This window comes from Amia ocellicauda, chromosome 23 (genome assembly GCF_036373705.1).
Source record: "Amia ocellicauda isolate fAmiCal2 chromosome 23, fAmiCal2.hap1, whole genome shotgun sequence".
Taxonomy (NCBI): domain Eukaryota; kingdom Metazoa; phylum Chordata; class Actinopteri; order Amiiformes; family Amiidae; genus Amia; species Amia ocellicauda.
In genome coordinates this window covers 9480995-9621464 of record NC_089872.1, presented here as the reverse complement: position 1 = coordinate 9621464, position 140470 = coordinate 9480995, and the positions used below count along the sequence as shown (strand labels likewise).

Here is a 140470-nt window from a genome sequence, read left to right as displayed (position 1 = left end):
CACCCACAAAGATTCTGTTCTGTTACTGGGATCTAATTTTAGTTCTTCTGCTTCAATGTCATTTTTCACATATAATGCTACCCCACCCCTCTTCGATTTTGCCTGTCTCTCCTAAACTGTGTGTATCCTTCTAACTTGTATTCATCCCCATCGTTTTCTGTAAGCCATGTTTTTGTCACTCCTACAACATCATAGTCACATGCTAGCACTGTGGCTTCCAAGTCTAACATCTTGTTCCTTATACTCCTGGCATTGAGGTACAAACATTTCAGGACTTTCCTACTAGCAGGTTCCCTTTGTTTTCTTTCCTTAGGGGAACATCTCCCATTGTCAGAGCTCCCTGCCCTCCTGGTCCCGAGTTTAAATGATTCTGGAAGATAAAATTGTGCTCAGGTACTGGTCACAAAATGCAGGACAGCTCCTGCTGGACAAATACAATTGTGCATTGAATGTCTGAAGAGTCCAAATAATTGCGAGAGAGATGTACAGTTAGATCCATAAATATTTGGGACAGTGACACAATTGTCGACTTTTTGGCTCTGTACGCCACCACAATGGATTTGAAAGGAAACAATCAAGATGTGCTTTAAGTGTAGACTTTCAACTTTAATTTGAGTGTAGTTACATCCAATTTGGGTGAGCAGTGTAGGAATTACACCTAGGTTTATATGTGGTCCTACTTGGTTGCAAAACCTTTAAATGTATCTTAAATCATCTGCGATCATGATGAAAAAGGTTCTTAAATGAGCCCTTGTGTTTACATCGGACCTCGCGGTTCTTAAACTAACCCTTTAATGAAAATAAACTTGCAAAGAACCCAAAGGTTCTAAATAGAACAGCCGCCCCAGCCAGGTGTCCTGATTAATTGTATATGATTGAATTATTGGAATCTCAAATGAATGTATTAATTCAGAAAAAATAAACAAAATGTGTGTACATATTTATACACCTATAGCCTACCTATATGTATATGTACTTAACCATGCTGTACACTTAAGTTCACACAGCTATAGATTTAAGTAAACAAGTGGAAACATCTTTGGGTGATCCACTGCTGGGTGATTATAGTTAATATAATTACAAAATGAAAAATAACAATGACATAGATGTATATTAATGTAGATGTACACTCAGCGATAATGATCATTGCATGCTCTAAACGTTCGCATCGACTCCCTCATTCGGCAGTTAATGCCTGTGACGGATCGACTCTTATTGCTAACCAACTAGGCACACTGCGCATGTCCAACACAACAACTCCACCACGTGACTTTGGTATACATTTTTTCTGGAATCTTTTTACATTTTTTGCAGAGTGACATTTTTTCTGATGTATATATATATATATATATATACACCGATTAGCCATAACACTATGACCACTGACAGGCGAAGTGAATAACACTGATAATCTCGTAATCATGGCACCTCTCAGTAGGTGGGATATATTAGGCAGCAAGTGAACATTTTGTCCTCAAAGTTGATGTGTTAGAAGCAGGAAAAATGGGCAAGCGTAAGGATCTGAGCGACTTTGACAAAGGCCAAATTGTGATTACTAGACGACTGGGTCAGAGCATCTCCAAAACTGCAGCTCTTGTGGGGTGTTCCCGGTCTGCAGTGGTCAGTACCTATCAAAAGTGGTCCAAGGAAGGAAAAGCATTAAACCGGCGACAGGGTCATGGGCGGCAAAGGCTCTTTGATGCACGTGGCCCGTGTGGTCCGATCCAACAGACGAGCTACTGTAGCTCAAATTGCTGAAAAAGTTAATGCTGGTTCTGATAGAAAGGTGTCAGAACACACATTCAATCGCAGTTTGTTGCGTATGGGGCTGCGTAGCTGCAGACCAGTCAGGGTGCCCATGCTGACCCCTGTCCACTGCCGAAAGCACCTACAATGGGCACATGACCATCAGAACTGGACCACAGAGCAATGGAAGAAGGTGGCCTGGTCTGATGAATCACAAGTTCAAGGTGTTGACTTGGCCTCCAAATTACCCAGATCTCAATCCAATCGAGCATCTGTGGGATGTGCTGGAGAAAAAAAGTCTGATTCATGGAGACCCCACCTCGCAACTTACAGGACTTAAAGGATCTGCTGCTAACATCTTGGTAACAGATACCACATCACACCTTCAGAGGTCTACTGGAGTCCATGCCTTGATGGGTCAGGGCTGTTTTGGCTTTATATATATATTTTTCAATATGTTACATAAACCTCAGTATATGATTTTTTTGTCCTGCTTTATGATATATCCACTTTGATATATTTATATTTTTGTGCTATATAATATATCCATTTTGGTATATTGATATTTTGTTCTGCTATATGATCTATCCACTTTGGTATATGATATATCATTTTTGGTATATGATTTATTTTTTCTGCTATATGATATATCTACTGTGGTATATTATTTCTTTTTCCTGTTATTTTTTAATTGAAAGGCCCCAGACCTGTCTACCCTACACTCTTGAAATTTTCCACTGGAGATCAACTTAACCGCAGCTCAAATACAGGACCCAACACCTGCACCGACACATGATCTGCAGGGACCAGGCTTGACGTCAGGACTTATAAAGCCCTGCTCTCAGACGGGTGTCCTCATTGGTGCAGAGGGGCTGTGGATGAAGATGCCTGTGTCCTGGAGGAGCGCTGTCCCACTGCTCGCTGTGCTGTGCACTGTAGCAGCAGATTGTAACGTAGACAATATAGTTGGAGGGATCACGCCAGCAAACTTTTCCAGTCCTGATGTCCAGAAAGCTCTGAAATTTGCAGTGTTCCAGTATAACAAAAAAAACAAGTTTGCCAGCAAAGTGTGTAAGGAAATTGATGCTAAGCAACAGGTTGGTTAAAAAATGATGTTTAACTATTTTTAAAACGATTGTGAAAATGGATCAAGAGGAAAGTTTAGTACAGGAAACTCAGAAACAGGTCTGTCTAAACAGTTATGTAATAAACACAATCTCAGAAACAGGTTAGCTAACATAATGATTGCCTTCTATACATTTTGGTACTGTGCGCATTTCCTAAAGTGTATGTGTGAACTAATCGTGAAATGCGCGGATCTTTGCAGATCATTTTCTGGAAAAAAGGAGGCTAAGAAATATTGGCTAGTTTTGTTAGTTACATTTTCAATATAGGTAAATTAAAGCTAAAGATTTAATGCCAAGAAAAAAACACCTAGCTAATCTGATTATTGAATTGTATACTTTAGTAATTGCCAAGTCCAGCATAACAAGACATAACATTTCAGGGAGTCTCTGAAATTGTTCCTCTTAGTGATGTTGCGTTTTGGTATTTGCTAAAGAACAGGTAACGTTTTTTTTCTTCTAGCTTTCAACTTTGCATGGTATTGAAATACTATATTAGATGTATTCAAAATGTTCAATCTTTTTTCTATCTGCTCCTTAAAATCAATAATGAAATGCAGTGTGTTTCTATCACATAAAAGAAGCAATCTTTGGGATTTGGGGCCAGGATTAAATGATCTGCTGTCCTGCAAAAATGCATAGTTCACCCTCCAAAATGTAGTAATGTTTCTATCAAAAATAAATATGAAATATCAATTGAAATATAATATGCAGTGATAATATGCAGATACATGTGATTATTTTCCTCCAGATTCAGCTGGCCCAGGTCAGCATTAAAGCATTCAATTAAATCTGTTTGTCCCAGGTTGTTGCAGGAATTAACTACTTCTTCATAGTGGAAATGGGCCGCACAACTTGCAGAAATGAGAGAGGAGTGTATGTGGATCAGTGCACCGGAAATAAAGTTGGAATGGTAATGTAATGCCAAGCTTGTGGAATGATTTTGTTGCTCTGTGGACATGTATGATTAGATGTTTCATTTTCATTGCACGTAGATCACTTAATATAGTTTACTGTAAGGTTACATTAAGGAACTTCATATGTTAAGCCATTTGCAAACTCAGTGGAACATTGGTGTTGGCTGCCTCTAGTATATTTACAAAATTGGGAAGAGAAGGTATAATTTAGCAGGTTATTAGTTACAGTTAACAGACTCCTGAACTGCTCTTTATCCAGGTTTTAGGAACCCTGTTGAATTAATTCTGCTTTCAGACATCATATATGGCAATCTCTCTGCTTTGCACTGATCATCTTTGTTTTTCTTCCAATTTGCAGATTCACACATGTTACTTTAGAGTGTGGTCCCGTCCTTGGCTTAAGCCTGGCATGAGCCTGACAAAGTCAGTGTGCTTGTATTAAGACCTGCCGAACGGAGATGACAGCATTACAAAACAATTTATTGAGCTCCATACTCGCTATGTTAACACAGCTTTTTTTTTTTTAATTGTTAGCAAAAACTTTCCCAGTTTTAATTAACCTTAGTCTCCTCTAGAATTTAGAAACATCTTGATTTGTAAAGCAATTTTTCATTTTTGGTGTATTGGGTGGGGGAGTTATATTTCAAGGGAAGCAATGTAATCATTATTTCAAATAAACATTATTGAGAATATCTGTATCCTGTGTTTTGTTATGTTTTCCTGTGAAATGCAAACATGCTAAATCAATTTTTTGATGTACAGTTAACTGTATGTTAACTGTAGTATAATTATTAGTATTATAATTTGTATTTACCAAGCCCTGCCTTCTAACTACAGCCAATTTGAACTTCCAGATTATTTGCATTGCATAACATATCTGCTCTGAGAGAATGGACACTTTCCAAAACAAAAAAGTGGGCTATTGACAATGTACAGATTTTTGGGTAGCACTTTATAATACTGGCCCCGTATAAATGCTTTATGAAATAACAGATGATGATGAACTAATTTAGAAAGAATGAACAAATAAGTTACAATCATGAACAGATATGCCATTATTTCCTAAAGCACATTGCTAAAGATTTAAGCACTTTATAAGCATTAATAAATGCAGTTGACGAATTTACTAAAGCCATTTATAAATTAGTCTATTAAACAAATGCATGCGATTGTGCAATCAAGTTATAACTGTCATAATTAATGCTCTATAAATGTAAGCAATACACACTTTATTAACCCCCTTCCTTCCCAATCAATAGTTGATTTAACAAATACTTTTTATTTGTACTATTGCTCTAGATATTTTATTTTATCCCAGTGCTGAAATGATGCTCCATTAGATTAATTCATATATGCATGGCTTTAAACAGCTACCAGTGTGCTGCAGAAAGAATGTGATTGTGACTGGAGACTATTACTGCCCTGTGTAGGCAAGACTGCGGTACACATGCCTAGCATTAAAAACAATGGCAGAGCAGAATAAGGGAAACTGAGTGTTTTTTTTAGACCAGTTACCATCCTCTACCTTCAAATTCATCCAAAAACTAGCACTGGATTCAGGACAGACACTAGACACCGATCCTCTGTCTGCTGGGTGGAGCTGTAAAACAAAATGTAAAATGAACAAAATGTCCTTTGTTGGGATTAAAAAAACTAAAACAAGTGAAGTTGTCTTTACCTTCCTTTCTATCATTGCACAAACACAACAGAAGTTTCTTCTGTGATGTCTATAAATGTTGATTAAAAGTTTATACCTTTCTGTTAATGTATTGTAGGTATGAAAAGGTGCACACTTTAGATAGGGTACTGCAAAACACTCTATAGCTGTTTTACACAGACTATAAATGCTTACTAGGATATACAAACATTCTATAACTGCCTTATTGAGACTTTATATATCTATTAGGACATGTATTTAGGAGTAAATTACTTCAAGCACCAGCATTATTTCAAACCACCTTTAATCCAATGTACTCTGGTTCCAACCTTCACCCCCCGTGTTCACACAGCAACCCCCAGAAGACAGAGGATCAGTGGGTGTCCTGAATCCAGCACTAGTTTTTGGATGAATTTGAAGGTAGAGGATAGTAACTGGTCTAACAACGACTCAGTTTCACTTATTCTTCTCTGCCCTTGTTTTTAATGCTAAACATGTGTACTGCGGTCTTACCTACACAGGGCAGTGATAGTCTCCAGTCACAATCACATTCTTTCTGCAGCACACGGGTAGCTGTTTAAAGCCATGCATATATTATTTAATCTACAGTATAACTTGCTTGCACAATCAAATGAATTGGTTCAATTAATATACTCATTTATAAATGGCTAACATCGACAACTGAATTTATTAATGGCTATAAAGTGATAATTAAATCCTTAGTAATGTACTTTATAAACTAGAAATAATGACATTAATAAAGTATCTGTTCATGTTTGTAACAGTTTATTTTCTGTGTGTTTATCTTTTTGTATTGCTTTTGGAAATTCTTTTATAATGCTGTTGACTTTGGTTTTCACTTGTGTGTAACTGTACCTGTGATTAAGGATTTTAAAGGAAATGTATTCTGGAATTGATTGACTTATACCTTTGCTGTTAAGATCGTTATATCTGTTGCTATTTACAACTTGGGTGCAATATATTCTGTGTTCCTTAAGTAAACTAAACTATTTTAAGTTGGGTTTGAGTCTCTGATGCATTTGCTGCTCCAATACATTTGGAGTGCTCTGAATCTGCTACATACTGATGCTTATCTCACCTTATGCAATGAGATGTTACTCATGTAGGTCACATTTATGGGTGTACTCTTCGCCTGCTTTGAGCCAAGAAGGAAATCTAATGTTTTTATCCACAGTCAGACACCAGTGATACAGGGTTTTAAATGACCATATTAGTGGAAAGCAGAAACTGTTGATATTCCTGACAATGGAAGGGCCGCAATTATATTGGCCGGCTACAAGAACATAATCTATTCCCATTCATCAAAGCCATGTAATGCCCTCATGAGAGCAACTTGTGGATGAGGGATTTGTTTTCAACAGCATCGTGACACCAAACTCCCAAACAAACAAAGCCCAGATTCCTCAATTTGTAAAGAAAATATTGACTCGGTGCCATGCATTGTTTGACGGGTCCCGTCACCCATAGTTGTAGCTTTAGGGGGGGACAGGGGGGACATTCTCTCCCAATGTTGAGAGAATGTTACATTGTCCCCCCCGATAAAGTATGCCCAGCTCAATAGGTGTAGGGGACATGTCCCTCCCAATTCTGAAACCAAACCTACGCCACGGCCTTACTACTTTCACTTGGGTGATGAGATTGATGATGATGATTATGATGATGATGGAAGAAGAAGAGGGCAACCAGATTGCAAAAGAGCAATTTGACTTTTCGCTTCAAAATATTTTGATAGAGGAAAGTCAAATGATCTTTGAAGAAGTGTGATGCATTTGCAGACAACAGACAGGAAATGGGATTGCCATATATGAGATTCATCAGAGGTCTAATGCTGTCAGCTTACAGACTCAGAGCAATGCATCGGCACCAACAATGGGAATAAACTTTACAAGAGCTTTACAAACAAATTACAACAAAGATACCACTTTTCACATGAAATGTCTATGTCACGGGCGGGGCGTGATGGGCAATTTAGCACTTAATTGATTGCACCTCATTGATTTATTACAATTTATTTCACTTATTTATTTAATTGTGTGCACTTATTCTTTTCTAAATCACAATGCTCTTTTTCAGCTTGTTCTTACTTCCTTATATTGTTGTTTACCTTTCTTTTGGTATTATTGGTTTATTGTTCTTATTGCCAAGTGCACACCGCCAGCTACATTCTCACCTGGGCTTACCTGCACGTCTTCTCTTGATTGCCTTCACCTGCACCCCTGCCTCTTTGTTCTTAGTATTTAAGCACAGAGACAGTGTCATTTGAGAGACAAGTAACTGTCCAAGCACATGGAGAGGATATACGGGGCACAGGAAGCGCTTGACCAACAGCCAATCCAGAAGGCAGAGGCCTGGAGGGAAGTAGACAGGCAGAGGCGGCGAAAGATGGGGAGAATGCACAGAACTCCCCGAAGAAGGATTACAATGAAATTGTAAGCCTTGGAGACTGAACACTGACAAAGGAGAAGGAGACTTAATTGCTGAGGCAACAGAGAAGTCTACGGAGCCTTAAGTATTCTGCTTTCCTTCTTGAAGAAGGAAATAGTTGAAAAGAAGCATACACAGCGTTTATATCTAAACTTCTTTATTGAGACTTTTTGGACATTTATCCCCTCTTCGTGTGTTTACCTGGCCAGAGAAAGGTCTCTGTGCTGGGTTGTAGAAACTGTTGCCTACCTTCCCTCTCCATGGTCCCTGCTGTGTGGATCTGTGCCTGTAAATAAAAAAGAGGAGAAAGATAATGAAGAATTACATTTAGGCTTGTGCAATCTGAGACTTAACATTAATACTTATTTCTTACCTGCAGTCCAGTTGCGGTCCCAGTTGGCCGATGGTGTCCTGGCTATAGCCGAAAGAAACTTGTTCAACATCCTCCAAGAGGAAGGGGGATTTATTCTGCGCTATTGCACTTTCCCATGAACAAATTAAGAGATTGTGAATTTATGGTTTGCTGCAATATTTTTATTTTAGAACAAGGAAATTGGGTTTTATTCATTCTTAATTCGATCTTTACTTTATTATTTGTAGTGTTATTTTGGGTAGGGTTTTTATTAGTTTTATCGCCTCATTTATTAAAGGCAATTTTAGATTAGTTTTTATAGATTTAGCTTCCCATTTCCTTATGTACTGTGTTCCCCGCTATGGTACAGTCTTCATGCCCTGTCTTAGCTGTGTAAATAATAATGTGATTGTTTCATTGCTGGAAACTTGCCTTTCTGTGCAGTGGTGTTCTGATGTCCGGTCGAACCTGCCCAGGGAGAGAGTTAGAGTAGGTGAACGAGGTCCTCTCTTGTTAACAAAAGAGGTGGCGTAGTCGCTCAGCATAGTCACCCCTAATCACCCACTTGGGCGTGACATCTATATTTACGTGCATTCTTTTCGGCAGTTAATCATTCTCTGCACTGCATGTTCAGCTCTTTTCACTTTTTGATTCATCCAGGCCAGGTGGATTCCCGTATTCAGGAAAGTATACAAAATGAAAGGTGCAGAAGCAATTAAGTTACAAGAGAAATGGATAACAAAGATCTTTCAGAATGATAGACCAGGAAAGAAGCAAAGTAAACTCCAATTATTCTGCATTTCTTATTGAGAATATTGCACTACCAGGGAGGGTTTGTGTTGGCACAGGGCTTCCTGTAACCAGTGTAACCATCATATAACCAACCTCACCCCCCAGTCTACACTGTTATTGACAACTCAGACACAGAGGGGTGTTCATAGAGTCCACACTCTTCCTGAGAAGGTGTGAAATGTAAAGTGCTGGATTTGGTTCTTGTTTCCTTGTAGACAATAGTTCTACAAATCCCTTTCAATCACTGTTCTGCTATATAAAATGCTAATTTCAGCCCTTAATCACAGTAACATGTGCCTTTGTCCTGGCTATAGTCAAATCATAGGACTTTAGTTGCCGGTTCATTGACAAGTACAATAGCAGTGAAGACTTAATTACTGTTGTGACTTTTCTTGGTAAAATTCGAGGTCGTAATAAAATTCAGTATGTGTGGGATGGGATACTATTGAAAATTTTAGGATGCTTGGACAATGATAAATTAGTCTACACTGTGGCACCTGTAGATGGGTCTAAACCATCCAAGAACTTGCATCGCACAGAGTTGCGGTTGTGTAACAGAAATGTTCAGGGCCCAAGTGAGATCATGCCTCGGCTTCAAAGCCAAAGGCCTCAAGATTTACTTCATATTAATTATTTTGATTCTAGCAGCACTGGCTGGCTAGGGTGGGAGTGACGTCCACGGCCCGGCAGGGGAGGCTATGAGATTGCTCCTAGAAGAGAATGGATCCTTGAGCCCAACTTCTGAGGACGAAGATCATGTAATGGAGGAGAACCAGGAACAAAGGAGATCTCAGTGTACAACTGCAGGGTCCACTGTACTGCAGAGGGAGGTTGTTGGGAATGCTTCTCTTTCAGAGGTTGTCCGGTAGGGTCCAATTTTTCCTAGGGTTTGTAAGTGAACGGAATCCTCGGGACGATGATTCAACAAACTGGGGAAGATTACTGGTAGATAAATCTGCCCCTTTTTAAGAGCTGCCAATCATGAGATGAAATGGGTGAAATTGGCCAAGAAAGGCATGCTTGTGGTGTTTGTTTGATTACTGATAGTTGATTATTGATTATTGATTACTTTTACATTCTACATGTTTTTAAGAAGATTGGACTTCGGTCTAGAGGGGAATTATCCAGGACTGTGATTCAGGGAAAAGGTATGTATTTGTATGGAGACCAACTAACTTGAAGAGGGAAATGATTAAGCCTGCTGTATGGTTTTAATTTGTCCTTGAGATTTATGCACACGTTCAGAACAGTTAGTGGAATAAATGACTGTTTTATCTATGTATTGCAGGTTCAGATTTATCATGGTTTTTATTAGCATAGTATTTTGAGTGCATGTATGAGTTATCTGAATGTTTCACATTTGTTTGCAGTTTATTTTCTTTGTGTTTCTCTTTTTGTTTTGCTTTTGCAAATTCTTTTATAATGTTGTTGGCTTTGGTTTTCACTTGTGTGTAACTGTACCTGTGTACTGTATCGTTACATCTATTACTATTTTCAACTTGGGTGCAATATATTCTGTGTTCCTTAAGTAAACTAAACTATTTTAAGTCGGGTTTGAGTCTCTCATGCATTTGCTGCTCCAATACATTTGGAGTGCTCTGAATCTGCTACATACTGATGCTTATCTCGCCTTATTCTAAGAAATGTTACTCATGTAGGTCACATTTATGGGTGTACTCTTCACCTGCTTCGAGCCGAGAAGGAAATCTAATGTTTTTATCCAATGACAGACACCGGTGATATGGGGTTTTAAATTACTGTATTAGTGGAAAGCAGAAACTGTTGATATTCCTGACAATGGAAGGGCCACGATTGTACTGGCCGGCTACAAGAACATAATCTATTCCAATTCATCAAAGTCATGTAATGCCCTCATGAGAGCAACTTGTGGATGAGGGATTTGTTTTCAACAGCATCTTGACACAAAACTCCCAAACAAACAAAGCCCAGATTTCTCAATTTGTAAAGAAAATGTTGACTCGTGCCGTCCATTGTTTGATGGGTCCCTTCACCTGAACTACTTTCACTTGGGGTGAAGAAATTGACAAGAGTGGGAAAAATAAGAGATTAAACAAATTCTCTTGATGGCCACATTTTCCTGTTTCAATCCCTGAGTACTCACTGAGCCCTATGACAATGATTAACAGAACAATTAAACACATATTTCAAAAAGACTCCTAGTGAAGGGCAGGGGCTGAAACTGCAAGGTGCCACCAAGGGGGCAGGTGCCTGGGACATCCCAAGCTACCCACCTTTATGAATACCTGCCCGTCACATGGCACCTTTTGGAAATGCATATAAAAACAGCTGCCACATTACCTGTCCATGTAAGAAGGCTGAGGGTTGCCCTTCATCTCAGTGACACAGCCAATAACTGCCCTATATAACTACCTAACAATAGTTTCTTATTTTATGAAAGCTTATTCCCCCTTGAATTTTGTTGGTGGTCTCACAGTCTGGAGTTTTTTTAATTTTTTTTTAACAGGGAAGTGACTGCTCCCTTGCATTCACTGAATAAAACAGTGGTTCTCAATCCTGGTCCTGGGGACCCCATGCCCTTGGTGTTTTTTGTTCTAGCTGAGCTCTCAATTTCTTCATTACTAGTTGGGTACTTAATTGAACTCTATTTTAACTAATCATGTGTCTAATCTGACACTAACACATACCACAAACAAAACTCAAGCAACAGATTTTCAGAAGACAAGTGCTGCATCAGGATTTGATCCCAGATGCTGTTAGTTTCTAGACCAACATGCCATGCAGTGAGCAACTTACAGAGTCAAATATCTGGTAGGGGAGACTGGGGACAATTTTATTTTTATTTTTTACCTTTTGATCCAGTACTCCAAGACCATTTAACACAATTAAATCAACGTTTATTTATTTTTTTACTTTCTTTGAAGTAATATTTCAGCCACCAGAGGGCGGTTCTGAGCATCATGTGCGTTTTTCCCTGATTCTAATGTTTTACCTTGACAAAAAATCAGCCGATTTCAGGGAACTCCTGAAGTGTCCAGCCCTTAAATGGACAGGTTGAAGAAAAAATGTAAGTAATGTTCTGTAGTTTTAAAGCATTATCTTGTCTAAGAACAAACTAACAAACTATATAAATGGATGAATGAATAGTAATTGTAACCCCAGATATGAATTAGTATAAAGATACAAACTGCCTAAACTAATTAAAGAATGAAGAGATTAAAACCAGTTAAAGGCATCTCTTCACTGCTGGTTCTTGTTTGTTTCATATCCCTTAGTGATTCAAATGCTTTAAATTATGGAACATTGCTGTTTGCCTTCAGACCTGCTCATTTAAGTGTTGGATACTGAAGAGATTTCCCTGAAAACAGCCGATGTTTTGTCACGGCGACTCAACACTGCCACCCGGTGGCCAAATGTATTAATTAAAATTAAAATTAAAATGTCCAATAAATCATATATTTAAAAATATCTCTATTTTAAGCTTGCAGATGATCTAAAGGAAACCAAATACCCGCCTAACTAAATTGATGAATACAAATAGTAGTTTAACCATCAAAATTAAATCTACGTGAAAAAAATATATACACTTTTTTTTTATGTACTGAGCGTCGTGCATGTTTTTCCTTGATTCTAATGCTTAACATCCTATTGGCTAATAACCTGGAAGGGCTGCTATTGGGTACTACACAATAACAAGCACTGAGTGAAATTAACCCCTTAGCAATAGATAAAAAACCGAACATTCATGATAATACGTTATTTAAAATATTTTTCATTGTGGTCCAGTCAAAAGTATCTGGCTTTACAAATTAAAGTTAACATGCATTCATCACCGTGCATACAGTTTATTTTGAATATGCTTTGTATGAGTGGATCATTTTTCATTCGTGTTGCGGTTTATTTTAGGTTTTAAAATAGTCGGATATAGCATTGCTGTAATGTAAACCCCTTGATGAAAATAGGCTAGCCTATTGATTATGAATGCGGCTTGTTTGGTGGATATTTGTCCAGTAGTGGTGGGGAAATCAATAAAATGCCGAGCGATCTCGGGTGCTGTTATTTTTATGTTTTTATGGGAAATTCTGCTTATTGAAGGCTGTGATGATAATGACAAATCATCACTGCTACATTTTCACATTTTCCCCGTGGCCAGACACTGACAGTGCCGAATATCTGACAAAGGATAAACTGCATTTCTGACTAATTCAGTAACAAACAATATTACAATTCTGTCCAAACTCTGAATCATCATAGCGCTTTAACACCTTTCCTTAAACGACTAGATTACCAGTAAAGTCTGAAGAGATGTGTTTTGAGTAATTGCCAGACACATCTGTTCAGACTCTGCTTGTAATCTAGTAGTTTATTATCCTGTACAATTGCACAATGCTTTGACATACCCCTTGCTTGCATTACCAGTACTTGTACGGTTTATTTAGATTTCCCCTATGCCTCCTTTCCCTTAGCACATGGGACACAGAAGCAGTATTGTGCGCCCTTCCAAAATATAATCCAGTAATCAGTTCTGATTGTTGTATTCATTTTCGAGGGAAATAACTCAAATAAAAATGCAACAGTCGATTCTGCTGGTCTTGATTGTTTAATATTGCAGACTCTCATGGGTAAATACAGTTTTGGCAGTGCGCTGAACGTGTAAACTGGCGAGTCCTGTCTGTCCTACACTGTGTTGAAATTTGCCACTGCAATGGAAAGCAACTTAACGCAAGCGCACCCCAGATAATGACCCAACACCCACACATGACACATGATCTGCAGGGGCCAGGCTTGTGCTGTAATCGGGTCTATAAAGCCCTGCGCTCAGACGGGGGTCCTCACTGGCGCACAGGGGCTGTGGATGAAGATGCGTGTGTGCTGGAGGAGCGCTGTCCCGCTGCTGTGCGTCATTGGAGATGCTGGTGTCGCATTCTCTGGTCCAGGAGGGATCACGCCAGCAGACGTTTCCGATCCTGGTGTCCAAGATGCTCTGAGATTCGCAGTGTCCCAGTACAACAAGGCCAGGAAAGACATGTTTGCCAGCAAAGTGATGAATGTCGTTGATGCTATGAAACAGGTTCGTTATAAAATACGTTTACATGTTTTTAAAACGATTGTGAAAGTGGTACAAGAGGAAAGTTTTGTGAACGAAACTTAGACACGTTTAGTACTCTGTCTACTAAACAGGTACATACTGGGTGCCTGCAGTACATTGGGTAATGTGCGCATTTCAGCAACTGTAACTGTGCGAACTAATCCTGAAATGGTTTGTATTGCAGATCATTTTCTGGAAAAGGGGTGTCACAGGAACATAGTCTCGATAGGTTAGTAGTTCTCTGTAGTATAGGTAAGTATTATAGCTACATATTTAAAGTCAGTAAAGAACATCAAATTAATCGGATTATGTTTTTTTTTCTTTATCTGGGCAGGTGGGTAATACTTTAGTAACTCCCAGATCCAGCATAACAAGACAGACAAACTAACATGATCTCATTTCAGGAGTCTCTGAAATTGTTGTTCGTAATGATGCTGCGTTTTGGTATTCTCTGAAGAATAGGTAACACTTTTTTTCTCCCTAGCTTTCTATTTTGCATACTATTCAAATACTGTATTAAATTGACTCAAGAGGTTCAATCATTTCTTCTTCTTCTGTTTGCTCGCTAAAATCTATAATGCAATGTGATTCCCAGTCACTTTTAAAACGTGTTTTTATGTGCTGCTCATACACTGCAATGATTGATTTATGTAGCTATCTGACTCTCCTATGTTTACAATGTGTTTCTGTCACATACAAGACGCAATGATTGGGATTTGGGGCCAGGATTAAATGATCTGCTGTCCTGCATGAATATACCGTTCACCCTCCATAATGACATTTTTATTTCAAAAATATAAAAGAAATATGGTAGAATCTACAATGGCAAATATAATATGCGGTGATAAGATAAGTGTGTTTGTTATATTCATCCAGATTCTTCAGGCCTGGATCAACATTAAAGCATTCAATTGAATCTGTTTGTCCCAGGTTGTTGCAGGGTCGGAGTACTACTTCACAGTGGAGATGGGCCGCACATCTTGCAGAAAGGGGAGCGTGACGGATTTGGAGCTGTGCCCCTTACACAAAGTTTCAAGGGTAATGCAATGCTAAGATTGTGGAATGATTTTGCCACCTTGTAGACATGTATAATTAGATCAGTTTCATGTTAAACCACTTGCAAACTCAGAACATTAGTATTGTCTGGCTTTAGATTTACAGTACTGTGGTCCCCAAGAGGGACCACAACAAGAACTGGAAAAAAACTTAACAGACTCCTGCTCTGCTCTATATCCAGGTTTTAGAAACCCTGTTGCATTAATTGTGCTTTCAGACATCACAGATGGCTCTCAGTCTTGGAAACATAATGAAAATCTGCTTTCCCTGATTGTCTTTGGTTTTCTTCACATTTGCAGGTTCGCACATGTACCTTTGAAGTGTGGTCCCGTCCTTGGGTTCCTGACACCAGGCTGACAAAGAAAACTTGCAATTAAATAATAACAGCCAGATAATTAAAAAAAATAACTGCTTTACCAATACAATATATTGAGCTGTATGCCAATTATGTTAACACAGCTGTTTTCATTTTTGGTGTAAGGGGGTGGATTTGTATCTCAAGTAAATCAATTCAGACATTATTTTAAATAAATCTATTTAGAATATCTGTGTCCTGTGTTATTTAGTTTTTCCTATCAAATGCTAAATAATTGTTTGATGTCCAGTTAACTGCACTTTGAGTATCAGAGTATTATTAGTAGTATAATTATTAATATTATAATAATTTGTATAATTTACCAAACCCTGCTATTTAATACAACCATCGTGAACTTCCAGGTTGAATGATTTGAATTGCACAACATATCTCCTCTGAGAGAATGAACACTGTCCTGCCTGGAGCCTGATTAAACTTGAAAATAATCAAAGAAGGAATTGAGCTGCTGACAATGTGGAGATTGTTTAGGTCTATGATGTGTAAAGAGTTGTCACATTTCCTGACTAGGGGCTTTCGGGAGCTCTCTAATGCGTTTTGCCAAGTTCAAAGTTATAAAAGTATTAGAAAACATTGAAAGCTCTATACTAGTCAGGCTGTTCCGAATTTCCAATATTATATCATTTTAACTAATTTGCCCTACTGAAAGTGGCGCTTTTTAAAATAAAGTTCCATTCTAACTGTACTTCAGAGTATTTAATTTCTCTTTAGAAACGTCTCGCAAGAGGCTGAGACCTTAACTAAACCTGCTGGGAGGACACAGACAGCAGAGATAGCGGCGCAGTACATCACTGACTGCCTGCCACATACAAACGCACGCACACACACACAAGCAAACAGCACGTCAGGGTCATAGTTCTCGTAGCTGGCCAGAGTTAGCCAGATAACTTGACAGTCTGTCTTTTGCTGTCCATGAAGCGAGCTTAAAATCCAGCTGAGTAAGTTACCATTGCAACAGATTCTTAATCATAAACCTGCTCCAACTCAGAGTTACCCAGATCTGTGCATAAATCATTGCTTACATTTTTGTTTCATGAAGAGATCTAAGTGTTCAACTCATAAATCATTATGATGGGATCAAACTTGGAGACAGAGACTACGCATGTAGACCCTTCTTCATGACCCCATACACAGAACCAGCAGCAGGGCTGTGGAAGGAAACTCAATCTTCACTCAGGTTGTTGTGTTTGTCAAGCAAATTATTTATTCATGCAGAAAGAAATGGAGAAAGAATAAAGTACCATAGCAGTGTAACATTCCTCTGTGCCTCAATTGTTCCGAGCAGGGAGGTTCATACTCATGCACAAACAAGGAGGCAGTTATCAGACAAAGAAAAATATCTCACAGAAATAAACTAAATCCCGGATAGAGCTTGCCTTCAGACAACAACATGTAGTCACCAATTGGACACAGATGTTCACATTCCTAAACTGAAAGGAGAACAATTCTTGCTTTGCATTTTGCAAACTAACTAACTTCAATACTTGTAAGTATAAAAATATAAAATGACAATAAGAAATAAAATAATAAAAAAGTATTTCAAAATTCAATGTGGGTTTTGCAAGGACACTTAGCACTTTAAATAATGTTCTAAAAGGCTGCTTCACTGCTGCCAAGTCCGTTTAATGAATATATGATTGATACCACATGTACAGTGGGGGAAAAAAGTATTTGATCCCCTGCTGATTTTGTACGTTTGCCCACTGACAAAGAAATGATCAGTCTATAGTTTTAATGGTAGATGTATTTTAACAGTGAGAGACAAAATAACAACTAAAAAATCCAGAAAAACACATTTCAAAAAAGTTATAAATTGATTTGCATGTTAATGAGGGAAATAAGTATTTGACCCCTTCGACTTAGTACTTGGTGGCAAAACCCTTGTTGGCAATCACAGAGGTCAGACGTTTCTTGTAGTTGGCCACCAGGTTTGCACACATCTCAGGAGGGATTTTGTCCCACTCCTCTTTGCAGATCCTCTCCAAGTCATTAAGGTTTCGAGGCTGACGTTTGGCAACTCGAACCTTCAGCTCCCTCCACAGATTTTCTATGGGATTAAGGTCTGGAGACTGGCTAGGCCACTCCAGGACCTTAATGTGCTTCTTCTTGAGCCACTCCTTTGTTGCCTTGGCTGTGTGTTTTGGGTCATTGTCATGCTGGAATACCCATCCACGACCCATTTTCAATGCCCTGGCTGAGGGAAGGAGATTCTAACCCAAGATTTGACGGTACATGGCCCCGTCCATTGTCCCTTTGATGCAGTGCAGTTGTCCTGTCCCCTTAGCAGAAAAACACCCCCAAAGCATAATGTTTCCACCTCCATGTTTGACGGTGGGGATGGTGTTCTTGGGGTCATTCCTCTTCCTCCAAACATGGCGAGTTGAGTTGATGCCAAAGAGCTCGATTTTGGTCTCATCTGACCACAAAACTTTCACCCAGTTCTCCTCTGAATCATTCAGATGTTCATTGGCAAACTTCAGACGGGCCTGTACATGTGCTTTCTTGAGCAGGGGGACCTTGCGGGCGCTGCAGGATTTCAGTCCTTCACGGCGTAGTGTGTTACCAATTGTTTTTTTGGTGACTATGGTCCCAGCTACCTTGAGATCATTAACAAGATCCTCCCGTGTAGTTCTGGGCTGATTCCTCACCGTTCTCATGATCATTGAAACTCCACGAGGTAAGATCTTGCATGGAGCCGCAGACCGAGGGAGACTGACAGTTAATTTGTGTTTCTTCCATTTGTGAATAATCGCACCAACAGTTGTCACCTTCTCACCAAGCTGCTTGGCGATGGTCTTGTAGCCCATTCCAGCCTTGTGTAGGTCTACAATCTTGTCCCTGACATCCTAGGACAGCTCTTTGGTCTTGGCCATGGTGGAGAGTTTGGAATCTGATTGATTGATTGCTTCTGTGCACAGGTGTCTTTTATACAGGTAACGAGCTGAGATTAGGAGCACTCCCTTTAAGAGAGTCTCAGCTCGTTACCTGTATAAAAGACACCTGGGAGCCAGAAATCTTGCTGATTGATAGGGGATCAAATCCTTATTTCCCTCATTAACATGCAAATCAATGTATAACTTTTTTGAAATGCGTTTTTCTGGATTTTTGTGTTGTTATTTTGTCTCTCACTGTTTAAATACACCTACCTTTAAAATTATAGACTGATCATTTATTTGTCAGTGGGCAAACGTACAAAATCAGCAGGGGATCAAATACTTTTTCCCCTCACTGTATTACACTTACATGTAACTTACACTTTAACCTGTAAATATCACTTATGCTTCTTATTAATAACAGGGAAATAGAAATCAGTAACCATTCCTTATTTTTTTAGAACTGTGAAACATAAATCATTACTTATTTTTTTACAAGCCAGGACACAGCAATAAGTTATGGTTACACTCTTAGAACAAATGTGTTAAAACAACACGTGATGTGTTGTTTTTAAACACATTACCGAGTGTGATTAAGGACAACACATGTTGTGTTAAAGTTAACACAAGCTGTGTGTAGGAATATTAGCACAAATAATGTGTTATTTAATTAACACATTTATGGGTTAGTTTTACTCAGAAGATGTGTTGGTTTTGTGTAGGAATATTAGCACAAATAATGTGTTATTTCATGAACACTGTAATATGTTAGTTTTACTCAACATGTTGGCTTAGTAAAGCTAAACAACATATTCATTTAACAAAGGAAACTATGTGGTAGTTGTTTAATGTAAAGAGAGAAACCTTAATATAAATTATTACTATTGCAAACATGTAGCAGATGTCTTTGTCTTATTAAGTAATTTATTCAGTACAAAACACAATTACAATCAAACAATTTACGTAAGACATAGTACAGTATATAAAATGCAGTCATTTAAATTCATTTTACTTATTTACCCTAAAACCCTTCAAAACAATCTCGTCTACACGTTATATCTGTGCAGAAAAGCCCAGAGCCATGTCAAGAAAAAAAAACAAGAAAGTCTCATGTTAAACCCGAACTTACAAGTTTAAATGTCGAGTTTTAAAGTCGAAATCCGGAGTGTTTTTGTTTCACATGGTACCGGGCTCTTCCACGACGTAAGAAAGTTTACAAACGAGAGGAGGCCATCCGACCCATCCTGCTCGTTTGGTGTCCATTAATAACTAAGTGGAAAAATAATTTTGTTTCATTGTAAAATTAACTCAGAGGATTAACACAAACTGAGGATTAAAATAAATTAATGTTACTCAGCTCTTGTAATATCGTGGCCACAGAGCAGGTTGTGTAGACAGTTCAGACACAGCGCTGTCCTCAGTGAAGGGCCTGTGGGAGCGATTGGTTGAGACGCATTTCGCAGAGGATTGTGGTTAAAAATAAATAACACACTTCGACTGTGTTAGAAGAAAGACAGTACCCTGCACATATTGTGTAGAAAACAACATTTTTTTCAGGTATTTCAGGTTTATGTAACTGTATAGTAGACAGACCTGTTTCCGAGTTTCGAGTACAAAACATTCCTCTTGTACCACTAAAAAGTCATTTTTTAACAAACCTGTTTCTTCGCATCAACGACATTAATCACTTTGCTGGCAAAGTTGTCTTTCTTGGCCTTGTTGTACTGGGACACTGCGAATCTTAGAGCATCTTGGGCTCCAGGATCAGAAACGTCTGCTGGCGTGATCCCTCCTGGACCAGAGAATGCGACACCAGCACACAGGCATCTTCATCCACAGCCCCTCTGCGCCCAATGAAGACCCCAGTCTGAGCGCAGGGGTTTATAGTCCCAACGATAACACTAGTCTGACCCCCTGCAGATCATGTGTTTTTGGGCTGCGATTGCGGTAAGTTGCGTTCCAGGGCAGTAGTAAATATCAACACGTTAGACAGGATTTCGAGATATCTTAATATTTCAAGATATCTTTAAATAATTTACAGATATCTCTACATTATTTGTTGTGTACTCTAGTACCCCTGGGGCAGCAAATATCTATAGGGGAGAGTGGGGTAAGATGAGCCATTTTTCAGTCTATAGCCAACGGAATATGACACAGGAATGAAACTAATGCATACACCACAATTTAGGGATGTGTGCCATTAAATCTCAAATAGACAAGAAAATATGGGGTCCCAAAAAAAGTGGTCTTGTGGCTCAACTTGCCTCATGTTAGGGGTAAGTTGATCCAGCTGACAGGGTAAGTTGAGCCCTGTGAGAAAACAGTTAGGCCTATACTAACTATTGCTATTGTATTAACCAGATTTTAAAGTATAACTCTAAATATCATTATTAATAATTAAATCCCCCATTCTGCTGATATTATTGGTGTTCATTAAATAAAGATTACAACTAATTTGTCTACAGTTCTGAAACCTGAAGATGGTTTGCCAAGTCTCTAGGTGTCACGGTCTCAAGGGAGAACCGCTGGGCATGGGAGTTAAGGACCCAGGTGCAGCGCTCATAGAGGCGGCTGACAGGACACAAGGACTAAGCAAGGACGTGGTCGAGGTCACAGGCAATGGTCTGGAGCGAGGAGCAAGGAGCGAGGAGAAGGAGGATTAACTGACAGCACTTCACAAAGAATGAGGGCAGTGAGGGGTTTATGAAGGGAAACAGAAACTAGGAAGGCAGGTGCAGGGCCAGTGGGAACAGAGGAAAGGAACAGGAGTGCACATGGTATGTAGGAATGTTAATTGGAAAAGTGACAAAGGAAAGCAGTGAAGGGAGAAGGAAAAGGCAAGGGAACAGTGGCGGCCTCTAGTGGGGAAAGAGGGTCAGGGCTAGGGAAAACTGACACAAGGATTAAGAAATAGATGTGGAAGTCTTAAATTGAATGAAACTTTTCTTATTTTGAGGAACATCCACAGATTATTTGTTTTACACTTTGTGTAGACTCTCAACTTTATGTTTGGCGTAATAGCAAACTTTTTAGCCTATAAACATAACATAACATAAACACCAACATGTCAAATTATGTTCTGAATATCTGTATAATTGCAAACTTTGTAGCCAATGACAAACACTAACATGTCACATATGTACAGAAAATGCTATTCAAAATGGCAAAACGAGTGATGCTTCAACGTCATCCACAAGGAGGTAAACAAAAACTACAGCTACAAGCACATGACAATCGCAAAATTATATGCAGAGATCGGAGTTGAACAAAAATTAGGCCTACTTGACTATGACAACAATCACATGTCGAAAATTATAGGAATTATTTGACATTCCATGCCTCTAGGTTGCAGGGAAATATGAAGTGGTTCTCCCTCCTTGCAGTTCCTCCTGCTTTTTGAGGTTTTTTGAGCTTTTTCAGGATATCACTCTGTGGGAAGAATCCTTCATCATGCTCCTTAAATGCAAAGGTTGGTTTCTCAGTGCTAGTGGTCCCACGGATTTTTCGGAGGAATCTTGCCCCCACTTCATCACCCTCCAGAGTTTCAATCAAGCCAATGTAATGGTAGTTCTTGCACTTGGTCGTGAAGTTGACCACTTCAAAACCACAGGCAAAAAACTGTCTTTTTGTGAAAAAAAATATGCTTACCACTTCATCCACATGGTTCGTCCTTCCACAGAAAGATGAAAATGGAGAATGCAAACTAAATTTAGGGTCACATGACAAAAATTGTGTATGGTTGCCCAGATACAGGTGGTGGGTCAACTTACCCACTGGCTCATCTTACCCCTCTCTCCCCTACCCAGAATTGGATATAGAATTGCATCTTTTGTCTGTTAGGTTACAAACATAGGGGACTGGAGGTGCCTGTGAAAAGTAAGTTTATAATCTACAATGGGCAACTGATTCGTGTTTATATCTTCCAATAATACATATACATGTAACTTGAGTTTTGGAGCAAGTAAACAATCATATGACATCACTGGAGTGGAACTAATGATACAGTCAAGGTAGCCACATGATTACTTAGAATCACAGAAGCACTTCTGTCTCATCATATGTATTCCTTGAAAAGGCACCAGGGGCTAAAGATTTTTATCATAATAGACTCCAACCAATTATTTTCTCCTCCTACACACCACAATGAGCATCTGCTTTATTTAAACTTCCATGTCTTGTTTACTAAATGTGGGATTCATTCAGAGAGGAAATCCTGGAAGCTGTGTCACTGAGAAGAATAAATAACATAAATCAGATCTTAAGCAGTTCAATGAAAATCTATTAAGTGCACAATTTCACACCATAGGCAGAATGATAACACTCCTAGCTTTGTGACATAGTGGGTTAGCATGTGTGTAAATGTATGGCCCTCACTATAAGATGAGCTGCTGTCCAAACTGTCACAATGGAAGTCAGGATAGTAATGGTATCCTCTAAGCATCTATGGCCTCCATCCACTATAGAGGTTTGTCCCAGTACAAATTAGTGATATTGTGAATATTGCTTCTATAGTTTAGAACTGCTGAGTGGTGTCAGGGGTAAGATAAGTACTTACATGCCCAGAGACTCTGTACTTTCGCATTTCGCATATTGTTCTGTTCTTTTGGACTTCAGTATTTATTGGTCTGATTTGGCAGGATCACTGCAACTGATTTATTTTGAGTTACTGTACTGAAACATAACATTCAAACATGTGAATGCCTCATTTAACAGTAATTAATTACTGAACTATTTTCCCAGGATTTGTAACTATCCACTTTTATTCACAATGTTATTTCTGCAGTTTATTTCTTCCTGCTTCTACAGAAAAAACACTGTCAATGTCCAGGACAGGCAGTCAGCTGTGTACACATTGAACCAGGACATGGCTGGAATCTGGAACAAACTACTTAGCAATGTGGTTGAAGCTGAGAAATTGGGATCATTTAAAAATAGACTGGATAGTATCCTTGGATCACTTAGTTATTAATGGACAGCAAATGAGCACGATAGGTTGAATGGCCTCCTCTCGTTTGTAAACTTTCTTATGTTCTTATGTTCTTATGTTCTTATGTTCTTATGGCCTTCAGCAATGTACAATATTGCCAAGGCATTCGACTCTTTCAATAGGCAGTGTCTTAGGGAGATAAACACACAATGACAAGGACTATGGTGCAAAGGAGATTATTTATTATTATTTACAGTGCCGGGTGCAGGTGTGTTACAGTGGTCCTGAAATGCAAAGAAGAAAAAATGTAAAAGAACATGGAAAACATTTTCAACAGCAGAAAAAATAAACATGAGCATGAAACCATTTCAGAAGCAATTATGGTAAGGGAGGGTACATAGATATAAAATATATTTGACTTCATTAATTGTACAGCAAATAAGTGACGTCAGCCAGACCCGCTTCTCCAGAATACTCAACAGAATTTGAGAATGTATTCATATTCACATTTTCATGATTTACTGCTCTCTATCCACTTTGTGGTGACAAGTAGTCACAGCTCATAAGTTTGTTTTCATGTAGGCTACTCCACATAGGGATATAACGTAGGCTGGGTAAAAATATAGATTTTCCCATTAATTGCGATTCTGGTTTGGACGATCTGATATCGATTCTTAAAATCGCGAGATCGATCTAATAAATCTGTGCATTTTCTCAGTGAATGAAAAAACTGCTGTCTGGCCAAATATATACGTGAAGGAAAACAACAAAAATAAAATTTAAAGCCCAAGCGCACATGCTCCATCCTGCTTGCCCACGGCTAAAGCCAATCCGCAAGCACCCCCGACAATATGCGATGCCCCCCAGCTCTTCAATACGCACAATCAACTATTTTGAAAGTTGAAGTATGCTTACTTAACAACTTGCACTATTTTGAAAGACACACTCAGCCTTGGTTAATTTGCTATTATTTAATGGTAGTTTATAAATGAGGTAGTTTTTAATTTCGATTAGTAGAAAAAAAAAAATGATTTTAGTTAAATAAAAAGCAATTCAATGTCATGTTTTGGGCCTGGTCCTCAATGTTTAACATCAATCTTTAGTAATCTATCATGTTATATAAGTTAGAGAGTTCCCTGTGTTTAAGTTCAGAGAATCTCTCTCATAATCAATATTGGTATTGTAATTATCACTATTCCCAAATTAAATCGAAATCAAATAAAATGGAATCAAACTGAAATAGAATGGAATTGGGACCTTGTGAATCGAAATCGAATCGGCTCAGAAACCAACAGGGGCAGTGCCATAGGCCGTTCATTGGTGAGGGCATCGATTCCAAGTGAAGGGGCAGATTCTATGATTGGCTAGGGAGGGGGGGATATCTATAATTTTGTGGAAAAAAGATGCACAACTTCCCCAATTTTAGTGCTGATCTTATGAACACAGATCTGTTTTTAATGAAGTCAAGACATTAAGCTGGTTTACTGAAGTTACTATTGTACTAATAAATCTGTCTGATATAATTGGTTTCTTCACCTTTGTAGCCAAATTAACAGGAAATTATTGGATATTTCTCTTTCCCATACAGTGAGGGAAAAAGTATTTGATCCCCTGCTGATTTTGTACGTTTGCCCACTGACAAAGAAATGGTCAGTCTATAATTTTAATGGTAGGTGTATTTTAACAGTGAGAGACAAAATAACAACACAAAAATCCTGAAAAACGCATTTCAAAAAAGTTATACATTGATTTGCATGTTAATGAGGGAAATAAGGATTTGATCCCCTATCAATCAGCAAGATTTCTGGCTCCCAGGTGTCTTTTATACAGGTAACAAGCTGAGATTAGGGGCACTCTCTTAAAGGGAGCGCTCCTAATCTCAGCTCGTTACCTGTATAAAAGACACCTGTGCACAGAAGCAATCAATCAATCAGATTCCAAACTCTCCACCATGGCCAAGACCAAAGAGCTGTCCTAGGATGTCAGGGACAAGATTGTAGACCTACACAAGGCTGGAATGGGCTACAAGACCATCGCCAAGCAGCTTGGTGAGAAGGTGACAACAGTTGGTGCGATTATTCACAAATGGAAGAAACACAAATTAACTGTCAGTCTCCCTCGGTCTGCAATTTGTAATTCACAACATCTTGAAATGGTTTACAATTTTATATTATACAGACGACAGTATAGACTGTATATATTATGCGGTATGGTTTAAATAGTTTTCACTTCTAAGCAGTCATGGCTGTTGTCGCAGATTACTTGTGCAAAGAGGATGGAATCGTATTTCACAGTCCCTGCACTTCTACGTCAAACAACGCTTCATGACAAAGTGAATATCAGTGAATGATTTTAAAAATGGCCCTATACCATTACTTTGTTCATTATTAGCCTACATTCCCCCTTCAGTATTTTCCACTTATTATGCATTTTACTACCTGCCTTATATGGCCTGCATCTTACAGACACTGATAAGAAGATGAAGATTTTAACTTCAGAGGAGCTGAAGAAAGCAGAGACGACCTTGGAGTCATATCTGCCGAAATGCATTAAGGTACTAAGCTAAGCACGCTTTTATATGCGGTAAAGGTATTCTGAATTAAAAAGTTTACTTAGATTAACTGACTAACAAAAAAAGCAATAATGAAACATTTTAATGTATCGGGATACATTTTAAAACTATTAAACAAAATGATACAAGTGGTTAAAATGTCCTTTTACTGATGTTGTTACACTAAATTAGTGTTTTGTTATGAGTTTAAATCTCTTGTAGTGGATTGTCCTTAATAGTTTTTAAATATGTTCCTGGTATGGACTACACAGAATAGCTATTTACACTGTGCTCTCGTAGGTGTATGGGTATTTGCTCGGCATTAACAGAAAGAAGCCACACACTCTGGAGGTAGTTGTAGACTCCTGGCCCCATTTTAAAACTATCATTTGCAGAACGGATTTAAAGGTGAGTGTTTCTCCAGGGTTGTTTTATATGATCAATTATTCATCTATTTATTACCCATTTTGATCTTTTCAGAGCATTTTTTTTCTCAGAGGACAAAATTGAAAGCATCATGTGAACTTTGGCCAACCATGTGGAAGTGTGTTCAGAACCTGTAGCTAACTTGTCTTGTCATTTTGAGCAGAATAAGAAGTCTGCTGATTACATGAAAAAGGTAACACTTTTCAGCACAGATGGACAAAGCTTGAAGAGAATGCTGATGGATGATAGTGCTATAGACTGGAGCACATATTTCCTGATAGGAGGTACAGCCTAATTTTATATTTAAGGAAGCTACTGGACTTGAAGACTGCATGTGTACAGTGAATTACATTTTCTCCCATTCAGCCTGTTAATAGGGCTGCAAATTGGGCACACAATACTTTGTTTGTGCAAGTCATAATTGGAGCAATCTGTTTGTACCAGTATAGGGCAATTACAATAAGTGTGTATATTACAAAGAGCATTTAAGGGAGGCAGTGAATTAACAGATTCATATTTTCATTTTAACTGTAGGATTAGATGACCGCCATGCTACCCTGCTGAAGGAAGTTTGTGTTACCAGACAAGTCCCGGTTCAACTGTTTACGCAAGTGCGGTTAATGACACTGCCAGACCCCAGCCGGCTGCCTGGGCTGGACATTAACAGGTGTGTTGTTTTTGGGAGAGGGAAGAGATTAACTCTAGAAATAATATTGTGCTTAATAGTTGTGTATAAAAAGTCCTTCTTGTGTAGTCCTATTGTAACAGTTTGGACAGCAGTGCATCGGCAGCACTAACAGAATGCTATGGAGAGGGCCATACATTTACAATAACCCACTACGTCACAAACATAGGCATGTAACCATTGTGCCTATGGAGTGGAATTGTTCAGTGTGCATTTAGTACATTAACATTGGACTGCTTTAGGACAGAACTATGTTATTTTCTCTTCTCAGTGATACAGCTTCCAGGATTTCCTCTCTGAATGAATCCCACATTGATTTAGTGAACAAGACGTGGAAGTTTGGAGGCAGTGCACAGGGGTTTCGCAACATTCAAAAACTGATCACCAACTTCCCCTCATGTTGCATCACAGATGACCAGGGAAACCCAATCTCCTGGGTGCTGGTGTACGATTACTGTGCTCTGGGGCTGCTGTACACCCTGCCTGAGCACAGAGGGAAGGGCTACGCTAAGATACTGATCAGCACCATTTCAAAGAGCCTTCGTGCCCAGGGGTACTCAGTCTACAGCTTCATTGAAGAGGAGAACAAGGTGTCCTACAGGCTGTTTAAAGGCCTGGGCTTCACAGAGGAGCCGGCATACAGGGCTGTGTGGTTTGAGTTCAACAACTAGTGCGATCTGCAGAGACTGCATTAATACTGACCTAAGTCACACATTTCAGAAAGATGGATAGGTTTTCTAGCTTTTTCTCAGTGTAAGACAGGAGTACAGTAGCGTACTGGCCATCTGGAGAATTCCTGGGGGGCCAGTTGACCTGTGGTTATTAAGTCTTATAATATTTTATACAATTTTACTTTGTTCTTCAGACCCAATTCAAAATAATCTTTCCCCAACCTCATAGTAGAGCTGTTGTGCCTGCTGGGTTAGGCTCTGACTATAAATTGATGGATGGAAAATACTAACGGCCTTTTAGAATACCTTAAGTCTAAATCTTGTGTAATCCCTTGGTAAGGAAGTCAGCTGCAAATGCACACAAACATGAAGACTATGATATAAAGAGCTCCACTGCAATTGTGTAAACAAACAAACTCCTTCCCTAGTATTTTAGACTAAATAGGACTGTTAGATTATCCTCAGTGTAGGATGTGGTCATTCTGAACTGCAGCACAAGCCCCAAAACATGACACATACATTCCTGTGGCAAATAATTGTTTTCACTGTTTTTCCACTTCAGTGATCACTTGGCAGCAATAAAAAATCAACAACGAGCTGAAGCAGAAGAGTCAGGATGAATTGTATCTCCCAAAACTGCTCCAGCCAAGTTCAATAAGTTTAAAATAACAGATCAAGTAAGCTAGCGTGACTTCAAACACACAAACTTTTTCATTCCCGTAACTCTTGCGCCATGTTGGAGGCAGGCATTGACCATCATGACTCTGTAACAGGAGACCTTATTGTTCATGAAAACCACATCTTGGATCAGCAGCAACTGCAAAAGCACTACCTCTTCTAGAGAATTCAACTGCCTTATGTAATTTTCTATTTCCCCAGCTGTTTACAATCACTCAGAAGCTCCCAGTAGGAAAATTATGACTGCACTGAAAGTTCAATGAAGTTATTGAGAACTTAGCTGGAACAAAACCAAGCAGGACCAGAACTGAGAACTACTGATGTACTTAATACATAGTAATTGCGCTGGAATGGTTTATTATATTTATATAGTCTTGCTCACTGTTTTTAAAGATGTTAAAATTTGTAGCCATACTACACCACTGAAGGCACCTTCAGATTAGGTTATTTTTATTTAGCACTGGAATAGTGGACAAGAGAGACAGCAGGTATAAACAATCTTTGCTTATTAAAATTCAAGGGGAGACCAGGAGCAATGGAAGTTAAAATAAAACAAACATATAAAACACTAAAACCCAATGGGAGTATATATTCTGGACTCTTGCAGGCCCAAGCAATGTAATAGGGCTAGAAACTATAAGAGTTGCATAACCTCTGCCCAATCCCACTTAACCTTGTTTTACAGGCACCTCAACTACACAATGCCTTAAGTCTATACCAATGTTCCAATTGTATTACCAATTATGAATAAAGCCATTGTTGTGCAGTGTAGTACCCCCCCACTCCAAAAAGGGGTGCGAGAGCTCTAGAATTAGGCACTAGAGTACTATGGATCTCCCAATAAAAACAAAATTCAAACGCTTAGATACACGGAGCAATAGTTAAAACTAGTTAAAATAAAGGTAAAGAATAAAAGATGGTAAAAATAAATAAAAGGCACCCATTAGCATGTTTGTGTTCTAGTTGTATATTCCAGTGCCCCGACAGAGAGTTCAAATCAAATAGTCCTTTTCTTCACTTTTCCTATACATGTGTCACTCGTTCTGTCCACTATAGGACATGAGTCACAGCGAGCTCAGCAAGACCCAGTACACATGTGGAAATGTATTGCAAGGACACATTTAAAGCACAGACAGGCACAATGGCGGTACAGGAACCTGAACCCCAAAAAACACAGTCTCTGGGAGGCAGCTCCAAACTAAATGAGTTGTTTTTGCAACCAATAGAGCTCTACTGATCATTCAAATAATCACACTGATGTTTACAAACTATTCCCAGGGGCATTCAACCCAAATTAAAAAGTGTGACAAAGTAAATCAAATACAAATAAGTCGGTGAATTAAAAGGTGCAAACAAAGTGAATAAAACTCAATAAATCAAATATGAAATCTTTGGTTTAAGATTGTAAAATATTCTTGAAGGAAGAGGAACACTATAAAGTTGCAAACAACAAAGAAACAGAGAAGGGTATTATCCATTTATTTGGGTAATAATATGAGTTTCAGGTAAACTGTTCTGCAGGTTTGCTGGAAATCATACACAGAGAAAAAAAATACAAACTGAAAAGCAGTGGGGTTTTCATGTCTAATGCAGCAATGCTCTTTTACTTCATGCTCTGACCGACAGTTTCGTTTTTATCTACAATAAAAGCCAATGCAAAATGTGAAAGAGAGGCTCGCTTATTGCAGTCCCATGATGATGATGATTATTTTTGTATCATGAAAATCCAGGAAAACACTAGGCAGAGAGAGCAGCAAGAAGACGCAGATTTAAACAGCTAAACTAAAGACATCTCAAATTCAATTGGAGACATCTGTATATGATTTAAAGATATCTTGAAATATTCAAACATATTTGGAAATCTTGTCTACCCTACATTGTGTTGGTATTGGACACTGCACTGGGGAGGAAATTAATGCAACCACAGCCCAAATAAAGGACCGCAGGGGCCAGGCTTGTGCTGTAATCGGGTCTATAAAGCCCTGCGCTCAGACGGGGGTCCTCACTGGCGCACAGGGGCTGTGGATGAAGATGCGTGTGTGCTGGAGGAGCGCTGTCCCGCTGCTGGCCGCGCTGTGCGCTGTAGCCGCTCTTGGTGCCGCAGCAGGTATTCCCGGAGGGATCACGCCAGCAGACCTGTCCGATCCCGGAGTCCAAGATGCCCTGAAATTTGCAGTGTCCGAGTATAACAACGCCAGGAAAGACAACTTTGCCAGCAAAGTGATTAATGTCGTTGATGCGAAGATACAGGTTCGTTCAAAAAATAATACCATTTAACGACTGTGAAAGTGGTACCATTGGAAAGTTTTGTACGCGAAACTCAGAAAGAGCTGGTCTCTCTACTAAACAGTTCTGTAATAAACGTAATGGTTGCTGTAATACATTTTGAAAATACTAAATGGAACCACCACAAAAAATTCTGGTATTGGACTATCGCGTTTATTTATTGTGCGCATTTCAGCAAGTGCAGCTGTGAAGTAATCCTTAAATGCGCGGATCTTTGGACAAGTGGTTTGTATTGCACATCATTTTCTGGAAAGGAAATATGACACAGATATATAATTTACCTATACTACAAATAGCTACTAATATCTAAATATTTAAAATCAGGAAAGACCACCTAGCTAATTGGATTATTGTTTCATCTTTACCTGGGAAATACACTCTTATACTTAATGTGTTGAATTTAACAGCTTGCGTTTGTTCAAGGACAACACAATTTTACAAAACAAAATAATAATATGTATTTTTGACACAAGTCTGTGTGTGAAAAACATTATTTTGTGAATTTTAACACAAAGCTTTGTTGTCCTTGAACAAACACGGAATGTGTTAAATTTAACACATTAGTTATAAGAGTGTAGGGTAATAATTAAATATCAAGTCCAGCATAACAAACGGACAGACAAACTGTAGCATATTCTCATTTCAGGGAGTATAATATTGTTCTTCGAAGTGCTGTTGCAGTTAGGTATTCTCTAAACACATATGGTAAAATCTGTCAATGGCAAATATAATATGCAGTGATAAGTGTGGTTGTTATATTCCTCCTGGCTCAACTGGCCTGGATCAACATTAAAACATTCAATTTAATCTGTTTTCCCAGGTTGTTGCAGGGAAGAAGTATTACCTGACAGTGGAGATGGGCCGCACATCTTGCAGAAAGGAGAGTGTGGAGGAATTGGAGCTGTGCCCCTTACATAAAGTTGGAAGGGTAATGTAATGCCAAATCTGTGGAATGATTGTGCCAGTCTGGATATATATGAATAAGTCTTTCACTTTCATTGCATGTAGATGGCTTAATATAATTTCCTATACGGTTACATTAATGAAATTCATATGTTAATCCACTTGCAAACTCAGTGGAATATTAGTATTGGCTGTCTCTAGATTTACCATAGTGTGGTGCCCAAGAGGGACAACAAAAACTTAACGGACTCCTGAACTGCTCTGTATCCAGGTTTTAGGTAAATGAAAATCTGCTTCCCCTGATTGTCTTTGTAGGTTCGCAAATGTACCTTTGAAGTGTGGTCCCGTCCTTGGCTTTCTGACACCAGGCTGATCAAGAAAACGTGCCAGTAAATAAGACCTGCCGAACAAGAGATGACAGCATTACAATATATTACAATAATACTATATTGAGCTGCATACCCACTGTGTTAACTGCTTTCTTTTTTTTGGTTTAAAAGCAAAGCAATTGTATCAGTAGTTGAAATAAAAATATTATTTAGAATATTGGTGTCCTGTATAATTTTGTTGTTTTTTCCTATCAAATGCTAAATCAGTTTTTTGATGTCCAGTTAACTGCACTTTGAGTATCATAGTATTATTAGTATAATTATTATACAGATGACAGTAAAGACTATATATATGTATATTGTGGTATGGTTTTACTAGTTTTCACATCTATGCAGTCATGGCTGCGTTTTCTCAGATTACTTGTTTAAAGAGGATGGGATCTAATTTCACAGTCCATGAAGTTCTACGTCAAACAACGCTTCATGACTAAGTGAATATCACTGAATGATTAAACAAATTTGATGAATTTCCATGACTTTGTTAATGATTACCTTTATGCAACACTTTGGTCTGTTTGTACCAGTATAGGGCAATGGCAATAAGTGTGTACATTACAGACAGCATTTCATTCAGGGAGGCAGTGAATTAACAGATTCATATTTTCATTTTAACTGTAGAATTAGATGACCGCCATGCTACCCTGCTGAAGGAAGTTTGTGTTACCAGACACGTCCCGGTGAAAATGTATACACAGGTGTGGTTAATGACACTGCCGGCTGCCTGGGCTGGACATTAACAGGTGTGTTGTTTGTGGGAGAGGGAAGAGATTAACTCTAGAAATAATAATAATAATAATAATAATAATAATTGTGAGGCAAATTTCACAATCACTAAATAGTACTGACAAACCTCTCTAGTGGATTGAGGCCATTGATACAAAGAGGATACCAAAGCTATCGTGACTTCCACTGTTGTGACAATTTGGGCAGCAGTGCGTTGGCAGCACTAACAGAATCCAATGGTGAGGGCCATACATTTACAAACATGCGTACCCACTACGTCACTAAGCTAGGAGCGTAACCATTTTTCCTATGCTGTGGAATTGTTCAGTGTGCATTTAGTACATAAACATTGGACTGCTTAACATCTGATCTATGTTATTTTCTCTTTTCAGTGATACAGCTTTCATCTCTGAATGATCACCAACTTCCCCTCGTGTTGCATCACAGATGAGCAGGGTAAACCAATTTCCTGGGTGCTGGTGTATGATTTCTGTGCTCTGGGGCTGCTGTACACCCTGCCTGAGCCACACTAAGATACTAATCAGCACCATTTCAAAGAGCCTCCATGCCAAGGGGTACCCAGTCTACTACTTCATTGAAGAGGAGAACGAGGTGTCCTACAGGCTGTTTAAAGGCCTGGGCTTCACAGAGGAGCCGGCATACAGGGCCTATGTGGTTTGAGTTCAACTACTAGTGCGATCTGCAGAGACTGCATTAATACTGACCTAAGTCACACATTTCAGAAAGATGGATAGGTTTTCTAGCTTTTTCTCAGTGTAAGACAGGAGTACAGTAGCAGACAGTCTGCAGAACTGGAGAATTCCCGGATTGACCTGTCTTATATCTGGTCATTCTGAACTGCAAGCACAAGCCCCAAAAACATGACACATACTTTCCTGTGGCAACTGAAGGCACCACCTTCAGATTAGGTCATTTTTATTTGGCACTAAATTCGTGGGCAAGAGAGACAGCTGGTACTAGCAATCCTTGTTTATTAAAGTTACACTAGGCCAATTGACTATTAGCAATAATCTTCCTCCCTTGATTTCAAGCAGCCATGAGAACCAATTGCTCGACAGAGCCACAAGGGGACAGCAGAGTCTTGGGTTTAAGCTGAATAGCAGTGGGGTTCTCTATAAAACACTTCTGAATGTTCTCATACTGAGCACAGTCCGTTTACATGGCTCAAACAGTGTAATATCTGTTCATGAGGAAGACCAAGGTTGAGGTAAAAGTGGACAATGTCTGTGACACACTTGCAATTCCTATTTAGCGGGTTTAACACTCTAGTGTGCTGGAGTGGCTACGGTTTCTGTGGTTGATGGTTTGAATCCCGAGCAGGGAACTCCGGCTACACTTACAATTAGTATTTTGTCTGGTACATGTTTCTAATTAGTATATTTTGTGTCAGCATTTGTTTTTTGTTTAATGACAACACAAAGCAATGAAATATATCAGGCTTTTAAGTAAGGAGACGCATTTTTAGAACTATTCGCATGAGCAATATAATTTAAGTTCTTATCCAGTCATGTCGTATTGTGAGGTTACCCATAAGAACTTCAAATGGTCTTGTACTAAACATGTTTTTTTTTTTTTTTTCATGGAAGCAACATGCCCCCAAAATACGAAAAAAAACCAACGCATTTATTTGTGGCAAACAATAGGTCGATAGTTTCACATTTTTTTAAATTGTAGATACAATTTAAATAGAGGCTCGCTTATTGTAGTCAATGATTTAATTTTGGTCGGTGGCCCTGAAGTGCAAACCTGAAAAACAAAATGAAAACCTGAAAAACAAATTACAAAACATGAAAAAAGAAATTGAGGACATACAAAAATAAGAGGAACAAATCCGAGGACCTAAAAAAACGAATGTAAAGATCTGAAAAAACAAATCCGATGACATGAACAAATAAATAGGGGGACCTGAAAAACAAAACCGAGGACGTGAAAAATTCAGAAGCAATTACGGAAAGGGAGGGTACATAGTCAAACAGATTGGACTTCAGCGATTGGACGAACGAATCTGTCAATTACAAACACACCGTGCACCGAGGAGTGGCTGTGGAGTGCGTCGCTGCTTTTCAAATCTCTTCGTGAAGTATTGGCTTTATGAGAAATACGTGTTTATGTAGTCGTTACTTATTTATTTATACTTTTTCAAGTTTTGTATTTCAGATTAAGTTGAACAACAACACAAAGGCTATTGCATAGACACTGCGGTTAGCTCGACCACTTTAGTTCACACCGAGATTGTTACACACACCTCTCGTCACTGAAGTGAGTGGGGTCGGTGGCCATGATTATGATCCCGATTTAACATTGAAGTTTGACTTTCTTATTCTTTACAAGAAAAGCCACGAATGTAAATTAATGGCTACAGGACAGAAGGGAATTTTCGCATAACTATTTAAAAAGTGGTCAAAACTGACAATTAAAAATACAGTTATAAGAATGAATACGGCTTATTGAATGCCTTGTAGTTTTAACTTATTTTTTGTGTATCTGTTTGTCTAGAATTGAGCCAGACGAGTCCAGAGGATTCAGGAGCACGGTCACTGAGAAGCAAGAGCAGACATAAATGAGCCGTTTATTCTTTGAAATGTTTCATCTACTATTTGTGAATAAAATTGGTGCTTATTATTCCTTAATAATGCCTCGGCTGAATTATTTCAATATACGATCTTACTTGTGTTTTGATCTGGGGATCTGTCATTCTTATTTAACATTAAATTCGTTATTTAATTGGGCTTGGTTCTGTTCAGCCTGAATAATAAGTCAGCTTTTTAAATAACTGTGTGTATTGGATAAGACACATTTTAGAAATACTCGGTCAAGCTTCCCGCATTCATACCTCAGGGAGAGAGAAAACGCAGTGTGATCGTAGCTCTGCTCTTCTGCAATGTATTTCTACAACCGCAAGATCGGGCTCTGAAAACACTGCGGCTACAGGACGAGGACAGCAAAGCAACGAGCAACACTGGATACAGGAGGAGAGCAAAGCATACTTTGGGGAAATTAACATTTGCATGTCAAAACATGGATGGACCGTGGTCGTTTTGGACATCGGGCCAACGTACGTTGAGCAAAATCCAACGTCGGTCTGACCACTCATGATCCGTCGGGCCGACGTTGACCCAACGCTGCTGTGCTATCTGGGTTCCTTCTGGGTTAAGTGCAGATAACAGTCTCATTACCTCTGAGCGTTTAACATTTAACTCATATTTTTGTTTTAATACCTGCCACATTGTGCGATAACCAAAGAGCTGTCCCGGCCCTCGCAACTCACATACAATGGCATTTCTCACATCCCTTAATGAAGAATAGTTATTTCTTCGGGATCACCCTAATTGCTTTAACCTGTTCTTTAATGTCCGCAAGCTGTACTCAATTCCATGGACAGTGGAAAGTAAATCCAGTATAACATTGTATGGATGGCCTTAAAAAAAAATACTGTTTAATTAAATCCACTGGCAAAGATGGAGCACTGTGTGAAGTATTTTCATCTTGGTGAGGTTGTTGAGCAGTTTCAGCATCTCGTTGATTTCTTCCACAGGATGCACAGTATTCGCCATTATCACCTAACTGTTCACCACAAAGGATACAATACATGATATCTGCAATAAAGATACAATTGTTAAGTTAATAGCAGTAGTACATTTGCTTTTTTGCTAAGTAAGGTGTCTATTTTGTGTATTTTATATATATATATATATATACATATATATATATATATATATATATATATATATATATATATATATATATATATATATATATATACACCAAAAGGTTTAAGCTTGTCATAGCCGTCCACGCACTTCTTTCAAATTGGTAGCCTATAACACCACAAGGGGGTTAAGAACTACACCTGTCTGCCTGGCTTTGTCTTATGACTACTCATTGCTGTGTTTGCGTTCAGGGGTTGTGGGAAATCATTCTTACGCTGTCGGTTTCAACAATTACAATAATAAACACAGCTGCATGCAGTAATGACCAGGGGCCAAGTACCCACATACGTGGCACAATAATTATCAAATAACGAATTACACAACACAATGTTTAGGGGAACACTGAAGCGCCAATAACGTCTCACTCACTTCACGATTATTTAAATAATAATAATAATAATAATATTCTATTTCCTGCTGTAGCTGCATAAAGTCCGCATTGCTGTCGATTGAACAATAAAAATGAATCAGCGGAATGCGACACGTTTTTTTGTTTTGTTATTATGACGTTCAAATAACATGTACGGTTAAAAAAATACAAACATTATTTGGTTGGCGGATGCATGTCCAACATTATTAGTGCAGTGGACTTCAACTTAAGTGTAAAAAAGTGATCATATTACCCCACATGCAGAGCCAGACAATTATTATTTATTAAATGCACAATATTTCAAATATTATTCTCTCAAAATAAGACATTACACGAAACAGTAACTTGCTGCACACAAAAAAAAAAAGAACACAAAAAACATATTTGGCTGACGGGCGCCGCTATAGCCTATCGATCATTGTTCATCACTAGTGACAGCGCTATAGCCTCCTGATTATTGAATTATTGGGAAAAAAAAGTAGATAATAGGCAATTTGACTTGGGTTGTTTTGCCTGCACACAAATTAAATGCATTACGTGAAAGTAAATAGACTAGCACAAAATAAAACTAGAATCATTCTTCATGGCCTGTAGGCTATTGAGTCCTTTTCAAATGTTAACACTTCTGATCGCTTCTTCCTCTCTGGTCTGTCTAAATAACGGTGTAATCTTTTGGGGGTGTTTTGCTTATTCAGACAACACTCTATTGCTCCGCTTTTGAGCATCGCTTGCATATTTTCTTTTATTCACGTCTACCGTCACCCTGGGGAAACATAGCTTACTGATTATCAATTCCAGCTCAAACAGATTTGAAAAGCAGCGACGCACTCCACAGCCACTCCTCGGTGCACGGTGTGTTTGTAATTGACAGATTCGTTCGTCCAATCGCTGAAGTCCAATCTGTTTGACTATGTACCCTCCCTTTCCGTAATTGCTTCTGAATTTTTCACGTCCTCGGTTTTGTTTTTCAGGTCCCCCTATTTATTTTTTCATGTTTTGGAATTCGGTTTTTAGTTCGTCGGATTTGTTTTTCAGGTCCTCTTATTTTTTTATGTCCTCAATTTTTTTTATTATTATTATTATTATTATTATTATTATTATTATTATTATTATTATTATTATTATTATTATTATTATTTCTTGGCAGACGCCCTTATCCAGGGCGACTTACAACATAAGTGCAAACAAAGTGCAAAAATACAGAGAAGTGCATTGTAACATTGTAACGCTTATGTTGAAAACTGGGAGCATGTAAAAGTTTCCATTCCAAATGCGGTGAAAATAAATATTTGCATTTAAATATGAAACTGAAAGTTTATTTTGCGTTTTTTGGACATGTAGATACTGCATTTGGTTATTCACTAAGGCCACAAAATGATTTTAGACTATTATAAAATATATAATTCTGGATATGAAATATATTTCTCTCTCATCTGATGAGACAAAATGCCTGTGATAATGTGAATAAATCTCTCTCTTCGATGAGTTCTAATTTCAACACAAACTACTTACATGGTATATGAAAGCTTTCCTTCAAGAGGGGCTCAGCTGAGTCTCCATACATCTTACCAATTGAAAGCCATGCTGTAAATTCAGTTTTCCTAGGTAAGCATTTTATTTTCTCACTTAATGATACATTTTAATTGATGAAGAAAATGTTTACATGCACAAGTTATTTAATTTATTGGCAGATGATCTTATTCAATTTATATAATGGTTTATTTGAAATAATAATAATAATAATAATAATAGTAATAAATAATACATTTTATTTGGGGGACACCTTTCTAGATACTCAAGGACATCTTACACAAAGTTGACCTATATAAATGAATACAATAAACAGATTACGATGGAGAAATACATAGAGACTGACAGTTACAAAGGAAACATCAGCTAAAATGTAGCCATAGGGCTATAGAAGGTAGGCTTTCTTAAAAAGGTGAGTTTTTAAAAGATTTTTAAAAGAGATGAGAGTGTCTGCTTGTTTTATTTGTGCGGGGAGTGCATTCCAGAGCCTGGGGGCCAAGCAGCTGAAGGCCCGGTCACCCATGGTGGTGAGACGGAATGGGGGGGGTGACGAGGAGATTAGCAGAAGAGGAACGGAGGGAGCGGGAAGGGGCATAGGCTGGGATGAGGTCCGACAGATAGGTAGGTGCCAGGTTATGAAGGGCTTTGTAAGTAAGGAGGAGCGACTTAAAGACGATATGGTAGAGCACAGGGAGCCAATGTAACTGGATAAGGACTGGTGTGATATGTTCAGATGATGTAGTGCAGGTGAGTATTCTGACAGCAGAGTTCTGGACCAATTGTAGTCTATTGGTGAGTTTAATAGGGATACCAGTAAGGAGAGAATTGCAGTAGTCCAGTTTGGAAGTGACCAAGGTATGGATAAGGGTTTCAGTGCTGGAGTGTGACAATGAAGTACGAAGCCTGGAGATGTTGCGGAGGCGGAAAAAAGATGTCTGGGTAATGGCTTTTATATGGGGTTCAAATGAGAGCATGCTGTCCAAGATGACACCAAGGCTTTTGACTTGTGATGAATGCGGAACTGAAAAACCATCAATGTTAATACTAAGGTTGTGCTGTTTAGAAAGAATAGATTTAGAGCCAATAAGCATGACTTCCGTCTTGTTGCTGTTAAATTTGAGGAGGTTCGACCTCATCCAGCTCCTAATATCTTGGAGACAGTTAATAAGGGAAGTGGGAGGGAGGGGAATGGTGGGTTTGGTGGAGATGTAAAGCTGCGTATCATCAGCATAGCAGTGACAATTTACTTTGTGATGACACATAATCTTGCCCAGCGGTAGGAGGTAGATTTTGAAAAGAAGTGGTCCCAACACTGACCCCTGGGGGACACCATGTGAAACAGCTGCACACCCTGATCTGTGTTTTTTAATTTGCACAAACTGTTGATGGTCAGTGAGGTAAGAAGAAAACCAAGAGAGTGCAACACCCGTGACACCAACACCAGCTAAACGTTCTATGACGAGTGGATGGGAAATGGTATCAAAGGCTGCACTCAAGTCAAGAAGGATGAGAATGGATAGTACCCCCGAGTCAGCTGCACAGAGAAGGTCATTGGTGATTTGTACTAAGGCTGTTTCAGTGCTGTGGTTGGAGCGAAAACTAGACTGGAATGGTTCATGAAGGTTATTAGAGCTGAGATGGAGTTGAAGCTGAGTACCCACAATCCACTCAAGTGTTTTGGAAAGGAAGGAAAGGTTTGATCGAAGTTGTTCAGGTCATCAGGTTCAGCATTCCATTTTTTAAGGATGGGAGTAACAACAGCAACCTTAAGTGTGGAAGGTACAATGCCAGTAGTGAGGGAGGAATTAATTATGCCAGTAATCAGAGGAGATTGCAGGCAGGCAGATTTTAACAAGGCTATGTGTTGTATTCATCCAAGACAGATTATCACCAGGAGGACAAGGCAATTATGATAGATATTGGTGGATGTCATGGATTTTTGTGTGGAAAAAGTTGAGGAACTTGTTACATTGTTCAGGGGAGGGGTCAGAAGGGAAGTTATCGGGTGGATGAAGTAAACGTTTTACTGTGGAAAAGAGGACTTTTGAGTTATTTTTACCCGAATTTATGATGTTAGAGTAGTATAATGTTCTGGCAGCTGAGAGGACATTCTTGTAAATCAACAGGTGATCGGTGTATGCTTGGGAGTGAATTACCAGGCCAGTCTTCTTGCACAGGCGTTCTAGACACCGTCCACTAGTTTTTAACTGGCATAATTCTAGGGTGTACCAGGGAGCAGTGTGAGTGAAAGAGACAGAGCGGGTTTTAAAGGGAGCGAAGGTATTTAGGGAAGAAGAAAGACAGTCGTTGTAGTGCACAATGAGATTATAAATAGACTTGGAGTCAGGACTGGGGTAAGTCTGAATCAGATTGATAAGATCAGTGGGGTTGATTTTTTTATGTTTCTAAAGGAAATGGTGCGTTGGACATTATGTTTAAGAAGGGGAACAGAGACTTCGAACATGACAGCTTTGTGATCAGAGATAGGGAGTTCTGTATCTGTTATATTACAAGGAAGAATGCTGGTAGAGCAGACTAAATCTAAAATGTGACCTTTGTTATAAGTGGGAAATGTAACATTTTGAGTGATGTCAAGACTATCAAGTAATAACATAAAATCAGCAGCACATCTACATTTTTCAGTTGCATCGATATGAATGTTAAAATCACCTACAAGGAGTACATTGGGGGACATGGCATAGACAGAAGTCAATAATGAAGACAGCTCAGTTAAAAATCAGATAGCTTAGGTTGTCTATAGATTGTTAAAATGATCAGTGGTTGAGAACCTGGGAGTTTAACAGCCAGATGTTCAAAAGAAGAGTGCTGAGGTAAACTGATAGGCTTAACTTTAACATTATCCTGGTACAGGACAGCAACACCGCCACCTCGCCCAGTAGAGCGAGGTTGACCAATATACGAGTAACCAGGCGGGATTGATTGATTGAGATCATAAAAGTTGTTTGGCTGTTGCCAGGTCTCAGTGAGGCACATGATATCCAACTTCTCGTCAATAATAAACTAATTGATTATGAGGGCTTTGTTGGTAAGTGACCGAACATTAAAAAGTGCAAGTTTAACACAGTCATTAAAACCAGAGTGCATCGATGCCTTAATAACCAGTCTGCGCAGACTGTGATCAGAATGATATGAGAATTGAAGTAGCGTTGGCATTTGAAAGTTTGAGCCAAGAGAAGTACAATGATAAATGATAAATCGGACTGATGTTTCTTGATTAATAAAAGACTTTCGCAAATCAAACTAAACTTTAAAAGCACAATGTTCTTAACTAGTAAAATAAAAACAACAAAAACAAACAAATAAGCAGACAATTACAAATATTCGTATGAGATGAAGCAGCAGCCAACTGCGCCAGCGTGCTCACTCGTACAAACGAACACCTCTTGGTAGCCTTATAGACTTATAAGACGTATAGAGTACATACTGTGACAGTTCAGTTTGAGAAATACATGTAGCCTATAGAAACATGTAAATTATTAGAAATACTGTATATTATTTTATATAGTGTTGACAAGTGTTTTTATTATGTTGCTTCCCCAGGAAAATATTATTTCAGTTATACGTTGTAAAGCAGGACATTACAAAATATAAGAATACAAAGTACAATAATACAGTGCAATTCAAGGCATAATACATTTTACAAATTCCAATTTACACAAGTGTATATGAGATATACAGTAAACAATATATAAGGTCTTACATCCTAGATTATGAAAGCTGATGAGTGCAGACAAGACGTTAGGTCACAATCATGGGCCAACGGAAAGGGAGTGTAGGGGAAATCAAAATAAACGAGTACTAGTAAAGCAAAGCAAGTAGTATCACAAAAAGTATAAATGCTATCTTACAGAGGGGTAAATGACTAAATTACAAGTACTCTCTGAAAAGATGTGTCTTGAGTAAGCGCTGGAAGGTGGTCAAGGACTCTGCGGTCTTGACTTCAGTGGGAAGGTCGTTCCACCACTTAGAAGCCAGGGATGAGAAGGAGCGGCTCTGGAGGAAGAGGAGTGGAGAGGAGGTAGAGTAAGTCTTCTGGTGCTGGAGAAGCGCAGTGGTCTGGAGGGGATGTATGGAGAGACGAGTGTCTGAAGGTAGCTTGGTGCAGTGTGGTCGAGACAGTGGTAGGTGAGGGTCAATGTCTTGAACTGAATGCGTGCCGGTATCGGGAGCCAGTGGAGGGAGCGGAGCAGTGGAGTATCGTGTGTGAATCGTGGCAGAGAGAATACCAGACGAGCCGCAGAGTTCTGGATGAACTGGAGCGGCGGGTATAGATGCAGGCAGGCCGGCCAGGAGGGAGTTGCAGTAATCCAGGCGGGAGAGGACCAGGGACTGGATGAGCAGCTGAGCTGAGGTCTGAGGGGGGCAACAGTGGCTTAACTACAGAACCCAATATTATTGGGGAGTGAGTTAGTCCATCTTCGTTGTTCAAGAGCAGGCTAAATATTTTAAAACTTAACGAGAGCACTGTTGGACAACTTAAATGAGGTAAAGAACGCCCGTTATTTACTTTAGCCACCTGTTTGATATCCTTTCCACCCACATTTACCCCCATGCAATATTCCCCCCCCATTCCCCTCCCATGGCTTTGGTTTCCCCCCAATCTGGGGACCCTGCGTATTAAGTGTGTTTGGGGGGAGGAGCCAGTGGTCTTTCCACCAATCGTAGAGCTCTACTGATAATTCAATTAGTCACCATTGATCTTAACAAACGAACAAATTGTTCAACAGAACCACAAGGGGACAGCAGAATCTTGGGTTTAAGCTGATAAGCAGTTTTTTTATTTTCATGTGTTATACGGCAATGCTCCTTTACGTCATGCTGTGGTCGATAATTTAATTTTTATCTACAATTAAAGGCAATAAAACATGTAAAAGGGAGGCTCGCTTATTGCAGTCTATGATCATTAGATTTTGTTGATCTTGAAATCAAAGAACACTGGGCAGAGAGAGCAGCAGGAAGATGAAGATTTTAACCACAGAAGAACTAAAGACCATGTAGGCATCGCTGAAATGCTATTTTACACAAAGTCTAAAGGTAGGCATCCACATAAATGAGTATAGAAACAAACATATAACTTACATAACATAACATGAATAAATAAAAGTCTTGCAAAGAAACCACAGAAAATAAGAGGTGGTGTTGTTATATACATTGTTACTTCTACATTTAAATCAGCTAGTTATTTGACATGCTAACCCACTCATCTGAAAACGGCTTGTCAAAAGACTTCTGATGGTCGGGAAGCAAGTGCACAAATGATGGGTCTGATTTTTAGCTTTCTCATGCATAGCTGAGATAGACCCACATGCATGCATAGTGTATCAGTTTGACAGACTTGAGCCCCTGAGCACGATATCCAGCAAAGACAGTATACACAAACAAACAAGGACACAGAGACATAAGCTAGGCAGTTTAATTTTTGAAGGGTTAATAAATATCAGACTTACAGATTACCTTGTATTCCTCCCTTCATTGTAGGTGTATGGCCATGTGTTTAGCATTAACAGGAATAAGCCGCACGGTCTGGAGGTAGTGGTGGATGCCTGGCCTGATTTTAAAACAATAATCTGTCGACCAGACTTGAAGGTGTGTGTGTGTGTTTTTTTCCAGTTAAATACTGAAGAGTGTTTATGAAAGAAAGACTAGAAGGACTATACTTGCTGAATGTGGTAGAAGGTTGATTCTTTATTCCGTCAGCTACAGGGGAGCCTGACAGGAGAAGGTTCCTAGACAGTCTCATCATTTCCTAGTTACATTTGGTATTTATTGGTTGTAAGCAAGACCGAGAAGATGATTTCCTTCTTGATTGCCCATACGGAAAGGAAATATATTGCAATATATTATAAAAATAAGTGGACATATCATGCAATATAATGTAACATATATTTAGTTCAAAATACATACTTATTTGTATTTGTGCTTGTTTTTATTACAAAAAATAGTTATTATAAAGTATACTATTGTAAACTAAAAAGTTATGTATATCGCATTTGCATTGTTTTATTTGTTCTAACAAAAACATGTTTTTCTCTCTTGAACATGGACATGTACATGGGAGCATAAAGGGTTAATGAAAAACACATTTTGGTTCTTTTTTTCATCCATCATATATTTATGTCAGGTGTTAAAACATTATCTTCAAAATCTGGTACCTGGGAAGGGTTTTCATTTTTTCATCTGGAGTTGAAGTGGTTAAGAGGACAATCAAGGTGTGTGTTTCATATTTAAAAGTATGTTAACAATATATTTATATAGTATGTTAACAATATATTTATAAAATATATAGTTATGTGTTTCAATCTATAAAAGTGGCCCTAATTCACATTTTTATGTTTTAAATATATCTTAATGTATTCCACAATATACAAAAACTGCAATTTACATATTTTGAAGTATATTATAAGATACTGTAATATATTTTCCAGAAAATACAATATATTGTAATGTATATATTAAAATATCTTGATAATGTATTTCTTATATATTGCTTAATTCCGTGTTTGTATTTTCACATCCCTGTTTATATTATGATGTTATTGAATTACTCTGTTGTATTGTAGAGGACTCTGGTCATGCCAATAAAGCTAATTTTAACTTTAATTTCATATGTTTTGTAAAATATATCAATTTACAAACACAGCAATAATGTATATATATTAAAATATATTGTAGTATATTATAAGTTCCAGGATGATAGGACAATATATTGTAACATATATTAAAATATATTTTGATGTTTTCATAATATTTAAAATATATTCATATATTTAGAAAAATATATCACAATATACAAAAATGGCAATAATTTACATATTTTAAAATATATTGCAGTATATTACAGTATATTGTAATATATTTTCCAGGAATACATGACAGTGTATTGAAACAGATATATTAAAATATATAGTTTTTTCCAATAATATATTTTGAAAAATATATTCTGCATATATTAAATTTCCGTAAGGGTGGTGCAAACAAGCATACTAAGCAGATTACAACTAATTAACAAGAGACATTTAAATTACTTACTACCTAGTCTTATGAATGAATACCCTCCTGATAAAGGATGCTAACACATCAAGGTTTGTTAAACAACAAGATGCAGTCCAACAACAGAATGCAGAGCCTTAGAGAGAAGAGCTACATTTTGCCATGAGAGAAACCATCTATGCAGTTGAGAAAAGCTGTGTCAGCCTTTGTCAGGTACAAGGAGTAAAAGAGAAACACAGTTAGGCTTTTAAACCCTAGTAATGTGAAATTTAGTTTTTCACACACATACTATATCAAGCTTTCAAATAGCATGTGTAACTCCCATAAAAGCATTCATGAATTAAAACATAACCTTGCCTTGTTTTCTATGTAATGTTTTAAACTTGGGTTTATGATTTTTAATGAAATCCAATTTCCTCTTGTTCTTTGAGCAGAACAAAAGATCAGCTGAATACCATAAAACCGTTACCGTCTTCAGCACAGATGAGGACAATCTCAGGACAATGTTGTCAGGTGGTGTTATTGACTGGAATGAAGCTTTCCTGATAGGAGGTATGTTTTAAATGGATGCATATGTTTTTCAAACAAGCAAATGTTAACATCTAACTTGAAAAACTGTGAAATTGTGTTAGGATACAGAAATGACAGCCAAACCCCAACACAGCACTTCACTATTGTTAGCTTTTGAAAAGTGATTGCTGAGGTAGGAGTGGATGATAAATATTTATGTGAGATATTAATGTAATATAATGGAAAGCATAGTTCTGAATTTCTTTCTGAACATTAGTAACATTTTGTGCTCTCACAGGAATTGATGCTTGCCACCATGCCATGTTGAAGGAAATCTCTGCCTTTCGACTTGTCTCAATGAGAATATATAGCTTGGTGCATTTAATGACTTTACAGGACCCAGGGCAACTGCCTGACCTCACTGTCAATAGGTACTGCAAATCTACATATACCTGATGAACCATAGCCCAGTTTGAAGATTCCCTCATAAAATAAAGCAAACAAAGAAGTACAAAAGTCCATGCACCAGGTGTGGGTGAAATATTAACATGACTTACTTAGGAAAGCTGCATTATAACTTTGGATGAAGAAGGCACATGCTGAAGTGCAAATACAAGCATGTTGTGGGTGAGATTTTAAGGAGGAGAAAGTACACATTTAACCATAGATCTAGAAGATAGCAACAATTCTGGTGCAGAGATATGACACTGCCAACTAAAATTATTCAGACCAAAACATCATCTGCCATTTTCCCCTCACTGTGCATTAGTTAACGATACTGATCAATTTGTGTCCTTTGTTCCTGAAATGATTGGAGAAGTAAGTTAGAACTAAACCCATCTAACTGTGGTTGTCCTTTGATGCTCATGCTTAATTGGGAGCTGCTTGTAATTAGATTCACCGGGAGGCCAGCAGGCTTTTATGATCCCAAGCCTTTTAAAACCAGCTTGCTTCCACTTCTCCAAACAGTAGTGTGTAAACCAATCCTTTTGGCTATTATACGGTTGTGGATATAATGTTGCCCATATGATTGTATTATTGACATCAACACTCCTTCCTTTAATGATGAACCTGTGTTGCCGTCTTTTGTCAGTGTCATCACTCAACGAGTCGCACGTTGATCTGGTGAACAACACCTGGAAATTTGGAGGCAATGAAAATGGATTTAGGATAGTGAGAAAACTGATCACCGACTTCCCCTCGTGTTGCATCACAGATGACAAAGGAAACCCAATCTCCTGGGTGCTGATGTACGATTACTGTGCTCTGGGGCTGCTGTACACCCTGCCTGAGCACAGAGGGAAGGGCTACGCTAAGATACTGATCAGCACCATTTCAAAGAGCCTTCGTGCCCAGGGGTACCCAGTCTACTGCTACATTGAAGAGGAGAACAAGGTGTCCTACAGGTTGTTTAAAGGCCTGGGTTTCACAGAGGAGCCGACATACAGGGCTGTGTGGTTTGATGTCAACTATTAGTGTCAGGGCTGGCCCTAGCCTTGAGTAGGGATGCACCAATCAATAGGCCAGCGATCTGTATCGGGCCAATATGGCAAGAAATTACTATATCAGCTATCGGCTGATTGCTTTACAATGGCCAATATTTCTGACCGATATTTCTCTTTGATTTGTTCTATTCTACTTTTAGTTTTAACAAAATATGAATGAGGCACAGTCCCCCCACCCCAGACCTGCTCTTGTTCTATAGGCCAATAAATAATAGGACAATATTGGTATTGTATGATCTTGTTATATGAATATCGGCCCAGATCATCCCTACTTTTGACTTTACCAAACACAAGACAGTGGCTGGAGGATATGGGTGAGGTGAGATGGGAGCCGGAGAAACACAAGCCCATTTTCTCTGGCCTTGGTCTCTGTCCATCCGTGAGCCACATGAAATTAACAGCAAGCTTCCATCATGTTATTGCAGTCCCTATAATTTTTTCCTATTCATTTTGTCCCCATAATGAAAATAAGGCAAGTAGCTAAGTTCATGAATGAAAAGGATGTATTCTGAGTAATATTAATTAATTTAAAGTTTTTTCTAATATGAGGTACAATGGATTCTGGGCTTAGTGGGCTTATTAAGAACAACAGTGATCCATGGGAAATTAACATCAATAATTTTGTATAGTTAATGTAAATATGTAATATCTTTATAATAAATAAAATACATTATTCCTTACAAGTTAGACCGTGTTTTATTATTGTTAGTATTCTGCTTTAAAGCCACGTGCTAATGGGCTTTTCAAGTGTGATGTTCCTTTTAAGCCCATATGACAAAAACAATGACATTTTAAAATTATAATTGATAGAACATTAAATATTGTTTTATCTGAAGAAGCTTCTAAAATGTTTTGATTTACTATGGTCATCAACAGTTTTTCACATTTTGTGTTGTTCTGCTGCATCTACCTGCATCACTCTGACAGTGTCCTGCGCTCGCTCCGGAAACTCATGAAATCTATATTTTCAAATACAAAAAGGGTTTTCAAATACCAAATAAATTAATCATATAAGGTTTCATTTGATTTATGACTCTCTTACTTTTATAATTCTTATCAATATTCATGTTTGGTCACCAAATTCCAGAAAAATGGCTTCTTGGGAGGGCCCATCATAAAGCAAAGTTTTGGGGTGACATTTGTGACAGCACAAAGTCATAAATAACTCAAAAAAAAAAATGTGATTGGCTCCAAATAAAAAGTAACATGACAGTAACAACTTTGTGCATTTGCTCTGAAACAGACCAACCTTCTAATATTTCCTGTCATTTTTGTATTTCAAAATAAAATAGCAAGTGGACTTACATGGTATGTGGGCTTTATTGGGTCACTTCCCCTAATCTAGCTAATCATTTTCATCATTTTGATGACAACTGGCATCACATCAAAGTGATGTGACCCCCCACCACATCACCAACATTATATTATTAATTAATCTGATTGAGCTGGATTATTGCTTTATATATAATTTGTTAAGAAATGTTAATTCCTCACAAAGTTATTGTCACGGTCTCACCTGCTATTCCTTCAGATCACCACCAGAGGTCTCTCTCTCCCGAGTATTAATCCCTGTGCTTCTTTCTCTCAGTTCCCGCATCAATCAGTCTCTCTTCTCTTCATAAACTCCTCAGCGATATACACTTATATCCATCATATTACATGAAATGTAGCACACATATCGCTGACTTGTGTGCTTTGACCTCACTCAAGACAATACGCACTATAGAGACGAGCTGCTGTAGCAATGCAAAGGGCAAAGGAGTGTTTTATGCTTTACGCCTTGTTGTTCAATACTTTGTTTTAATGATCTTACCGAGTGGTTTTCCATTTCACTGATGGAGCTACACAGCCGTGAATAGAAGTGCTTGATAAAGCTTGAATTACAACATGATGTACAGTACTGAACAGTGCACAACAGACCCACAATAATATAGAGAGCATAATGATAATAGGAAACACAAGTGATCCGCATTGCCATTAACCGTGAATCGTCCATCAGCAACTTACTTTACCTTGAAACCCACAATAAACAGACCTGTTAACTTGCACTTTTAAAATGTGACAATTTCAGGATATATACTATTTTCTCAGACAAAATGCGTAGAAATGGTTGTGTTTCCGAATGGTTTTGTGGTGGAGCGTCACATATTTTCTTGTGCAAAAATGTAATGCATCAATTATCACATTGCAGCAGCATTAGAATAGTCAGCAGGTAATTAATTATGTCCTTGCACCATAGCATTTGGTTATCTGCTTACATGGTATGTTATGTTGATTTCAAAGCTAACTACTGATTCCGATTGAAAATGAGTTCGATAATAGCTATAGCTTATTGCGTGGATTGAGGTCACACAAGCATCAATCGACACAACAGCTGAGGTGAAATAAATAATGAATAACGTCTGATACATGCCTCTACCTTGCCTTGTCCTCCTTCAGTTTCAAGAATTGGTATTAAACCACCCTAATAAGTACTTCATTAATTGTACAAAAAAGCGAGAAATAATAGCCTACATACGACTTTTTGACAATTTAATATTTATAATTTTTAAACCATTCAGGTATACACTACTGATTTAACACACCAACCCAATATATATATATATATATATATATATATATATATATATATATATATATTGTTTTCCACCAATTTGCATTTATATTTTAAATGCAAACTTCAATGGGGTTTGATCGATTAGGTTTTTAGACATTGAGACAAGTCAACACCTTGAACTCATGAATCATCAGACCAGGCCACCTTCTTCCATTTCTCCGTGGTCCAGTTCTGATGCTCACGTGCCCATTGTAGGCGCTTTTGGCAGTGGACAGGGGTCAGCATGGGCACCCTGACTGGTCTGCAGCTACGCAGCCCCATACGCAACAAACTGCGATGCACTGTGTGTTCTGACACCTTTCTATCAGAACCAGCAATAACTTGTTCAGCAATTTGAGCTACAGTAGCTCGTCTGTTGGATCGGACAACACGGGCCAGTCTTCGCTCCCCACGTGCATCAATGAGCCTTGGCCGCCCATGACCCTGCTGCTGGTTCATCGCTTTTCCTTCCTTGGACCACTTTGATAGGTACTGACCACTGCAGACCGGGAACACCCCACAAGAGCTGCAGTTTTGGAGATGCTCTGACCCAGTCGTCTAGCCATCACAATTTGGCCCTTGTCAAAGTCGCTCAGATCCTTACGCTGCCCATTTTTCCTGCTTCTAACACATCAACTTTGAGGACAAAATGTTCACTTGCTGCCTAATATATCCCACCTACTGACAGATGCCATGATAAGGAGATTATTCAGTGTTATTCACTTCACCTGTCAGTGGTCATAATGTTATGGCTGATCGGTGTAAGTTATATTGTTTATTTACAAATAATAAAGATAGGAGGCGTACACTTTCAGTTTTTTGCAATTATACAGTGCCCCATTATTCAACATCCTGAAATTAAAATTAATCAAATCTGTTCTTCTGCCTACTTTTGTGTGTGACTTGGCCTGTGCCATTTGTTGTACAGGTAAGCTGCAGTGCAATGAAGCAATTAACCCAGACACAGATGAAAAAAACAGAAGCAATCTTGAAAGACTTCTTCCCACAATCACAACTGGTAACCGACTGCACCTGAACTCTATATCCAGTGGTGTTAAGGGGAAGAATAGCAAATTCTGTAAATGACATCACGCCTGCCACCTACCACATGTAAACAGACAAAGCACATCTAAGTCCTCATTGTTGTGCTCGCTGGGTAGAAAGTGAAGAACTTTAGGAACGTATGGCTTTATTAAAACCATCAAGTTCAATGCTCAAGTTTAGCTTTCCACATGGTGTATTCTAATCTTAACAATTCAATCTGCTCAAGATTTCTGTTTTACCTTCAGATCTATGGACACATTATCAACAACAACAGAAGAGAAGAAAATTCTGACAAGGTTTGGGTGGATTCCTGGGCAGACTTTAAGACCGTTATATGTCAACCATCTCAAAAGGTATAAGCTTGTCTGTGGAAGATGTCGCCTCCCATGATAATATAACCTCTGGCTCAGATTTTAATTTAGGGAGCAGTGTTTGGTTTATTCATGCAGCCGAGTAAGGAACCCATTTTCCTTCTTGTTTTGAACAACGGTCAAAATCCGCAGCTTTACGGAACAGTGGCTGGAAAATAACGAGAAATAGAGATGGAAACCAAATGAATCTGTTCTGTTCTCCATACGTTTGCAGTCTGTATCCTCCACTGTGAATTGAAAATCCTACAGAGACCCCATTTCAAATCCTTTGAACAGTCATTTAAATGGTGCTATATATTGTTCAGCTGTGGTTTCTAGAGCTCTACATGTTTACAAAAGATGAAGACAAGCTGAAGAATATGTTTTGTCATTGGTATTCCCATGTCATTTTTCCTTCAGCACAGCTTTGCCAGTTCTGTTTTTAGCTCTTGACAAGAATAGATTTCCAAGTGTATCACTATCCAGTCCTGGGATCTCAGCTATATAATTGGACTAATGCTTTTCTTTAGTTAGATATAGCTATGAAATGTCTTTTAGAATTAATGGTTCAAAGGCACTAAATTACGAATACTGTAGCACCACATGTCTGAGCAACTGTACCAACCAATCAAAGCTGTGGGGCGGATTTTTCTTTCACCATAACTAATCTTTTAACTGTGAGGGGGCCTGGACCAAATCAAAACATAGACCTCACAATGTGTAACTCGTACCCCATCGCATTTTGAATAATGAGGAGCAGGAAGTGTCCTCTAAGAATAAATTAAACTCAGAGAGGTGACAGGTTGGTCATTTGTGAAAGTTTCCATTTTGGTCTTGGCCTGGCTGTGAAAATATGAGCCGTCCCCCTTAAACGACCAATAAATAAATAAATAAATAAATAGTGCAACCTTAAATTCCATATTATAATGATTAGGGATGGCTCGATAGCACGATCCGATACCGATACCTCAACCTTTAATATATGCCGATACCGATACCAATCCGATATTTTTGTTTACTACTGAGCTGTTAATATGCCATATGTATGGATGATGTGAAACAAATTCTCTATTTCCTTAAAGGAAAAAATACAAAGCCCACAACAACATGACTCATGCAATAATGCTGCTTCCTTTTATTTAGTGAAACTCTTTTAAATGAAAATATAAATATGAATAATAGTTTAATAATATGAATGTGTTTGTTGCTCCTCTTTCCTTTTTTATTACTAGTTTCACACAAGGGTGTTTGGCTTTTAGGTGGGTTAACACACCAGCTGTAGATGTATGGTAGTTTAATTGCACTGCACATATTACACACTTAACAGCGTTTTCGTCTCTGTGAGGAAGACACTGGTCGCGTTCTTGTAGCGCAGATTTCCGCAGATATGCGCAGATCTGCAGAATTCCACCGATTGTGCTTGTATGGAATTTGTCGATGCAACTATTATAATCCTAGAACACTTTGATCCAGGTAATTAAAAAGTCAGTAATTAAGACTATGAAAAGTCATTAAAAGTAATGATGTTTCCACATCCTTAACCTGCAGGACCCTTGCTCTAATGTGACTGTTATGCCCTCTATGTGACTGAGGTTTCCTGAGGTCGCTATTATTGAACAGGATTATTTTATTCCAGCACCACCGTGTGGCTCCAGCGCAGTGCAGGATCTGTGGAGAACACGCATGCGCAGTTCGCCCTGTGCTGTAGCCGCACTGCGGTGCTGAAATACAATAATCATGTTCAATAATAGCGACAGTTCTGGGTGGTGAAATACACTTTTTATGAATACAAACCCATGGTTCTTTCGGAAAAATAGTATGATGGGTCCAATCGGACGTGCATAAAATGTTATTTTGTAATGATTTTCGTGACTTTTACAATTTCCCCCTTTGACTCTCAGGAAAGCAGTTCCATAGTTAGGACCCTGGTGACGTCACGGTATATTTTTCAATCTCTGATTTCTGGTGAATAGAATGAGTTGGACATGAAAAACTCACTGCACAGAATATGTTTCTACTTATAGAATAACCTGAGAAAATACTGATTTTCGGTGGAGTTCCACTTTAAGGCAAAGTTTCAGGCTAGATTTGTCATTGGATCCTATCGGATTACAACATCTATTATTTCTGATATCCGATCCAGTGTTTTTGGCCTGTATCGGACCGATACGGATTATCAGATCGGCGCATCTCTAATAATAATTGGGGAAATACTGACCAGTTTATACTTGTTTTTACTTGATTGGCTGCTCATGGTTTCTCTTCCAGGTTGTGATGTGCGCCATCCAAAACCTCCGTAGACAGGTAAATGCTTCTCAATAGGGTAACACCTTCCCGATTGGCCATATTTTCCTTTAAAAAAATCAATAAATAGAAGTGTAGATTGAAAGAGAAAGAAACGATAGGTACTCAAATATTTTTATAGATTTTTAACCGGATGGGTTAAAAGATGTTAAAACTGATTTATCTGGACCTGAGGACACGCAGGCCTCACTCGCACTTCACACTTACTCTTTGTATGAATGATCTCCCTCTTTCTTGCTCTTGTCGGTCAGTAGTGCAACGCACAGGATTTCCTCGCTGAACGAGTCTCATGTGGAGCTGGTGAACCGGAGCTGGAAATTTGGCAGGGAGAGGAGTGTCAATATGATAAGAGGCTTGATAAGGAACTTGCCTTCATGTTGTGGATGAATGCGGACAGCCCATCTCCTGGATCATGACTTACTCTTCTGGTACCCTGGGGCTGCTGTACACCCTGCCAGAGCACAGAAGGAAGGGCTACTCTAAGATCGTAATCAGCACCATTTCAAAGAGCCTTCTTGCCCAGGTGTACCCAGTCTTCTGCTTCATTGAAGATGATAATAAGGTGTCCTACAGGCTGTTTAAAGACCTGGGCTTCACAGAGGATCTGGCTTACAGGGCTGTGTGGGTTGACATTAATTATTAGTGGCTGAAAAGGAAAATCTGATTGAACTGAACCCTGCTCTAAGCTGTGGTATTACCTTGAGATCAGGAGGACCCAAGATGTAAAGTGTGAACCTGGTTGGCGATGTTGTATTGAAAATAGTGACCAATACTCTTCGCATTAAAGGCAACAGATAATGCTGAACAAACGGACATTAAGAGACTACGGGAGTCTGTCAAGTTGTGTTCAAATAATGAATACCAAGCAATATCTTGAAATACTTTTTATTGATAGTGAAGTACAAATTTACATTTATGTAGCATTCATTTACTAGAGTATACGATAAATATACATTTCTCGGCATTGAATTTATTGCAAATGTTCAGTCAGTTATATTTCTCAAAGGCAGGCCGTGCAAACAGGTAGCATGCCAAATTAGGCAAAAAAGGAAAAAAGATCACTCTGGAATATAGCAGGATTAATGCATAGTATTTACAGAATCCTGTCATATTAAAACAAGTCTTCTCAAGCATCGCAGAATTGTCCACTTTTCCCAGAACACTTCTGCACTAGTAAAATAAATCATGGCCTCCAGAATGAAGGTCAAGGCCCAGCTAGCAGATGTTACTGTGTTTGTCTGCGCTCTTCTTTGTGCTGTGTTTTCAAGGCAGTTCATTTCAATTTGACTGAGTTCTGTAATTCTTTTAATTTCGTAGTTTTTTAAACAGTATGGTAAATAATATTTACAATACCAGGCTGCCCCTGTGCTAAAGGAATTGCCCTCTTGGTGGCAGTCATTCACTGATAAAATTACTGAACGTTGCTGTAACCAGACAGCCATGAATCACTGCATTGAGTCCTGCCCACCCCGATGTCACCTAGACACATTCAGATACATTGAAATATGCAAAATGCAAGTATTCATATGGGTATGAATACACGGGTCTAGCCTAAAATTGAATAGTTTTTCTAATGTTGTGTTCAAAGATCATTTTGAGAGGGCTTTCATGTATTTCAGCTAATTTTTGAGAACAGGAAGTTCTCACAAAAAAACAAGGGATGGGTATATTGTATTGCAGTCTTTCACACCTGGAAGCACCACGGATCCTTGGAAACTCTTATCAACATAATTATTATTATTATTATTTTTATTTCTTGGCAGACGCCCTTATCCAGGGCGACTTATGACATTGTGTTCACCGGATCACAGGAGAAAACACTGCAGCTCTAGAGCTCTAGAAAAGGTTCAGAGAAGGACAAGCACAAAGAAACGTATACTTGAAAAAATTATCCATAAATGAACAGATTTAAAGGACCTGGATTGTTCAAATTGATCAAAAGCCTTTTGGGGAGACTGCCAACCTATACTGAACAAAAATATAAATGCTACGAGTTGTAGTGGCATTTATTTTCTTTACATTTTTAATGGTTTCATGTTGTTAATTCAGTTTTTTCTATAAAGCTATTATTAGTTTGCATTTACTCCTCACTGTGGCCTGCTTTAATTATTAGTTTCTTACAGAATTTTGTTCTGTAGATTCATACCCACTACTCAGGATGCTACAAAGATCCACCAAAGTCATGTTACCCTGTCTCTGTCCCGGTCTCATTGTTTCTTGGATTGTATACAGCTATTGTCTTCGGGTTAATTCAAACAGTCACTGCCTTCTACGATATTCAATCAGCTGAAACAGTTAAACAGTATAAAGGGTGTGTGTTTTGGGGCACACATATTTGGTTGAGGACTTAAAAACTTAAATCGCATCAGCTGCCTGAAGAATGCTGCCCAGCACCAATCAACTCATTGAACACAACAACAATAACAAACTCAGGTCTATGTTAATTATGTATGTGCTAAATCTATTTTGTACAACTGCATGTAAATCACTTCTGAAAGATAAAACTGCAACCCAATGTCTATCTGAAGATATAAAAAGGTGAGAGGAGGGCTCCTGTATCTATGTTTTTTGACAATAACCTTGTTACTTCTTCGGTGTATCCTGTGAACTTACTAAATCCACTACAATGTAAAGATTTTTCATGAGTTGAAATGAAAGATCCCAGAAATGTTCCATATGCACAAAAAGCTTCTTTCAAATCTATTATTTGTTGACATCCCTGTAGGGAGCATTTCTCCTTTGCCAAGATAATCCATCCATCTGACAGGTGTGACATCTCAAGAAGCTGATTAAACATTATGATAATTGTACAGGTGCACGTTGTGCTTGGGACAATAAATGGCCACTCTAATGTGTAGTTTTGCCACATGGCCACAGATGTCTCAGGTTTTGAGGGTGTGTGTGTGTGTGTGATTGGCATGCTGACTGCAGGAATGTCCACCAGAGCTGCTGCTGGAGATTTTGATGTGCATTTCTCTACCATAAGCCACCTCCAAAGTTGTTTTAGAGAATATGGCAGTACGTCCAACCAGCTTCATAACCCCAGTCCATGTGACCAATAACTAACACCTGGTTTTATTGTGGAAAGAAACAATCCCATAATTCTCTATCGGAGATACTGTTCAACTGAAAGGCAGCATTATTAAGGCCTTCAGACATTCTTGTTGGGTGGGTTTAAATAAATCCTGCACTAATATATTAATACTCAGGATTTTCAATAAAAAGGTATACAAGACTTTATTCAGTAGAAATATGATTAACCATTCAGCTTTTGAACATGCATTAATATTTGTTAAAAATGTCTACTAAAAAGCCATTAAAGGTAAGCAGTCTTACTCACTGAAAAGCACAATCAAGAGGTAAAATACATAGAAAGTTTTTCTCAATGTGCTACTCTATGGTTTCATGAATTCAAATTACCGCAATTGCAGGCTCAATGATTTCCATAAAAATAAAAAATAAACGAAACCCCAAAAAACAAAGTAATACATTTTTTGACCATTTTAAAGAGCAAACCACTGCCATATTTTCATGGAGAACTTTATAAAGAAGGCCTGTGGAATTGAAGAAAAAATTGTCATCACTTCTCAGACATGGATTTCACTGGATCATGTATCAACTCATACATTCAATCATCCTAAGGGCACTCATATATCTTGGCATAAATCAAAAGCAAGGGTTGTCAGTTATTAGCATCTATGAGAAAACATGTCACTCAAGAGCAATTATTTCTGTATTTATTTTGTCATTCAATTCAGCAGCCTTTATGCATCCACTGCTGGATTAAAAAACTTGCACTTTTTTAGGTGTACAGGTGAAATACAGCGATCTTAATTTCTATCTGAATTACATGTGTAGTACTTATAGTAGCAATCTTCGACTCACAACTGATGTATTAGTAAGTAAAACATTTGTTTAGGGATCTCCTATTTAAGGAATATTTGAGTAGCATGTACAAAATTGAGCAAGCTTTGGATTCTGCCTAAATATTCGCATTATGACGTCTCTATTAGCCTGATTTTCACTGGCAAAACCTTGTGCAAAACACATCCACAGCAAACCCGCATAGCAGCACTGCTGACTTGTAACCCTAGGTGGCAGTAGAGAGTTGATGTATTAGCAGCAGTTGGTTCTTATCGAAGCCATTGTTCATTGAAACAGACAAATTCCCTCATTACACAACACATTAAAATCTAATTTACGGCGATTGATCTGATTGGTTTTGCAGTATGTATAGGTTCCACTTGGCTGTCATATTCTCAAATACCTGCTGGTTTCCAGGGGTGAAACAGTCTTTGAATGTTGTATCAGTCTTTTTAAGTTCTATTCTAAGATTGAGATATGTACTGTGTAAAGGGACTTTATAATACCCAGTTGATTTGATAAAAGGATATTTGCTAAGTTCCGCTCAAAAAGAAAACAAAAATGCTTAGCATGATCATTAACATCTCATGGAAATCCCCTTTTTTAATACCAACAGTTAGATATGCCAGTTGGCAGATATGGCATTTCCAGTTTCATAGAAAGAAATAAAAAACATGAGTCATGTTGATTAGTGTAAAAAATAGATAAAATTGATAGACAAAGAAAAGCTTTAAAAAAAATGTTTTTGTAGGTCCATTTTCCATCAAAATAGTTACAAAAGATAACTGTTACAAAGACGTGCTGTTTCTTAAAAAAAATTTACGGACTTGTGTTCTAAATACAGATTATATATATTCATATATATTATATATAAACATTATGTATGACATGAGGTGAAAAATACTAAAACTTAAAAACAAACAATCTCACTGCAATTTTTAATTTTTTTTTAAAGAAAGGCACTACTTAACTCAGTGACCTGGGATGTGGTACATAAGGGAGTTACGAGGGACTAAATAATGCATTTCTCAGCATGTTTCTGAGTTGTTCCTCTGCTTCAATCACTTCTATACCCTCGGCATTTACAACACTGGCACATAACTGGCTGATAGAACAGCCACAGAATTTGATTTTAATGTCAGGTGTCATGTAAAGTACTGCTTTTCTTCTGTGCAACATCCACTCTATCACTTATGAGTTTATTAAAGGAATTGTGTTGTATATGAAGAACAGCAAGATGATTCATGATAATACATGCTGATTCAACTTTTGTATGAATAATAAATAAATCAAGCATGACAAGTACCTGATTTGCTTCTGGGATGAGGCCTACAAGTAGCAAAGGTTTAAATGAAAACCAAAAACCAAAAGAAAACGCACAACAAAACTAATGAAAATGCAAAAGTTTTAGTCTTTGTGTTGATGTCATCCTTTTTAAAACAGCTGTCTGACGCACAAAATGCTATTGATTTCATAACGGACACGCAGGATTTGTCTCCTTCTATGCCTCCACTTTCTCTTCACTCTTAAGGTGAGAACATCAAAACTAAAGACATGCAACCATGCAAATATATTCATCTGCAATTCTTTTGTCTTTAGCAATCATATTTGTTAGAAGTATTTTGTCTTAAAGATCACAGGAATGAAGGTTATGGAAACTCATGTCTAGACAATAATGAAACTGAGACAAAAAAATAAAACAAATCCATTATGAGGTAGAAGATACAACCTACCTCTGCTGTAGACATTCAGAAAGTCTCGTAATCAACATTGCATTTTTTTTTTTTTTTTAAGTTCTATTCACTTGCCCTGGGTCATACATCAACTGGGGGAAAGGCTTAATTAACCACCATTTGCACTGTACATGCATAAATGAAATATCTGCTTACTAAAGCACAGATGTACAAAATGTGCATCATAATAAGAGGATTTTTTTATGATCATGATTCTGCGAGTGTGACATAATTATTCCTTCAGTTTCAACTTAATTCCACAGGAAATACAGGACCCAGGACCCAAGTGCCTTCAATTCAGTTTACCCTCATTCTTCCCCTGTGCAAACTAATGTAACCTCTCTCATTCAAGTTAAAACCCAAGCGAAAGGAAAAGCTATCCCGAGGATTGCTTCTTCATGTTTTTGAAACCCTCCTTATGTGGGTATGTGAGTTTAATAAGACTCAGAAATGGTTATTGTTGGGGTGCATGTATGACATTCTGGGGAAACGCGGAGCAAAGTGCAAAGTAAAAGTCGCTAGTGTTTTTCCTGTAATCTGTAGGACCATTTTCCAGAGTCCTGAAATAGAGCCGGTTTGTTTTACGGGAAAGTCTGAAGAAATTTCAATGAATCAGGTTGTACAATTTCATAAGAAATATTCAAACAGAACTATGTGCAAAAGCAAAAATGAACACTGCAAAGGTGCCAGGGGATTGGTAGTACAGGATTCCCACTCCTGATGTTGAGAACCATGCTTCAGCAGGTGTACGGACTCCAGAATCACATGGGTCAAATTCAGAAAGACAAGTAGGTTTTCACTGAATGATTTATGAATAACGGAGGATAAATTTGTTGCTGTGGGAGGCTGCTGGATATGTGGGAGCTGTGCAGTTCTACTCCTGTGATGATAACTCTAAGACTTAAGTATTTTATGTGGTAATTTATGTGTATATTCTGTGCCCATTGCCAGCATTCTAGCCTTGATCTATCCGAAGGTAACAGTTTAAACAGTTCTGTTAGTCTTAGGGACTATTCCATAAGGTGTCCTGCTTTATCAAGAAGGAATTAATTATATATTGATTGCTTATATTTGCTACATTATGTTTAGAACATCTATAGTTGTGTTACATAGTTAACATAACTATGTATACATGTTTGTGTAGAGGCAGAGTATTTCTTTGTATGTGTTTTGATCGACTTGATTTGAGATGTAGGAAATGTTTCTTGCTTTTTAAATAAGGCCATACGGACTGATAGAAGTCTAAGTCTCTTTTGTTATCCTTTATTTTTATTGCCAAATAATCTAAAGTGACTAAGATGAACAGTAAGTCGACCAGGTTTGTGTTCATAACATAAAAACCTTTGAATGCTGTGCTCAATTAAAAATAAACCCATGAAGAAGAAAAAACAAGTTAATATAATGTTTTCCAAGGCCTTTCCCAAATAATGAGGGGATATCAAATATAACAGTACTGAAACTTGTGGCGACCCAGTACCTGGAAAGAAATAGAAAAAAAGAGAAAAAAAAATACATTCGAACCCAGTGCAGCTTACTGCTTTTTTCTGTAGGCTTTACGCTATGCTGGTAGTGGTTCATAATTCCAAGATTAGCCATTTTTATTAGCTGCTGTGCAGAGTATGGTTTTATACCGTATTATATAATGCTCAATTTGCAATTTGAGCAAATCCATTGTCATTGTTAATGTACAGCGACCTTCTGAAGGCTAGTAGGAAAAGGAACACTTGTATTTAATTTTGTAGTCTAATTAAAAGTAATTTAGAACAAAACTGATAGGCTGAGATTTCTTTACTGTAAAGTTTCTCATGCAACTCCTTTTGCAATTGTCTGGAGGGAGAAATGTAGTTCATAAGAACACTTCTCTGTGTTGAACAAGTCTTCACCATTGTATGGATCTATACATAACAGTCAATTTATACCAACGAGGCCGCCTCAAAATGCCAGACGGAACCGTGTATAGTTTTAAAAGCAAAAAGGTATTGGACCAAGCCTTCCCTTTCTCTCCTCGTGTCTTTTAAAGTCTCAAGGGGAATCGTCAAAAATGTTGTGCTGATGTTTGATTTGCACCATTTGTGTTGTTGGAAATAAATCATAACGTTCAATGTAGGCACCACAATTTAGTAAACGCATCAAGTTCCCTCTTGCTAGGAACCTCTGTCGAAGAAACTGAGAAACATGGTGCATATATGACTTGGTTTCCAATGCCCTTGTTAGAGTGGGGTCTATGAAGATTGTTGGAGTCAACTTGGATGTCGTCTCCAGCTTGGGCTTGTGTTTACAGATAGCTGTTCAAGTTGTCTTTGCCATCTGTACTGTCGAATGGGGTCCTCAGCCAGGCAGACGGGTTCACTCTCTGTTTAATGCACTCCGGGATCTTGTTCGATTGTAAGCTTTTGCTGTGCCGGGAGTTCCAGTCTCTCTCAAACACGGCCTTGATCTGCTGCAGGATGTTGGTGCTGTTTTGGTCTTCTTGTCCCTGTGTTTGGTGGATCACCAGACCAGCTCCTGCATTGTATGCAAACTCATTACCCACCCAGTCAAAGTTCCCTGGAGGTGGAAAAACAAAGAAACAGTGAAGGATTTCCATTTAAATATATTCTTTCAATGATCTACATTTCGATTTTCATGTACAGTGTACGATTGTGTCCTTATAGACTGATCATACCGCAGATATTACCTCTTTATGAAGATTTCCATCAATCACAATAGCTTAGAATATAGAAGCACCATGTGTCTTCAATGCCACAAATATACCCACCGATATAAAGTGCATTGTCCGTCACCATGAATTTGTTCCGGTTGATTCCATAAAAGGTGCCGTTCTTTTGTGCTCGGGGGCTGAAGAACTTCTGGAAAGACACAACCGGGGAAACGCATAGAATGCTTCCCTTGAACACTGCATTCTACTATGGATACTGGCAAATCTACTTAAAGGTGTTTGGTGGTTTCTGCCAAGGTCTTGCTATACATTTGCTCACTTTCTTTTTTCTGCTTTTCTGCTGCTTGTTTGATAAGTTATACTGCCTGGAGGGGAGGCAACCATCAAGCCTAGGCCCTAAGCCATGGACGACCGGTGATTTATTTTTTGTCTGTCATCCTGGAGGAGTTTTAGGTTCTCTCTTCTGTGCTTAACGGCTTATTTATGTATTTCTACAACTTGTATTCATTGTTTCAACCTGTAAAGCACTCTGTGGCTGCCTTGCAGTTTCCCAGTGATTTCACTCACCACTTCTAAGCTGCAGTTGGCCATTTCCATGCACAGTGTCTTCAGAGACCACACAAAGTTGAATGTCAGAGGGTGGGTTTGTCCCCAGCAGCTTATTAAGAGGCACACTTTAATTTGTCTCAGGATCAGAGCCTCTCTGAGCATCCCGTCAATACGAGACCAGTATCTGGGAGCGACAACATTGAAACACAGAAAGGGATACATTTCAAATAACTTCATGTTCATGTTCTTGTTTAATGCATATTATAGTGCATCTAAATCTATTGTGTGTAGTTTTCTTCCACTGAATGAATAATAAATGATAAAAATGTAGATGTATACATAAAGCAACATGGTATAAAAAAAACAAAAAAACCTTTACTATCCAGGATTTATGATAGTGCTTATTCTAATTTACAAAAGCTTTTGACAAAGTAATTCATAGATTAATTATTTAACTTAAACCAAGACTGTTTGAGCTTCTGGCAATGTGAGATTAGAGTCCTGATATGCAATATAGTGGGGAACTTCCTTCTAACATTTATATATAACAAAATACATAACTATATGCCAAATGTGCTAATGCTCTGTTCACATTTTATTGGGGGTGGGGTGATGGGGGTCGGCAACACTCATTAATCTACTGTAAACAATCCAAAAGAAGATACATACATGGGAAGACACAAAACACAGTTTGCTTTAATAAACATCTGAAACGGGACTGATATATGGGTGATGAGTTTTACTTGAAGAAGTGGGTTCTTAGGATCTAGATAATGTGCTGAAGATATTTAACAATCAAGCAAAGAGAATTCTGGGTATATATTGAGACGTATACATATGTAGAGACATAAGAGCTGAAGCTGCTAGGATACAATGCCACACTTTGGCCTGTTCTAGAATAATGACTCTTGTGAACGCTTGTAGAAAGTTCCATGAAGGACAAATAGGCCTATCCTTGAGCATCAGCAATGACTGGATGAAGTGAATACCAGGTGACAGTGGAGTCAAGACTATAGCAAGGTCATCTGAAATAAGGCAGTGTAGTGGGCAGAGCTCAGTTGTACTCTGGAGATTGTAATTTAATTTTGCCAGGGCTTTGTAATCCACATCTCTGTTGGAACCTCTTTTTAAGTGGCTGAAGGGCCCCTGAGACATACTTGCAATGGTTGTGGTTGGACATGCGTGATGGGTGGCTTGTGCATATGTAAGTGCCTTGGGACCGCTGTGGAAACTAGATGGCATGTCTCAATGGAGTTCAACTGGCTGTACAAATCTAAATTAATAAGTCAATAAAGATATGGAACAGTTGACAGGAGGGATTTTGAAGACTTTCCAGTTCAGAGAGGGATCATGTCACCATAATGAGCTCTTATGCGCCATTTTACACTCACTGACCTGTGAGGGTTCCTGTTGATAAGAGGCAGGTAGTCCATAATAGAGATGTAGATGAATCTCTTGGCGTCTGAAATCACTCGATAAATGGCATCAATATCTTTGGTTCGGTCTTTAGGGCAGAAGATATCAGGGGAGCTCTAGAAACAGATGCAGGGGAAATAAAACATTAATGGAGAGCATTGTGGAGTTGGTTTCTTCCTTAAAATGTGTATGGCAAATGACAGAACTATGCACATACAGCAGTTGCTATTGCTTTCTTCTGTATGAACTTGGGCCTGAGTACTGAGGGATTATGTATCCGCACAATGTTACTATTGCAGGCGTCATTGCATAATCCCATGAGGAACTCTGCTGAACATGGTTGGCTCCATAAAATAGTCTTACTTCAAGTGTTTCTGTCAAGGTAAAACCCCTGACCGTCTCTCTGAAATGAATCTGAATTTTGGACTGTATTTAGTTTCCAGGAGGGAACTGGTAGAATTGGAGAAAAGACAAAGCTTATCAAATACAAGCACATTCGACATAGCAAGACACTTCTATCTCAGTTGGTAGGAATTAAGATGTAAAAGACAATTATCTGTGCATCTTAGCACACACTGTCTGCCTAGCATCATGGTGAGAATATTGGTAAATCTCTAACAGAAACATGGCTGGACTCACAATCTTCAAATAAAACTCCATCAGGGAGACACTAGACACAAATCTACATGAAATGGAAAGTGAACCGAAAAAAATCCACATGAGCAGATTAAATGACAAGTAGTGAGGTTAATAAAAACGCAGTATTGTACAACACAATGTGAAATTGTAGCCGTTTCATGAATACAGTTACAGCTGATTAATTTTACAAGTATGGTGTATCAGGTGGGAAATGCAATACCATATCCCTCAACTATAAAACAAAAAGCCAAAATGTTGACTATGGAAAGCAAAATTAAAGCATGTTGCTTAAACAGATGAAGCAAAAGGCATAACATTTGACAAAATCTTGTTAAATGGCAGATGAGTTATTTTCCATGGTCGTGTGCGTTTTGTAGATTATGAATAGCTGAGAGTCAGAACTAATATTCTATGTCAATCCTAAAAGGTCTCATATCACCTAAAAGTTTGGTTGCAGGTATGCATTCAGCAGTTCCCAAGCAAATATATAATTTGTTCTGTTTTTAAATTAAATGTGACATCAAAGTCAATATCTTTCAAGATGAAACCAGTTTAATCAGACAGTGCACAGCCAGACTGTTTTGTGGCAAAAATGCTGACCATACTTATGTATCCACCTGAATGAGTGTCTGGTAGGGTCTGAAGATATGTTTTACTGATTGTGGTCAGGTAACAAATGTGTTCCCCTCATAAATTTAACCATTTTAATAATGCATACAAACATTTTGTCGACTGCAATTCAATGCTTCACAAATACATTGCTAAAGTGATTTAACGAGAATTAACATTGCCTGTTTTCTCAGGTTAATCAAATGAGACAAATCACTTTTCGAAGGCAGTTATTGGAAAATCATTTTGATGAATTTCTTCACGGAGACGTTGGAACAAATCGACTGGAACTGAGGTTTTGGGACTGTTTGATCGGAATTAAAACAGAACAAAAAGGAACCAACTGAAGTGAATCTCCAGAGCTCATTAATTGACTTAGTCGGTAATTAATTTAAAGCTATACGTCTAGGCACAGATACTGAAAGGATTAACTCCCATCTCTGATCTAAGACAATGTTATTCTCCGTATCATTAATCTGATAAATGTTGTTTTAACTATACCTATTTATCAGCAAGTTCTTTCTGAAGTCTAATCAGTGATGCATCCTGTAGACGACTAATTAAGATTCAAGGTTAATATTTGTGCAGGGACAGAGGGGGTGGAAACTCTGACTCTAAAGTCACACTTTCTGAGACCAGTACAAAAGTATGTTGCATGACACCGCTTACGTTCTCCAAGAAATACAGAAAAATATACCGAGATGAAGACGTCGGCCTTGGTGTTATTCAGGATCACCGAGAGTGCTTTCTCCTTGTTGTAAAGAGCGAAAACCCGCTTGGACCACATGGACGGCACGAAGGCTTTGTACTGTAGTTGCCAGTACAACGTGAATATTCTGTGAAGGTCCAACACCAGACAGCTGCAGTTGTAGATAATAACCCCAAGCTCTTTCATCTGTGAAATTGAAACAAAAATACCCTTGTTTAACTTTGGATTGCACACAAAACACACACGTCTGGGTCAAAACAAGAAAAATCCCTCGCCTAGGTTTCACCGGGAAAGGCCAGCGTCCAGAAGAGGCATCGCTGTTCAGTAGTGATGCCCCATGCCAGATGAACTCCATTTCTCTGTCCATCAGGGAAACAAAGACAGTGTTGCTATTCAGATCCAGGCTTGTTCTGGCTTTGGGTCGTTGAATTTAAATCAGGTTCTGCATTCACCCTTTTGATGGCAAAGGTCTTCTGGAAGTGAGATGTTCCGCGAAAAGGGAAGCATATAATGGACAAGACTGAGCTGAAAGACTATGGCAAGAAACCCTTCTCATACATTTTTCATTGTGGGATTGCTTTTAAAGGCTGAAAACAGAACAGTGCCCTTTTATAAACCTGCACAGGAAAAGAGATGACAAAACTACCTGCTTTTTTCACTCCTTCCCCCCCAGAGTGTTTTGTTCTGGTTTTCCTTTCTTTCTTTATTTTAAAGGTACAAAAATGATATCTCAGTGTCATTCGGAATGTCTAAAGCACTTTATAAGCATATTTTCCTATCAACTAATCCTGGTTGTTTGATGAGCACTGAAAGAGAACAAATGTTCAAGTGAAATATCAGGGATTTAAAAAAAAAAAAAAAAAAAAAAAAAAGGTAAACGACAGCAGTTTACTAAAGGAAATAGTAAGCGATCTGAATATAAAATAAGAGATCTGTGTACCAGTTAGGAACATAAAACGCAATTGGTTAAGGGATTTGCACAGTAAGAATCCCCTCAGAATTCAAATGAACAGCAGCCGAGCAAATGAGCACTGGACACATACAAATGGCTGTATATCTACATTATGGCTTATCTTTCAGATATGTAATACTGAATACTTCTAGTCTCCTCATTTGGCATTCACCCAGCACAGCTGCCAAGAACACGAGGCTCCTTCTAAAAGCTGCCGTGTCATGATTTAATCACAGTTTGGCCGATTTCAGCATTTAGTGGAAGGATTTTCCTTTTAATATCATAGTGGTGTTTTCCAGATGAACACATTCCCCCTTGTTAAAAAGGGTGCGTTTCTGAACTGTTCACCATGCACAAACTCTCCCATGACTAGGAGGGTAGGGTGAATAGAGCAGAATTAATAATTGATGGGCTGATTGCCACTTTCAATCTCTGTTGTCTGGAAGCACTTCTTAGGTACAGAGTAGGAGGGGGAGAGAGTGCATGTTAGGCTCCAGCACAAACCATTCTGAACAAATATGCATTCATAATATATGGTATATATACAGCTCTGGAAACAATTAAGAGACCACTGCAAAATGATCAATTTCTCTGGTTTTACTATTTATAGGTATGTGTTGAACATTTTTGTTTTATTCTATAAACTACTGACAACATTTCTCCCAAATTCCAAATAAAAATATGAATGGAATGGAATGGCTGCCAAACATGTAGAGATGCTGATTTAAGAAAAATCTGCAGTGGTTGACAATGCCACAATTGACACACTTATTTGCATATTTTAAATATATTGAATGCATAGATTTATTGTAAATTGCATTTTGAGCAAAGCTTTAGAGAAACATGTCTGCTCTGACCTACGCGTGGGAAGAGATACGTCAGTCCGATTTGTCTCCATTCTTTACAAGAGGCAAAGAGAAACCAAACGGTGACCTGAAGTCAGATGTTTTACCTGCAGGTGAGTCTTCAGTAACTAGCTTTTTGTGTGTGGGTGCCAGTAATACAAATAATATTTAAAGTATATTGGTGGAATGGCTAACATAAGAGCACATAGGGGCACCGTATACCTGTGCCAGGGACCGCCAGTCCATGCTCGCACTCCCAATGTACATGTGCTTCTTGTCCACCACCCAGAAAGATGAGTGCAGGTGACCTTTTGTCAAGGCAGTCATGTTCAAATAGTGTACGTCAGCACCTGCAGAAGGAAGAATCAAAGACAGATAGAAGAATAAAAAAGACAACATACTGCACAATATGAATGTCCACTTCAAGTGTTTCAAGTGCCTCCTCAAATCAAAGTTTTTTCTTGTTCTTTTAGTAATTTTTTTCATTTTAGGTTTCTGCAACTGTTGCTAAAAGGAAGTTATGTAACAATATGCAAAGGGCTCAAACAGAGCGGAGGCTATCTGGCGAATTTTGTTTTGCCTGCAGCTGATTCATCGAAGAATGCCATCAAGCTTTTTCTTGGAGAGTCCCCTGGGGACTCCTCAACAACAACATTGCCGGGCAGATTGTTCCCGACACCCACGACTCTGTCTTAAACCTTTGTGATAGACAAGTAAATCAAACAAATGTCCTTTTTTTTTTTTTAAATAAGTATTTTTTGTTGAGCCAAACCATTTCTCTGCCCGTAGGTATTTTTAGTTTCTAGAGAGCAGTTAACGCCTCTCACGTCTTGAACCTCTTTGGAATAAATGTACACATCTTATGTTTTTTTTTTTTTTTAACAGAACAAAAGAACACAGATGACATGGATTTGCAATGAAGATTAACTGTACAACAAATAGAGAAATAATTAAACCTTTAAAGGAATATATATAGATATATTTTGCTGGAAAATTGCTTTTACATTGCATTATTGGCTAACACAAGCGATTACCAAAAAAGTAATTGCAAAGTATTTTCATGCATCACCACTTTATGATAAATAGGTTAAAGTATACAAATAATTCAGGCAGTGTCAGGCCAAACCTTGACTTTAAAAGCTGCAGAATATGCTTTTGTCTCTTGTTTTTTTTTAAACACTAAGTGCAACGCTGTTAGATTGTCTGTTTACAGTACAAGGCAAATTGAATACAGAACAGCACGGCATAGTATCGATTCAGCAAGTCTTGCAAAGCACAAAGGTAGCTTGACACAAACAATTACAGATCAAAGCAGTGTTACAGGGCTTTCACCTCCGAGCCCCGTATAGTAGAAACACCTTCAGAGAGTTTATAACTGGGACTGGATGCAGAAACTTCTATTCAGCGTTAGTGAGAGTGGCCTCATGACTCAGCAGAATTCCCCTGGACTGAGTATAGTATGGCTGCATAGGAACAGTGTTTAATTGATGCACTGAACTGGAAGAAATGCATTTAATTAAAATCACACAAGGCAATAAGTACATTTACAATGTTTTGTACATTCAAAGGTAGTTTGCAGATTGTGCATTATCTATTTTTAGCAGGTTTATTTGAAGTGAAGTATGCATTACCTTAAAGGAAACCCATACTGATGGAATTAAATGTTGGCAGGTCTTTCCAAATGTTTGTTATAGAATGCTTCTGTTTTTGTGTGTGTATCTTATATTCATTTAAAAAGGATTATTCCATTTGTAAATGTAGCTGAGGATGCTTGCGATAGTCAGTATCAGTGTAGCCAGCTTGTGTTTTCAGAGCAGTTTTGTGGCCAAGTAAAACATCTGATCACAAGCAAAGCGAAAGTGTATGTTTCTGACTCACAACAAGACCTATAAATACATCACTTTTGTAAAAAACATTTTTTTGCTGAATCCACTTGTTTTGGTATTGTAATACTACCCACCAGGCATCTGTTAATTGGTATATCTTTTATATCTGTGTGTATATGTGTGAGCGAGAGAGAGTTTGCTAATTGTGGTCAGAAAAAGTATTTATGCAAGGGAGAATGTATCATAGATCGATTAAAAAAAATAAAAACAGGTTAGAGGAAACGCTGTAAATGACCTGCAAAAAGCATTCAGTTAAGTGACAACGGAAAAATAAAGAATGTACTGCAGATAGCACTTGTCAAGAAAGATATTATAAATGCAGCAAAAAGCATTGCTGTTGGGCCGTGAAGTGTTTTATTTTTGTACAGTGCCGCAGCAAGGAGTCTTGGGGATAGTAATGTATTCATCAGAGTGGATGGAAAGGTGTTGGTAAATATGCTTAATGCATATTTACCATATTTGTCTGTTCAGTTAGGAAAAAACTAATGAAACGTGCCTGGGGTTAAAAAAACGATTCTCTTAGCCTCAAATGACCCCACAGAAACTGAAGCTGAATTTCTACGGTAAATTTCAAAAACACATCCATCCAGTTCCACTTGAAACACTGAAGGATGCCTCATGCTAGCTACTGACGTCTAACAAATTAAAAACCTTAAATGAGGTATATAGTTTATAATTAATCTGATTATCACAGAATGCTTTGGGATTATATAAATGCGACGACACTCACCATGTTCAGAAAGGCTCTTCAAATCCTTCGACTCATTGAACCCACTAGCCACTTTCAGATTAATTTTATGAGCTTTCAGATTAAGTAGTCTTTTAAACAGATGCTGGCCCTGCAGTAGGAAACAATGTTAATTTGCTGTGACAAAACAAATCCAATAACCTTTTTTTCATACAACAGTTAATCAAGTTAAAATGAAGGAAAATAAAATAAGAAAGGCATCTGCAATCTGCAATTACAGCATTTGGTGCAGGCCACACTAATTAAAATCATGAAAGTGGCATTTATTTTTTAAATCATTACTGCATGTGAGGTGATAAAGAATACAATAATTAAACAAATGATGAATAATGTTGCGTCATAAAAAAAAAAATGCTTTGAAGGCCTGAAATATGGTCTGAGGAATCAAAGTTTTAAGTAGCATGCATTCAGATTCTTCCCTTCCCTATTATAAAACACCAGTCCTGATTGAACAAAACAAACAAGACAAACAAGAATCAAGTGCCCCAAGGCACAACCTGTTAAGTCTGCAGAAGCGGAGAAGCCTGAGGCCTAATTCCCAAGTCACCCCTTAAGCACTACTATAGTCTCTGACTGGAGAAAGCCGTTAAGTTTGACTCCTGTTTTTTGATGAACAAAACACTTCAATTAGGATGTCAAACCAGGGATTTCCCTTTAAAAAGCCTCTCCAGACAGACTGAGAGGCAAGCAAATTGGATTGACCATTGCTTGCAGGTCTATATTCATCATATCCTGAGTTGGTTGGAAAGAGGACAGTGAATAGTTCGTGAGTTTGAAATTTGAGATTGAAGAGTTGATTTAAATTTAATCTGGGTCACTCTGTGAAGTAGGCTAATTGAACAGATGTGTATATAGGCTAATTTGATGTGCTTTTTGGATAAGACTGGAGTTGTAGAAGAGGCTTTTGTGAGCATTGCATTACCTGCTCCAGATCTCCAGAGCTCAGTGCCCAGTGAGAAGACACTATTTCCACCGTCTTTTTGGCCAAGTCCAGTAGGTTGTGCAGGCCCACTGACAAAGGGAGATGGATGGTGCCATTGGAGGAATACGATAGGTCTTCTGGAATGTTTTCCACGAGCACAATCCTATGAGAGAACAGAGGTTACCATTGAAAGTCAAACTCCATAAACCTTCATGGAAGGCTTCAAGCAGTAAAGCACACATTCAAGTGTGATGTTTGATGGTTGACAATTAATGTGCAATTAATGCCAACAATCAAACAAGTCCCAGTAATATTTTCACTGTAGTTAGTAAATTGACACAAATGTAACAAATTAGAGAATAACTCATTGAGCCCAATTGTGTTTAGGTGATATGGGCTCATATAGGGGGAAAGTGTGATCTTTCCTTTGAAGAGAAACATACAGATAGAACATTTTAATTCTCAGTGCCCAATCAATCTTTGGCCTCTCATCTCTAAGAATCCAGCTGAGAAATATCAGGTTGATCAGAATGTCAGTTAAAACCCTTTTACTTATTTCCCTTGTTGCATATCAAATTAGACTTCAATGAGAAAAGTTTTAAAATTAATCAGCTCTTTTTGTCAGCTAGATACTTATTAAGTGCAGTGTTGCAGCTTTGGTCCTGAATACAAAAGCAGATTATAATCAAGTGCCTGACTTTATCTTGAAGTCATTCAATCAGGTCTATAAATTGTGATTTCAGCATACTTATTTTCCAAGATGGAGAAATATATGTAAATTTCCCTCTGGGATTATGCAGTAAATCATAAAAAAAAAAAAAAAACACTAATAGAAAATGCCTAGGAATGGTAAAAAATATGAATGCAATCCAAACATCAATTACCCCGCTGTGCTGCCTCAACATTTTTCAGAAATATTGCATAATCTGTATTCAATATAAAACAAGCCGACTGTAGGATTGCATCATTACAATACACAAACATGGCATATTAAAATTCAAATGAACTTGACAGTGTGAAGCGCGACACTCCTACTGCATCCTAGGATGCATTACAGTTTTCAAGAGAGCACCAGAACTTGAATTATTTGTTTGAAGCCTGAGAAATAATAAGCAGCTAGTAAATGAACAATGCACTTGTCCCAAATACTCATGCTGGGAAATGAATTGTGAAATTCAGTGGCTTTCTAGGCCACATTGTTTAATTTCAGCCTACACATTTTAGGTAACTTATATCTGACTCCCAAACTTGATTTATTTCCTAACATTTCACTTTATGTTATGGTTTGTCATTTCACAACATTGCCGCAACTGCAGAGTACATCAGCAAGGGTTTGTGGTGTGGCTGCGACAACACAACATTGAAAACAACATTGTACTGACATGTCTAGGAGTGCAAACAATATAATGTCAGCTGAATGTTGCAGCAACATACTCATGATATTAAAGTGTCTCCAGATTAAGTAGTTACTCATGCCAAGTCATCACTTTATTAAGGCATTCTCCAATATGGTATAATGTAACAGTTCCATTAGTTCACAAACTTGATAATGAATGTCTAAATGCTTTTAAATAGAAAACATCAACAGGGCCAGTTGCCTTTTATACATTTCTATTCGCTAATGCTCATTCCATTTTACATGTGGCTAGTTTTTTTTAAAAACAAGTGACTACAGCTGCTTGGTTTAATAAATGAGCAACATTAGCCAATTTCTTCTGTCATTTGCAATTCTCGCACAAGCAATTTTAAACCCAGCGCTGGTTAAGTGCATTTCATATTTGCAAAGGATCAGATAACATGAATTTTCATTAACCAAACTGAAATCATCTAATGCTTGGAAATGAAAATAGTTTAATTTCATTTTAAGAGTGCACACTGGGTTCCTGTTTTGTCCATTTCCCTCCATAAATAAATCATTGACCTCGAAACAGAAGACAAGCCAAAATTAGGTCCTCATTTGGAACCCATCTAGCTTCTGTTCTCAGTAGCATCTTGGATTATCTCCAATAATCTCATCCCTCATCTGGTCCCTGAAGGTTCCCCGGCAATCCAGGGCAACAGTTTAGCTGGGCCATTTTCTCTACATTCACACCCAGACAGGCATGAGTCGGATACCGGCAGGACAGGTGTAGCATGTGTTATGCTTTTACAAGAATTGGACCAGGTCTAGGTGGAATAAAAGAGAATGAGACCAAGGAATTTAAGGAAACATAAGCGAATATTAATAACTTTAGTTATCAGGACTTTAGGAATCAGAAATACATCAAAATACAATAGCCAGCTTTTAAAAATAAAGAAAATAAGAAAACAAGAAAACACAATAGTTATCTCTTTTGTCACAGTCCTTAAACTATGTTTCAATTACAGTCCTCATCCTACCACTCAGAGTTAGTGAGAGGGCAAGTCTTGAAAGTGTTGTTCCAGTGAGTCCAGTGTAAAATCAGATCTTCTGCATGCAATTAAAATCCTAGATGCTGGGTGGCTCGACATTCCGTGTCCGGAAAAGTTCCATCTCCAAAAAAAAACCTGACCAAACAAATTAATGCACATATATCACAAAGTGTAGATGATCAACAGCAACTCTTCGGCTAGATGTAGGTTCCAATGTGTATTCCAATTAATAATAAACTTGCAAAATAAAAGGATCTTAATACTTAGCTCTCATTTCTTTTTCACAACTTGTGTAGTTATTCACATAAAATTCACATAATATGTCCTAAGTGGCGGACAGAGGACTGAAAGAACTTACATTTTTCTGGGGAAAGCTTCAGCCCATATTCTTTTAGACGATGTAAGACCCTTAACAGTCTTTTCTCATGTTCTTCGAGTGACTCAGAGAATATAATTAAATCATCCAGAAATACAAGGACTTCCCTTAGATTCATATCATCCATGCATTTTTCCATTAATCTCTGGAAAGTACTGGGTGCGTTAGTAATGCCAAGGCATTCGGTTAAATTCCCAGAACCCTAATGGACAAACAAAAGCGGTCTTAGCTTTGTTGCATTCCTCCATTTCTATCTGGTAATATACAGATTTTAGGTCCAGCACTGAAAACCATTTGGATCCAGTCAGGGTTGAGAACACTTAGGTAAGGCATATGCGTCTTTCACAGTTTGTAGATTTAGTTTTCGATAATCGATGCAGAGTCTTACTTGACCTGTTTTCTTACGCACAACTACTATTGGGGAAGAAAAGGGAGATTCTGACTCTCGTATTACACCTGCATCAATCAGTTCTTGGAGGTGGCTGCGAACAGCTTCAAGGTCTTGCGGGTGTATTGATTTTGCCCTTAGCTTGAAGGGCGTCTCATCATGCAGTTTGATGTGATGCTTTACTTTGTCTGTTTGTCCAAAATCTAGGTCATGATGTGCAAAAACTTCAGAGATGTCATTCAACTTTTGAGTGATTTGGTTCTCCCAATAAGCTGGTAGAGGGGAATCCCCAAAGTCAAAAGTAAGCTTGAGGTTCTTGTCTGGTTCCTGTTCAATAAATGAGTTGATCTTGGTGTCTTGTGACCACTCTTTGAAGAGCATTTAGTTCTGCAATGACACAGTTGGGTGGGATGGTCACATCATAATCCGTTTCATTCTTCAGTACCACAGGTAATAGATATGGAGGTTTTTTTGGAAGAGTGAGGAGATAACGGGTCAGCAGAATACCACCTGGCAAAGAGGAGATGGATGGTGATTCCATTATGGCCCACTTTTCAGTGTTAAGGCTGTTGACACTGTAGCGTAAGGTACACTTATAAATTTCAATTAAAGAAGTGAATTTATAGTATCACCTTATCATGAATCCTGGAATCTTGTAGAACTCAATTTCTGTAATAAATTGGACACAGACACCAATTCCAAAGATATAAATTGTCAAATGTATTCAAAACAAAGACTAAATGTAGCACTACGCTAATTATACAAAAGGGAAAAACTAATTAAAATTCAACTCTAGATCAACAAATCAAAGACAAATCACTTCCATGACCAAATCAAAGACCATGGGATCGCATATGATATAACACAAATCGTTAAACAAAAAAGGTTATAAACACATTGACTACAATACCGGTTAGTAAGACGAAGGTGAGTCTCTCATTAGTATTGTTAGTCAGACATTAAATAACTACGCAGGTTAGTATTTAATGTCAGGTAACTTCTCGTTATATATATATCAGTCTCATTTACGTTTAGGTGCCGAGAAAGATCCTATCATTACTTGTTACCACAATTTCCCTTAACTGATTATTATTCAATGATTAAGGATAGGCAGGGCCAACAATAATCTAATGTCTATTAACTTGTGTCAATTTCAGACTAAACAGTTAAACAGGAATGAGAAGATATTTCTCGGCGTTGACAGATTTTATTTCTAAAATTATCAACAAAACAGTTTAATGCAACACACATTTATATTTAAGAAAACTAAATGATATTACACATTCTAGAGTTATGAATCACAGATTAACATTTCTAATTGATTTCTCAAATGTCATGAATCACAAACTCCAAACTGTTAAACTTATGTGAACTTCGTCGCAGAGAGGCCTCTCTGGCTTCGGGCTCAGATAACAGCACACGGCACGAGGTCCGTGTGGTTTGGAACAAAGGCAGTCCGGTTCGGCTTTGTCCAAGAACTTCCACTCAGTCGATGCACCTGGAAGTTGGGGTTTCGTGAATGTAGAGTCTTTTCCAAACAGATTTTCCACTGGTTTGAAGGCTCCAAGGTTGTGCACAAAATCTTCTTTGTAAGCAGGGTTCCACCGTAGTTACTTGAAGACAAAGTCTTTGAGGAAAGCAGGGCCCTGTTCGTTCCAAGGGTCAAGTTTCTTAAGACTCAAATAGCTATTTAAATGACTGACACTTTCGTATACAGTCGACTTAGTCAATTGTCCAGCTGTAAAACTCCACTGATCAGGTGGGCACAGGCGGGCATGCGCAGTCTGTAAAGTTCTTTATTTAATAAAGTCCTTTAAAAGAATTCTTCGTATGGCTCAATCTCCTTCTCCCAGTTTAACTCTTCTGTTGCCGGCAAAGACTTAGTTGGTTTCTGGTTCTGGTTCTGGCAACAGAGCTACAGGTTGAGCTGTGGCAGCGAGTTACTGGTTCAGGTGAGAGAGAGAAAGAGAGAAAGAGACGCTGTGCGCTGTTCTTTATAGTCTGTCAGATCAATAGGTGATTGGTTCTTGAGTTTTTGAGATTGGATTTTGGTTTCAGCTCCCAGTGTCCTATTGGAGGGGGGCTTGATTTATGACTGATGTTAATCCATGCCATCTTTTGGAAATGCCGGTTGGCCCGGGTTCGTAGCTCTATGTCGGGATTTCAGCTCTCGTCCACTTCAAAGAGTTATCATCACCTACAGGCCCCTTTCTCCAGACATCTCACAGCAGGACTCCAAACCATTCGGCCCATTCTCGGTGCCATCCTCCCCAAAACTGTCACTTTGATGCAAACCAGTTCCAAGCTGATGAGTTAAGGAAATCTGATAACTTTGGGGGGGGAGAGGTCTTCTCTAGATCAGTGCTTCAGCTCAGAGCTAAAATGCTCTTATCAAAATACACCCAACATAACGCTACAACACTTATTGTTCCTTCAAGGAGAACTTTCTGTCCAGAAGGAACAACTTCTGGCCTATGGCCTCGTAGTTTTAATAAACCCAGTTGACCACTTTCACTCTGCTTCTCTCTGAGCTCCAGGGTTTTCAACACTGCTCTGTAACCATAGAGAGAAGGACAATATTCAGCAGTTTTCACCTTGCTGTATTCTGCATACAAAACATCAAGGGTGTTCATTCCAATCAGCACTTGGGATGGGTTGATGGTGCGGAAGTCAGGAACGACAAGGGCTACTGTTGGGACCTCAATCTCTTGTCCTGCAAAATCCTGAAAGTTATGTTGATCTTGATGTACCCTTCATAAGGAACTGATTGCCCATTTGCACATTCAACTTCAAGGAGGTTACTTACAGGATGAATGGTAAGTGTTGACAGGTAAGTTTGATAGAATGTCCAGGGAATTGTGGTCACCTGCGACCCGGTATCTAACAAGCAGTTGCAGTCTTGTCCTGCTATGCAGACTTGTGCAGTGCATTTGGTTCCAATTAGACTTTTAGGCAATTCTCCTTTCGGTCTTGTTGCATGTGAGTGCTTCAATACAACTTCATGCTTGGCAATGGTGGGACGTCTTTGGCACCTTTTAGTTCCCATTTGTCCCGCAATAGGAACCGTCTTCAGATTCAATGAGAGGGGTTAAAGGAGTTCTGAAATTGCAACTCTTATGAGTGTAAGGCAGTAAGGGTGCAATTGACTGTACTGCAGAACCATACTGAAACTCCACAATCACCTGTTTGGCAAACTCAGACTCTGGATCTGTGATAGAAATCACCCTTTCAAAAGAACCATGTTCTTTCAGTAAATCAAATATTTCTTCATTGACCTCAGTATGAGTGAGCCCACTAATGATAACTGCATTGGGGATTTTCACAGATTGTGACTGTTGTCTCCATATTTTTTTTCATTTTCTTGGTCTTAGTCTCTCTACTATACTAATAATATCTGATCTGAAGGTTATTAGTAACACAATTTACACTAACCACCTCCTGGCTGGCTCGCCAAATTTACTGTAGCATGTGTTATGCTTTTACAAGAATTGGACCAAGTCTAGGTTCGGCAAGAGATGGAATAAAAGAGAATGAGACCAAGGAATTTAAGGAAACTAAAGTTATTAATATTCGCTTATGTTATCAGGACTTTAGGAATCAGAAATACATCAAAATACGATAGCCAGCTTTTAAAAATAAAGAAAATAAGAAAACAAGAAAACACAATAGTTAATCTCTTTTGTCACAGTCCTTAAACTATGTTTCAATTACAGTCCTCATCCTACCACTCGGAGTTAGTGAGAGAGCAAGTCTTGAAAGTGTTGTTCCAGTGAGTCCAGTGTAAAATCTTCTGCATGCAATTAAATTCCTAGATGCTGGGTGGCTCGCCATTCCGTGTCCGGAAAAGTTCCATCTCCAAAAAAAAAACCTGACCAAACAAATTAATGCACATATATCAAGTGTAGATGATCAACAGCAACTCTTTGGCTAGATGTAGGTTCCAATGTGTATTCCAATTAATAATAAACTTGCAAAATAAAAGGATCTTAATACTTAGCTCTCATTTCCTTTTCACAACTTGTGTAGTTATTCACATAAAATTGCTACCGTCACTAATAAGGTGGGACTTCCTGTTTACCACTATTCTGATTGGCTAATATTTCTAAAGGCATAGCAACCATTTATTTACTGTGTTACACAGGGCAAGTCGAAGACGTGGTCATGGTCACAGGCAAGGGTTGGGCAATCAGGAAAACAGGCAATCAGGGGAGGAACAAAGTCGTGTTCGGGAGGTCAAGCGGGAGGTCAAGGATACAAGGCAGAGACAAGGCTAAACAAGGCATGGGGAGAATGCTAGGAATTGTAGACAGAGCTGACAAAACTTTGCCAAGTGTGAGGGGTTTATATGTGGAGCAGAGGGAAGCAAGAAACCAAGTTGGGAGGTGCAGAGTGAATAGGAGCAGAGGGTGATTGAACAGGTGCACAAGGTGTTCAAGAATGTTGATTGACTGATTGAATGAAGGGAGCTGGGAGAAGTGACTGATAAGTTAGGGTGATGATGATATCTAGTGGGGGAAAGTGGAAGTGCTTAGACTGGTGTAGAGTGCTGGGCTGTAGCCGTGACACCTCCCTGTGTAAAACTGTACATGCACCCGCAGTTTAAATGCACATGCTTGATCCTCAGGGTCTTGTATCTTGACTAAGTTTGCAGAAGTTTTCTGGGTTCCCTTTGTCAATAATTCAGGATTTTCAACATCTGAGTCACATAAATCGCCTCCATTCAAGACAGAAGGTCATTGAATTGAGAAGGAAGATTATTCATCTGATATCGGAGAGTTTGGCAAATTCATAATCAACTCAAATCTAAGATTAGGAACAATATGCATCTCCTTCAGATGCAAACCATGGCTATAGGCAGCAATCCGAGTAATTTGTTCATTTATCTTTTAGTAAATGTCTAAAATGTTGAAGGATGCACCTTGGTTGAATAGTTCTACACAGATATATATTTAAATTGGGTTACATAATGTCCTATCTGTCCAAAGGCATCCATGTGCCAATATTGTGTGTATTTTATTCATCTGGGAGAAATAGTGTGTAACCAATTTCATTTACACTGCTGAAAATGTTTGATTAAGCACTGGCAGGTGAAATCAAGGGTGTCATGAATAATAAATAAATAAATAAATCAGCCATTTGGTGTTTTGCATAACAATGTGTACAAAATGTTCAGATCTCTAAAACAATGACAAAAAATTTATTAAGAAGCTGCCAAAACACTATTTTGTTTATTTCTGGTTTTGGTAAATTATATCTTAGAAAGGTTTATAAATTTATTTTTTAATGGTTCATAACCATTATAAACTATTTACCAATCATTTATTAATGACACCATAATATAAAGTGTTACCATTTTACCTAATAACAATCACCTGAAAAAGGGAATTAGGTATATATTTGTACACACATTCCAATACTATGCCCAAATAATTTCTAGTTCATTATATATGGATTATAAAATGGTAATATTCCTAGTTTTGCTTCACATGATTGCCAGCAGAGCATTAGGAAGATCACCGTCCGACAATATGAAAAAAATCATCGGCTAAAGATATAAATCAGAAATCCATTTTCATATTTACACTTATTATTTGTATAGGTCCATGTATCATTAAATGAACAAGATAGGAGGGTAGTAGGACAGACCTCCCAGCAACTGTACAGCTTTGTACCAATGGTCATGTGCTTTGTAGAAGATATTATTTTATGTAAAATCAAGACTGCCAGATATTTTTGATGTTTTTGATTTTGCTATTTGTGGGAGAGTCAAAGTTTTTATTTAATCCAGCCCATAGTGTTCTTCACAATATATTCACAATGCTACTTAAATTCATTAGTCAAATTGATTTATTAGTTGATTACAAAATACAACAACAAAAAAACACCACCACTGATAAATAGATACAGAACTTGATCCTTCAAATTTGTTAATGATCTCTATGAAATAAAGAAAATCAAGGAATTGTGCATGCTCTTATTCTCTCAAAAAACATAGCTGTGTATTCCTGATATTCATTACTTTGAGGAATGGCAATTTTTTTTTATTTTTTGTTTTTACAAAGTGTTTAATGGAAAAAAATATGTGGGTCAATATTTATTTCCTAAGAGATCAAAACTTCCTTGAATGCATATGATTTAACACATACAGCGATTGATTGATTTACATAAACCCACATTTAAATCAAACCTTATCCTATAAATGCAGTCATTAAATAATTCATCACTGTAGTCTGATGTTTGAGGTTCCCATTTGATTCAGTTAACTGTCACTGTGGCCCATAACCTCATCCAGCATGGTTCGAGTGAGTGATGTCAAGACTTCTAGGCAAAAAAAACCCCTATAATTGCACACACTCAATTCAAAAATAGTTATTTAATTCACAAACATGCTCTTCTTCCATTACTTTAAATAGCAATCTGCAAAATGTCCACCCCACTGTCAATACATGCTATATGTTCGTACAATCCATCTTAAGACTTATATTCTTCCTCAGAAAGATTTGTCCCAGATCCATTGTATTAAAAAGTAATTGCTATTCAATTAAAAGAGATTTATAGTAGGAGAACCAATGTATGAATCTGGTCACATTTTTTTCAATCATAAAGTTGTACATAGCAGATGCAAAACTACAATCTCATACAACTCTTAAAAAACAAAACAAAAAACTTTGCCATTTTCTTTCAAGTATCTATCATTATTGATGCAAGACAACATACTACAGAAAGATACAACAAACTGCTCCAGCAGACCTGGTGAAGGCAATTATCTCTTTGCTTGCGCTGTGCGATTCACTCACATTATTCTGAAAAGTATAACTTTGATCTGAAGAGAGCCCCCTGTGAAGTACAATACTGCTGCAGTGTAGTGTAGCTTGTTTGAGGACTGATGGTAAGCAAACACAAAGTGAATTAAATTTGGTATGAAAGAACAAGTGAAAACCTCTGTGTATTCCCTCTCAATATCTATTCTTCTTGGTGATTCACAAAAAAGTCACATGAAAGAACATTGCTGGGCTTCTTTAAGAAAAAACCCTAGGCTACACATACACTTTGAAAGTCCAACTCACCTCATCAAAACTCACGAGAGAAAGCACTGAGTATATTGAATCTTGAACCACTGGTAAAAAATAACCAATGTAATATAAACCCTTAAAAGCCCAGTGTTACATAGGTGTCAGAAATCTTTTACAGTTTTGACAAAAATGTATTCTCAATTTCCCAGCCCTCTGTTTACGACATGTGTCATACTTTGTTCCTAAGGGTTAAGATAGAATTTCTTTCAAGCTCCAGCTTTATTGTTAATACTGAGAAATTATTACAGAAAATTATAATATAACACTTTATAACGACCTATTCCGGATATAATGTGAAAGATTACTGAAGCTTAATTGTTTTTGTTGGTGTTGTCTGAAACAGAAAAGTAAATTGCTTCCTCCAACACAGTTGGACATTTAACTTAACATAACTGGTTCTTCGGTGTCCTTGTTCTGCTTCTCAAAGACTGCAGCATTATTTACCTCAGTGCACAACCCCCCATAGTGAATATTTTCTGATCAACTTCAGCCTGGGAGAAACACAAGCTTGCATTCCTGCTTCATTTTTGCTTTGCAGCTTTTTGGTCAGGGTGGAGTGGTAATTTTGGAAGTGCTACATATAGTACACTGAAAAAAAAATAAAAAAAATGAAACTTTTGCTAATTCTGGGAAGGAGAGGAGAGTGCACTTCAAACTAGCAGAACAACAAGGTTATAACAACTTCCACCTTGGGTGCATCAAATACTTCCTAAAACACCTAAAATTAAAACACCGCACCCAAAAGAAGGAATTTCTCGTGTTACCTCTTACCGACAGTTTTTGTTACAGTTGTCTTCAGTAATACCATCCTCGTCCTGATCCCAGATGTCCACGGCAGAAAATATCAGAGCCACCAGGACGGCGAAACAGCACACCAGGGCAAAGACCACAATGCATTTCTGCTGAGACTGCAAGACAAAACCATTGATTTTTTACTTATTTTGGTTCACTGGGAAATCTTCAAGTCCTTCAACCTTCACTTTTTAGCCTGGGGGCACAGCACATTATAAATAGAAATGTTTTGCAAAAAAGGAATACGGTGAAGGAGATGCATGTGAGTTTCTATCAGTTTCCTACAGATCAAATATTGCATCACATGGTTACCACCAGCTTGCGGAGCTATGATTGTAACCCGTTTCTGTCGGGATTTCTACAACCTAAGAGAAACAACAATTGGTATTATCTTGTACTTTTACTGCTAAGAAAGGACATGTTTAGGTTAACACTTTATTTAATGCAAAATGTAACGATTTAAATTCACGGAATTACGTACGTAGCTTTGTGCAGAATCGTTGAGGGAAATCTTTTAAATGGACCCCTACCAACCCTCTTCTTCCTTAGATACTCCTGCTTCCTAACTGATAGAAAACAGACCGTGCCGAGATGTGTCATTGAGATGTTGCTTGGGATTTCAGGTGAATTATTTTCCCTGTGTGATAGTCCTCTCTTTTCCCTCAGACCTTCGCAAATGTAAGCTCTTGCTCTATTCACCGGGGACATTCTGGAAGAAGCCTGGCCTATGCATGAGGTTCTAGGCCTTGTCATCTCTTCATTCTCAAAACTGCTGTCATCCTTGTGTTCTAGAGAATCCTTTCCCAGATCGCAAGAGCAGAAGAAGAGCTCCTTTAGTTTTGAACCTATCATCATGCTCATTTTGTGGTTATATATATACACTCACCTAAAGGATTATTAGGAACACCTGTTCAGTTTCTCATTAATGCAATTATCTAACCAACCAATCACATGGCAGTTGCTTCAATGCATTTAGGGGTGTGGTCCTGGTCAAGACAATCTCCTGAACTCCAAACTGAATGTCTGAATGGGAAAGAAAGGTGATTTAAGCAATTTTGAGCGTGGCATGGTTGTTGGTGCCAGACGGGCCGGTCTGAGTATTTCACAATCTGCTCAGTTACTGGGATTTTCACACACAACCATTTCTAGGGTTTACAAAGAATGGTGTGAAAAGGGAAAAACATCCAGTGTGCGGCAGTCCTGTGGGCGAAAATGCCTTGTTGATGCTAGAGGTCAGAGGAGAATGGGCCGACTGATTCAAGCTGATAGAAGAGCAACTTTGACTGAAATAACCACTCGTTACAACCGAGGTATGCAGCAAAGCATTTGTGAAGCCACAACACGTACAACCTTGAGGCGGATGGGCTACAACAGCAGAAGACCCCACCGGGTACCACTCATCTCCACTACAAATAGGAAAAAGAGGCTACAATTTGCACAAGCTCACCAAAATTGGACAGTTGAAGACTGGAAAAATGTTGTCTGGTCTGATGAGTCTCGATTTCTGTTGAGACATTCAGATGGTAGAGTCAGAATTTGGCGTAAACAGAATGAGAACATGGATCCATCATGCCTTGTTACCACTGTGCAGGCTGGTGGTGGTGGTGTAATGGTGTGGGGGATGTTTTCATGGCACACTTTAGGCCCCTTAGTGCCAATTGGGCATCGTTTAAATGCCACGGCCTACCTGAGCATTGTTTCTGACCATGTCCATCCCTTTATGACCACCATGTACCCATCCTCTGATGGCTACTTCCAGCAGGATAATGCACCATGTCACAAAGGTCGAATCGTTTCAAATTGGTTTCTTGAACATGACAATGAGTTCACTGTACTAAACTGGCCCCCACAGTCACCAGATCTCAACCCAATAGAGCATCTTTGGGATGTGGTGGAACGGGAGCTTCGTGCCCTGGATGTGCATCCCACAAATCTCCATCAACTGCAAGATGCTATCCTATCAATATGGGCCAACATTTCTAAAGAATGCTTTCAGCACCTTGTTGAATCAATGCCACATAGAATTAAGGCAGTTCTGAAGGCGAAAGGGGGTCAAACACAGTATTAGTACGGTGTTCCTAATAATCCTTTAGGTGAGTGTATATATACATATATATATATATATAAATATAAATATATATATATACATATACATATATATATATACATATATATACATATACATATACATATATATATATACATATATATACATATACATATACATATATATATATACATATATATACATATATACACACACATATATATATATATATATATATATATATACATATATACACACACACATATATATATATATATATATATATATATATATATATATACACACATATATATATACATACATACATATACATATATATACATATACACTCACCTAAAGGATTATTAGAAACACCATAATAATACTGTGTTTGACCCCCTTTCGCCTTCAGAACTGCCTTAATTCTACGTGGCATTGATTCAACAAGGTGCTGATAGCATTCTTTAGAAATGTTGGCCCATATTGATAGGATAGCATCTTGCAGTTGATGGAGATTTGTGGGATGCACATCCAGGGCACGAAGCTCCCGTTCCACCACATCCCAAAGATGCTCTATTGGGTTGAGATCTGGTGACTGTGGGGGCCAGTTTAGTACAGTGAACTCATTGTCATGTTCAAGAAACCAATTTGAAATGATTCGACCTTTGTGACATGGTGCATTATCCTGCTGGAAGTAGCCATCAGAGGATGGGTACATGGTGGTCATAAAGGGATGGACATGGTCAGAAACAATGCTCAGGTAGGCCGTGGCATTTAAACGATACCCAATTGGCACTAAGGGGCCTAAAGTGTGCCAAGAAAACATCCCCCACACCTTTACACCACCACCACCAGCCTGCACAGTGGTAACAAGGCATGATGGATCCATGTTCTCATTCTGTTTACGCCAAATTCTGACTCTACCATCTGAATGTCTCAACTGAAATCGAGACTCATCAGACCAGGCAACATTTTTCCAGTCTTCAACTGTCCAATTTTGGTGAGCTTTTACAAATTGTAGACTCTTTCTCCTATTTGTAGTGGAGATGAGAGGTACCCGGTGGGGTCTTCTGCTGTTGTAGCCCATCCGCCTCAAGGTTGTACGTGTTGTGGCTTCACAAATGCTTTGCTGCATACCTCGGTTGTAACGAGTGGTTATTTCAGTCAAAGTTGCTCTTCTATCAGCTTGAATCAGTCGGCCCATTCTCCTCTGACCTCTAGCATCAACAAGGCATTTTCGCCCACAGGACTGCCGCATACTGGATGTTTTTCCCTTTTCACACCATTCTTTGTAAACCCTAGAAATGGTTGTGCGTGAAAATCCCAGTAACTGAGCAGATTGTGAAATACTCAGACCGGCCCGTCTGGCACCAACAACCATGCCACGCTCAAAATTGCTTAAATCACCTTTCTTTCCCATTCAGACATTCAGTTTGGAGTTCAGGAGATTGTCTTGACCAGATACATACACACACACATACATACATAAATACATATATACACTATATATACACTATTCCCATAACCAGATCTCATCACCAGCTGCTTGTCACCCTACAGCTGACAGAACTAGCCAAATGCTGTGCTTTAATGGACATTATAGTGTTGCTAAAGCACTGAAATGCTGAGTTTTAGGTTTCGTCTATTAGAACTAGTGCAATGCTAAAATGTATACAGAGCTACTGCTGAAGTCAGGAAACCAGAGGCGCCACTGCTAAGTGAATCGCATGTATTTTGTGATTGTTATAATGCAATTTAATTATCATCCACTCGAGGATTAAGCATCCTGTATGTCTGGATTCTTTATCCATCTAAATGCTACATCACTGGGATGTCTCCAATGTGAACTGCTAACTAGTGAGCCTCTTTATTGAAGAACAGCACTGTTGTTTATGTCTGCCCTTGCACACTCCACCGCATTCACCTGTCAGATATGGTTTCATCAGTGTGCTAAATGGTGCTGAAACTTAAGGACATCTCCACATCCCATTCTCACCGATGTGTATTTTTTTTTCCATAAAGACGAGGCATGCATGAATGCCTACTGCCCTATTTTAGCATGGAGTGAATTAAATAATGTCATTTGTGATATGTTATCAGGTTTCAATTTATGCTTCATTTACCCTATGCAGGATGATAAATAAATTGCTTAGATTTTTTTTTTTTTTTAAGAACACAGTTAAAGAATACATTAGAGAGGACATAATGAAAGGAATAATGCCTCTCACACTGTGCGTCTCAACAAAGAGGGGTATTAAAAGTCATACTTTTAAAGATCACACTGCTCGTTTTACTGTATGGTGGACTTGGATATAATAGTACTCCTGCTACTACTGCAGGTTTTACTAGCAAGTCCCTGCCAGGACCAGCAGAAACAATTATGGAGATGATTCCTTCAGACCAACAGATCAAAAGAAGTGTGCAAACCCAACATCTGGTTGGCAAATACTGATGCAGCTGCAAATCTCTCTCCAACAGCTAGAAAAGGTTCACATGAAAAGCAGACTTTTCTGCAGGCCGGAACCAATCAAATGACTACATTGTAGTGTTTTATGTATACAAATTCACCTCTTCAGGCATTATCAGCAGCAGACAGGGCAGGCTGATAGTGGAGTGGATGAAAATGCAGGCCACATCGAAGGAGATAATGTCTTTTCATTTGAACAGAGCCATTCTTCACTTGAAGGAGATCAGGAACACAAATCTCAAGGCTGAAGTACCCCCCCCCCCCCTCCACCTTGTGATAAAGTAGAATACCTGTGCTGAGGCATTCACAACAGCAACCGGTATTTAACCATATTAGTTTAGAGGTTTCTGTAAAGGCAACAAAACCTTGACCACATAATCTTGAAATATACCACCATGACACAGCTCCTGTGTCTTGTTCTCTATGTTCGACCTTGGCTAGACAACAAATATTAATGTGCTAAGGGTCCAATCCATAAATGTCTATAGCAAACTTTGTTGATATTCTGTACTTCTAAAGCATTAAAGGCGATACAAAAATGCCCAATCTCATCAAAATGCCACCTGTTGGTAACAGAAATGGAAAAGCTACTCTTACACAGAGCACAGTGAGTTCTGTATTCCCTACCTGGAGTCAACATATAAACTAAAGATCTGAATTTCCCCTCTTCTTCTTCTGCTGTCTACCTACCACAGGCCAGCTAAGAAATGGATCATTCAATTTAGCCCGACCACATTCCTGTCAGATTTAGCTGTCACCTTTCCATCAGAGCTATAACCCTTCCACAGAGACGCGAGCTTGTCTGGCTGATGATGGAAAGAAAGCATGTTCTGCCTTAGGCTACAGAAGGTTTTCTTTCCCATTTGCACAAATTCTTTCATTATAACAGTATAGAGATCTATAAACCGTTTTGATACAGAACACAAGCCCCTGATCACATTCAGTTGAGAAATACATTTGTTCATTTAGGTAGTTTAAATGGAATGAAAACTAAACCTTTTTGCCCTTCAAAGACTAAAAGTGAGCTTCTCTTAAAGAAAGGGGAGAAAAAGCTGCTGCCGAGGTTTTATTGACTTGACCCAAAGTTACTATACATTAAAGCTTTTGTTTGTTGGTCAATTGGTCAAATCAGTCTGTTTCTTTATTTACTGAAATTATTGATTAAACATCTGAAATAAATGTACAGCTCTGCAATAACTTCAATCAAGATATTGGAAGAAATGTACTTTTTCACTTGAAAATTACTTTTTCAATCGGTCTACTAGAGCTACAAATAATTCTTATTTTAAGATGTAGTGGATGATCCTCTGTTTTTGAGTTTTGGGAATTATAAATCAAAGCAAATGTAAGGAAAATAGTTTGGGTGAAACTCACTGAGAGGAAAGAAGCTGCTCTGAGTTGAAAAATACTACCGGTATGAATCTAATGACAAACTTACATAATGATGCATCGCTGTAAAACAAGCTGTGCCTAGATATTAGAAATTGCAACACCAGCTCTCATTTGCACTCCAGATTGTTTGTCAGTGTCACTGAATGCACATTTCCCAGAAAGCAAAGAGGCCTGAGCAAAACAGAAGGGCACCTACATCAACAATAACCCAGAGAAAAGTTCCTTTGAGAGCAATCATTATTTAATTATATTCCTTTCCATTGTGCAGGAATGCAAACATCTCAAAACATAATGAATAAGGGTTTTAATTTATTTATTCAGCAACATACGTGCGTTGGTTTAATACAAAAAACTTTTCAAAAAACTTAATTGCTTCAAGAACGTGGAGTTACACTAGCACACCCACGCCGAACTAGGGCAGCTCTTTGGCAGCTTGGTGTGGATGACCTCACTTGGCTTGCATTTGCACTTATATACAGCTCTAAAACAGGTGTATGCAGAAATATATTTATAGTTTGAAAAGGGAAAAATAGTGGATTTTAAACACTTGTACCATGAAGGCTTGGGAGTGCTCCCAGCTTGGTTATGTGACTTTATATGAGGCATTATGCTGCTATCATGTTTTCCTACTTGAGTCTTATACATTCAATATACTTTGCCGACTTTCAACCATACCACACCTAGCCCGTTTTTTTAATCGCTTTTTGATCCGAATGTGCTTCTGTAGTTTGACATGGCTGCCAAAAATATAGGCCCTGGAAGATCAAAATATGAGAAACATTGCCAACATTAAAATGAACAACCCAATTCACTCATTATTTCAACAAGGTCAAGGCTTTTACAAAAACAAACCTGCAAAAATCATGCAAGTGTTCTGCATTGATAATATCACTTTTGCCAGCTATAACTTTAACTTTGCATTGGCCTAGTTTCTTGAGTTTGTTGCGAAACCCAATTGAATTTCATGCCTACAAGGTTCAAAGTAATAGATACTAGTTCTCCTAAATGCCATCATGGATTTCATTTGAGCCTTGTGTTAATTGTATTGATTCACAGACATAACCTACAGCTCATATTCTCTGAGTGGCAGCAACAGGGACTCAATCTCATACTTCCAGTGCAAAGTTTCTTGTACGCCCCAAACCACACTCGGCTAATCTGGCAATTTGAGGGAAAGCAGGAAATTATTATTTTTGTGTGTGTGAATTTGTGCTGTTGTATATTCAGGCATCTGATTATTATTAGCCCTGCCAAAACAGTGATGGTGGAATTATTTTTTGGGGAATCCTAAAGTGAAGTTTCCCTGGAAGGAACAATACACTTTCCTAAATTGATAAGAGGTTTGAAGAAAGTCTTCTACCTAAAAAGGTATAGCATGGAACAGGAATTTGTGCCATTTCTGTGTATTCATCTTCACCAGACTTGTGTGATTAAAATAAAATATCTTAGATGTTATTGCCGGTTTAACATTTGAGTAATCAATTTATCTCTACTCAGTTTAGAGCAAATGTCACTATGTCATTATTATGAATACTGCTACAACATTATAGATTTGACCATTTGGTATTTTAATCGCATTTCTATCAAACTGTCCAAAAAATCTGAACGTAATTGCTTTTTAATGGGAGCTAATTAATGACACGCCAGCAGCATAATCCACCAAATGTAGTGCAAGCAGACTACAAGTCTAAACAAATGGGATCATATTCTTACAGAATTTACATCTCCTTTTGGAAACTCAAAACTGATGCTTACATAAACAGCAGCAACACATTGATAGATTTCACAATACTGAAAGATTGATGAGACATCTTTTACACTTTGTTGTGCTGCTACTTTCTTTTGGAAAAAACAGTATGAAGTGAACATAATGGTAAATGTTTTATAAGCTGGGCCTATTATGTAGTAAAACGCCTTGACCTGACCTTAGCTAGCATACGGTGTTCTGTTCCAGTAATCACAGCACTGGGAAGATATAGAGATGTTTAAAAAAGGTTCAGAGATGGACAACGAAATTTATTCCTGGGTTGAAGAGCAGGAGCGTTGGGCAATGCTTTAAGATGACTCAGCTTGTCATATGGGTGACAGCTCTGTGGAAATAGTTAATCCAGCAGAACAATAAATGACATCAACAAAATGACAATGCAAGTGGTCTTTTCCTCAATCTATTTGGTTCATGCTTGGCATTTTTATAGCAATGCACCCATAAACCATTATCATTGTAATTATTACATCAGAACTTTGACTCAAATCCACCCACCAAGTGCACGTCACAAGCCCATTCTGAACTTCATTGCCTAGAATTATGAAGCCTGTGCAAATTAAGAAGCCATCGAGTACCAAAACATGGAAGGTGGGTTGATGTTTTGATTGAATTCTATGCCCAAGCATGACAATATATCATCAATACACACACATATTTATACATATTATTTCATTCATTCATATCTAAAACAGAGCACATTTGTACATATCACTGAGAAAGAAGCTGAATATAATTTGTTGGACAGACAGAATTGTTCAGCTGCCTTGCAAACATGAAGTTACTAATTGGCAGGTAAATCTACAACTGATAAATGAAGTTAGCTTATACAAATAGTCATTAAGTATGTGGGAAACTTACTACTTCCTTTCCATCAAAACGATTCATTTCGATTTCAGTTGGTTCTTTAAATGGAAAATAAAGTGAATTAATGTGCCTATACATATATACAGACGTGCTCAAATTTGTTGGTACCCCTCCACAAAAAAGGAAGAATGCACAATTTCCTCTGAAATAACTTGAAACTGACTAAAGTAATTGGCATCCACCATTGTTTATTCTATATTTAATAGAAATCAGACTTTGCTTTTGATTTTCAACATATTGTTAAATAATAAAACAAATGAAAATGGCATGGACAAAAATGATGGGACCCTCAACCTAATATATTGTTGCACAACCTTTAGAAGCAATCACTGCAATCAAACGTTTTCTGTAGCTCTGTAGAATGAGACTTCTGAACCTAACAGGTTAACAGGTAGTCTGGCCCACTCTTCCTGAGCAAACTGCTCCAGCTGTCTCTGGTTTCATGGGTGCCTTCTCCAGTCTGCAAGTTTCAGCTCTTTCCATAGATGTTCGATAGGATTCAGATCAGGACTCATAGAAGGCCACTTCAGAACAGTCCAATGTTTTGTTCATATCCATTCTTGTGTGCTTTTAGCTGTGTGTTTTGGGTCATTATCCTGTTGGAGGACCCATGACCTGTGACTGAGATGGAGCTTTCTGACACTAGGCAGTACGTTTCGTTCCAGAATGCCTTGATAGTCTTGAGATTTCATTGCGCTCGGCACAGATTCAAGGCACCAGCAAAGCAGCCCCAAAACATAACTGAGCCTCCTCCATGTTTCTCTGTAGGTATGGTGTTTTCGTCTGCGAACATAGAGCTGATGTGACTTGCAAAAAAGCTCCAGTTTTGACTCATCTGTCCAAAGGACATTCTCCCAGAAGGATTATGGCTTGTCAATATGCATTTTAGCAAATTCCAGTCTGGCTTTTTTATGTTTTTCTTTCAACAGTGGAGTCCTCCTGGGTCTTCTTCCATGGAGGCCACTTTCATTCAAAAAGCGATGGATGGTGCGATCAGAAACTGACGTACCTTCACCTTGGAGTTCAGCTTGTATTTCTTTGGCAGTTATCCTTGGTTCTTTTTCTGCCATTGCACTATCCTTCTGTTCAATCTAGGGTCAATTGTCCTCTTGTGGCCACACATAGGGAGGTTGGCTACAGTTCCATGAACCTTGAACTTCTTAATAATATTTTGCAACTGTTGTCACAGGAACATCAAGCTGCTTGGAGATGGTCTTGTAGCCTTAACCTTTACCATGCTTGTCTATTATTTTCTTTCTGATCAACTCTCTCCTTTGTTTCCTCTGGTCCATGTTCAGTGTGGTGCACACAATGATACCAAACGGCACAGTGACTACTTTCCTCCATTTAAATAGGCTGAATGACTGATTTAAAGATTGGAGACACGTGTGATACTAATTAAAGAAACTAATTAGTTTGGAATATCATCCAATCACATAATCCAATTATTTATTATATTTTTCATGGGGTACCAACAAATGTATCCAGGCCAATTTAGAATATCTTTGTAGAATGAGCAATATTTAATCTCTTTTCAAAGCTTCTTTGCTGTATTCTATGACATACCAAAGGCATGCAAGTATACATGATGCAATAGCTTTTAATTTCATCACTTTTCAGGAGGAATGAAGCATTATTTCAATGAGCTGTAAGGGTACCAACAAATTTGAGCACGTCTGTACATACTAAAAAACAACCAACAAACAAAATAAACATTAATATTAATAGCAGAAGTCATGAATGCACATGATAGTGGCTTTGACACTTGCCACAGTGGCAAATTAAATCACATTGCATTGCTGGTGATAAAGGAGAGTCAGAGAGGAAGACAGATTAGGCTTTCAAGAAGAATGATGACCCCAAAAACATTGCTCTCCATCAGAATATCAAGGGCCTAAGGTTCTTCCTTATTATCTCTGTGTAAAATATGTTAGTGTTAATTTCCATGGTAAGCAGAGGAATTTGAAATTGACAGAATCACCCTGTTAATTTATTTGCATCATTCACCATATCTATCATCCCATTGCTATCATATAACCCACAAATCAGGAAGGCTTGTGATGGTTTCTAGAATGTATTTCATTTTGACAATGCATAATTTGCTGGCATTATTATGTAGGAAAATTCACAACTGTGAATATACACACAATATACGTTTGTTCGGTCAACTCCCAAATAATTGCCTCCATAATAAACTCAGCTAGTAACAGGTTATTATGCATGTGTGTACTTCATAAATAATTCAAATATTTTACAATTGTATTGTTGACAATTTTAAATAGAAATAATAATGTGTACCTCAAAGGCAAAGCATTAATTAGATACTAAAACATAACAGCACAATACTCAAGGATGATATGATTAGAAGTCACAAAGGAATTCTTTTTATTTTATTTCGGAAACTTAAAAATTGAGTTTTCTGCTTGTCTGTTTGTTAATTAAATGCTTACCTGGATAGCTAATGGAGCTGATATTTGAAAATAAGATTACAAAAAGTAGAGTAAAGCAGGACAATTTATTTTTTGTTACATCCTTTGGGGGTTCCATATATATCATAAATATTCTTTGTAGAAGCACAGGCCTGCAGTGTGCTGAATTATTAAAATTCTCAGTAAAAAAAACAAAAACAAAAACAAGAACAATAAGTAATTTGCATCCAATTAAATCGGGTTCTATTCTCCAAGCTCTCATTTGATACAAATAATGTTTCCTCTATGTATGAAAGGCAAAAGGATGAAATATAAGACCACTAGGGAATTAAAAAAACACACACACATATATATATATATATATATATATATATATATATATATATATATATATATATATATATATATATATATATAATCGTATGAAAGCATTCATGAACAATATAAATATTCAGCAGGTTGACTAAAGGGTACTCTAAAGCCTTTAGTCGGCAGAGCATTCATATGCTTTATTAACTAGAGGCCCGTGAGATCCCTCAGGCAACCGCAAGCAGAATCCATTTCATTAGTGCTCGGGCCTACACAGTCAGGCCTGTCTGCATCACAGACACCCATGCATCAAAACACAGGATAAAGATTTCTGCGCAGACAAACTATGGAACTTGATTTCCTGTCACCATTCATTGTAGGCAAAGGATCATCGTTCAACGTCCCTCAAAGTTTTGTTGGCTGTTCAATGCTGCCTTTCTAAAATGTCCTGTGGTTGTGCTGTTTTTTTCCATGTTACTTCTTTCTTGAATACGAGTTGCTTTTTGTAGACTTATTCCTGCATGGCAATGGTGCACTGGTGTGGAATCCATGTTATGCTTAATGACCCCATGAAATTCACTGGTTAATAACGATGACCAGATACATGGTATCCACTTGGGAAGTTTAAGGTGTCAAACAAGCCGCTGCCAGAACATTCCCAGCTACCCATTTAGCCTTGTTACTGCATGCGTTTCCATACACACACAAAAATTAAATCCACTTCCAAGTCTGCAGAATTCTGTGCTATCCTTCAGCAATATGGCGTATGTAAAAGGCAGACCCACTCCAGTGCCATCTGACCACTTTTACTGATATGACCACAACTCAGATCCCACTGCAGATTATTCAATTTCATGGTTACTATTTGGACTTTAATATAATTTGCCACCTTTGAAAAACACAGCAGCTCTGAATATCATGATGCAAGAAGGCCTTTTGGAGCATCTGTTCACTTGAATGAAAGCCATCTGAATCAGGGTAAAAAGGTTAGGGGCAACTAAATAGGTACGTTTTGGTTTTATTCCATTTTTTGTCAGAACCCTTTCTGAAGCCCGTAGACAGAAATTAATTGGAAGTCTGCATCCTCCAGAACACAGGAATAAAGCAAAGTATAAAGCTGATTAAAACAAAACAACACATCTATCCTACAGCTATCAGCAGACAACATCTGTCAGCAGCTGCAACACATAAAAGTAACTAGCAGAAATTGCCTTTTCATAGAAAGATCAGAACTGTCAAATATGAATTATTGATGATGGATTTTGATGGAAACAATCTTTCTTTTTGGAATAAATTAAATTAAATTTGTATCGGGATTATACAAATACATAGAACCTAAAACATATATCAGACTGAAATTACAGGAGCTGACCATGGCAATTGGAGAAGAACATAAAAATGAAGTATATTATATATAAAGTATGAACTATGAAGTATAGTGGACATTGCAAAATTCATGTTTAAACCTTGTGGTCTAATTTGCTACTCTTGCTTTTTTTCCAATTATGTGTAAATATCACCCAGCATTAAAAGTCATAGGATATTATACATTCATGACATTCTTATACAAAATGCTCATTGGCATTAATTTATGAGGGGATAACAGTTCATGCTGATTATTATTCTTGGACTGTGCTATGCATTATTGATTTTATTCCTCTGCAGCCATGCTTTGACATTTTGAAAGAAATAACATGATTATTTACATGTGGATGTTTCACAGGACTGAAAGAGACTGAGGCATTAGTATGTGCAGCCTGTAGAAGCTGACCAAACATGCATTCTAAACAGTGTATTTATATGGTGGCAATTTTTGTCCATTATTATTATTATTATTATTATTATTATTAACCACTACTGTCTAAACTTCACATTTCTCTAATAATGCACCTGGTTGCTTTACTTTTTTCAGAGAATTTTGTGTAACTCAATATCACTGTTTGCAACTAGTTATATCCAAGTGCCGAAGCAAATTAAAGAATGGAGTTGATCACTTAGTAGAAAATGGCCGAGCCAAAACACAGTTCTGCCTGACTAGGTAATGTCAGCTAATTTACTCATCTACTGTCTTTATTCTTTATTTAGTCTTTATTAGTGAAGAGTTTCCTTTAGCACTTATTTACTTCCAATAAACACCAAGAAAGCAAAACAAAGGGGGCTTGTAAAAGTTTTTCAATTTTCTGCAGTGTATATTATGATCAATGTAAAGTAATGAATGCATTGTGAAGTCATTAGCAAAACATTTAATGGCTTACACAGTTTCTGCCAAAATCATTAGCAACAGCAATAACATTATTATTTATCTGCATTATCCCAAATATTTTAAAATTATTTGTGAATAATAAGCCCATAGCTTCTTTTGACACATTACTTCTATATACCATCTCAAATGCTTCATTCCAGTGCCTGACTGGTAAACAAAAGGAACCAGACCTGAAATAATACCCAGCAATGGAGCAGGGCTGTCAAAGAAACTATTTCAGTGATCAACAACTGGCAGGGGGATATTCTGACATCTATGGAACAGTTTGCCTCAACCCCCCCCAAAAGAAAAACATTTATTTAACTTTTCACATATAATTTAATATAGTTCAAGTATATTTTTAAAGAAGCTGTTGAGATGTGATTAAGTCTAATGGGTACTTTACAATTCCAAGGATGTAAAAATGTTCACAATATCTATCCTAGGTGCTGTATGTTCAAACAGTGGCATATAATATATACCACATAGAAACTAAGCACTGACTTCAGTGTATATATGTATATATATGTGTGTGTGTGTGTGTATATATATATATATATATATATGTATATATATGTGTGTGTGTGTGTGTATATATATATATATATATATATATATATATATATATATATATATATATATATATATATATACACACACACACACACACACACACACACACATATATATACATATATATATATATACATACACACATATATACATATATATTATATATATATATATATATATATATATATATATATATATATATATATATATATATATATATATGAAAATTGTACCTATAAAACCTGAATTATATATATTTATCATTATTAGCATTCATTTATTCACCACGAATATATAAATTAGTAGCCATGAACAACCATGACAGTTCAGGGAGTTTTTCAAGGTAGCACTTATGAAGCTTCCTGAAAAATATTTCAGATTATTGCAATACTTAAGGTTATATTTGGACAAGTATAAATGGGTTTTGATGTAGAGCAGAGAGACTTGAAGTAGCGTTGCTTCTCATTGGATTTGTAAAGGTATGTCTTGGGTACATCTTGACAGTAAACCACACAGACTGAGTATTACATTTCGATTTCCAGCGTTGCAAACCTCTGTTCAGTTACGCGAATCCTGTTCCATTTTCTTTACCTTCGATTTACAATAAATTAGCTTATAAAATTGTATACGTTTGCTCATACCACTTATCTTTCCACAAATTCAATTAAGTAATAGTTTCAGATGACATGTATGTAGAGTGATCAACAAAAACTGAAAACCTCATCTAGACTTGTTAAACTGCAGTTGCTCTGGAAGGTTGTTGTTGCTTTTTTTTTTTTTCTTCTTCTAAATAAATTTGTTAAAATGTCTGTCTAATGAACAGCTTTTGAGTAACACTTGGTTAGATCTTGCTGTAATAGGCATTAAAATAATTGATTGTCCAAAAAAAATTACAAAAGATCATGCAGGTTCGACCTATTAACAATGCTGAGGCATTTATCACACACTTTCCCTTTTCAAAGGCTTATTTAAGTAGATACAATCTAACTCTGACACATTACACTGCTCACCCCTGAGATTATGTGAGTGGTATTAATTATTTACAGAGTCTGGCCTTCACATTTGTGTTCGGTGTGTTCAAGCTAAGCAGCTGTTTGCAGTTCAGTGGATTCAGCGGGTACCTCACTCCTACACGCTTCTGATTGGCCGCCTTCCAAGCGATGATGGCACAGCTGGCCTCCCAGAGCAGTGGATCAAAGCAGGCATTCACACCTAGCAATTGTCCTCGAGTCCCCACACCCTTGTTCTCTTTCCTGATTGCAAAGAAGTGCACATGCCAGTTGACCTGCGACAAAGAAAAATCTAAATACGATCTAAGATCAAAAACAGCTATAAAGATTCCTCCACAAAGGATACTAAAGTGCTCATGTCTTAAACATAGCAGAACATTGAGGTGCACATGATGAACTTTGAAGCATCCAATTCAAGTGTTGTGATAATCCCAGGTGGTGGCATTTTTTTGGCCACTCATGCACAATTGGCACATACAGGTATACTTAAATCTGACACAGATGTTGGAACGTGTGCAATTCAACTGGATTCTGTCAGCGAGAACTAACAAAAATGAACTAAGTTAGCATTTCAAACATTCAATCAATCAGTATACAGTGAGGGAAAAAAGCATTTGATCCCCTGATGATTTTGTATGTTTGCCCACTGACAAATAAATGATCAGTCTATAATTTTAATGGTAGGTGTATTTTAACAGTGAGAGATAGAATAACAACAAAAAAATCCAGAAAAACGCATTTCAAAAAAGTTATACATTGATTTGCATGTTAATGAGGGAAATAAGGATTTGATCCCCTATCAATCAGCAAGATTTCTGGCTCCCAGGTGTCTTTTATACAAGTAACGAGCTGAGATTAGGAGCACTCTCTTAAAGGGAGTGCTCCTAATCTCAGCTCGTTACCTGTATAAAAGACACCTGTCCACAGAAGCAATCAATCAATCAGATTCCAAACTCTCCACCATGGCCAAGACCAAAGAGCTGTCCAAGGATGTCAGGGACAAGATTGTAGACCTACACAAGGCTGGAATGGGCTACAAGACCATCGCCAAGCAGCTTGGTGAGAAGGTGACAACAGTTGGTGCGATTATTCGTAAATTGGAAGAAACAAAAAATAACTGTCAATCGTCCTCACTCTGGGGCTCCATGCAAGATCTCACCTCATGGAGTTTCAATGATCATGAGAACGGTGAGGAATCAGCCCAGAACTACACGGGAGGATCTTGTTAATGATCTCAAGGCAGCTGGGACCATAGTCACCAAAAAACAATTGGTAACACACTACGCCGTGAAGGACTGAAATCCTGCAGCACCTGCAAGGTCCCCCTGCTCAAGAAAGCACATGTACAGGCCCATCTGAAGTTTGCCAATGAACATCTGAATGATTGAGAGGAGAACTGGGTGAAAGTGTTGTGGTCAGATGAGACCAAAATCGAGCTCTTTGGCATCAACTCAATGGAATGGAAACATTATGCTTTGGGGGTGTTTTTCTGCTAAGGGGACAGGACAACTGCACCGCATCAAAGGGACGATGGACGGGGCCATGTACCGTCAAATCTTGGGTTAGAACCTCCTTCCCTCAGCCAGGGCATTGAAAATGGGTCGTGGATGGGTATTCCAGCATGACAATGACCCAAAACACACAACCAAGGCAACAAAGGAGTGGCTCAAGAAGAAGCACATTAAGGTCCTGGAGTGGCCTAGCCAGTCTCCAGACCTTAATCCCATAGAAAATCTGTGGAGGGAGCTGAAGGTTCGAGTTGCCAAACGTCAGCCTCGAAACCTTAATGACTTGGAGAGGATCTGCAAAGAGGATTGGGACAAAATCCCTCCTGAGATGTGTGCAAACCTGGTGGCCAACTACAAGAAACGTCTCACCTCTGTGATTGCCAACAAGGGTTTTGCCACCAAGTACTAAGTCAAAGGGGTCAAATACTTATTTCCCTCATTAACATGCAAATCAATTTATAACTTTTTTGAAATGCGTTTTTTTTTGTTTTGTTATTCTGTCTCTCACTGTTAAAATACACCTACCATTAAAATTATAGACTGATCATTTCTTTGTCAGTGGGCAAATGTACAAAATCAGCAGGGGATCAAATACTTTTTTCCCTCACTGTAGGTAGAAAAACAAGGGGGCAGGGTCTTTAAAGCAAATGCATCTCCATTATTGTTGGAACCATAGTCTGTGCCAATATCATTGTTTATTCATCACTTTCCCCTTCAGCTAAAACAGACTAACTGTTGTGTACTTTTAGGCAGATCGCATTCATCCATCATGCACCATTACATACAGGTTGTGTCCTCATACAGAGAGAGCACACATATCTGCACATTTCAAGATGTGCGTTGGAATAGCAATCTGTAGTCAGGAGGCTGAGAGACTCAAACATAAGGGTATCGTAGTCACCACAGGGCCCTGAGCACTGCTTGATTTATGTTACTGGGCAGAAACACGAAGAAATGTCTCCTCACTGTTGTGTGTCTTGGGCAAACTGATCGCAAAGTGAGGCAAAGTATTAACCAACCAAGTCCTGTACAGAGTATATCAAGAATATTCATGACAGATTTTGATGATTTTACTCTATGCTGCACCACACAGCTTCAGTTACAATTTGAAAAATAATTAACAGGTAAATGAATAGCACGGAAAGCATATAGTTACCCCCTTTACACCTTGCTGCAATAATCTGACTTGGCCTCCTTCCCATTTTCTGGCTTTACGAGACAGAGAAAAAGGTTGCTGCACTGACCCCTGCCCAGATACCTTGAAGGGTATGTCATGTGACATCGTAGTAACAGCACACAATAACATATAACCCTGTCAAGCTCAGTGTTGGCTGCATTAAATAGCATTACTTGAGTGTTTTTTTTGTTTTTGTTTTTTCACTCCTTGAGTTAGGATACTTCATGGATATCCTTCCAATTTAGTAACTTATACCTTGTTGCTTTAAGGTGTAATCCTTCTATATTTTCATTTCATAATATATACAGTTCATTAGTGGCCATGTTTAGTACTTAGTTGATGATTTTAGCTGGTAACAAAAGGGCCATTCAATTATATGATGCAAGAAATCTATGCCCTATCTTGAATTTATGAACACAAAGCACAATTAGGAAGGGTTACAAGAGTCCTCCTGCAGGCAGTAGCTAACCGAGAAACATACAATCCAATTAAATCATAAATTCTTAATTATTTGTACTCCAAGGATCATTTTTAACCAGCCAGACGCCAGTTGCTGCTTAGAAATAATTAGCTCCACGAATGAATGAGTTGAAACTGGAGCTGGGATTAAAGCCCACATGGCTACACAATGGATTATTGATTAAAACAGCTGAGCACTTTGGTTGTTTTGCTGGTTTTTGCCTCATGGGGAGTTGCTGATTTCAGGAAAAACACCCTGAACTGGGCCCGACCTTATCCACAGTCATTGTGGCTTTGATTCTTGTTCATGTTTTGGGCTTATACATTTGCCCGGCAGTTGACTAAGCACTACCCTTTAAAGACAATATACTTGAATTTGTTGCAGGGAATCTCTCAGAACATTTTCTCTGGCGTAGATCTTCCCAAGAAGCGATCAACTGCATAGCAAATGCAAACTTGTCAAACTCTGCTATAATACTGAAGCGTAATACGTGAAAAAACTATTTTGCAGTTTCAAATAAATTCATGCAATAACAATTATTTTTATGTAAACATTTTTTAATATGACTTTTATACGATGTCTGAGAATACCAAGCTGTTAAGTTCGGGCTACCTGGGCTAGATCTGGAAACAAGTGGCAGTGGCACCAGGGTATAAGGCTTCCGCTAGTGCTCGGGCCCTGTGGCGTTCACTCCCTCCGTACTGTCCCCCCCGCCAGCCTCATCACGATGTACCCCTTTGCTGGAGTGACACTCACCTGTCAATAGGGAACTGTGCTGTGCTTTGACCAAAGCGCAAAGTTTCTAAGAAAAGCTTTAACTTTGTGTGTGCGTTTCATATATATGAGGTTTTACACCCATATTTTTATCACAATTTTAAAAACATCCAGTGCTACTGTAGGGCATAAAGATGGAGGGAATGAAATAAGAAATGGGTTTTAATAGAGCAAAGATAAAACACAGGTGGCAGATGCATTTTTTTTTTAAGCAGGGGTCACTTAAACTCATCCAACAGTAAAACACTTGAGTAAAATAGTTTAAAACATTCATATTGAACATCGACTCCCTGCTGTAAGTGTTAAAGCATGTTTTTGGAAAGTTCTGGTAGCTCAGGTTGACTGAAGTTGAGGAAAACATTTTTCTTTCCAAAATGCCTTTGACCGTATGCTGTGCGGTTTAGTGTTGACCGACACAATGAGAACTCCATTTGACAGCCATCACATCAGCAGCCAATTACCCCAAAATACTGTCAACTTCAAAGGAATATAGCTTTGCCCTCCTGTGAGAAATAGTAAACCTGGCAAATAGTTACATTGACAGTAAACAATACAGAAAAAGCTGCCATCCATACTGGTGTTCAAGGCCACCATGTTTTACATTACGATGAACATTTTGAAACGATCATGAATAATTCAGCAGGTACTTTTATCCAGAGCACCTTTCAGAGACTGGGCTGACGAGCCGCACAACCACAACAGCTGCGACCTGCTCACTGGGAGCCATAAAGCACATCTGTGTCTCATCTGCGGGATGGAAAAGGGTTCAGTACGCCGGTCAGGGTGACTGGGAACCTTGTCAATTCACGGGAGTATAGGACATAGTAATGCAGCAATATAGAAGTAATGGAATATAGGGAAAGTATTTGCAGATTGTATCAGCGTTGGCACACTGTCAGCCTCTTACCTGACACTGGTGTGCAATTAAAATACAAAAGATCAATTGTATGTATCGTGCATTCCCGACCAATTAGGCTTACCGTCAACACATTTGCGAACTGCAGCTTCATCCGGACTGTACTTCAGCTGTGTAAGTTAGCTGCGAGCCTCTGCAGACAAATATATTGCATTAATCGGTATTGAATGTGCCTGGAAAACAGTGCTCCACTGATATGATGCCCACACAGATTAGTCTATGGAGGACAATTTATGTTTGTTACAGAGTTTGTTACACGGCGAGAGGCAGCCTATTGGATTTTGGCTGATTAGAAGCAGTTTTGTGTTAGGATTTACAGCACAGATGATCCTCTCTGGCTTCAGGAGATGAATGCAATGTCAAATTCCAGGGAACAATTTTGCTTTTTGCGACAAACAAATCAAAGGCACGCCTGGCTAGAAACAGATGAAAAGCCCAGGGTGAACATTTGCATTTTATTTATTTATCTTTATGCAATGAAAGAAGACTCTAATTTAAAGCTGGCGAGAAGAAAATGGTTCTGAAATACTCGTTAACGAGTGCAGCTGCGCAGAACAAGCAATCCGGTGCTTATTTTATGGTGCACCATCATAGTCGAGTTATTTCTCACAAATGCCTACAGGGCATAGAGAGGTTTAACTGCAGGTAACATCCTGTAGGTCTAACTTTTTTGGTCTTCATAGGCGGTTGTAGACTATCGAGTGTCAAAATGGAGGTTCACTTCCCACACTTCGCTGTAAGCGCTGGGCTGTATATTGAAAGACGTTTCAAGGTCTGTTTTTATTGCATATTGTGCGATGTTCATAATTAATAACTCCAGCACTGAAAGAGCACCTTTCAGCATTCAAGGCTGTTTTATGCATTAGAGTCATGTCTAGACAAGCCATTGACCTCCTCCCACGGATGGGCCCTCTGAGCAAAGTGACAATCATTCTGCCCGTAGACAGTAGGGCATTTTATGCTGGGGAAGAACCTTTTCTCCAGATCAGAGGAAACAGCCAAATAGGACTGAAAGGTGATTTATCCCCATTTTTTTGTTCAAATATATATTTTACTGTGTGCAGTTATTGTAGTTTTGATAAGTTAGATGTTAGATTCAGACTTTCGTTTCATTCTTACAGCAGTAAAAATGGAAGGCACCATGCTAACCTGGTACAGACTGAGAAATCTCCTCACAATTCTGTAATGCTTTAACATACAGTAACCAAAAAAGGATTTGATTCCCTTTTGCAAGAGAAGGAAAAGAGAAAGAGATGGCCAAACAGAAATGGTTCGAGTTCTATCTTTTTTGGATTTGTGTTATACTGTGCTGAGAGTTGTTGGCCTATAGAGGATAGAAACTGAATTGCAAATTCATGACTGGTGCTACAATACTGTAACTCTTCAAGACCACACCCCTTTTTTGCCTTTGCCCGATTATGATCTATAGCAGTAAAAAAGGATTTCTTCATTTGATGGTGGAACCAGAGCCTTAGCAATTTACAATGTTTCTAAGTGTCTCATTAAGGTACTTGATAATCAATCAACATTGTAATAGCATCAGCTTTAATTAGGAGTTTTAAAAGGCTTTGGGAGTAGAAGAGAGGGAGCGGCTTGTTTGGAAAACACAGAGGGTAATTATGAGAGACAATGCATTGTTTACCCAGTTTGCGCTGTAAGATAATAAGAATCTTCCAAATACTGGGCTGTTAATGGCCATGTTCAAGCAGCACCCTATTGTCATACTATGATGTCTTTAAAAACAAAAAACAGCAAAGTTACATTTTAACCAATTCATAGTAAATCATATTACAACTGACTAACTGTAATGCCTCCCAAACATCCCTGAATGTCAGCACTCTTGCTTGTATGCATGTTCTTATTGAACCGAAAGGCTGCCTTCTGCTACCAATTACTTCAGTCCCTTTAGCCCTTGTAATCATCTGCTTCGGTAATACTGATACTTCTGCCCGTTCTGTCCCTCAGCACACACCGGAGATGGAGCGCTACTGTATTTTGTACTTATTTTAGCTTATATATGCTTATCTTTGCAATATTTATATCTACTGCATTCTGTAATGGAAAATGTTTCTTCTGACAACTTTCCCTGAGTAAGGGTGTCTGTTAACAAATTAATAACAATAAAAATGATGATGATAATAAAAATAGACTAAGAAGCATATACCCCAAACAGCATAAAAAGCTAAATCAATTCAAACGTTTCTTTGATTTTCTAAGTTGGTTAAATCAATAAATCGGTTGGAAACTGAGAACAGACTGTTTTAATTAAAATTGTGTGAATCCGCACTAAAAGATTGTTTTTTCATTTCTTGGTATTTGTAAGTTAACATGGGAAAGCAGTTTTTCACAGCAGTAATCTAACCACTAATTTCAGCTCCCCGACATGCAGTATAACTCTCAAGACCCATAGACTTCAATTTGTTTTATTAAAACTTCCGAGCGCTTGTACCAAGCCTTAAATCTGCGAGAAAGCAGTGCGCTTGTATAGATGTACACAGATGGCTTCAATCTATCATCTTCACCCTCCAAAACCTCCATAGACATCTTTACAGCCACCATTTTCCAGCAGTCTGTTACCGAGTTTCCATCCCTGTAAGGATCCAGAGTTCAGTTATGAAATCCTTGCAGTATTTAAAACTAATGACAGAGACTGGCGGGGGTGGGGAGAATAAAACCCATTGTGAGAGATAAAAACAAAATAAGCAGTTGTCGTTTTAAAACTTGATGAAGGATATTTAAGCCTGGATCAAATCAGAAATTCAAGCCACCTGCCAGTTGTAAATTCCAAACCCAATACCTGTGGTTGACTTTCTTTAGCAGAGACACAGTAAGCCCTTGGCAAATAACACCATCATTAAATTACATGTGTGACATTTTTTGCAATTAGCGGGCATGTCACAATTCTGATTTAATAAGGATGACGGATTAATAGCTGGCTAATGCCAGACTGTAATGCAATGCAGTGAAAGGGACTTATCAAATCTTTTAGTCACAATTCACAAAACATTTCCAAGTGGCTGGCATTAAGAGTGGGACAAGAGCGTTACACCAACAATGCTGAATAAAATTGTGTTTTGAGTTGATTTAGTCATTTTATTTTATATGCATCTTTGGTTTTCTCCAGCATTCATTTATATATTTAGTTGCTGATATGATGATATGGTCTTATTTCCTCTTTTATGGGGGGAGGTCATAAACAAATTTTATTGAGGTTGGGGTTTACCTTAATCACGTCAGTTAATTCTCTCTCGCTATTTATAAATATCTGCTAATTTGCCGGTCTACTAATAATTAATTATTCACATCATCACTTTAATTTTAGAGGCTTGATTGATATCCTGAGGTTTATGGAAACTGTGATATCATTTGAAATATATACTGTGCTTTGAATACATATGTAGGCCCACACTGAAACCCAAATTAAAATATTTACAATAGCAATGTCTGGTCCCAGTGCACTGAAAATAAGACAGACAGACAGGAAGGTAGACCCCATTGTAAAACAAGCAGTGCAGTTAACACGTCATTAAGTAAAATTTTTCCTAAATGTCAATTTATAACAGAACTCGTTAATTGCCCTCCCAAGGCGGTCTTGTTTTCTAAACTAATTATTCATTTAAAGATGAAAATTTTGATATTTAAGCATGCGATGGTGTAAAAGGTGACTAACTTAAATAAATCTATCATTTTTTGCTCCAGTAAACTGATAACCAGGCCTGGATTAACCATTAGGTATATACCTCAGGGCCCATAGCTGTCATTTGCCCAAAGCAAAGATCGATTGGTTCTCACTTTTGTTTCTCCATAGGATTCCTCCATTTTTGCTGCTGCTACAGAAAATATTTCTGTACAGGGTCTCAAGTCAGTTTTGCACATCACAGACTACACAGTGGTACAGTAGCAACTCCAATTAAAAAGTATTCAACTATCCCTTTTGACATTCATTATGATATTGTGATAATATTCTTGATATTTTGGGAAATTTAAATATGGGAAAACCTTTATTTAGCCATAAATATGTACACTAATCAGATTTATAAAGGTTTATAGCACAGAAGGCAAAAGACAACAGCAAGCTCAAATGGTGTTAAATTGCGGAATTCAGTGGGACAACACGGCTGTTGTGTATATTAGATTAGGTTAATTTACACAAATCCATGTTTATCGTTTGGTGTTTATTACTTGATAGACACAAGTGACATCTGTACCAGAGCATGGTGGTATTGTCTTACAGGTGAATATTTTGAACATTATTGCTTTTGCAGCTCAGAGAAATAGTTTCGGTTGAGGAGAACGGTGGCATCTCAGTTCAGTGCAATAGGACACCGTCAAAGTCTACCAGACCGGGAAAGGAAGGACTGAAGGACATGTGAGGGCACACTGAAACATGATCGTGAAAGATAAAATGATGCATACTTTATTTTTAATGTATATGTATTCAGGAAACTTGTTGCTATTTTTACATCTTATTGTTAATTGACTTTTTTCATATCCTGAAAGTACATATGTTTGTCACAAGGGATTAGAGTAGGTTTTTCTTTTTTACATCACCAGTGTATTAAAAGTACATTAGGCTACATCAGTTTACCATCCAGACTCTATTAAAAAGAAAATCCCAGATATGTTGTGCTTTGATTGAACGAATACATATATTTAAAGGCTGGTATATAGGTGATTTTGAGTAGGTTGGATTTGGAGTAGGTGCTCTGTGCCTGTGAATGTCAAAAGTTAGGTGCAGAGCATAAATCTTCACTGAGCCCTTAATGCAAAATCCAGTGCTTTAGAGATAATTTACATCCAATCGGTTTTTATTTTTACCCAAAAGTGATATCCGAGTATTTAATTAATAAAAAAGTGGATAGGAGTTATGTCTGTCACGAGCCCATCTAGCTACACTGCAAGCAAGGTAAATATCAATATTAGCATTTCAACATCTTTCCCACAGACAGAAAAATATGCAACACTGCACATTTACTTCATTTTATTAAAAATCGGTCTTGTGCCTTGCCTTTATGATGGCCTAAACCATCACCTGCACTTTTCAACACGATCATATATTCAGTTACCATGCTTTTATTCAAAGCCAAGTTCATTTTATGCCGAAAAAACAGTTTTGAAATCTGAAGTTGAAGTCTCTTATTGCAAATTCTGAGATCGAAAGTAATGGACAGTAACAACTGATATTCTAGTGATCTTCAACTGTGTGTTTCTTACTGTAGTTTCTATTGATTTACTACAACTGATGTTGCTGCTTTCCCTGTGACCACCTTGCCCATTCTGAACATATATCAAGAAAATAAACACTCCACACACACAGATTGTCAGGTGAATTGTATCATTCTGGTGAGAGGCCACAGTCTGTTGTGTAGACATGGGAGGTGAAGTGTCTAAGTTGTTCACTTCCTGAGGGGCCAGTAAAGTGCCCTGCTTAGCAACAGAAAGTCAAGTACCTGCTGTTGTTACCAGACACATTGAAAACAAAGACAAAAGCAAAAATACTGTTTTCTTGTCTCTCTCTTTACACACCACAGGACACAGACATTCCTTATTAGCAATAATTATGTACATTAATAAAATAAAGAAATACACAGTTCAAGCCATATCTTTGCGAGCTGCATAACTTCACTATCATAGTTTTGACATTAGCCTCTGACACAGGGCTGTGCAAGGAATCTCAGGGACTATCACCTCAGTCCTGACATGTTTCTGCAGAGTCTGTACTCCAAAAGTTACCTTATCTAGTACAAGCTGGGTACCCAGCACCAGCAAATGCTTGTTTAAAATATAATTTTACAAAATAAAAAGCTAGGATCCCCATTCCCACACACACAGGGTTACACAAAATACAAAAAATAACAAAACACATATAGCAATTGCACCTTAGATGGTAGAGAAAGCTTGTGTTCAATCCCACTGACAACTCCAAGTTCTGAACTCCAGCCAGCAGCATTAAAATGTATTGAAAGGTGCAACTCACCGACATGCTGGTTCAATCCGCAGTCGTCCTGTGGCTGCTGAGCCCTCAGAGCCGGTGTGTGCGCTCCCTGCTCGGGCACTTGGGGAAATGCAGAGAGGGCTAGTCTGGTCTCTTTTTCTGGCGAGGGAGAGCCTGTCCCTTCAAATAGTGTAACACTTGTTATACGGCTGCTGCTTTTATGCTCTGGAAAGCATCCAAATGAAAACCATAATGTACAGTTTTGCAACAGGAAGCCACTAAGCCCTGACACGAGACCATCAATCTCCCCCTGCGCTCACTTCACTCCCAAAGCGCGAGAGAGCGTGAGAGAGAGAGAGAGAGAGTCTCTCCCTGCAAAAAGTCTCCTCGAACGCCCCCCCATCACTGCTAAGCCCACAGAGAACTGAAGAGAAACTCCTGCCAGAAACGAGGTAGCATACCTGGTTTGCAGACAAAAGCTAGCTTCACACAGAAAGAGCCGGATGTAAATTTAGACACCAGCCTGCCTGCTCTCATTAACTGGAAGCAATGCTGGCTTCAGGTTTCTCAGAAATCATCACATCAGAAAAAAAAAGAAAAGAAAAATCCTTTGACCACCTCCTACTGTATCAATGCAGTCATGTAGTGACACACACACACACACATTACTTAGTAGGTAGGTTCTTCTGCTTCAGAAAGCGTTCCTTTGAACTTATACATTATTAATAGAACAACTGAGACGCATACATCAGTTCAGAAGATGACCAACAGCTTCTCACATTCATGTGCTCCATTCATATTTCCGTTAAAATATGGTCATATTTAAAGATATAAGCCACCTTTCCATTATCCGTAATGCACATTCAACTGTCAATGCCACCGAAACCTTGAAAACAGACTCTATATATTTAGTTTCATACTTTCAATCAAATGCTTCTCTTGATATTAAGCTGAAAGCCCCGTCACCTCAAACATATGAACTCCGCAAAAAAGGCCACCTGATCTGAAAGCAATCTAAGTGAAACTGGGAGAACTATAATAGCCAATGTATTAAAAATAGTTTCAATCTGTAACATGACAACTGCCTGCCAATTACACTGTATGTGTACCAGAGAAAGACAGAGAGCATCTGTTAATTTCTCCAAGCAATGAAGCAAAAGGCAGCAGTGGAGGAATCCCATATGTTTCATTATATTTCAAGCATCACTTTAACAGCACAGGTTAAATCACTAGAAACTCAAATTTTTATTCACATATGTAATAAAGGAAAACATACCATTACATGATATGGTGATGGTTACATACATTTCACTACAATTTAATATATGTATATTACTATACATATCTAGGAAAAATGAATGGGAAATATTTAATCAGGATCAATGGAGAGTGAAGTCACACGTATATAAATATTTGTGTACAAAGTCTGATTGGTCCCCTATCATTAAAACAATATACACCGATCAGCCATAACATTATGACCACTGACAGGTGAAGTGAATAACACTGATAATCTCGTTATCATGGCACCTGTCATTGTGTGGGATATATTAGGCAGCAAGTGAACATTTTGTCCTCAAAGTTGATGTGTTAGAAGCAGGAAAAATGGGCAGCGTAAGGATCTGAGCAACTTTGACAAGGGCCAAATTGTGATGGCTAGACGACTGGGTCAGAGCATCTCCAAAACTGCAGCTCTTGTGGGGTGTTCCCGGTCTGCAGTGGTGAAGGAAAAGCGGTGAACCATCGACAGGGTCATGGGTGGCCAAGGCTCATTGATGCACATGGGGAGTGAAGGCTGGCCCGTGTGGTCTGATCCAACAGACGAGCTACTGTAGCTCAAATTGCTGAAAAAGTTAATGCTGGTTCTGACAGAAAGGTGTCAGAACACACAGTGCATCGCAGTTTGTTGCGTAAGGGGCTGTGTAGCCGCAGAACGGTCAGGGTGCCCATGCTGACCCCTATCCACTGCTGAAAGCGCCTACAATGGGCACGTGAGCATCAGAACTGGACCACGGAGCAATGGAAGAAGGTGGCCTGGTCTGATGAATCATGAGTTCAAGGTGTTGACTTGGCCTCCAAATTCCACAAATCTCAATCCAATCGAGCATCTGTGGGTTGTGGTGGACAAACAAGTTCGATCCATGGAGGCCCCACCTTGCAACTTACAGGACTTAAAGGATCTGCTGCTAACGTCTTGGTGCCAGATACCACAGCACACCTTCAGAGGTCTAGTGGAGTCCATGCCTCGACGGGTCAGGGCTGTTTTGGCGGCAAAAGGGGGACCTACACAATATTAGGCAGGTGGTCATAATGTTATGGCTGATCGGTGTAGATCAGTTATATTATTTTTTTAAGTCGATACCTACAATACTGTGTTATATTATGATTATTAATGCAAAATTGTAATGGTTCAGCCAGTGTACAGGACCATGGAGAGCGCTTGACAGAACTCATTGCTTCAGAAGATGGGGATGAGATTGTTTATGGAAGTCAGTTATGAGATCATGGGAGTGGTCTTTTTTAGATACACAAAACAGACAATGACAGTACTAAGCAAACACAATGTAGATTGTGGTGTTGGATCACAATAGTGAGGAAAATATTCCTCCAATCACAGCTGGGTTATCACATCCTTGTATTTCTCAGTGCCCGGCCTGTTTCATAATCTTATTTCCATCTTTCTTCTGTTGTGGAATTGGAAGTCATCACTTTTTCCTGCTTTATTTTTATTTTGACAGTCCGATTATTCTGTTTGTATAATGCAATATTTATCTTCATTGAGGTTTGCATATCAGCATCACTGTAAATAAATACTGAATCAAAGCCAAATAAATCACGACTCACTAGAAGATTCTATTAAATCTTTATTGAGATTATGTTTTTTTTTTTGGAGGGGGGAGTGAAAAGCTACAGATTCACAAATACATGCCCTACTAGTTTAAATCAAAGTTTTAATGGCATACATTCCTCTCATATTTTTTGCTCTATTCCTATTTTTTATAACTTATTTGGGAGAGTATATCACACAACCAGTCCATCCAATATTATTTAATCTGCCTTTAAATTATAAAACTGCATATTTTTTTGAGGCAGCACATTTCAAGGATATCCCTTGACTCTTAATATCAACTCTACTCCAGTCTATTAATTAAGGCTCATACTATCATAAAGTACAGTGCAGAAACATCAATCACTTATCAATCTCTGGTATTTAAAAGTACAGAAATGCTTTGTACAAAATTCTGAAAAGCCCTAGAAACAATACTAGGAAATGTTTAAAATTCAAGGGCCTACTTGCTGTACTTAGGTAGAGCAAAGTGCTTCAGTTTTAAATCGACACAATGAGTTCTGTAATCCAATGTAATTTATATGCTGTGATAAGAGCCTACTTTGCATTCATTGTAAATAATGAACCACATTTTAGGCTTGATTGCATGACTTAAAAATGAAAATGTTTGGAACTTGCAAAGATGTAATATTTAATCTGCTTAAAAGAAAAGGACATAAGCATAAATCAATGTATCAACATCACATGCAATCTATCAAATGATCTTAACAATACATTAGTAAAGCCTAATTTAAAAAAAATGTTAAAAATCTATGTGTCAACATTAAGTGTAATGCGCTAAATTACTTTTACATTGGTGAAGCATAATTCAAAAATCACTGAATTCTAAAGCGGTTATCAAAAGGAACCAACATGATTTTAATATATTTTATTACAATATATCTCATGAGGATATTTGAATAGCAACACAAGCACATAAAGAGCGAGGCACTTGCTGGGATGAGAGCGCCACGAATTGTGCTTAAGACATCGGACTTGTGAAAACATATTTTGTCTTTCGAGGCCTGGCTTGACACTAATTGTTTCGAAAGGCCTCCCCCAGTCTCGGGAGCATTATGGTGTTTTATTGGAAGGAATGAGGTTTCTCTTTATGAGATGCAGTTTTCCCAAGAGAGGGACGGAAATCTTTCCAGGGAATGTAATTAAAAAGCACTCATCTTAGCAGCTCCCATCACACCTTCCCTGTTTCAAAATTGACATGTAGCCCAGGTGGGGCCCAAAGACCAGCCCTTGATGACTACGATTTGAGTAATGTAATTAAGTTCTCATGTAAGCACTCACAATTACCATACGTCCGAGGGTTGTGGATTAAAGAGACATGTCATTTGTGAAGCCCTTCAGAATTGGCTAATGGGTGACCCGGATTGAAGCCTTTCATTGGATTGTGTTGCCTGTCTGCCACGTACCATACTGGAACTGGATCTGCCCAACACAATACATCACAATGGAATTATTTTTTTCCAGATGCAAGGCTTAATTGGACGTCAGACAAATAAGGAGAGCCAATGCAGACAGACCTTTGGCTCTGGAGTGCAATTTCTGCTCTCAAAGAAATCATTAGGCACTTCCTTTAATTAGGCTGACAATATCATTAAAGGCGGGCAAAATCCACAGGCTAATTTGAACAGGCAGCTCCGCCAGAAACTTCAAGTTGTCAATCAATCCACTCCAACAAAAGCTGATTTGAAGAATAGCTGAAGCAGTCACCACAACAGATTACTGGCTAATTATAAAACATCCTTGCTAATGCCAGACAATTACAGTCATTCTGCCATTGCTGAATTAAGGTATTGATTTGTACCACTACAGCTAGACTACTATTTAGCCAACTATGACATCAAAAACAAAGAATATAATGTCATGTAATAAATAATGGTGTGAATATACTTATTTTACATAAGAGCAAGTAATGTATTCAAAAAATATTTATGACATGTTAGTTGTTTCTCATGTATAACAATCCCTTGGCTTTTATTAATTGACCAATTAATATAGAAGTAAACGAGAGTCTAGCAAACACAATACAGCAAAGCTACATGAACGTTAACAAAGAGATTAATTCAGTAAAGAGCAAAACACTACATCTTAATATAGTGGACACACTTATCTGTTGTACTGATGTGCAGACTCATGCCGGAATAAATTCCTAATGTCCTTAATAACGAATATGAATGAAAACTCTTATGATTCAGTGTTTGCACTCTTCATTCCTGTTCAGATACACATATATATTCTGATTAAGCTATAACCTGCTGGTTGAATGCACTGATTTCATAAATTTTAATTAAACTGACCCATGGATGTCAGGTGAGCTTGAACACTAACCCACTTAATGAAATACAACAAAGTGACATGGAGTGAAATGTGAAACCTCTCTCAAGGGGATATGAATACTGTATAAAGATAGTAAGCATTGCAGAAGATGAACACATGCGTACACATCTTTCAGTCAGTCTGTCAGGGCACCAGTGCAGAGACAAAGATGGAGATTGCATTGCTCATTCTTCTTCACCCTGACCCCTGGCCATACAGGTCATAATGTATAACTATATATATATTATATCGTTAGCCAAAAGACATTCATATATTGGAAGTGGGACAGCGGTTTATCACTCTATTACCATTAGTAATAGCAGTAATAACTTTAATTCTGAATATAGACCCTGTAAAGGGCAATATGTGAATTAGAGCGATGAGAAAAGTTGTAAAGGCAGAAAGTTATTTAAAAGAAAAGGCAAATTCTTTGGTTCTCATCGATATAAAAATATATAGATCCACACACATATGCATAATGTACAATTCTTCACACACAACCCAATATTTCACCCAGAAATAATTATTTCACGAACCTCAACATACATGTTTTTCAGACTATATATTCCATATATTTGAAATAGACCAAAGGGGACATATTAAATCATTAATAAGGATCATACATTTCTGCCATATTTAAAATATATATATTTGTACCATATGGGAAGAATACACAATCATGTTGACGATACATCAACCATGAGAAAACACCAACACATACACGCAAGAGAATGACAGACAGGGAAAGAAATCATCACCAGAGCTATATATACCAACAATTATCCTTGGCACCAAAATGTATATACATACTCTGAATCCTAGAGTCGATGAGGACCATTTAAGTACGCCCACCCGTCAGCAATCCAGCGCAGGTAATGTTGATATGAGTGGGTCCCAGGCAAGACTTGCTACCATTTTAGTTTACACATTCTTTTAAAATCCCTCCTAAATATAAGGAAGTACATAAGGTAAGTCTATAAATAAGTTTTAGTCATGCAAGGCTAGGTAGCTGTGCTGATAAAGACTCAGTTGTTTGTATTTGAATTAATCACCCCTTTCCAATCCTCAGTCTGCTCCTATAATGAGCTTGCTACAAACACTGAAAGACATTCCTCTGTATTGTATATTCCCATAATGATGCAGAGAAACAAAATCACAGGGTTTACACATGTATGATTCCTTCAAGAAGGCACTTACTGTTCATTCCTCATACATTTTTAAAGTTGTATGCATTTCTCTTATACACAAAATTAATTGAAAAGAGACATCTATTTTAAATTCATGCCCCAATGACTAATCTTGCCAGAGAAGCAGGACACTAGGAAAAACAAATGGTTATGTTCTTTGCTGAAGCAGTTAATGGCGTGAGGGAAATTATTGATGTGTGTGGCCGTCTTTTTCCAGTCTTTGATGCCAAAAAATGTACAGACCTGCTTTGCGAACGCAATGCGGTTGTGAAAGAGGAAATGTATCTGGAAAGACTGGGATCTCTTCTAATTAAACTGGCTGTGACAGGTAATGACAAAACACTAAATTAAATAATGACATAAAACACTCATCAGCTAAACAGTGTGGAGAAGCTATCACAATGAGAAACAGCCCTGTTTCACTTTGCAGCAGAAGTAATACAATGCAAGTATACTGAAGGAGGCATATTAAAGCTTTAACGTGTTCTAGTTTAACCGCATTCTGAAAAAATGTTTCTGGATGCAAAATATTGAACCATTGAGGAAAGTTTACAAACAAAAGGAGGCTATTCGAATTCGATGGAGCAAATCCACCTGCTGTAATTCCTGGACTGAAAGTCATGACACAGGAAGAAAGGTGAACACAACAATTATTTGTATACATTATTAAAGAAGGGTTAGTGGCCAACACACAGAAATGCTTACAAAATAAATGGAATTACATTGGTGGTGGCCTACATTCTATTCAGTAACCCTTTACAATATCTCCCTAATTACATAGTAGGTACTCAGTAACTACATGTTAGTTACTCATAAGAACAGTGTAATTATGGACTTGTTAACATGTACTTAATGTTTGTTAACATGTAGGCTACTTAATGTGTAAAAAGTGGGTCATAACTTTGTCCTTACCAGACAAATGTGTACATACATATACATATACAATAATTTGTACAACTTAAAACTGGTCAACAACTGGTCTTCCTTCTGTTGTATGGCTGACACATGTTCTTAAAAGGTGTTGATCAACAGTGAGCCATGTTCACTCATAAGGAACGTATGGTTCTGCGCCTTCACAAATTCCGACTCTGAGTGACGCCTGTTAGGAGTACAACAGCCCAAACAGCGCCACCTCATTGATCAGATAAGTGTCTGAATGCGTGCCTGGAGTCTCTTGCGCTCTTCAAGATGAAGAGCGTCTTCAGCTGCCAAAGGATTCTGGGGTGTCGGGTAACATTGCTATCGATGACCGAGTAGGCATGAAAAATAGTTCACGGGTACTGCGAGTGTTATTGATAAGCCAGACTTGTGAAGTGCTGGGGTGTCCTGAAGGTACTGTTAGGACACTCGAGTCCTGCAAAGAGGTACATTTTCATTATGGAAGGTCTTCAGGGTAAGACACACTTGTTCCACATTACTGGTCAAAACCTGAGGCAGATCCGTCAATTAACATTCTTTCTAAAGACAAGAAGGACATGATGGTAGGATACACGGCCAACATCCACAACAGTGACCCACCCGCACAAAACATCATTAATCCATCAAATCAGTAAAAAGACGGGAGCTGTAGGCTGATGGGAGCACTTCTCAGTCAATTAACTTTATTCCCTCAAACGCAGGTGGAGAATGTCAATGCTTTGATCGGCACATTTCTAATTCACAACTTTATTTAAATTAAATTATGCTGCACGCTCTGTTGAAACTTGAATGTGCCAAATTAATCAAGTCTGGCATGTCAGGATACAGGCGGCGGGAGCGTTACCTTGACCCAGTGTAAAGGACTGGATTTTGGCCAAAGTTGATGTATTCGAGAAGCTAAAAAGCACTTGCAACTACCATTCTTCTGTTTATACAGGTGACACATTGTAAACAAAGGAGAACTACTTTATAGGCACACAATGCAGCTACAATCATTTTGTATTAATTTGATGCTAAAATCAGGGATCATCCAAACAAAGGTATGGAATCAGCCAAGTTAGTAATACTAGGTCCATCCAATACAACTGTCATTCAAAATATCATTGAAAAGATAGTTGTTGGTTGACAATATAAGTGGAAGGGATTTCTTAATTCTTACAACCCAGTTTTTAATGCACAAATCATAGCAAAACGTGCAGTATTGAAATCTATAGTACATTCATGTGCAGAGAAATGTCCAATTCTGTTAATCATAGAAAGGTGGAATAAAATGCTGAACGGCCAAAAACACTGTAAAATAAAACTTGTAAAATAAATCACATTTCTATAATGTCACCCATTGCGAATATCAATTTAAAATAAATTGGGCCTTATTCTGAATTACTAAATCAGTTTTCCGTCTTGTTTAATGATGTGCAATATCTTCTTAATGGAAATTTCCAACACTACTAAAATACTTTAATATAAATAAGAATGTAACCTTCATAATATGCTCTCATGTCAAAGTACTTGAAAGTTCCCATAGAACATTTCTACACATAGAAAAAGTTTTCATTGCAAGACTGTGAGTCACATAGATGTATTTAACATCAAGACTGTCTTAATTAAACCCAGTCGTATCAGAGTTCTATGCTTTGTGAAATGCGTTTAAATAATGGTGGCCCTATATTTCTCTCATTCCCTTAAATTGCTTATATAATAACAATGAAGACATATTGGGATATTTTTCATTTTGACTGCATGTAATTCAAAAGTTAATTGAATCATCCCATGGGGAAGTATGCAATTAAATTGGTAGTATTTGGAACCACCTCTCTTATTTTGATGAAAATTTTATAGAATACTGTTGCCATTTCCAGATGATGTATTATATCCTTTTACCATCTTGTTTATTGTGTCTCCACAATGTCTTTTACAGTGCAACCACAATTTAATTCATATTTCTTGTATTCTATATTCATTTGAGGGCCATAAGCAATTGTATTTCTCATATCTTATCGGGGAATGTGAACAAAAACTTTCAGCTGCAGAATCACTTGCAGTATTAAAACTTGGATTAATCTTCCTGTGAAGCACAGTTTTCCTTTCATTTCAAATTCTGTCTGCTTTCTTATTATGGGAAATTGGTGACATAAAACAGTACGTCTCCTAGTTACCACTATTTGTAATAATGTTTCTGGGGAAATGTATATATTTCTAATTTAAATGAAAAAGTAAAAAGCCAGAGAAGGACAAAATAATTTTACTGTATCGGCCTGACTATGATTGCAGATTAAATTCCCTATCGCGATTTGTTGGGGTGCATGTAAAGAGGGAAATATAAGTATGTAGCTTGCAAGTCTGATATTCAATGTACATATCAAATGGTTGGAGCAAAAGTAAAGAAGAAGACCTATTTATTTGAATCAATTAACCAATTAATACATTCCTAAAACATTTTGCTAGAGTAATACATGTGGAAACCAGACCATTGGCCACCAGAAAACACAAAGGCAGCAATGGGGAGCAGATATGAAAAGTCAACCAAAATTATACAGGTCTGCCATTGTAGACGGTCTAAAATAATTATTGTTGGTCTAGAACAAATAAATTAAGACATTTTTAAGAACAGAATGGCAAAGTCAAGCCAAGACTTTCATCTGCAGTAAACACAGAGAGCAGGAATAGACCAGGAGCAAAGTCGAAGTTCAGACAAGTTCAAACAGAACTGGGAACAGGAGGTGGTGCTTAACATAAGGGATTGATGGTGTGTGACACAAACCGCCGTGCCGTGGAAGTCAGAGGGTGCGCTCAAGTCAGGTCCTAATGGGATTCTTGGATCATTAAGCTACGAAGAACAAGTTGAGCTGGATAGGCCTAATGGTCTCCTCTCGCCTGTAACCTCTCTCATGTTCTTAGGCACTAAGATAACTGAACCTTTTCAAAATTAATCATTATAAGAATTGAAATTCATTACTTCCATACAAAGCACCTTTGCTTTTTGTCCCCCTTTTATTCCAGGATCCTGTCATAAGGACACTACCTTATCACTTCATGACAGTGCATTCATTAGTTGCAGACATTAATTGTAGGGGTTACTGGCCTATTAATTTAAAAATTCAACCCATTCTTTAGTTGTAAATTACAATCCCTATTCTTTATCTCTGTCAGTAACACCTTGCTTCCACCAAATACTATTAAATGTTGACTTTGTAATATGAGCACTACGTTTGTTTTGCAGAATGAAAAGTTCTCTCAACCAGGAAGGAGGCAAAGTGCTGGGTTATTTTTCAGCCTAATGTGCTAGACTGAGGGGGACAATATTGGCCTATAGTTGTAAGTGCAATCTTAAAAAATGGGCTAGGGGGACTTATTCGTTTTTTATGCCCCCCCTTTATTTTTCCAATTATGTAAAAGTCATGTAAATTTAACTTGAACATGCCCATGCCCGGAGAAAGTTATTTGTGCCGACCTGATGTTCCCCAAGCCTGTAAACCGGCTCCATAAATTTCCGAATGCTAATCGAGAATTGATTGTGCCAGTCATCAGAAAAAGTAATAAACTGCAATAACCTCGCATTTTTTAATTTGTTTTTTTCCTCCCATCGCAATCCAATAATACTGCCGTCAGCTGTAAAGATTTAGTGTGTTATTATTTCTGAGGCAAAAAGGTATTCAGTCATCAACCGCTTTTATGAATGGAGGGCAAGATGGGATGATTGATTGGAAAAGTCACCTCGTCTTGACAGCAGTTGCCGTTTATCCTGGTCATAATTTGGGCAACAAGGCATACTGGGAAAATTTAAAAAAATAACATAAAACAGAACTGCCAAAACAAGTATCATCCTGGTAAAACTAATACATCAATCTAGTTCTTCAACCCCTAATCATGCACAAAAGTGTATGCCCTCCCTGAAGGAAATAATTACATTATGTTATGTGTACTCTAAGGCAAATTAACTTGACTGAGAATGACTCGTATATGTGAGCCGACAATTATTTTCCCCTTTCATCTTCTGTAATGCCCAATTATCTAGTCATTTACCTGTATAACACTAAAATGTATTAAAAAAAAGGCCTGCATTCAAATAGATCAAGGTATTGATTGATTAACGTGAAAACCAACAGATTCCTAAGCAGGGAAACATGAACACTAGCAACTGAGATGGATGGACATGATTTGCCTATATAGAGATGATACCTTGCAACGAATTGAAAAACAAAGCAGTACGTCACATGATCTATTCAATTGAAACTGGAAGAAAATGACACTAATTCGCACTCTTCCTTCTTATAGAGTTTGCAAACCACTGGAGACCTACTGCAGCCAACTCCCCACCCTTAATGGCACACTAATGTGTTTCATATTAGATCGTGTTGCATGTAGAACAAACAGGAATTGGTGTGGGAGAGCACTTAACAAGAGGAACCCTCCCTAATCTGAAGAGCAAAGAAAAAACAAATACAAGAAAAGCCAAAGAAACAGACTGGGATTTGTCCACAGGGGGAAACAGAGAGCGAGAGTGGATGAGGTTTTGATGCTGTGCCAAGAATACATGTAACCTGAGCTTTATAAAGCCTTGAACACAGTATCGCTGTGCACTACCAAATATCTCAAGCCCTTTATTGGATGTGTGATGTCTGGCTTCCTGTAAACAGAGCTGTTGCATTATCTTAATCAAAAAGCTATTAATCATAGCCGAATAATTTTCCGTTGCTTGTTGATCCATTCTCAGGATAAATGACAGGTGATTGCAGCTTTAAAGTTAAGTATCAGGGAGTCCAATAAAGATCCCACAACAAACACAAAGAAAAGAGGTGTTGTTATTCCATGTCACTTAGCAGTTAATTAAAATGAAATGAGTAGTACTACACACATATTTTCTCATTATTGTCAAAATCAGCAACTTCTCTATTCAGCTGCTCATTGATACTCTCTCTTGTTTAAAGTGTAGACTTTTTCTGGATTATCTGAACCTTCTTCATTAACCTCAGAGTGCTGTCAACCCAGTAATTTCCTCTGCATGGGAATTGAAAGCCAAGCCTCTACTTGAAAGTAAAAAACACACATATACAACATTCCCATAAATCTATGCAACATAAGGAACACAGTCTTTGAGAAGCCATGTACTCATGTTGAGTAAGTCTGCCAACTCAATGAATAACTGTGTCATGTGGTTTCTAATGAAGGGTGTAAATTGTTTGGAAGATGTCTGGATCACGTTCCATTTGAATGTGGGCTATAGCTCCTAAAAACAAACAGCAGCATCGCCCCTTTAGCTGTCAAATTATGCGCATAAACGATAAAAAACAAACAAACAACAAAACAGCTAGAAACAAGTGTTTATGTAGTGTACGCACATCCTCACTTTCAAAGATGGTGATTCCTTCAGTACCAGGCAGTGAGGGCTTTTTGGCACGGTGGTGGTGAGATCGCCTGCAGTTCTGGCTCTCCAGAGATCGGTCGCTGTCTGGATGCTGTTCAGGCAGTGTAATGTGCAGGCCCTCAGGTACAGTTCACAAGACACGCACAGTGGCAAACGATTCGGTTTCCAAGAGGCCTGCCCTTTTAGCAATTAAGTTTCAAGCTTTCCTGTAGTGCTGTTGTGCTATGAAAATGCCCAAGGGCTGAAGCAACCAATCAGGAAAGCCTACTGTTGCATCTGATTGGCTGCAATTTTTAATATGCATGCAACACTGGCATTTGGGGATTGGACTGCTATTCCCCTCGAGTCCTACACTAACGTGTTGATGCATGTTCCCCAAACACATTGGAAACTTAATTACACACAAAAAGGAAATAAATTGCTTCTAAACAACCACAATATTGGTCAAAGGACACTTGGAGAGATACATTTCAAAGGCAGTTTCAATTCCACCACCACTTACTATTAAGCTCAAGTATGAAGGTGAAGGCATAGGAGATAGATTAAACCACAAACAACCTATTAGTTATGACAAGGCCATATAAAATATAATCAGTAAATGCTTAAATACACTCTCATACCAACAAACTACCCTTGTATATTAGAAAAGACTACAAAAGGATTTGGCCTAAGAATGCAGATCAGTTTATAAACAAACCCAAAGTTAACTTTTAAATAATCATAAATACAAAACTTAAGCAATAACCAACCATTCTTCATCAACTACAATATTTTAATATAATTACAAATACTTACAGTTATTGCTCCCCAAAAAGACTTGCATAAAAAACATATCAAGTTGCTTCTATGTAATACTCTCCATATTTTGCACTCCTCCCTTGCCAAGTCACATGACTATATATAGGTCTTTAAAAGGTTAAGACATAGGCCAAGGCAAAAGCAATGGAATAAAGTGCACAGATAGGTTTGTTATAAAAAGGTACCACTTGGGGCAATAAGGAGAGAAAAAATGACTGTAGTTCTGTTTGAGTAACGTTGATAACAGACAGTTACAATAAGAGTCAGAGTATTTGTTGCAACAGAAATCTAAAGGATTCAATGAATGCATGTCTGGAAAAGATGACATCGCCAATACGCCTACCCAATGCAAATTGTACAAATCAAAGGAATCAGATTCTGGGACATCAAACAGCGTTCTCTCAGATTAGTGGGATTCAAAATAAATGGAGTCTGTCTATGCATTGAATGATGGGGATAATACTACAGTATTTTGTGGAGATATCATCCTAGATTCCAGATTAACCTGTGTTGTGGAATCAGTTACAGTCTGCAAGTAACTCGTTTGGTGTTGAGCTTTATTCAAATGCTGGGGGAAGCTCATTCCTTTGTTTGTCTAATGATGGGCAGGCCAAAATGTAAAAAAGCAGGTTGTGTAGCTTGGGAATATCCCACTGGCTTGAGCTATATACAGTAGGTTTGCACAACGTATCTGGAGGCACTGTCACCAAAGAGACACATCATTTATTCTCATTGACCATGTCTGTACGGTCTCACATATTATGGTTTGAATTCCAAACCTGAATATAGGTCACATAGATATTCACAACCATAAAACATGCAGTTAAAATATGGAACAGGACAGCTACTCCATCATAGATCTTTAGGGTTACTTACTTGGCATTTTGTATAAATAAACTGCATGGTCTCCACTTTTTTTCATAATTCATCTTGTCCCATGAATGCCAATGAGCTTCTTATTGATTAAGGTGGATGCAACCATTTACAGTCATACCCACTGCATTGCAATCTGATGATATATTAGGTATATTGGACCTCCATGCTTTTTTTGAGCATTCTGAACTTACACTTAAATTAAATGTATTTATCTTTTTCTCATTTAGTAGTAGTCTATTGTACAATAGTAGTATTTGCACAATATCCTTATTTCTACCAGCACTTTGTAATTAATAAGACCAGCTTTATGATAATAGATTTAAACCAGAATGCCAAATGCAACTGTGCTTTATTGATTCATTGTTTGAACAGCAGGTGCCCTCAATGCCTCTCTATTTCTCCTCCACACATTTGTCTCAATACCACAGTGTTCAACAACATTTTTGAGCTTGATCGACTTTAAACCCTTTTTCCGGCATGATTGTGCAGTGCACTGTTGGATACACCAATCCTACATGTATCTTGGCATCATTAAACCTCAAAGAGCCAATCAATTGTGTTACACTGCGCAGTGCGACACGGTAATCCCCTCTCTCGTAAGCAACCTCTGTAATAGCATGGCTAGAAAGTCCTGGTGTGAAGTTTTCTGACCAAAACAATACGTATGGACAGGTGTATTCGGCATAAAATTAATCAAATAAATAAAAAAAATGAACAAAGCTGTACAATGTCACTCAGTTTCATAAAAGACAAAAACTTGTCACCTTTTTAGTTCATTAGGATTATTACAAGGAATCATTCTAGAGCTAAGATTCATCCGTCATGTTGTCACCCAACAAACTATGGAGGGGAGCTCCCACAGTACAATAATGTACCCTGGATTTGAATATTGATTTCCGGACTTGCCATTTGTCTCGCCGAGCCGTATCCCTGTATGTGTTACTTAATTAGAGCGAGACTGAGGTGTCCTGTCAATCCCATCAAATCCTGCTTACTCAGGAGCCGCGTGCACACATCGGAAGTCGATTCTTTGTTATATGATCTCACTGGAACCAATGAAACATGTTCTCAGCTCAGACTACTCAAGTCTTTACCAGCCATCTGGAAAGAACAAGAACAACTTTAACAAACAAACAACTTCTCCTGCACACCCCTTTGAACATATTCTTCTCTTTCCCGCTTTAGGGTGTGACCCCTCTAAATGGGTACAAAGTCAGATGGAGATTTCTGCATGGAAACATTCTCAGGGTGTGTTAAAATAAACTGATACGTTTTGGCGTATGCAACGCGAGTTTAATTATAACCCCATCATTTCCCTTTATCACATGGCATCAGGAGAATGGTCATAGAGCTTTGCAGGGGAAATTATAGAATGATAAATATACACTTCAAGTTAACTTAAAATACACAAACTGAAATATTAAACTTTAATACACAAAGTCTCTAACTACATATTTCGGTGACTCCCTAGTTCTAGTGTATTTATATAATAGGTACTCAGTAACTACATTTGTTAAGAACAGTTTAATTATGCATTATTACAATGTAATTAGTGTAAAAGTAATTAATGCTACATGTAAGTACACAATTGTCTGTCAAGGATGCCCAGTGGGAGGCTACCTTTTGAGATATATCGGGCATGGCCCACTATACATATTAAGTACATTTTTAACCTGTACTTATGAGTGACTATAAATTTTGTTACGGAGTTCCTACTACATAAATACACTTACTATGGAGACCTATTGTAAAGTGTTACCCATATTTCTATGCAGGATGAGTGTCACATATCCTAAGAAGGGTTCATTTATTAAATTCTCCAATGCACTTTCTACTGAAATGTACAATTTACTTACAGGTAACCATGTGTATATAATGTCCTATTTCATACTGCAATTGTATAAGGAACTATAAGTTGCTTCTGAAATCTTGGATTTAGTTCAGATGGATGTATGTTTAATATATTGAAAACATACAGTGAGGGAAAAAAGTATTTGATCCCCTGCTGATTTTGTACGTTTGCCCACTGACAAAGAAATTATCAGTCTATAATTGTAATGGTAGGTGTATTTTAACAGTGAAAGACAGAATAACAACAAAAAAATCCAGAAAAACGCATTTCAAAAAAGTTATAAATTGATTTGCATGTTAATGAGGGAAATAAGTATTTGACCCCTTCGACTTAGTACTTGGTGGCAAAACCCTTGTTGGCAATCACAGAGGTCAGACGTTTCTTGTAGTTGGCCACCAGGTTTGCACACATCTCAGGAGGGATTTTGTCCCACTCCTCTTTGCAGATCCTCTCCAAGTCATTAAGGTTTCGAGGCTGACGTTTGGCAACTCGAACCTTCAGCTCCCACCACAGATTTTCTATGGGATTAAGGTCTGGAGACTGGCTAGGCCACTCCAGGACCTTAATGTGCTTCTTCTTGAGCCACTCCTTTGTTGCCTTGGCTGTGTGTTTTGGGTCATTGTCATGCTGGAATACCCATCCACGACCCATTTTCAATGCCCTGGCTGAGGGAAGGAGGTTCTCACCCAAGATTTGACGGTACATGGCCCCGTCCATCATCCCTTTGATGCGGTGCAGTTGTCCTGTCCCCTTAGCAGAAAAACACCCCCAAAGTATAATGTTTCCACCTCCATGTTTGACGGTGGGGATGGTGTTCTTGGGGTCATAGGCAGCATTCCTCCTCCTCCAAACACGGCGAGTTGAGTTGATGCCAAAGAGCTCGATTTTGGTCTCATCTGACCACAACACTTTCAACCAGTTCTCCACTGAATCATTCAGATGTTCATTGGCAAACTTCACACGGGCCTGTACATGTGCTTTCTTGAGCAGGGGGCCTTGCGAGCGCTGCAGGATTTCAGTCCTTCACGGCATAGTGTGTTACCAATTGTTTTCTTGGTGACTATGGTCCCAGCTGCCTTGAGATCATTAACAAGATCCTGCCGTGTAGTTCTGGGCTGATTCCTCACCGTTCTCATGATCATTGAAACTCCACGAGGTGAGATATTGCATGGAGCCCCAGACCAAGGGAGACTGACAGTTATTTTGCGTTTCTTCCATTTGCCAATAATCGCACCAACTGTTGTCACCTTCTCACCAAGCTGCTTGGCGATGGTCTTGTAGCCCATTCCAGCCTTGTGTAGGTCTACAATCTTGTCCCTGACATCCTTGGACAGCTCTTTGGTCTTGGCCATGGTGGAGAGTTTGGAATCTGATCGATTGATTGCTTCTGTGGACAGGTGTGTTTTATACAGGTAACGAGCTGAGATTCGGAGCACTCCCTTTAAGAGAGTGCTCCTAATCTCAGCTCGTTACCTGTATAAAAGACACCTGGGAGCCAGAAATCTTGCTGATTGATAGGGGATCAATTACTTATTTCCCTCATTAACATGCAAATCAATTTATAACTTTTTTGAAATGCGTTTTTCTGGATTTTTTTGTTGTTATTCTGTCTCTCACTGTTAAAATACACCTACCATTAAAATTATAGACTGATCATTTCTTTGTCAGTGGGCAAACGTACAAAATCGGCAGGGGATCAAATACTTTTTTCCCCTCACTGTATAACTTCCATCAAAGCACTGAAAAATAATTCAATTAAATTGTGTTAAATGGTGTGTAAAAACGAATAATTCAATTTATATTTGTGCAATAGTGAATGTGGAAAAATGAGGATTGAAGCAGCAGTCTTTTTCAAACATATGGTGAAATCAAAAGGAAAAATAAATAATTTAGCACTAAATTTTAGCAAAGGTCACAATGGTTCACAGCAACCAGTTCATGTACCGATTATTCACTATACAAAAATTGTATTATTGTATCATGGCTCGATTTACAGAGGCAGTGTAGCCGTCGTCTGATTGATGGAAATTGTTTTTTAACAGCTGGTAACACATAAAACTGGTTTAAATCATCCAAAGCCCCTGTCCCAGCAATTCCCTGAGGGCCATGCACTGTAGTGTAACATAAATAAATAAATATTATTGTAATAAATCAATCCGAAGTTAAAAGCAGAATGAAATTACAAGTTATGAAGAGTACTACAATAGAGATGCGTTTTGAACAAAGACTACAACCCCAATATAAAACAAAATCATTCTCCTGTAGTCGTAATAAAATGACCTATTGTGCTGTATACAGACATTCATGAAATCTGAAGTTTCTAGATCCTCCGTTATTCAATAGATTTATGGTCTAGAAAGGTTTTCCATATTGAAAACATTAGGGCTTAAGAGACACTTTTATATTGTGGCATATATATAGTGCAGCAGCACTAGAGTATTTAAACCACAAACACAAATCAGTACACTGGTTTTAATTAATAAAGCTTACAAACAGAGGTATTGGATACAACTATACATTTCTGCATAGCATATGTATATGAATATGAAGATTAGAAATGTCTAAGTTTGATCAGTCAGTTCAAGACTTTCTCCAGTTGACTGACAATTCTCTGTATACCAGCTGTCTTATTAAGAAACCTCCCGGCTGCTTGCACTTTGGCCCTGAAGTACAGTCAGCCAATAGGATGTTCTAGCAAAGAGCACAGCAATGCATTTCATTTTGTCTGGTGCTCTTCTGGCAGGTTTTAAAGTTAACCTAATTATGAGATTGCATTTTCAAAATCCCTGTAGCATGTAATGGTGTGGAGCATCACATTGCTGACGGCATTAAACATCTGGTTGATACAAAGAAGCAAAAAAAGAAAGACAATTATTTTATATTTGTTCTGTGTGTTCTCAAAATTGTACAATCCAGGCTTTTTTTTATTGCTTTCAGCTTTGATGCTTCCAGTTCATTTCATAGTGATTATGTCTGTGCTCTATTCCTGGAAGACCATGAACATTTTGACACTTGTGCAGATACAGCTGAACCCCTCTGCGAAGATCTTCTCTCATCTATACCTCTAGTGTATAAAAGTTAGGGTTGATGTGAGTCAGCTTGAAGTTGACTTTCAATGTTTGAAAGCTTTCGAGGAAGGTAACAGTCAGAAACTGCCAACACAGATATAATAGTCTTGGTAATTCTGAATTTTTGTTCCACTTCAAGCTCAACCAAAATCACAACTGCCTGTTTGCAAAGACAGTTAACGACTCAAACTGGAGGATTTCCAGCGAGTGCTCTATACACACTGAAATGAACGTGTACATTTTTATAGAGCATCATGACTGACCTGCACCTGAGCACGACACTGATTTAAATTGAATTTGCCCGTAGGCCTGGTCTCTGGAGATCAATTCCTCTGACAGATAAGAAAAAGTTATATACAATGCATGCCTCATTATTGCTTCTCTGGCATTGATAGAATCTCCTCATTTGCAGGGCTTGGTTCTTATGTTATGAGACATGGAACTGTGGGATCCTGTTTCTTTCATTGATTAATTTGGTGATGCAAACAGCTCTCTGATGTCAGGGGGAGACTAGCAGCCAGTTGAAAATTTACCTAAAGTGTCTAAAACTGTGCCGAAGACCTGCTTTAAATCCACGCTTTGTTCACACTACACTGTCTCCTCATCCAATTAGACCGTCTCGACCAATAAGCTCCTTTAGGGTTGATTTCTTAAAGCTTTTTGATTGATAATGCCAGCTTTAATTTAAATGAATAAGAAAACTGTCTATGCATGAATAATTGTTCAAGGTATCGAGATGCCGCTACAGGATTATTTGACATTTGCATACTTGTCTTTTGAAACAGGTCAGCTATTCACCAGTCATGCAGTAATATCTGTTCTGTTTTGCATTTTCCTTGAATTAACTCCTTTTCCTCCTTCTCCATTTGGGATGGCCTCAATCGTGGCTTCTGCAGCTTTATTAAAAAACTCTCCACGTTTGTCTGCCATTGGGCTGCTAAGATTTTTGATGCAGCTCTCCCAGCATGCTAGCTAATAGTTCTTCCCATCAACATCGAATTATATTTCCATCCATTAAGCTGACCTCATTAGCATGTGTTTAGATTAAGGCAACACACTTGTGGTCAATGACACAGGAAGTGAGGCACGTGACTTGCAACAATTAAACTCTTACCAGCAGAGTCGATCGTTATCAACCAGGTCCACTCAAGTAATATTAGATTAGTAACTATCCCTTCCATACCACATACAAGACACACCAACACAGTGCAAACTGATGTGCTGTACTGGTTCTGCATTGCATTTCTCAAGATTGCAGCAACTTAGTACCCTGGCACTGTGGACAAACATCGCACTGTCATCATTTGACATCATTAACACGCCATGATGCTCACAACCGCAACGTGCCAGAAAGGGCATCGTCCCAATTGTCTACTTTTCACCTGTCCATTTTTTTTGGTGTGCTTTAATATCAAATCTTTACATCATCCAGTTTAAAGTTGACTGTAACACACCAAGGTAAACCACAGTGGAGTGTAGGACTACTAAGTTAGGAAGTAGTAAAGCATGAATCAAACCATGGAAAACCTTTGAAAAGCAGAGTAGATGCATATAAGCATGAAAAATGGCCAAAAGATCATGCAAATTTACTGTGGTAAACATAATAATGTCAGTAATACAAATGCCTTCTTTCTTCTCCATTTGATTCATAGATCATCAATGCAAACCGTACAATCATTACTTATGCAGTCTTTATCTGCAGGATACAAAGCCAAGTGATCCTTTTTTTGTTTGTCCACCAAAGTCATTTTAGTAATTAAAATCAAGGAGATCATTCTGTGTTCTGGTTTGTGGTTTAAACACTTTCCTCAGCTCAGCTCAATGCAGCTCTATCTACTCTCTGACCTCTCAAACCAGGAGACATCACTCTCCTGTCTTTTGTTCAGTTCGGGGGACAAAAGAGTATTAACAACAAATAAGGTTTGCACCAGTTTCTATACCCGAGACTACAAGGTACCCAGCAGGATGGATTCTCAATTACAAGCCAACCTTCCCCTATTGCTCAATTACAGGGAGCATTCACCTTTCTTCAAGTAGCATCTTCATTGATGACAAACCGTGTAAGCTTTCCAAAACTCCCTACTTTTAAGTATTTCTTCTGCAAATACAATGCAGGTACCTTGATTTCTGATGGTACCAATTAAGTGTTTAGTAGAATAACCTACGTCTTCAGGGCTCTCCTGCTGTCTCTTTTATATTTGGTCTCATACCCTACTGTTATGCATAACTCTTTGCTCTAGCTTCAGCTTGTATTAATTACCAAGCCCATTATTTGCTGAGGGAAGGGGGGGGGTGTCTTATGCTAATGCCTCTCTTCGATGAACAAGGGGTTTACACGCAGTCCATCTCAATGTTTCATCACAAACGAAGGCTAATTTCACACTTTGCCAGTTAGCTTTGAGTCATATGTTCAGAAGCAGATTTATCTGACTTGATCTTATTCATTCATTCACATGTCAGAGAATGGCTTGTTAGAAAAGCAAGTAATCTGAATGAAACCCAACCATCCTGTGAAGAAATCTTAGCAGTGGTGATAAACAGCAATGAGTCAAAACACAAACAAAAGTTTTAAGCTTGTGGGATTTATTCTTTGTGTTGCAGTATTATTAAGAGATAGCTGGCACACTGACATTATTTATAGTGAGTTCCAGCATTAAAACTGTATGTTTCAAACATTTCTCATTCAACCTATTAGATAGTTTTCTAACAATTTTTGATGGAGCTATTCCTACTGCTTACAAAGGAAACTGTTACTTTAGGTTTCTTTGGAAGACCAAGGAACTTTTCTGGCTTCCCCTGTGCTGTGCACCGCTGTAGGAATGGTAATGATTTATTTTTCTACAGCTCAAATGGCAGTAGCACCATTAAAACATAGTCATTAGGAAAATAAAGACACTGAATTCTGGATGTGCTTAACAGTTTCCTTCAGCACAATGGTTAGGGATGTGAAAAATAGATTGAATACATTCAGATACTATGTATAGCTGTCATTTTATTATCCTGTGATTTTGTTAAAATCAGATCTTGAATAATTCTGTAACAGGATTTAGGGAATTGGTGAATATCAAGTGAAAGAAGTTAATGGGATGCAAGTCCAAAAAGACCTAAAAGTATATGGTCTAATTTATGTGAACAAATGTATGTGCTCTAATCACACATGGGTCCTTTCCACTTTTCTAATGCATATTTTGATCAAAGATGTGTGATGCACATAAAATGTATGGTCACATTGTGTATTTATGGGTGCTATATTTATTAAAATAACTTCTTTTTGGAAAACATGTAACTGTAATACTCAGGTAATGTACGGGCAGCAGTGTGGAGTAGTGGTTAGGGCTCTGGAGCGGACGGTTGTGGGTTCAATCCCAGGTGGGGGACACTGCTGTTGTCTTGAGCAAGGCACTTTACAGTGAGGGGAAAAAGTATTTGATCCCCTGCTGATTTTGTACATTTGCCCACTGACAAAGAAATGATCAGTCTATAATTTTAATGGTAGGTGTATTTAACAGTGAGAGACAGAATAACAAAAAAAAAAATCCAGAAAAACACATTTCAAAAAAGTTATAAATGGATTTGCATGTTAATGAGGGAAATAAGTATTTGACCCCTTTGACTTAGTACTTGGTGGCAAAACCCTTGTTGGCAATCACAGAGGTCAGACGTTTCTTGTAGTTGGCCACCAGGTTTGCACACATCTCAGGAGGGATCTTGTCCCACTTCTCTTTGCAGATCCTCTCCAAGTCATTAAGGTTTCGAGGCTGACGTTTGGCAACTCGAACCTTCAGCTCCCTCCACAGATTTTCTATGGGATTAAGGTCTGGAGACTGGCTAGGCCACTCCAGGACCATAATGTGCTTCTTCTTGAGCCACTCCTTTGTTGCCTTGGCTGTGTGTTTTGGGTCATTGTCATCCTGGAATAACCATCCAAAACCCATTTTCAATGCCCTGGCTGAGGGAAGGCGGTTCTCACCCAAGATTTGATGGTACATGGCCCCGTCCATTGTCCCTTTGATGCGGTGCAGTTGTCCTGTCCCCTTAGCAGAAAAACCCCCCCAAAGCATAATGTTTCCACCTCCATGTTTGACGGTGGGGATGGTGTTCTTGGGGTCATTCCTCCTCCTCCAAACACGGCGAGTTGAGTTGATGCTAAAGAGCTTGATTTTGGTCTCATCTGACCACAACACTTTCACCCAGTCCTCCTCTGAATCATTCAGATGTTCATTGGCAAACTTCAGACGGGCCTGTACATGTGCTTTCTTGAGCAGGGGCACCTTGCGGGCGCTGCAGGATTTCAGTCCTTCACGGCGTAGTGTGTTACCAATTGTTTTCTTGGTGACTCTGGTCCCAGCTGCCTTGAGATCATTAACAAGATCCTCCCGTGTAGTTCTGGGCTGATTCCTCACCGTTCTCATGATCATTGAAACTCCACGAGGTGAGATCTTGCATGGAGCCCCAGACCGAGGGAGACTGACAGTTATTTTGTGTTTCTTCCATTTGCCAATAATCGCACCAACTGTTGTCACCTTCTCACCAAGCTGCTTTGCGATGGTCTTGTAGCCCATTCCAGCCTTGTGTAGGTCTACAATCTTGTCCCTGACATCTTTGGACAGCTCTTTGGTCTTGGCCATGGTGGAGAGTTTGGAATCTGATTGATTGATTGTTTCTGTGGACAGGTGTCTTTTATACAGGTAACGAGCTGAGATTAGGAGCACCATTAAAATTATAGACTGATAATTTCTTTTTCAGTGGGCAAACATACAAAATCAGCAGTGGATCAAATACTTTTTCCCCTCACTGTACCTAGTTTGCTCCAGTAAATGCCAGCTGTATAAATGGGTAAAATGTAAAAATAATGTGATATACTGTATGAAGTGTAAGTCACCCTGAATAATTATATCTGCTAAGAAATTGAGTAGTAATAATAATCAATAATAATGTATGACCGGCGATTGCCACTGGAGGGGGTTAGCTTGTTGTGCGGGAGGTTTGCTTTGGGAATGAGGTTCTGGTTCCTTATTCTGGAGCAGGGCTATCTGCACATTATAGTGATCTTCTCCAGTCTCTGAGTATTTGTCCTGTTTTACAGGTATTGTGGTCTGTTACAGATACATGAGCCACTGTATTTCTCCAAATACAAATTTTTCTAAAACACTTTTAAATATGGACTCCCTTGAAGATTAAATAAAATGCCATCTATTCAAACAATATAACAAACCCAGTTTTATGGTGTAGTCCAGCAGTTCTCAACCCTGGACCTGGACCTGGACCCCCTACCCTGCTGGTTTTTGTTCAAACTGAGCTCTCAATTACTTAATTGAACACTTAATTTAAGTAATTTGATTACATTTGAGTCCTTAAATTGTGTAACTGATAATTAGTTGGTTCCTTAATAAGAGAAGTTCATTATACAATTTTACAATGAACTTAAAACACCTACTGTAAAATTATTGAAAGGCTCTGATTTAGGAAATTATTAGTTAAATTAAGGGTTCAATTATGTAATTGAGAGCTCTATTTGAACAAAAACCAGCAGGGAAGAGGGTCCTCCTGGACAGGGGTTGAGAATAAGTTGCATAATGGACTTGCGTAAGTTCTTCCCCAAGGTTGACTAAGTAAAGAGACTTCAATACTCAGAAAAACCCAAAACATCTGCAGTACTCTGTCAGGGGCAGTAGGACTGGGAACTACATTTCCTGGAGGACAACAGCAAGTTGAAGAAATATGAAGTTTCAGACAACCATTGGTGAAATTCTTGAAAAGCAGGTCAAGCATGAAAAAGGAAAATGAGAATAGCTTTGTGTCTGAATAAAATGCCCCATAAATCCAATACTGCCCTATTTGGTGCTCCAGCCTGTTTTTGTTCATTCAGGTTTATCTTGTTTGTAAAGGGGGTGAACATTAAAAATGAGGAGGTACTGCCATGACTGTACAACAACACAGCTACCTGGGTCAAGCACCTCTAATATATTCATAACTAAAGCTAACAAAGCTCGACCAAAACTTAATTACTATTTAGTTACTTCCAAGTAACTCTCAGCTAAGATTTCAAGTAAAATGGCAGCAGCGGAAAACCACCAGCAGCAACATTTCATTTGAGAATTCCTCACACTTCCAGTATAGACCTTGTATTATTATCTGCTAAGGAAATAATAATAATAATAATAATAATAATAATAATAATAATAATAATAATAATAATAATCTCTCTGAGGGCTGGTGAAGGAGGTTTACAGCGTTACTGTCAGGGATGTGCACAGCAGCACAAAAGTGTCAAGGGGAAGGGAATAGGTCAGAGCTAGAGCTCATTCAAATGGCGCTGAACTCTAAACCATCTCATTTGGCACAGACAGAGACTATCAAGAGCAATAATCAGAAGAATGCGTTTGAATATTTGCCACTGCAAACAAAATCTGCAACCTTGGTCAGATTTTCAGTGAAAAACTGGAAAATAATAGTTATATAATACATACAGATTAGCATGTACAATTCTCATAAAGCAGACAAAAACCTTTCAACATGCTCTTCAAATCACTGCAAACCAACTGCAAAGCATTCGTTTCTTGAACTGAATTATTTAAATGTATTGATTGACCCTTAACAGTAACACGCTGATTCCACACATAAACAGAATTACTTAAGATAACATAGTAAAGTCACAATGTAATTAAGGGCTGAAGTTGCCTGTGTTTAGTTATTCTTCATTTACATCCCCTATAGCAAAACATGAAATACCATAATGTTATACAACGATCCAGTTTCTGTGTTTGTTTCTCCGTCTTCCTTTAACACAAAATGTAGCAGAGGAGTTTAAATTGATTTCTAAATTAACCGACACGCATCTATCCCGAGACCTATATATTAAGAACTTACTACATCAGAGACACATTGGCTCTTAATGTGCCTTCTATTGCCTGGATTGTTCGAGTTTGAGTGCTAGACTCAAAGTGACATTTATACAGTGTTTGGAATCAGACTGCCGTCTCTCAGCAACACGGCTCAAAATATATTTCTCAAGACATTTGCAGGTTGATAAATAAATCTGAAAGTGCACTCATAAGCTGGAATATGAAAACAGCCAGGAGAAGTTCAATTCAAGTAATGATATATGTACAATTTGGCTTGGTAGGTGGCCAGATGCCAAATGGCTTTTTCCAATAGTTTAAAAGAACATCCATAAATTATCATATTGGTTTTAGTTTTAATGTTTTTTGTTTTTTTTTTATCAGCCCAGGAGATGGGATCAAAACCTCCTTTCTGTTCAGGATATCTGAAAAACAAGTTGCTTTTTTGTAGTGCTTTCATGCTTTTTAAACTAATCTTTTATGCAATCTTTGTTATGCAGATTTTGATTCTTGCCTAAATTGTAGTCTAAATCAGCCTGAATTGGTTGGGGAGCTTTTTGAGATCACATCTTTCTCTCTGTGTTTATGGGCCCTGTGGTCATGAACAACATAATTGTAATCCCTTCCACAATTGAAATGGGATGTGAGCAGTGAGAGAATTAGAGGCATGATGGAAAAGGATTAGAATGGAATAAATGTTATGGGGTGTGTAATCTGATCACAGAAACTTCTGGAAAGAAGATACAAAGTGTCAGCAGTCTATCTAATTACAATTTTGTGAATGTTTTGAAATACAGATGAATAAATGATATATTTAATTATATCTACAAGTTAATGTTTGAATGCTTATACCAAGGCTACATTTCAGGCAGTATAAGTCATTCAATTAGTTGATATCTAGTTTATTTATTTACCATATGGGTTTGTATGTGCAGGGGTGGATGAATTTAGTTGCAGCAGAAGAAGGGGAACATTTTTGGGGCTTTTTCTGGGTTTGACATTCATATTCGGAGCGTGTTCCAGTGTTTCCGCCCCAGGGTTGGAGCAGTCATTAGATGAAGTATTAGACCTAGATTGGTCTGCCGCTAGGGTTGGTGGTGGGGGGGTTGTGTCTGGAGCTCGGGTAAGCCAGTTTGCCTGGGGTATCACTTAACCTGTATCGGTCCTACCCCCCACACATTTTGAATTTCATTCTGCCACCACAGAAGTGCAGTGACATTGCCATTATGTTCAAGTAAGGTTTTCAACTCCTTCAGGTGAAGCCCTATTCCACTCTTATAATCAGGGCTCTCAAAGAGACATAGTCCAATTAAACAATGAACGTGTCATTCACACAATTGTCACCATTTCCATTTTGTTCGGCACATTTACAAACTTTTAATCCTTGCTTACCCCAGAGAAACCAATTCAGCTTTAAACATCCCCACACAGACCTACATGGGATCTCAGAACAGCACTGCCATGTCTGTAATCTGGCACCTACATTGACAGATTTAACAAAATGTATTCATTATACTGTCGTGAAAAAATGTTCTCCCTGCAATGGTGTTTAGATGCACAAAGATGCTTTCCATTAGTGAACAGGGAAGAATCTACTTCTTACGTGTCTTTATACATTTATTTTACAAAGATGAATGTATTGCATTGTTATGGACTAAAACAATGGGTAGAGGTAGTGTCTAACAATAGCTGTTGTCTTGATTGTTAATGTGGGTTTCTGGATTATGGACAATGCTGGAGAGATGTAATTTAATTCCCCACTTACTTTAGTAAAGGCTGGGTGGTGCTGTTTGTTTAGGCATCATAATATAATAAAGAGCCATGTGAAATCAAGTTACTGTGAATTCCCGTTTTATCTGGTGCTGCTGTTATTGATGATGTATGCAGGTGGTCATACCCAGCCACTGCCAGCCAGACAAGGAGCTTCATGTCGTATACAATTCTTGAAATATGCATCAGAAATTCCCTGATTCACTTAATTCTCAGGTTTAAAATCAACCACTCTGCAATTGAGTAGTGGTCCAACATCACCATACATCCTATAAAGTAATTTATCAGACACAAACATACAATCTATAAATCCACACAAATACGAGGGTAACAGCATCTCTGTAAAAACAAAACATCCTCATATTACAGTGAACACAGCAGGTGTGATATGGACAGATTCTCTGTAAGGAAGCACAAAAGGTGGGAAGATATTGTTCAGCTTGCTCTACTCGGGGGCAAAAGAGGGCGGAAGAGAGAGGCTGGGAAGCCAGACACCTGCGGGAAGGTGTGACTAATATAGGAGTGGGGGGGGGGGGGGGATTTTTGATGAGCTGGAGCTTTAACCAGCAGGCAAACTGAACAAGAACGACCAATACGGATTTGTAAAAATGGGAAACAGAACTAGTGTGCTTGAGTTTATTGTGTATATTGTGCTCAGTGTGTAGGTCACCCCTCTGGCTTTCTCCAAGATGTTTAATTCCCCACAACACCCGTGGGAATCTTGTTGTTTTTTTGCATAGCGGGTTTGATGCTCGTCTTCGCTGCGAGTCCTAGCTGCTATGGGGTGTGGCTTTGATGGTCTCCATGGTCTGAATACATTTACATTTGTATTCAGGGTCTGAGCAGATATGGTACTCACTAGGTGTGAATGCATAGAGTCATATGTATTTACATATATATATAAAACATCCTACAGGAATCTTTTCCACCTATAGGTCTCTACACCTGCGAATCAAAAACTTGCAGCCTGGAAAGAGCAAGCAAAAAGAAAGGAGAAAAAAGCTGGAAAGTGTTAAACATACAGGGTACAAATACAGACTTGCTGGCAGAATGAGATTTAGAAGTTAGGAGTCTGTCAGGAGGGTCTGGGCATGGTGGGAGAAAAACATTTCAGAAAACAAAAGAAATCTGCAGACCGCTCTCCATAGTTAACGCCAAGCTCGCTTCAGTGCCTTGTCAGCTCGGTTCTGCAGGGTCACGGCAACTTAAAACACTGCCTTGCTCTTCCAACTATTAAATATTTATTAAACCACTTTCAGGATTTTTTTTTTTGGTAAAACGCTGTCAGCCACAGTGCATTAAAGGGAGTCTGTAGGGACAGGGCTATGCAAGGAGAAATAGTAAATGGGAACATTTTAGCAGTTCAAATACTGTACTTAGAAAGAAAACAGCATCTGGATGTCTTGTTTGTTTGTTAACAACTCAAGCATTGATAATATCTGCAAAGAATAATCCCACACAATAATCCAAACAATGCAAGGCATATCTCAGGAGTGAGCCACACATACAATTGTAAATCCTCTGCAGCAACCTTCCCAGAGAATGTGCTTTAGTGAAAGAGTGGCACTATAGCCCTGCAACCTTTCCCTAAGTCACACAGTGAGACATGCAGCAGGTCCGGCAGCCTGTAGGCGAGGAAACAAACAACTTGGTTGGTAGCAAAGAAAAGAAAGAGAAATTACTTACATGCTCGAGCTTTTCCTTCCTGCTCAGCCACACGCTGGCCGAGTAGTCCTGCTGCTGGACCGTGCTGTACACGTTGCTGCCCACCCGGGTGAGGGACGAGGAGACGAGCTCGGGGCGACTCTTCAGCCGGAGCTGCTCAAAGCCCTCCGCCGGCAGCCGTCCGTGCCGCACTTCCATCTTGTCATGACAGGCTCCACTCCAGATCATGCACCTGGGGGTTGGCAGGTAGACGGGCACCTCGAAACACAGCCTCCCCTTCTACATGGGCTGCAGCTCCATAGCTCACTTTGTCTGCTCTCAAGTGTGCTGCCTTGCCTGCTGATCCCCACAGCAGTAGCAACAGCAGCAGCAGACACAGCAACAGCAGCAGCTAGCTAAGACGCCGCTGACCGGGGCTCTCCCATGTAGCCAAGTGGGAGGGGCAGCTGGAGATGCACAGGAGATGTGGTGCAGTAAGGCTGCAGTTGGAGACGAGAGCTGGCAGCCCCCTAAAAATGCTCAGGATGCCACAGCTACTGTCCGTCAGGCGAGGCGGATAGCAAATGCTGTAATCCGGTGCCAGTGAGTGACAGCACAGCCCAGCTCCACTGCCCGCCTGCTTGTGTTCGGTTTGGTTCTGTACAACTCAGATTAAACAATAAAGGAAAGCCAATGTGCGTCTGATAGGCTAAAGTATTTATTAAGAGATTAAGAGCAGGCAACCTCTCGTGTGTGCATGCTTTTGTGTTTGGTTAGAATGCATCGTCCCTATACCTTGCAGGGAAGAAGCTGCAGTGAATTAGAGAGAACTCCCTCAGTTCAAGCGCTGCAGCCTGCTCTCTTCCTCCGGTCTGCTGCCACTATAGACCCCCCCCGCCCCCCACCCCTTCCAGTCGATGCAGCAGGTGCAAGCTCTGCCAGTGCTCTGTGCCAGGTGTATCAAATTGCGTGCCATCAGAAAACGCACTGTAAAGGGATGCCCAAGCGAGGAATTCCTAGGCAGAGTAAGGTCACTCGGCACCGGCTTTCCCCATTTCAGATCGGCTCCACCTCATAAAAAATTTAAACCGGATCCCCATCGAGTCATTACGTACGGAGAATGGCGATTGATTCTTAACAGACTTCGAGCACTTTGCCTCCACAAGGCCGTTTCAGAGGTAGACAGAACTGTACAAAATGCACTTTACTCATTACACAACCCATACAAAGATTAAATTCTAAAAGGCATGTAGCATATATCATCTTGTGTTGTTATTGTTATCATTTTTCTATCAAAAAGTACAGGGAATTCAAACTCCTGAGGTAAATAAAATTGATCTAAACGACAAGGTAAGCACAAGTGACAAATTTCATGGAGTTCATCGTTTTTCAAAGCCAAAATAAATACAATTCGCCTTCTTTTGGCAAACGATCTGCATGCATGATTTCAATTGGCAGAAAGAGGAGTTAAACGTATGCTGGTACTTCATCTCCTTCACGTCTTACTGATGTAAACTTGATCAAATGCAATACTCTCATAGTGCAGCACTGACATTCAGTAGTTTACAACCCTGATTGTGAACTGGTGAGAGTGCTTAATTGTATTGAGGTTTGGCTTTACTCGATTGACTGAGGGACTGACGGTCCGGCAGCTGGGTCTACACCATCAAACACCCCCTTTACAGGGAATGAGCCAAGAAACTGCTGCAGAGGAACTGGGGAGGAGGTAGGAGGCGAAACAATGAACACTAGAGATGTATATTAAAAGGCTTTACAATCAAAACCAAAACCATTCATAAACCCAAGGTATTCTGGAGATGCAAGATGCAGCTGAACGTTTCATTTGTTTGAATCTGAGGGGTTTCTGTTTTGCTTCCCACTCCTTGTTTATTTAAAACAATCTAATATTCGCATGTGGCCTTTCATTTGAACTGCTTTTGTCAGTCAGTACCCTTCCACTCCCATTCCAATATACACATACCGGCCAATCCTCTTGAGTAGATTTGGTCTGTGTGTTCGCAAAGAGTAAATCGAATAGTTGCTAGATGGCAGTTCTGATGACATCCTACCTATTTGAGTGGCTTTTTAAGAGGAAAGTTAAAATTACAGACACTTTTGCTAGATCAAGGGCTGGTCTAAATAAAACAAAATTGAACCTACCCACCATTAGAAAACTACAAACATGTACTTGATAGTGGTTATAGTGACAAGTAGGAAAAAGCAGCATCTGACAACAAATCAAGCTGGTTAGTGGTTATAGGTTAGCTTTCTGTTCCAGAGTGGGTTTAGTAATAATCTGATCCCTTGTATGTAAAGCAGCAGAAAAGGTCTTGCTTCCTTTAGGATTGCGAGGAAGATAACACTATTAGGCAAAGGAATCAATAATGAACACAGCCTGGATGTATATTGACTACACATAAAGATTGTCATTTATATCTAAATTTGCCTTCAACCAGGGAACGATTGCTTTTTCTAACGACATATCAATCGAATTGCTGTCCACCAATTGATGTTTTGTTTTAGATGCTATTGAAAATCAAACAGCAGTGCAATGCCGGAGATATTCTAGAGAGTTTGAAGAGCAAAAGTCACTCATATGTTTTTGTTAGAGAACAGTTTGTAATTATACATACAATGACAAACAGTAACCTCTTTGGCATTGGGTATGAGGTGATTAGTGGTGACAGATTTTACCGTAGTATACTGCCGTCAGTTTTTATTGGGAAGATTTAAGCTTTGGCCTCTGAAGTATATAGAATTTCCACCGTGTGTGAATGTTACCCACATAAACTTTTGCAAGAGTGGCAAGTTCTCTAACTATTGGCCCTGGGGAATGACCTACATGCACTCCCATTTTCTGCTTCCAATCTTAAAGCAAAATTTTTACATCAATTATTCATCGTCGGATACTGTTAGCCCTGAATTCCAATCATTTCTCACAGTTAGGCGGAGGCACTCGGTACGAATTGCAATTTAA

The 140470-nt window shown here is 38.4% G+C and overlaps 4 protein-coding genes and 1 pseudogene across 4 annotated transcripts; 4 read left to right on the top strand and 1 right to left on the bottom strand.

The window, feature by feature from the left end:
- The first annotated feature begins 13777 nt into the window (after window positions 1-13777).
- Window positions 13778-15700, top strand: LOC136719432 (cystatin). Its single transcript, XM_066697350.1, has 3 exons — window positions 13778-14083; window positions 15032-15139; window positions 15457-15700. Exons 1-3 carry the CDS (start codon window positions 13778-13780, stop codon window positions 15532-15534), a joined length of 492 nt encoding a protein of 163 aa, XP_066553447.1. The 3' UTR covers window positions 15535-15700.
- Window positions 15701-25809: 10109 nt separating this feature from the next.
- LOC136719430 (glycine N-acyltransferase-like protein 3) lies at window positions 25810-27663 on the top strand. The gene is made up of 5 exons (XM_066697349.1): window positions 25810-25884; window positions 26182-26289; window positions 26471-26591; window positions 26842-26974; window positions 27264-27663. The coding sequence occupies exons 1-5, from the start codon at window positions 25810-25812 to the stop codon at window positions 27661-27663; spliced, it is 837 nt and encodes a 278-aa protein (XP_066553446.1).
- A 2661-nt stretch (window positions 27664-30324) lies between these two features.
- Window positions 30325-32074, top strand: LOC136718722 (cystatin). The gene is made up of 3 exons (XM_066696429.1): window positions 30325-30591; window positions 31448-31555; window positions 31846-32074. Exons 1-3 carry the CDS (start codon window positions 30367-30369, stop codon window positions 31921-31923), a joined length of 411 nt encoding a protein of 136 aa, XP_066552526.1. The 5' UTR covers window positions 30325-30366; the 3' UTR covers window positions 31924-32074.
- An 11179-nt stretch (window positions 32075-43253) lies between these two features.
- Window positions 43254-47270, top strand: LOC136719429 (glycine N-acyltransferase-like protein 3; annotated as a pseudogene).
- Window positions 47271-54462: 7192 nt separating this feature from the next.
- On the bottom strand, window positions 54463-137712 carry LOC136719428 (inactive phospholipase D5-like). The gene is made up of 11 exons (XM_066697348.1): window positions 137536-137712; window positions 97354-97517; window positions 82124-82264; window positions 71125-71287; window positions 70185-70293; window positions 67791-67918; window positions 65760-65957; window positions 63794-63930; window positions 62417-62582; window positions 61949-62039; window positions 54463-61737 (listed from the first exon to the last, which is right to left on the bottom strand). The coding sequence occupies exons 1-11, from the start codon at window positions 137710-137712 to the stop codon at window positions 61466-61468; spliced, it is 1746 nt and encodes a 581-aa protein (XP_066553445.1). The 3' UTR covers window positions 54463-61465.
- Window positions 137713-140470: the final 2758 nt, after the last annotated feature.

Bases quoted from the DNA above. Each gene is read 5' to 3' on its own strand.
- LOC136719432 (XM_066697350.1), top strand. From the start codon at position 13,778: ATGATCTGCAGGGGCCAGGCTTGTGCTGTAATCGGGTCTATAAAGCCC. The intron at 14,084-15,031 runs GTTCGTTATAAA...TGTTTGTCCCAG, and splicing joins TCGTTGATGCTATGAAACAG to GTTGTTGCAGGGTCGGAGTA. The intron at 15,140-15,456 runs GTAATGCAATGC...TCACATTTGCAG, and splicing joins CCTTACACAAAGTTTCAAGG to GTTCGCACATGTACCTTTGA.
- LOC136719430 (XM_066697349.1), top strand. From the start codon at position 25,810: ATGAAGATTTTAACTTCAGAGGAGCTGAAGAAAGCAGAGACGACCTTG. The intron at 25,885-26,181 runs GTACTAAGCTAA...GTGCTCTCGTAG, and splicing joins ATCTGCCGAAATGCATTAAG to GTGTATGGGTATTTGCTCGG. The intron at 26,975-27,263 runs GTGTGTTGTTTT...TTCTCTTCTCAG, and splicing joins CCTGGGCTGGACATTAACAG to TGATACAGCTTCCAGGATTT.
- LOC136718722 (XM_066696429.1), top strand. From the start codon at position 30,367: ATGAAGATGCGTGTGTGCTGGAGGAGCGCTGTCCCGCTGCTGGCCGCG. The intron at 30,592-31,447 runs GTTCGTTCAAAA...CTGTTTTCCCAG, and splicing joins TCGTTGATGCGAAGATACAG to GTTGTTGCAGGGAAGAAGTA. The intron at 31,556-31,845 runs GTAATGTAATGC...TTGTCTTTGTAG, and splicing joins CCTTACATAAAGTTGGAAGG to GTTCGCAAATGTACCTTTGA.
- LOC136719428 (XM_066697348.1), bottom strand. From the start codon at position 137,712: ATGGAAGTGCGGCACGGACGGCTGCCGGCGGAGGGCTTTGAGCAGCTC. The intron at 82,265-97,353 runs GTACCCGCTGAA...TGGTTTTGTCTT, and splicing joins CAGAAGCGTGTAGGAGTGAG to GCAGTCTCAGCAGAAATGCA. The intron at 65,958-67,790 runs GTATACGGTGCC...TCAATTTCACAG, and splicing joins ACTGGCGGTCCCTGGCACAG to ATGAAAGAGCTTGGGGTTAT.